At 38.3% G+C, this 121,896-nt stretch overlaps 5 protein-coding genes across 13 annotated transcripts; 2 read left to right on the top strand and 3 right to left on the bottom strand.

Annotated features, from left to right (window-relative positions):
• Window positions 1-14,944: 14,944 nt before the first annotated feature.
• SPATA18 (spermatogenesis associated 18) lies at window positions 14,945-28,355 on the bottom strand. Of its 2 annotated transcripts, XM_056490757.1 has the most exons (12): window positions 27,947-28,355; window positions 25,947-26,052; window positions 25,760-25,830; window positions 24,268-24,389; window positions 22,345-22,479; window positions 21,057-21,687; window positions 19,911-20,072; window positions 19,379-19,554; window positions 17,410-17,533; window positions 17,007-17,072; window positions 16,182-16,221; window positions 14,945-15,707 (listed from the first exon to the last, which is right to left on the bottom strand). In XM_056490757.1, the coding sequence occupies exons 1-12, from the start codon at window positions 28,031-28,033 to the stop codon at window positions 15,700-15,702; spliced, it is 1,728 nt and encodes a 575-aa protein (XP_056346732.1). In that variant the 5' UTR covers window positions 28,034-28,355; the 3' UTR covers window positions 14,945-15,699. The 2 variants fall into 2 exon arrangements, with proteins under 2 accessions (XP_056346732.1, XP_056346731.1); XM_056490756.1 differs by lacking the exon at window positions 14,945-15,707 and having other exon boundaries at window positions 16,118-16,221; window positions 27,947-28,280.
• On the top strand, window positions 28,337-35,163 carry SGCB (sarcoglycan beta). Its single transcript, XM_056490758.1, has 6 exons — window positions 28,337-28,392; window positions 29,820-30,029; window positions 30,827-31,012; window positions 31,125-31,316; window positions 31,789-31,920; window positions 32,731-35,163. The coding sequence occupies exons 1-6, from the start codon at window positions 28,369-28,371 to the stop codon at window positions 32,932-32,934; spliced, it is 948 nt and encodes a 315-aa protein (XP_056346733.1). The 5' UTR covers window positions 28,337-28,368; the 3' UTR covers window positions 32,935-35,163.
• Window positions 35,164-35,518: 355 nt separating this feature from the next.
• LRRC66 (leucine rich repeat containing 66) lies at window positions 35,519-44,125 on the top strand. 2 transcript variants are annotated; one of them, XM_056490755.1, is made up of 5 exons: window positions 35,519-35,764; window positions 35,981-36,481; window positions 38,817-38,986; window positions 39,514-39,841; window positions 41,219-44,125. In XM_056490755.1, the coding sequence occupies exons 2-5, from the start codon at window positions 35,986-35,988 to the stop codon at window positions 43,690-43,692; spliced, it is 3,468 nt and encodes a 1,155-aa protein (XP_056346730.1). In that variant the 5' UTR covers window positions 35,519-35,764; window positions 35,981-35,985; the 3' UTR covers window positions 43,693-44,125. The 2 variants fall into 2 exon arrangements, with proteins under 2 accessions (XP_056346730.1, XP_056346729.1); XM_056490754.1 differs by having other exon boundaries at window positions 35,519-36,481.
• Window positions 44,126-47,846: 3,721 nt separating this feature from the next.
• On the bottom strand, window positions 47,847-88,046 carry DCUN1D4 (defective in cullin neddylation 1 domain containing 4). 5 transcript variants are annotated; one of them, XM_056490759.1, is made up of 12 exons: window positions 87,931-88,046; window positions 78,259-78,329; window positions 77,272-77,311; window positions 71,373-71,402; window positions 69,954-70,068; window positions 60,637-60,731; window positions 58,299-58,369; window positions 57,861-57,952; window positions 56,887-56,995; window positions 52,494-52,598; window positions 51,950-52,052; window positions 47,847-51,839 (listed from the first exon to the last, which is right to left on the bottom strand). In XM_056490759.1, the coding sequence occupies exons 1-12, from the start codon at window positions 87,953-87,955 to the stop codon at window positions 51,784-51,786; spliced, it is 912 nt and encodes a 303-aa protein (XP_056346734.1). In that variant the 5' UTR covers window positions 87,956-88,046; the 3' UTR covers window positions 47,847-51,783. The 5 variants fall into 5 exon arrangements, with proteins under 5 accessions (XP_056346734.1, XP_056346735.1, XP_056346736.1 ...); XM_056490760.1 differs by lacking the exon at window positions 71,373-71,402; XM_056490761.1 differs by lacking the exons at window positions 71,373-71,402; window positions 87,931-88,046 and adding an exon at window positions 87,778-87,796.
• A 5,449-nt stretch (window positions 88,047-93,495) lies between these two features.
• CWH43 (cell wall biogenesis 43 C-terminal homolog) lies at window positions 93,496-121,626 on the bottom strand. Of its 3 annotated transcripts, none has more exons than XM_056490322.1 (16): window positions 121,412-121,626; window positions 119,529-119,720; window positions 116,329-116,449; window positions 116,054-116,208; window positions 114,498-114,699; window positions 113,437-113,525; window positions 111,905-112,159; window positions 109,033-109,158; window positions 106,973-107,052; window positions 105,910-106,015; window positions 103,063-103,198; window positions 101,736-101,885; window positions 99,314-99,458; window positions 98,650-98,711; window positions 97,442-97,597; window positions 93,496-95,944 (listed from the first exon to the last, which is right to left on the bottom strand). In XM_056490322.1, exons 2-16 carry the CDS (start codon window positions 119,680-119,682, stop codon window positions 95,857-95,859), a joined length of 2,025 nt encoding a protein of 674 aa, XP_056346297.1. In that variant the 5' UTR covers window positions 119,683-119,720; window positions 121,412-121,626; the 3' UTR covers window positions 93,496-95,856. The 3 variants fall into 3 exon arrangements, with proteins under 3 accessions (XP_056346297.1, XP_056346296.1, XP_056346299.1); XM_056490321.1 differs by lacking the exon at window positions 121,412-121,626 and adding an exon at window positions 120,580-121,220; XM_056490324.1 differs by lacking the exons at window positions 119,529-119,720; window positions 121,412-121,626 and adding an exon at window positions 120,580-120,678.
• Between the last annotated feature and the right edge of the window lie 270 nt (window positions 121,627-121,896).

Raw genomic sequence — 121,896 nt, forward strand, 5'->3', positions numbered from 1 at the left:
CATAACTGTGCATTTAGAGCTGCTCTCAGAAATTTTCCAGCAAGCCATTCACTATAGACCTCTGAAAAAGATGTATGAAATAATCTCTCCATGTTAGTATTACATTATTTATGCTTCATCCCAGCTATCTCCTTACTTCCTGTGGACAGAACGTTGATTTATTCATCCTCTCAGCCAGCCTCCTCTGTGTTTTCAGGAAGAAACTGAAAGGGAGATTTAGCCATCTACTTCCCATATGTGCAGTGGCTCCAGTTTTATGGCATCTGGGTAAACATCAGCAATAATCTTCTAATTTATATATTGAATATATAATATATATTAAATATGGAGAGTTTTCCTTTTACCTCACATTCAGGCCCCTTGCATTGAAATCTTTTAAAGGCATCTCTGGCATTTTTTGTTATGAAAGTATTTTTCATGCTATTCATCAAGGAAGTATGTTCCCAGAAAACCATCCACCACTGGGAGACATCGAGTTATAGGACAGCCCTGGTGCCAAGGCTGTGATGTTCCCACCAGGAAATAAGAGAAAGAAGAGCAGAGCTCTGAGCTGTGCAGGTGTTAGACACGAATGCCAAGGTTTGGCTGGGCTGTGGAGGTGTCACTACTGTCACATAAATGAGGATGTTATAAGAGGGGTTTTTCTAGGGTATTCAAATATTATCAAGCATACTGTTTAACTAATGGTACTTACTTATATGTAGGAAGAAAAACAGAAAAAAAATCAGCAATTTGCTGCTTATCATCATAATGATTAATTCCCTGAAACCAGTGATCTGTTTGAGTATCTTATAGGAGTCAAAGTAAGGCTTGTATTTAGCAAAATAGTACAGAAATGGCCTAGAGGAAGGGCACCAGTGGAGCATAGCTGCCTTGAGAAGTGCATCATCTGGAAAGATCCTTTTCACATGAGACAGGTTCAGTTCATTACCCTAATGACTTTTTTTTTTGTTCTACTCAGCTTGTACAAAACACGCCACTGTACTGGTTCCACAGCTTGCTGGGGGATAGAAAAATGGCTGTTGGAACAAAAATGATCAGCATTTGTATGGGGCAGCCAGCAGGACTGGATGGGGACAGAGCAGCCTGGTTCACACTGACACCAGCATTTTCTTAACTGTAGTTTACTGCAGAGATGGATTTTGATCAGCAGGACTCTCAAAAGGAAGGGCTGAAAGACTGTTATCTTCCACATCATTCACTTTTGACTAGGTTTACAACTGCTAGCAAAGGGGGCTTTGGCCAGGGGCTGCACTGGTTTTCTTGATGCTTCAGTGCTTGACTTCTCAAACATAGAAATACTTTAAAAACATTTTAATATAAGAACTGGAGCATTTTTCATTTTCAATGAGTTTTTCTCATTAACACCCACTTAAATTGCCCTCTTCAATGATGAGTTTAATCCTTGAATTATTAATACCCACCAATGAAAGACAGGAGATTGATGTTATTTCCCTGAGTTAGTAATGCTGCTGGAAGAAGAATGAGCTACACTAATAGACAACAACAGACAAAGGGCTGTAGACTTAGCTTGTGTGGCTAGCTTTTCAGTTCAGCCACAGCTGATTTCAATCACTTCTAAACAAACTTCTGAAGTATTTTGTTCAACCAGCTATTGCCTCTATAAATATCTTCTGTTTAACTATGCACAAATTAACTCCCAGCTTGAAAAGCTAACCAGGATTTGTTGATGTTTTCCTTCATCTGTCTATGACAAATACTTATCAATATGAGACAAACTGTTCCTTTGGAGCTCACACAGCTGAATCCTGCCATGTGTTCTGTGTAGCTATAGAATACAGAACCACTGTGTCCTATTTATCTTTGTAACTCTGGAAAACTCCTGCAGCCTTACAATTAAACCTCCTGCCTTGTTAGGGGTTACTTTCTGAGTCAAACGTCAAACAAAACCCAAGAGTGTCCCAAACATCAGCTTAATGAGGGGAGTCTTTTGGCCTTACTTCACTTTAGAGTGAAGTCCAAGACCCCAGGCAATGTATGATCTCCTTGGGCCAGAGCATGTCATTGGCCACCAGACTGTCCCACAGAAGGAATTGCTGATCATCTGCATCCTATCAAAAAATTTGCACAAGATAATGTCCTTCTGAGTTAACCTCAACTTTGTGGAGCTGGCCAGAGAACTTCTGGGCTAAAGCACAGGTTTCTGGGAGCACTGGACATTATTTGTCCCTTAGATGTTTTCTACCTGTCTGTGTGTTCATCCCATGTGTCACCCCAACACCAGGTGAGCTGTGGACAGGAGTTTCCCCTCAAAGCGCACAACAGACAAGCCAAACAAGCCAGGACTCAGCTGGCTTTCAGGGCAGGGCTCAGCAGCAAACAGCAATGGTCAGGGATCTCTCACTTCTCACAGCCTCAAACCTGCTGCTTGTACATCCTCACAGGAAGATTCCCACTGGGAAAGGGAAGATGGTATAACACAGGCAATATCCTGCAAGCCCTTTACATTTTGCCTTGGCCCCCTCTCTCCCCTCCTGTGCCAACAGGCATAAGAATATAGGTTGGGTTTTCTCAAACACACATTTCTTGACATGTTTTGTTGTAAGCAGGGCCTTCCAAACTATTTTAATAAAAGCTGATCTGGCTGTGACAGTCATTATATGTTATATTTGAGTGAAAGCCATGTCTTCCTTTGGTAAACAAAAACTTTCTTGAATATCCTGATGGGAACTACTCTAAGGAAGCTGGTGCATTGACCATACCAGCCAAGGCAGAGAGAGCCTGAACAAGCACAGCTTTGATCAAATTACTTCTTTCAAATTTTCCACTAGGAACTGTGGATGTGCCGTAGAACATGGCTCCTGACAAAGGAATTTGTCATTTGAAAAAAACCCCAGAACACTACTAGGGCTTAGGTACGAGACAAAATGAGAGCATTTATATTTCTTTCATAAATTCAAATTAGATGGTGTTTTGAAAGTGTTGTATCAAAATTTAAAGGAATTGCTGACATCTCGATTTATGCTACTCTTAAACCCACCTTTGGAACATCTGCTTGTCAATGAATGTATCATTATAAGCAGATGCTGTCTTCAAAGACTCAGACAACACAAGGGGAGAAGATTTTTTTTTCTCTCTCCTGTGTATATGCATGTACATCCATATACAACAATCCAAAGAAATTGCACTTGAAGAAAAATATGGAGCTATGCCATGGCACCCTGGCATAATAAACATATATATGTCTACAGCCATCCATTACACATGAGTACTATGGCATATATCCATAATTTTATCACCATGCAATTCCCCTTGATTATACGGACAGCCTTAATAAGTTACAAAGAATTTGGCTTCCATTATATCCTGCAGCTGAAAAAGCTTGGCAAGAAATAACTTAGCAGTAAACTTCAATTTTCTCCTACTTTAAAAAAAAATCAAAAAGAAAAGAAAGAAGGAAAACTTTGGCATAATATCCAGGTGTAAAAATAATAGCATAGCAGTAGTGAAACCATTTTGATGTTATCTGCTGGCAAACAGAGAGGTAGCAAAAATAGTCTGTGTATGTATCACTGTTTTCCTCCTTTTAAAGACATGTAAGACAATCCTCCTAGTAAGATAATAAAAAAAAATAGACCTGAACCTCCTTCTTTTCAAGCAGGAAATTCTTATATACTTGAAAGCTCCTGTGCACATCTATTACTAGAATTTTGCTAATATTATCATTATCCCAGAGTTATCTGGGAATGCAGTGATTATAAAGCAGCAAGGAACACATCTGGAGTATGTCTACATAAAGGGTCCAAAAAACACATACCTTGATGCTCTGTGTCCAGAAGAAAACCTTCTCTGTTACTGTTCATTAACCAACTTTTTATGAAAGGTACAGTCAGAGGGTTCACATATGAGGTCCTCATCAGGCTGTGATTTGTGGATGACATCTAGCACCCCAGTGGTATTTACATCACCACAAGTAATCAGGGGCCATGGAAAAAGATGCCAGCACCACGTGCAAGAAAACTGAGTTTGGAGTTTGTGAATCAAGTTTGATATTGTGACTCAGATTTGGTACAACAGGAATGTAGAAGACTATTTATACAAGCAGGAAATAAACTACCCAGACAGGATCTCAAAATCACCTACAAATGAGACAAAGAAATGATTGCTGTTGCTGGCAAGGGGCAAACTGACTCACACTTCATTCATGTAGCTGCACTCTCTTCTGCAAGACCTGGGTTTCCCAGGAGAAATAACTGAGTAAGAGAACAGCTCAGGAGGTTCTGGTTTTACTGATTTGATCTTGTGAAGTACTATGCCTCTGTCCCTCACTAATGAACCTGCTCTCTCCAAATGACATAGGTCTGCTCTTTTCAATGCGACCTTATTTAATATTATTACTGTGGTTTCCACTATGTTGGCACAGGACAAGGCATTCAATTTTAGGAAAAAAGCCACTTTTTCAAATGCACCCAGAATTTGAATACTCATCTTTAATAAAAGTGCACAGGCAAAATTTATTTATCATTGAAAGGCAATCTAAAGATTGACTCAATTATTTTCTGTATGCAAGTTCCTAGAATGCACCTTTTTATTTCCCTTTTACAGAATGAAAGGGCACAAGTGAGTGGGGTCCTCTGTGAAGCCAGGTGAATGCACATGTGGAATATTCTCCTTTGCACTCATTTTTATGGATAGCCTATCAAGTGTCACTTTTTCAACATCCCTGGAGAGTGGCTTTTCTTTTCACATAGGCTTCTCATCTACAGGCTTTTTCCACTTCATGAGTCTGCATGATACAAAATTTGGTGTTCACATGTAAAAATGTCTTCTACTGTCTGAACTGCCCTGGCCTCTAGAGCAACAGGAAGACACCAGGCAGCAAATCAGCCCCTGGTGACACTCTTCAAATGTTGACCAAATTTATGCATAATCCAGGATTACAGTCTTAATAATAATTTCCTACAAAAGTGTCTGCATTTTATTCCAATCCAGTGCAATAGGGATTATTAAACCCCTTAAAAGCCTTTGTATTAATAAAGTGACATTATTGCTTCTGAGTCATTTTTTCTGTCCACACTGAAAAACAGTCTCACTAAAATACCACCCGGAGGGTTCCAATGGCTTCACCTTCTACATAAAGAGGTTAAAAACACTCTACCAAATTCTGATATTTTTCAACCCACTATTAGTATTACTTTGTCTGTTTATAACAGCAACATAAAGAAACATAAATTCCTCTTTCCGAGAGTCACCATGACACCTATAAAACCTGACAGGCTGAAAGATCAAAACAAAAGCTTAAAAAAAGATGCAATATTAATTGCCTATCCAAAAATACTTTAAAGGTGGTTTCATAAAATGTCAACACATCCACATTTTTAGAAAATGATGAAAAGGTAAGTATCTAAAGAACTTGATTTATACTGACTGCATGGCTGTTCTCATGCCAAAACTGAATAGTACTCATAAAAACAATAATAAAAAGATCCTCCATACTTTTAAAGCAAGATAATGTTTTATCTATAGTCATCCACCCTTCCAAAAGCAAGTTATACTGCAATGCATTGTGCTGAAAGACATTAAACCTGGAAAACCTATCAAATGGCTACAACATATTTAGAAAAATAATCAGTGATAATGCTCTGAAGAGAGCAGTGAAAAATAATTACGTCAAACCAAATACATGGCCCATGCAGTTAATACATCTGTTTGTGTGCTGGCTTTGCACAAAGTAAAGAGCACAAACAAAAAAAAAAAAAATAAAGCAAACAACAAAACCCACAAAAAAAGCTCAATTAAACAGACCCTGAATCAAAATTGCAGATCTGAATGCTCTGAGTGTCCATGAAAAAAACAAACAGTCTAATCAATGCAGATGAAGTAAAATTTCACTGTTTACTCAGTGAAAGTCACTAGAAGAAACAACAAACCAAAATGAATTTGGTGTCAGCTTTATATCCACACAAATCACTCCACAGGTATCAAACATGACCATGTAGAATTTGGTGGAACTCTATGTCTTGGTCTTGTTACAACTTTCTGTGTGAGGTGCTTTCCTGCATTGTGTGCCAGATGGACCTCAAATAACACTGCGTCCCAACAGCTCAATTTGATGTGCTCTGCACAATGGTAAAGGACATGAGTATGCTTATTTGACTAGAAATAAAAAACTATTAGTCTGCTGGAGCTCAGGCTTGTTCTGAAAGAATCATTTCCTTCCAAATCACTGGGTGACAACAAAGAGAGGATGTCAAAAAGCCCATGACAATAATTTCTTTGGACAGGAACTGTGCTTGAAGGAATCTCACCCCACGGCCTGAAATCTCTCCTCCAGCCATATTGCAAAAAGCAATCATTATCACCCTAAAATTACTAAGGCAATACAGCAAGAACTAAATTGTGGCTTCAGCATAGAATAGCTGATCTATATTGAAAGGTGAAAAGTTTAAGGAAACCAGGTGGACCATATTATACACACTGTGGCCAATGCTGTCTGTCTGCTACCAGATAAGACTTTCAGTCATGCAATTGCTCAGCAGAGAAACTGGAAAAATGAAATCTAAATTAGACAAGAAAGCTCACAATCTAAAGCTGCCTGACGTCTCTCCAGCTTCAGACAAACTTAAGATCCTTTAGAAGAGGAAGGTTAAACAGACTGACACCACCTGAATGAGCACAGCATTTTACCATCCCTCCATCTTGGCCCAGTCTGAGAGATTTCCTTCCCCTTCTTCCTTGTTTTGGGCAGAATGCCTTCTGCTTGCAGCACCTCACCATCTGGTCCAGCCCAAAGGTACATCCTTGCTTTATCAGTTCAGCACTTCTTTCCACAATTTCACTTGAAAATGCACATGCCAGATAAGGAGAAATTTCTTCCAGATGTCAGGAACTGAACATGAACTTATACAGAGAAAGGTGATATTATGTGATGAGAACACTGCGGGATAATTAGAAATAGAAAATATGTCTTCTTTTAGAGGTCAGAGTTGAACTGTCTGTCAAAACATTTTAAGTTTTCAATGTCTCCACAGAATTCCCCAGTCTAACTATGCCATCCAGAATCCATCTAAACAGACACTTGGGAACATTTCAGAAATATGGTCTATGTATTGAAGAAAAAAACCTAAAAAGGTGATAAAGACAAATCTCCCTCAAATTCACCTTGGTCCTAGGATTTGTCCTATTCAGCTCCAAGAGAGTGCCTTCCATGCTCACAGTTTCCCTAGGAGAACTGGGTGTACCCCACCATGAGATATCAACTCAGCATTCCCACCTGTGGGGACAGAAGCAAAGAGACACCCTTTGAGCTGTAGCTACAAACTCCAAGTTACACAAGTGGGGCATTTTCTAGGTGCAAGGCATGTTTTCTTGGCTCCTCACCACTACAACTTTCCTTGTACAATGGGAACAAAACAAATGCATGCCTTGTTCCAAAATCCAAGCACGGTACATGCACATGATTGAATGTATGCTGCCATAGTAGTGGTTTATGACTTACTACATTTAGCCTGGTTCTTTGTAGCTGTGTTAATATATATTATTTTGCTTCACATGAGACTAAGCCTGGTTTTGATTAGGCTTGTAGAGAGCTGTCAGAAAGTCAGACTCGAGCAAATAAGCCCCTGTAGGTTCTCTTGGAAAAGCCCATAAAATGTCTGCTGTTCATTTAAATTAGGCTCAGAAAGAAACACAAACCTGAAGGCTGCCAGTGTTTATACATTTGTTTAAGATTTTTTTTTTTTCTTGTGGGGCAGAAGAGGCTGGGAGAGGAGATATTCTGGGAATAAGCCTAGTCAGAGAGCAGCCATGGGCTCAGACCCTAATTCCTGCACACAAAGCAAAGGGAAAACAGGCTTACACAGGCATCCTGAGCTGTAGTATAAATCCCTCCCATGGATTTAAGCCCAACAGTGAAGAAGCAGCCTGATTACTTTGCAGACATTTCTGAAACCACTAGATTGTGGCAGTGGCCAAAACGAGTTCTGAGAATACTTTCCTAAACACAGCTAGCTTAATCACAGCTTTTCTACACATCTCTGATCCTCAGTTGAGGAAATCTGCCTGGGCAACAACCCAGATGGCAAAGCAAGTTTTCCCATGGCACCTGAGCCCCTCCACATCTAGCTCAGGCCTTCCCATGGCACTGCCATTCCCAGAATGTGGTACCTGTCCTACACTTCAATACCCCTACATACAGTAACATTTTGCCCTGCTTAGAAAGGATATGGCAGCCTTTATCTTGTACTGTACTTTTATTTTCTTAAGTGCTCACTGGTTTCTATTTCCATGCTTTAGCTGCCAGAGGTGAGGTCTGCAGCACCAGCTGAGATGATGACATTGCTCTGTCATCTTCAACTCTCACTCTGTGCTGTCTGAAACTCTCCTTACAGTTGGGTTTACTTTGGAGGTATCGCTTGAGCGCCTGTCTCTGCTGTTTCTGAGCCAAGCAGGCTGGCTGCTCACCGATCCTCTCCCTTTCATGCATGCACATGTGGATCCTCAGCTCTCCCACACTCCTGACTCACACATTCTCCATATGAAGATAATAGGCTCAAAACTTCATTTCTTTGCTCTGTCTCATCTGGGTCCCACAGACTCCAGCACGTCCCTTCCCCATGTGCAGATCCACGGCTGTCCTCCAAAGCCTTCCTTGAGGCGCCTGCCAGCACATTTTTCTACCAAGCACCATCCCTCAGGTTTTGGGGTCACATCTCCTACTGCTGGGCTGCCATAAATCCAGCATTGCCTCCTAAAGCCTCTGGCTGGATGTTTTTTCCCAGGAGATTCTCCTGACCACTGCAAGCATGTGCACACACTGGTTATATCTGCTGCTCCTGCTCAGCCCTTTCTCAATGTGTTTTTGGCCTCCCAAGCTGGGACGAAAACAGGAACAAACTCTGAGGTCTCTCAGGGTGAAAAGCCTCCCCCAGGACCTCCACCAGCTGCTAGTCCTGACCTCTTCATGGGTTAAATGAGCTCTGTTCCTGAACAAGTGGCCCAGACTTCAGGTTGCCCCTCTGGGGGTCAAAGAGGACAGATTTCCTCAGGATTTTGAAGACTGTTGATTATGCAACAGTTTGAGAAATAAGTAGATCTAAACACAACTTGGAGGTACTGCACATGTCTTTCACCACTCTAGATCAGCATTTAAGGCCCCAGCAGGGAAATTAGTATCTTGGACCCCAGGAGGGAATTTCATTTTCCTTTCTCTTTTTTCTTTCTGGCCAACCACTCAGAGGTGTTGTAGCTGCTGCGTCTAAGCTACCAGAACAAGGTCCCTTGCTGCCCACTGCAGGGTCCTGGGGACAGTTTGGGAGTCTCTTAGTACTGAAACTTTCTACTAATTGTTCTTATTGTAGTTAGCAGGAAGGTGGTGGGAAGGCACTAGTTGGCTCAGCAGGGCAAGTGACAGGTGCTGCCCTCCATTCAATCCAAACCTCTCCTTCCTACCACATCAGGGTCAGGCTGCATTTGGCTGAACACACACATGCTAATTGTGCAGTTAATAGGTACAAAGCATTATCTGTATCTTGTCTTTTGTGCACTTGATTAATTGTTCCCAAAGACTGAGGCTTTTCAGACTTTAATTAGGAGGAACAGTTGCCAAAAGTAATTTCTCTCAGGCAACTTTCACCATTTGTTGAAGTATTCATTTATCTGATACTATTCCAAGGGTGGGTTAAAAAAAATATAAGTCAAACACAAAACAAAAGCAGCAACAAAAATCACCCTATAAGAACAGCCCATCTATTCAAATTCTGAGAAATCTCCTAGACAGCAGCTAGCTGGGAAGAGCTGACCTTGTGAAAAATCTCCTGCCCTTGGCCCAGCTGAATCTCCCAAGCAACTTTGTTCCCTGTGTGCACTCCATGATTCAGGGAAATAAGGAGGAAGCTACTTTTTAAGCCTAATCAAAAATAAGGAAAAAAATGTACAACTACCTTCAAGAACATTTAAAGGCCCACATATTTCAGGGGTGACTTAGGAAGGCTCTTAATATAAGAGGCAATCTATCTTTTGATCACATTCCCTCTAATCCTTCCTCCCTGCATTTATTATGCATAGAAATTAATGCATGCAAACACTCATCCATATGCCTGGGTTGTTTTTATTTATATGAGAGGATGGAGCAGTTCTAAGTGCACAATACTCAGGCACAGAGTGATTGATGCTGCACAACAGGAGGTGGATGGGTCTGCAGCCGACTCATGGGAGTAGGGGAGCACAGTCACACCAGGCACTGATAGTGGTAAGGCTGCATTTGCTTTGCAGACACATCACCTGTGAAACCCAGCCCTGCTGCACAAAAGGTAAACTGTTCCTGACCTAAAGATTTTAGTCTGAAAGCCGCACAGTAGATGAACTGTGAAGGAAGAACCATGAAAACAATAACCACATCCTGTGGGTGCACCGAGATTTAGATATACTAATGTATGTAACAGGGTATTTCAGTGACAGAGGCAATCCTGTCCATGCTGACTGCTTGCCTATTACTGGTTGCGCGATTCAGACAACAAGCAATGGCACCAAATAGCCTGGGGAAATCACTAGGGAACAGACTTCAAAGCCCTGGATGGCCCAGGACTTAAATATAAACAGCGCAAATCCAGAATCATGGCAGAAAATATTTTTAGAAGGGAGATTTATTTGTGACAAGTGCCATACATATATTGTGGAGATGCCTATGAAGATCCTTGGAAAATTTAAGAGGTAGGCAAATGCAACTAAGAAAAAAAAAGCATAAGCCATGTCATCAATAAATCAAAAGGCAAGGTTAGGTGACTTATACAATATTTCAATGTTATTTAAACCTCTTGCTGCAAAGCATCAGGTACATAACTTCCATTGTTTTCATGAGGAATTTCTAGCATTTCATTCCTTTAATACTGACAGAGACCTGTCCATTGAATGGTCTCCAATATTTCAACAAGTTTATAGTGATACTCTTCACATTTATCTCTTCTCCAGGCAAAGCGGAGAAGAGTTAAGTAAGATATTTTCCTTTGCATCATCAAGATCCAGGTAGCTACTTTAAAACTTTGTAAGGCTGGTTACTAAAATCTGTTCAGGCAGCTTAATGCAAACAATCACTCTGCAGTAAGTTTTAGCAATAGAGGTCCACACCACCATGATGCTCTATTGCATTCACAGACACCATTGTCACAGTATGTGTGCAAACGGATGTCCAAAGTTCAGCATTTCTAATAGAACCATGCCATTCATATAAAAAGCATTTAGACATCAGGAGTCCACCAAAAATGTGTGGATGAATTAAGTTCTAGGCAGATAAGACTCATCCATTTGAAACAACTGAGTATAATAAAGCTTATGAACTGATCACAGATATTGAGCCACTTCCCACAGGCACACTACAATGGTATGATGATACTGGTAAGTGCATGATACAAAACTCTTGTCAGGCCTTACCCTGAATACTGGGAATCATTTCTAGTCATCTGTACTGAAGAAAGATGGACTGAAACAGAAATATACCTGGAGCCACCCAAAAAGGATAATTAAAGCAATGAAAAACCTCTCGTCAGAGGAGATGAAAAGATTTGGTGGTTTTAGTTCAGAGAAACAAAATCTAGGAGAAAAGATGATTGCTCTCAGCAGTAGGGCAAATACCAAAGGTGGGGAACAAGGACTTCTGAAGATAATCACACTGGCAGAAGAATAAACAGGTATAGCCTGCAAATTAATAAATTTGGGCTGGATTCAGAAGAAAACTAACAAGCATTAGAGAAATGACATTCTGGAACAATATTTCAATTAAAGGTAGGGCATGGTGCTAAACAAACTCTCTTTTAAAACAGTAATTACTTGAAGAATGTAATTGTCCAAACTAGTTGCTGTGACAGCAGCATTCCCTACAGCTGCATCCTGAGGGTTCAGCAGGTGCAATTGACTCTATCTTTGATTAGAAAATAACAGAGGTGCAGCTAAAAGCAGGAAGTATGTTCCTGATTCAAAGACATTGCAGACTTCATTTGAAAAAAACATCTGTTTCAGTCATAGACAAAGGGAATACTGAAGCAACTTGCCAGTCAGCTATCACAACTGACGAATCACACAGAAGATAAAAATTTTGCAAGCTGCCATTTTCTTGAACTAGGTAAGAACGAGAAGTAATTTTAAAAGGACAAATGTTAAGAGTAGTTAATTTTCAATCTGAATTTTAGTTTGGAACTTGTTTTATATATGTATTATGAGAAGATTGGTTAGAATACAAGCAAATAAAAACCATTCACTTTGGAAAGACTCATTAATTTAATTTGGAAAAATTGACCTCTCAATAGGAAAAAAACTAAAATCAAATAGTTTCTCCAATAACGTATTGATAGTGATGTTCATCGTACAACACATATGTCAGGGTTTTCATATTCTTATCAGGCAGCAAGCTTCAAGAGTTCAATCAGGATGTTAATTCTCCATTTGACATCTATTGATACTGCTCCAATCTGTGACTATTATGCCTTTACTGGTAAACCTCACTATGGAAATAGCTTTTAAAACTACAGTTGAAATGAAAACCTGATTTTTCTGTTCTTAAGGCAATAGTGCCATCTCGTGGGAAATATTCAGCTTTGTGTCCTGTGCTGGGCAAAGGAGCCTGAAGCCTTTCTTAGACAAGAAAATGAAATTTTTATATATATTTTTTTCCCTAAGTTGGCTCCCTCAGGTTAACACATAAACTTTCATCTAAAATGCCCACTAGCCGTTTCTAGTCACTATGGTAAGGTTTCATAAGGTTTTTGCTCTGCTCCAAGGTGTTCTATAAACCACAGCTCCTGTTTGGTTACACGTCAAGGAAGCACACATCCTGCATCCTGCCAGGAGGGTTCCACAGGCAGGAGGGAGAGCACCCAGCCCAACTGCAAGCAATGCTACCCTGCATTGTCCAGCAAGACCAGCCTTCCTGACCAAGCCCATGCTGTGAGTCCTTGGCTCTGCTGCACGTGTTAAACACATGCTTCCAGTCACATCTTAACCTTGCTTCTCCTGCCAACATTTTCAGATCATTTTATCTGATTTTGGGCCTCTTCTCCTTTTAATGGCCTTTTCCCTCAGTTTCTGCAGAGTAAAAACAAAAACATCTCACAAGCCAGAGAGCAGCAGAGATCTTTTTACATCTAAAATGCTGTCTGTCAAGTAAACAGTGAGGATGCATCTGGTTTTTCCACAAGCAATAGATCTTCTTTATTTCCCTTTTTAATAATGGGGGTTATGTTTGCCCTTTTCCAGTCCATGTGAGCTTCATGAGACTGCCATGACTTTTCAATTATGATGGACAGTGCCTTAGTCACTTCACTGGCTAGTTCCTGTGGATGTTATTCCTGTACATCTCCATACTGGACTTGTGCACCTTCAGGCTCCTGAGATGTTCTCAAACTCACTCTCTTTCTACAGCAGACAATTCTTCATTCTCCAAATCCTTGATTTCACCTTCTACAACTTTGGCGATGTGGCTGGAGCACTTGCTGGTGAAGACTGAGGCAAAAAAGTCATTGAACAACTCAGTCTTCTCCATGTCGGTAACTAGGTCTCCTGTATCCTTCCTGACAGGACATTTCTTCCTAGTCCTTCTTTTATTGCACCTGAAGGCGCTTTTTCTCTTAGCTATGATGCCATTGGCCAGATTTACTTCTGCTGGTAAATAAGACCAACCGATCCTTGGCTTTTGGGACAATTTCTCTGTGTTTATCCCAGACTACCTTTTCCCGTTTCCATACTCTGTAAGCTACCTGTTTACATTTGTCCAGGAGTTCCTTGTTCATTCATACAGATCTCCTGGTGGTGTTCCCTGATTTCATCTTTGCAGAAATATATTGCTTTTGATCCTGGAGAGACAACCTTTGAGTATCATGTGTCTCTCTTGGGCCCCTCTACCCTGCAGGGCTCTATCCCACAGCACTCTGCCAAGGAGATCCTTGAAGAGACCAAAGTCTGCTTTCCTGAAGTGCAGGGTAGCAAGCTTGCTTCTCACTCTTCTCATTGACTCAAGGATCTCAAACTACACCACTTCATGGCCACTGTGGCTCAGGCTGCCCTTGAGCTTCACATTCCCCACCAGCTGTTCCTTGTTGGTGAGAATGAGGTCTAGCATACACCTCCCCTCACTGGCTCTTCTGTCACTTAGAGAAGGAAGTAATCATCAGTGCATTTCTGGAACCTGCTGAACTGCCTGTGACCTGTGTGCTGTCCCTTCAACAGGCATAAGGGTGGTTGAAGTCCCTCATGACAACCAGGTCTTGCAAGCCTGAGACTGCTCCTACCTGTCTGTAGCAGGCCTCACTGACTCAGTCTTTCTGGCTGCAGCAGTTTCCCACTAATAATGACACCAGTTCCTGCCCTCCCTTTCATGGTGACCCAAAAGCTTTCAGTCAGCTCTTCATCCATGCCCAGGCAGAACTCCATGCACACCAGCTGGTCAACAGACAGGGCAACACCATTGGTCTCCCCTGCCTTTCCTTCATAACGTGCCTTTGCCCTTCCATTCAGCCTTCCAGACACAGGAGCCATTCCACCATTTCTCAGATGCCAATAAGATCATAGCCCTTCAGGCCTGCACATGTCTCTACTCTCTCCTGTTTATTTCCCATCCTACCTGCTTTTTTTAGAATAGAGGATTTAAGCCAGGCCCCTGGTGAAGCTGACTTTCTGCCTAGAGTGGCTGGAATTCTTTGGTGCTGTTCCTTCAGCTGTTCTCCACTGACCTGCACACACTCTTCAGGCTCTGGCCATCTCTTTCTGGCTCAGAAAGCCAACTGGTATGAGTGGGATGGCATGTTATCTCACATCTTATTATTGTTATAGCTTTTCAGGTCTCTCCAATTTTTACATTTAAAATGCAATAAATTTTATTGTATTTTAAGTAAGAGATAACTGGACAGGATTTTCTCACTGTATTCACAATTACTGATCTATTAATATGGTATGAAAGCCCATTAAGTGTGACACTGAAGAGGCCTCAATCAAACATTTCAAGCCTACAAATACTCAGTGGCACACCTTCAAAATACTTCTAGTGTCAAACTCAAATTTTTATAACAATAATTTCTAAGTAAAAATGTATTTAAACAAAGACTATTTACTGCCTTGCTAAACGACACACGTGCCTTTACATACATAAATACATACATAAATGTCAGTAAAGCTCTGGGGATTGCTGGAGTATTGGCAGTTTATGACTGTTCTGTGCAACTTCTGCACTGTAGCTAGAAAATTCAGTTTATCACAAGGATATATTCAAAAGGTTGCTGTGTGAGACTGGCACAACTCACGATTACCGCTACTTTCTAAAACTGTAAATAAGCACCAATTAATTACATTGTTTCCAAGTAACCTCAAAATTCTGCAACATTCACCATTTATGTTATATTAAACATCCTATCAAGATAAACTGCATCATTTGGAATCTGTGGAAAAAAAGCAAACATCCTAGATGCGATAATTCTATCCCCACCTGCAAGATTACATCATGGGTTCCAGAGAGCTTTGCAAATTTTTTCCAAATGTTCCTGTACTGCATGCGCTTTTTTTTCTAGATCAAGAGAGTTTAGTTTCTAAAATTATAAATAAGCCTTCCATAATTCTAAAAACCTCACTGAACACAAACTCCATTTGAAATGACAATTTCCACTCGCATTATTGAGAGATTGGATGTATTTCTGAAGAGAAAAGGCACCAGCAAAGTTGTTGAATCCAGATGGACTGCACAGACAGGAACATGTTCAGTTAGCGCCCTATGGAAGAAAAAGTTACATTTCAGTGCAACTATATTTTCCACATCTCTAAGTTGGTTTGGTTTCAAGATAGGCACACATTCATACTGCCTGAAATCCCTCACTTCACTGTCACCAATTAACCATCTCCTTGGAATTTGAAAGGCGGGAACCAGCAGGTGTGCAGCAGCAAACTGTCTCTTGTGTAGAGAAGGAAGCAAGTTTTACTTACTACAGCACTGGCCACAGTGAAGGCAAGCATCAGAGAGAAACCATGACAGTGGTCCAAGTAGAGTGAAGAAACATGCTCTCCTCCAAGTCAGAAATCTCAGCCTTTTTCACACATAAAAAAAGGGCTACCCAATTTGAAAATAAGACTTGGGAAAATATTTTAAAAATCAAAGATATTCAACATGTTATTTTGTTCCTTTGTTCAATTGTTCAAGGGCTTACTGTGAAAACCATGAGTCACTAGTAACCAGTATGCCCACTTACTCTTGGCCCTTGGTGTTGAAAGACTGCGGCTTCGAGTCACCTGCAACACAAACAGAAAAGGAAAATCAGGTGTGCTAAAGAACTGTACCCAAGAAAGCCACCTGGGGACCCATCAACATTCTGAAAATTTGCACATGTATATATAAAGTGCAGCTCTACTGTTACAAAGTCAAGTTCAACAACTTTCTCATTTTTTCTCACAGCCTACACACATACAAAAAAGTGAGCCTTACCCAAAGACTCTCACATTTTCAATATTCACATTTTAAGTTGAGGGAACCTATGTCTATTTAATAAGATGGGCTAACAATTAGAAAAATATACATTTTTTACAGAAATAATTAAAATGTGTAACCATACCATATGCAGAATTCTGTTAAAGTTTCACATATCTTATTTGTACCATCTGCCCTTTCTGCTCACTCCTTTGATGCATTTATTACATTAGGAGTAAATTTAGGTTAATAATTCCTGAAGGCAGGAACTGTGTGTTGTATATGTACTCCAAAATGACTAAAACACTTCCAGATTATGCAATTATTTATTCAGAAGGGCACTAAAGCAAGGGGAAAAGCATTCCAAGATACACAGTTGATACTTCTGAGAATTTAACTATGATCTATTTCTCATACAGTATCTCTACTGATCATTTATACTAGGCAATAACTATCTGTCAGCTTCACCTCATTCAAGACAGCAAGCAAAGGCATTTGTTCCCAGTGTTAAAATGTACATGTGGCACATCAGCATTTTTAACAGGCTGCCTACATTCCTAGTTAAAATACTTGATGCTGTTAACACTACAAACATTCAGCTGAGGCTTACTTGACCAGGCAGGAGACGACGGCCACAGCTGCAGCTTCTGCTTCTAATTCGACATCTGCGAGCACACTACAAGAGAAGAGTTTGACAAACCTCTTCTGAGAGAGGTTTAATAAAGAAAGAGTCTGCAAGCAGACTTGCCATGCTGGAGACAAGGTTTGAGGACAGAGAGGAAACACACCAAGCTTTCTACTTAGAACAGGCTCTGACAACAATATACATCTGCGTAATTAATATATTAAGAAAAATTGAACTATTCATCCTATATACAGGATGAGACACTAGAACCTAACTGATATTTTATATACTACTCCACCCATATTGGGAACACATAAAAATTTATCTTTTTAAATTTTAAAAACATTGTTGAAATCCACTTAACATATTCCTTTAACAAAATACGTACCGGACCCACTCTTCTAGTGACTACCTCTCCCTTTACGATGACAACATCCCTTTCCAATAGAGCGGGCCAGACATGATAGGCCACAAGGGGAGCTGAGAAATCTGAGTCAAAACTACGATAGTACCTGTTGAAACAAACAGTACAAGAAATGTCTGCGTAGAAGTGCCATAAGTAAGTTTCAAATCATCAGTGCTGATAAAAAGTAGCCACATCTAGTATCTTTCCACATCACAAAAATACATATTCTTTATGTGATCCTGTAAAAGATATGGACTTGGAAATACAGACTTAGCAGAACATACTGTTTACTTACACTGACAGACATTCTAATAAAGCCATCTCACACTTCAGAAGGCCAGCAGACCTTAATTTTTGCATAAGTCCCATACAAGCCAGGGTCCCTGAGTCCACTGACAGACTAAACCTTCTGAGTGGCAATTTGACAGACAGTCATCCCCTCTTCCTGGAATATCTTGCTAAAACAAGCCACTATAAAGGATCTCACAGAAATACTAAACTATAAAGTTACATCCTAGTACCTTATGAGACATGAGGTGACTCAATTAAGGTAAGATCCTCATATATTGATAATGAAACAGTGACATTTTAGCTATGAAAAATTAATTCAAAAGTATATATACTACCATTCTACACCTGGAATATTGGCTAAATAACACATCTGGCTTTATGGATCCAAACTCAGAACAAATACCAAATAACAGAAATTTTTAAAAAACCATGCATCTATACTTCAGCATGTATTACAATAGCAAGTTATATAATACAATGTTGTAATCAGAGGCACAAAGCAAGGCATAGGGTTAAATGAAGTTTGGCTGGCCTTTTATAGAATGCTATCACACATAATAAACAGAGATATTTAAATTCTACAAGTTTTGCTCCATCTCTGTGTACTACATATACATGCTATACATGCAAACATATACATATGCTACATTTATATAGATAGTCAAACAGACAGATGTATGTGTCTCCCACAGCAGCACACCAAAACATATTACATGTGGTTTCTTAAGGCCATACACACCGAGTAGGTGGAGAAAGCACCCCAAGACTATACGTGAGCCTTGGTGACTCTTAATTTAGCCAATAGCTTTGAGTGTCAAAAGCTAACTGTCCTGTATTAGGATAGGATCATTGAGTAGTCCTGTACAACTCTCCTGTTGAGAGTCTACTTCTCTATTTCTCTCCTTGACTTCTCAAGCTCTTCACCACCTGTGTTCCATTTTAAATTATTACTAGAAACCTCCTTAGTGATGTAAGGATTTTTGCTTTTGAGAACAACTTTTTATGACCTATCAATCCCATTAATTTTCTAGACAACACGGAAGCACCCCACAGTTCTCTGCCTGCTAAAAAAGCAGCTTGACCCTATAGAAAAAAGAAAAATTATCTCATGATGTGACTTTTTCTTAAACAAAATTCCCATTTTTAAGAGGCAGATTTGGTTTTGGTCAGCTCTAGACCAGAAGAGATGGGAGCACATTAATATTCGTATGTTGCAGCAGCCACAGCCTGGAGGTTGCAGCAAACATGTTGATGATTCTGGTAATAACACTAACTGTCAGATCTCAGTAAACATGACTTTTCAGAACAGGCCAGTAAGGAGGAACAAACATTTTAAAAATTTTAAAAACATTTAAAAACAAGGCAGATAGAGACTAAACAGGGAAAGCTGATGATAATTTTTTTCTTAAATGATAAATTAAATATGCTCTTGAGACTTAATTTTATTCAGAAAATTGCTCTGCTGCTCACTAAAAATAATTGTTAACGCTTATGTACATGCTGGTATTTATACACTAAGACATACCTAATTCACTACGGGCCAGGGATTTTTTGCCTCAAATTAAAGTTTAGCAATCTTAAACTTTTATATTAATTAGGAAACAAGTAGACTACACAACCTTTAATGGTAAGAGTCTGACTGAATATAAAGATTTCTTACATGCACTTATTGAAAAGCTCTCCATCAACACCAACGGCAATATCAAGAGCAGGAATGAGTGTCTGCATTGAAAAAGCCAAACTGCATATCTCTCGAATCAAAGAGCTGATCACAAGGTAATCAACTTCTGCTGGACATGGAAGCTTTGGGTGTATGTTCATGGAGGAAATGACTTCCTGAAAATAAACATATATGAGTACTTTGCACTTGCTAACAGTTTTAAATATGCCTCTCAGCTTTCTACATTTAAAAATCAGTATAAAATGCTCATAGTAATGTTGCCCTAAACTATTTCAGAAAACAGTAGCTTCAGAAAAAAATGTGCTGCTATAAACAAATAAAACAAGCTATTACTAAGTCATATATATACTAATCCTAGCATTATTATTCTGGAAAGTAAATTGCTACAAGACAAAGTCCATACAGTAAATTTTTCTCCTTCAGGTTACAGTGCATTTCTAGTTCACATGTTCTGAATTTACTAGCTCGTGAAAGAGCTCACCACGTCACTTCCCCACTGTCCTTGACTTACATCGATACAGGCACGAATATCATACAGATCCTTGTGGCAAGCTATATAATCCAGGGCAGCAACTTCAAGTGATGTAACTATGTCGCAGGGATGTACAGCCAAAGTCTCTTTTACACTTACTTTGACCTTCCAGAAGGCCATTTTTGCTGCATGGAAAGATTCCTGCAAACATAAAGAACATTTAGTGAAATACAGGAAACCTGTATTTAATTTAATTTTTATCAGCTGTCTGAGAAAATGAATGTAACCCACTATCATCATAATAAGGAGGAATATAATACACTGCTGTAAAGGAGAAAGTTAACTCATCAGGAAGTAATTCTCTGATTGAGTGTAATTTATCTGCAGAAGATTGAAAAGCTTCCCACCTAACAAGATTCCATCACACACTCATGATCAATGCAATCACATTCAAAGATATCATGAGTTTCATGTGGCAGTATTTTATGTGCCACAGCCTAACCTGTAAGACTGGAACACTTTGTTTGCTGGGAAAAGAGGTTGAATCAGAGAGTATAAACTGAATGACAATTGAAAGAAAAAATCTTCAGTAAGTTAAATGTGCTTGGGAGTACACACATTAAGAGATGTTGCCTCTCTCACACAGGTATGCATTATACCATTTTTATTAAAAAAAAAGATTCAATAAAGAAAAAATGAAAACGACTTTCTTCAAACTGAGTTCATGGTAAATATGGGGTATCTAGGTGGTTTCAAGGGAGACAATTAAAACTAAAAAATCACATAGCTACAAGCATAAGGAAAGCATGATATGGAAAGATTTTTAGCTTTGTGGTGTTGTAGTATTTGATGCAGCATTCCCAAAAAATTTTTTCTAACTTAGGCAATGTTGATCACTGCAGGTATCATCTACTTTTCAAACCAAATCAGTCTTTCTTTTAGTACTGGTATGATAAATTATTGACCCTGTTCCAATCTTGGGATAGGTCAGGTAGGACCCTACACTGAGAGTTCAATGTAGAAGTGTGAGGGGAAGAAAAATCAAAATTAAAAAAGGAAGAAAGCTTTTCTTCTCTGCACTCAACAGAAATGCTAATTTACCCACAATTTAATCCAATGCAGACACAGTGTTTTACAACATATGTCTAGCTTGTAAAATAAGAAGAAATACTATTTGTTTCTCACCACAGCTGCAATGTATATTATCCTCTGCACCACCTCCATGTTACAGACGTATGGTCTCAAAATTGCTTCTGCATCCAAGCGCTCTTTAGCGTAAATGAAGTTAAAGCGAGCTATGAGGCAGGCTCGACGCGAAGCACACGCCCGCCTGGTCTGGCAAGGTGACCAGGTCTTCACGGAAACGCAGGGCTTGGGAACGCAGTGATTGGAAATGCAGGGCTTGGGAATGCAGGGCTTGGGAACGCAGTGATCGGGATGGCAGTGATCGGGATGGCAGTGATCGGGATGGCAGTGATCAGGATGGCAGTGATCGGGATGGCAGTGATCGGGACGGCAGTGATCGGGATGGCAGTGATCAGGATGGCAGTGATCAGAAGCGCAGTGATCAGAAGCGCAGTGATCGGAATCGCAGTGATCGGAATCGCAGTGATCGGAATCACAGTGATCGGATGCGCAGTGATCGGATGCGCAGTGATCGGAAACACAGTGATCGGAAATGCAGGGCTTGGAAATGCAGGGCTTGGAAATGCAGGGCTTGGGAGCACAGGGCTTGGAAATGCAGGGCTTGGGAATGCAGGGCTTGGGAACGCAGGGCTTGGGAACGCAGCACGGAGGAGAGCACCTCCCGGAAAGCCTAAGACACAAATGCAAAGAAACTTCATGTCACTTTACCATCCCCAGGTGTTTTTCCCTAAGGAGGATTTGTCAATGTAATTGTTACGAGGGTAAGGTGAGATTTTGAGCCAACATAATATTAAAGAAGCTGCAGCTGGTTAGTCTAATATGAAGGCATTTTCATCAATATGTTTTATGGGCTAAAGCATAAATGGTAAAAGTAAAGTAATTCCTAAAGCATGTGTAGCCAAGTACTTTGTTCCTAGGAAACACACTTTTAGCTAGTAATATTTTGGACATTTATTCCTCTTTCAGTACCGCTGAAGAGTACTGCTGCAGTCAAACAAGTGAAAATTAAACACTGTACAATTAGAGGGCAGAACTTTTTATAAGAGGACTCATCAACAAAAAAGTCTCTTTTTATTCCATACAGTTGCTCTCTATGTATTTTGTAAAGCTTCATTATATGCTGTTTCGTCTGAAACTTAACATAGTTGCTTTAAAATAAAATATTTGGGCACTAGAAGAAATCTTCGAAAGAGTTTATATTCCTTCATAACAAAGTAAAAAAAGCTTAGCTTTTGTTTATACTTCAATTTCAAAGGAGGAGTAAATTCATGCTACCTAACATGACCGATTTCTATGATGCAGGGACTTCTCTGAGTAAGGTCTCTACCTTCTCTGGAGAGCAGCCTTTTGGGCATCCAGAAGAGCCATCTCATCCCGCAAATGTCGAAGCCGATGGTCACAGTCACACATGTGATGGAATTTCTTCAAGTTGTTGCACCCTCCAAGACGGGAAGCCCTCAGACTTAATCACACAGAACAGTCAGTCACAGGATGTCTTATCAATGTAAACTATCTATCAATTAATCCTCATCATCGAACAGGAGCAGAAAAAAAAGGAAAATTATTGAGCAAGCTCCTCATGTTTGCAGAATAATTTCAGCATGCTTTCCTTATGCTGAAATACAGGAAAAATCAAGAGTTTAAAAACAGGGGAAACAAAGCAAAGCCTTGATCTTATTTTAAATTGTATAAATGTATTGTGGCAAGAGAGTGGATATAGCACTCTGTGCTATAGGAAAAATCACTGGTGATTTTTAACATTTGGTGTCCTTACACTAGCTCAGATGATTGGGTCTAAAATAAACTAATTTTTTTTTCATGTTTAAGATGTTAACTAAGCCAACTTAGTTTTCTTTCCTACAGATTAAAAACTTAGGTATTTTCTTCTATCAGGTTCTTGGGCTCTTTTCCTTGCTGTAATATATTAGTCAGTCAAAGGATATCACAGATGTTATTCAAGTCATAGCAAAACCTAACAATTCCTCTCCTGCTGTCCCCAAAAGGAGTGGCAGACAACCAGTGAAGCAAGTTTATCTTCTGTCCTTCACTCTTACTTAATATTAAAAGCTATCTCAACATCTCAGCTTTCTCTCCAAACATCAGTATTACTGTAGCTTTCCACTTACCAAAAGTGGAAGGAAAAAACAAAAAATATGTTTTCTATTTATTTTGAAGGTATTCACTCCAGCTTTCCTTTTTTTTACTGGAGGACCCTGGTGAGATTTCTGGGGACCTGAGCTAATGAAAGCTCTAACACTTATCAATTGACAAGATTCCTGTTCCATCTTTTTCAGGAGCAGGCTGACTGAGACACCTACAGGTAATAAGGCCAGCAACATCTGCTAAGAGTTCCAACAACAATATCTGCTCAGTTCTATCCTTAGTCAGCTCCTTCAGGAAAGACTTCTAGCAGGAATAGTAGTAAAAGAGGACTAAAGAATTCTACTATAAAGGACAACGGGTAAAGAAAAGCAGATTTGGGAAGATGAGCTCTAGAAATAGGTATGTGGAAAATCCAAACTGATATTCTTGGAATCACTTAGTAAGGGCATGAAATTACATCGCTTAATGTACTGACCCAAGAGTTGTGAACATTCATTGTTCTCATGCTAACACGATGCATGATAACCTATATGCCACTTGGAGCTACCTCTTTAACGGCCCTGGAACTGGTAATAACTTCACAAATTTGTATGTGAAGCAATTTACCAATTTTTATATTATAGTGCTCGACAAAATATGTTTTATGCAACTAGGCAAAAACCGTTCAGGCCTAGTCACTTATCTGGAAATCCAACTATCTTCATCCATCTTATGACAGTGGATTTTATCTCCTTGGATATCTACGTATCAATTACATTGCATAATTAATTGTGACGTTGTAAGTCCTTTAATAAATGTTATACTATATCTACTCAATTGATATTTTATTTAGGGTTTGCTCAGTGTTCAACATTTCATAGACTGTAACTCCACATGGGATTGTGATGGACTATACGAAATCTTTTTATGTAGAATACTGGCATGTTTTCCAACACCTCTGCCAGAAGCAAAACCTACCAAGTCAATTTATGAATGTGGGTGTGACTGTATCATTTGTACCCCACTTTGGATACAGGCACACGCGATACAGAGCCTAGATGCATTTTTAAACTCTGGTTTTAGGCCAGAAATTATAGATGTCAAGGGAAAAATGTGGCTTATTGAAAAATAAAAATCAAACAAAAGGAATTGCAGTTTCTTTCCCTACTCTCGCTCAATCTCGTTGATCTCTATCTGAGTTGAAGTTAGTTTGTCCTCCAGCTGTTGCAGTCGACAATGTGTTGGATTGCAGGTCAAATCTCTCAGCTGTAGTTCACGCCCAGTTGAATCCTACCAGGAAATGAAGTCAGACTGCTTGAATGTTCCACCTTACAGATTCCCTCAGCAAAGTACTATAGCATTATGGGCAGATGTATTTCTAAATATTTCAGAAACAACCATCTCTAAAGAAACTGAGAACAAAAACAGTTGCATTCTCTGCAAGATGTAAGCAATACCTTTCAAGCACACCAAACAAAGATTCAATTATATTAAAAAAAAATATTCACTTATTTTATATCTCATGGTAGAAATTATGGAAGGTCTGCATATGCAAATTTACTGCGTGAATCATCAGAACAAAGCATTTTGCAGATGTGTTGCACAGTTGGTTTTTCTCAGTCAACTTCTGATTGACTACATCACCAACTGAAGTAAACTTTCTGGGAATTAATGTACATAAAATAAGATAAAAAGTTATTAGAACACAGGAGGCAAGTATTGTCATTCCAGAAAGCACACTACTACACATGCAGCTGCCTTTAACAGGCCATAGAATGTCCTGATAGTACTGGAATTAAATAAGTCATTGTGCAACAGGTTTTGCTTTAAATTTGAATATCACATCCAACGACAAATCTGTAACTGGTACGCTTGGTGTACTGTCGTTTAATAACACTGTTTTTGGCAGAACCCCACTCCTGCATTATACTAGACTCTGACTCTTAAGGGATACCACTTTTTATTTGCCCTATTTTAATTGTGAGAGATTTTGACAGAGCAGATCTGAGCAAAGAATATGGAAACATCACTGTCAAATCTCAGGATCTTGAAGATCTTCCCCTAGTCTGAATTAGCCAACTCTCTTATTTTCTTTCAAAACAGAAAGTCTCAATATCTCTGCCTTTTCTGCCAAACTGTTAGTGTTACAACCCCTTCAGTAAATACCAAATACATATGAACTCCAAATATCATGGCAGGAGCATGGTGGTATCACAACATGCATGAGCACTTCTTTTTAACACTTCATTAGATAATATAATGTTAAGATATTCTTAGCCTTTTTTCTTAAAAAAATAAATAAAAGAAGCTCACAGATTAATGCATGGAATTCATGCACACCTTCAGCTTACACATGTATTTTCACAGTGTTATTTTTTTCTAAATGAGATATGGCATAAATACTTCTTTGATGTCTCTTCAAATGTAAACACAGGAAATCTTTATCTAGAAAAGGAAAGCTGTATAATAACATAGAATTCTTATACAAAGCAAATTTCACCACAATAGCGTGGTTATCTCCATAGGTGTCTCCACAAGCAACTAATATTTCATTAAGTAAAATCTGAGAGGGAGGCTAATACTAACAGAAAATCATTAAAGCTCTTCTGCAGGTATAAATTCACATAGTTTTACTCCCTTAAAATAAGTTTCTTACACACCGGAGGGCGGTTTACACGTCCTGAAACATCACCTACGCTTGACAGGTGAAGGCTTTTAGTTGGACGATTACCTAAGAAAACACATACATTAAGAAATGGTGAGAATTCTTACAGAAAGAGCCAGAGTTGGAAAAAATGCCACATGCGAAACGTGTGTAATTAGTAATTAGACAAGGCATTGATTTACCTTTTTGAGATGTTTCACTGAGAATTGAGTAGAGCTGCTTCTGAATCTCATTGTTCAGGTCTAATATTTCAAAGCATCGGTCCATATTTTCACCACTGGAATTCGTCTGTAAAATTAATGTGCGTTACTACATCTGTGTGGGCTTTCTTACTTAGAGTTATTCTTGTTACAATCATGGCATTTCCCCCCCTGCCCCCTGCCATAATTACATCTTCCCAACCTTTTCTTACTGGATCCATTAGAATACTCGTTTTTTAAAGTTCACATTTTTAATAGGCAAATGAACAAGACACCAGGTCAATTCACTACTTGAGAAAACGTACTCCTTTTCCATCATAAAGAGGCTGCAACCACAAGCATGTCTAAAAGAAGAATCATAGAAATTGTGAATCTGAGTTAAAATCTTCCAACAGTTATTAAAATAATAATCTAGCAGATTGTTGGATTTAAAAACATAGTCCAAAATCTGATTTTCCATTTTAGCTGAAATAATACATACAAAGCTCTGATTTGCTTTGTCAGTAATCACCTGAAGCCTCCATGCAATTTCACCTGATTTTTAAGAGTTATTACAAACTGAAGCATATACTACTGAAGGGGCAAAACCCCTTATGTCTAGGAAAACTATATCACTTTCAGCAAATGAAATTTTGAAAATTGTCCAGGATACTACTGCACCTACCAGGAGAATACACACTTTTTACCTTATCTGAAACCTGTGTATCACCTTCCACATAGATAACCCTCGAGGTCTTCAGTTTTAATGACTCCGTATGGTTTTTACAAGCTTCCAAAACAGCTGAAATTCCTCCCCATGCCCCTATCTGTGTTCTGATTGCTGCAACAGGCTTTCCTCGGGCCTCGGGGAGCACAGTCAACCTGCTCACCTCCACAAGAACACGGCTGCTAAGTGCATTTTTCCAGCTCATTACAGCAACATAACATGGTGTTTCTATCTGCCAGCTCCTCTTTTCCTGCAACAGCAGCCTGAAACTGTTCATCTTCATTTCCCAAGACCTGAAAGACTATTCCCAACCAACTTGTGACAGAGAGGTCAACCCCCACTGCTGCTCAGCCCTCCTAAGGTCTACCTCCACCATCCATTTACAAGATTTTGAAATGCATGGCACGGTTCCTCCTCTGACCTCCACTGTGTCAGTAGCTTTTCCAGCTACTCTCAAACTCCTTAAAACTGTCCTTTGCCGTGAATCCTGCAGAAAGTTATACTGGCTATGTAACTGCAACTCCTGTCCAACCACGAAGTAAAAGAAAATACGGGATTTCCCCTGAAAACGCGGCATCTCTTCTCTCACCAACCACAGCACACAGTAGCTGCTGTGCACCCTGCACCCTGAAGGTGCAGAAACCTGGGGATGCAGGAACGAAAACTCTCTTAAGGTTTTCCACTGAGCAGAGTCACGGCTGTTAATTCTTACGTTCCTTCGCCTCATCTTTCCCTAATTTTACACCTTCTCTACTGCTTCCACTGTTTCACCTACTCAGTTTCCTGTTACCCTCTGCAGACTTCTCCTCATACCCGAAACTCTTCCCTCGCCCTTCTGAAGCCCTACGGCGGCCGTGCTGCCTGGCAGGAGCCTCCCATCTCTAACAGGTTTCCCCAGCCAGAAGAGCTGGGATGCTGGATAACCCCTTCTCACTTTCAGCACCCTTTTCCCTCACGTTCTCCTGCCCGCTCCTGGGCCGCAGCCGATTCCTTCGGAGCGCAACCCCACTGCGGTCCTTCCACCGGCCGCTTTTACTCCAACGCTCTCTTCTGTTCTAAACGCAGCCAGCATCGCTCAAATCCCACTTTTAACCTCCGACCCTTCTTTTCAGGGGACCTTGTCATGGACAAAAAGCCAAAAAACCGAAGCCGTGAGTGCTTCAAAGGTGCTAAAACTGCGCTAACCGGGCGCGCGTGAGGGGCAGTGTCTCAAACCGGCGTGTGGAACGCCGAGCGCCGCCCGCTGCCTCCGGTCCCGAGCAGCGGCAGGACCCACCTCGTAGTCGCGCTGCCATTTCTCCAGCTTCTCCTGCAGCTCCCGGACGCTCTTCGAGCCCACCAGACTCCTTAAGTCCCTAGCCATGGTCGGATGTCAGATGTCAGCTCGCTCGCAGGGGCGCAGCGCTAACCCTCCTGTCCTTCCGGGAGCTCTCCTCGGGCGGCGCAGGTGTAACAGAGATGGTAGAGGCAGTCCGGCCCCCTTGCCCTGGGCTTGGCCGCGCCCGAGGCCCTTTCCAGCCGCGGTGGTGACGGGAGGGCCGGCGCGGCGGTGGCGGTGCCACGGTAACGCAGCGGCGATGGCCCGCGGCCGCCAGGCGGCGCTGCTGGGTAACGCCAGCGGGCGCGGGCCGCAGGGAGCCGGCCCGCGGAGCGGCACCAGGGGGCGCCCGCGGCCCCTGCGCAGCGGCGGCGGGGAAGATGGCGGCGGCCGCCCCCGAGCAGGTCCGTCCGCGGCGGGACGCGGGCACGGGGCGGCGGCGGCGCCGTCCCGCCGGGGCCGGGGAGGAGCGGGGAGCAGGCGGCCCGGCCCACGGTGCTGCTTGCGGAGGGGGTGCTCGGGCGGGGGCGCCATTTTCGCGGCGGTGGGCGAGGCTGGGGTCTCGGAGCGCTGCGGCCGGGGAGGCGAGAAAAGCGCTCGGGCGGCGCTTGACGCCCCGTGCCCGGCGGTGTCCGGGCAGGACGGGCTCGGCCGTGCCGGGAGGAGGCGGCTCGAGCCTGCTGTCGTGCCCGCAGGCGGGTGTGTGTCTGTGACGGACAGCAGTACTCGGTGCCCTGGAGTGTGAGGCGCCTGGCGCTGGGGCGGTGAGGGGCCGCCGCCGCGCGGGCCGGGGCGCTCGGCACTGAACGGGGCCGGGGGCGGCGGGTGCCTGCGGGGTCTGGTGTGAGTTCTGCAGGGTCACAGAACATCTCCCAGGCACCAAACCTCCATAAACGCGCGCAGGTCGAGCACCTTTCTCAACACCTTCTCTTACTAGTTCTTCAGCAGCAGAAGAAAACACGGTATTGCTAATCGTTATATTAGTGTAGACATGAGCAAGTGCAGTTACTTAAGGTGTAGCTTTAGGATTCATTTCAAGTGGACAAACTTAATTCCGTTCAAAAGTTCCTTCTTTGAAGATGTGAATCCCTAAATAGCAAACTGTTCTATTCAAGGGAAGTGGAACAACATTTTGGCCAGCTACAAAAATACATTAAAGGTTTATTTTCACTATGAATATGTACAAGAGTCTTCTCTTTTAATTTGTTACATTGACAGGATATCCTTTACAATCTCATAACTTCAGATTATTACGTGAAAGCTATTCTGGCCAAGTTCATCATGCCAGGTTTGAAGCCTCACAGTGTCTTTCTCAGTCCTGCATACAACAACAGGAGTTGAATGCAAACCTTGTGCTGTCAAACTAATAAAAAACTGTACCCAGCACACTCTCTTTGAATAGTCACTCAGAGTCTATCACACATGAGCATGGAAGGAACTAAAATCTTGTTTATTGGCAGATGACCTGCAGGATTATGTCCTGTATCATCCCTGAGAGGTAAAAACTTGATTAATTTCTTGGTAGCTGGTTTGTTTTAGTTTTTTAATGGTAACTATGTAATTAATAATTCCTATCTGCCATGATAAAAATGAGATATAAAGCCATATATTGTCTGAAAGTATCTGGATTTTAAATTTAGTCATTGTGTTAGCAGAGGGTGCTGTGGTTCTAAGTGTGTATTCTGACAGCAGGGTAGCAGACTGAAATCTAATACTGAACACAATATCCAATATATTCCACTAGTCAACTGACATATTTTGCATATGTATGTGTGTGTTATTGTAGGCAATTTACATGCCTTTTAAAGCTAACCCATGCCTTGTGTTACAGCAAAGTTCTAATGGTCCAGTGAAGAAGTCTATGCGAGAGAAGGCAGTGGAACGCAGGAATGTTAACAAGGAGCACAACAGTAACTTCAAAGCAGGATACATTCCAATTGATGAAGACCGTCTCCATAAGACAGGGTTACGAGGCAGGAAAGGCAACTTGGCCATATGTGTGATTGTTGTTCTTTTCATTTTGGCCGTCATCAATCTGATTGTGAGTATAATGGCTATAGTGTAAGCAACATTAGGTCATATTTCATTCTGACAGTTCAGTAGAAAAAAAAACCAACAAACTTTTCCAGTATGACTGAGGACTTAAAATGTACTGAAGGAGATTCTGATTTTCCTCCTTTCTTTTTAGTTCTTTTGTAGTCTGAGCAAGATTAGATGGAAGTAAGTAATGGTGTAAGTTCAGGCATGGGTATTTCGGTTATCACCGTCACCCCATGAGAGTTATTAGTACATATGCATTCAGCATCCATGGCATATAAACTATGGTTATATTTTACATTACAGAGCTGTATGTGAACACTTGGAATTAACCAGCCACTACACTTTAAAGCTTTACTGTTCTAATTACCACATTTTTATTGCTTGATCAATGAGAAGTAGTAAATTATTTTTCATCATTGCACATCCATGTGTGAGGGTGCCTTCTTGCAGTTCAACGTTAAGGATATTCGAAGCTGAACTGTTCAGGAAATTTGTTTAGTCAGTGATTACCCTTAAACAGAAAAAAGATGTAGTTATAGATTTGATTTAATATTTTATATATATATATAAATCATTTTAGTTACTGTTTCAAATAAGTCTAAAAATAATTTTAAGTGCTTTTCATAATTAAATGTATTATGATGTTTTCAGTAGGAATAGACTAAAGTAAACACACTTAAAGCTCACTTAAATACTGGCATTAATAATTGTTGAAATAAAACTTCTAATTAATACAATAATTCTGGTAGTGAGATCTGACCAATCTACATAATCTTTGAAAATGTGTTTCTCTTTTAGATTACCCTGGTTATCTGGGCAGTGATAAGAATTGGTCCCAATGGTTGTGACAGTATGGAATTCCATGAGAGTGGCTTGTTGCGGTTTAAGCAGGTGTCTGACATGGGTGTTATACATCCCTTATATAAAAGCACTGTAGGAGGGAGACGGAATGAAGACTTGGTGATCACTGGGAATAATCAGCCAGTAAGTTACGCCATGAATTGGAAGTTTGTGAGCAACACTAGAGAATTACACTCACATTGCTAATAAATGTTACATTTGAAATATCATTAATTTCATATTTTTGTTTCTGAAGATTGTATTTCAGCAAGGAACAACCAAGCTTAGTGTGGAAAAAGACAAAACTTCTATTACCAGCGATATTGGCATGGAATTTGTTGACCCACGAACACAAAATACTTTGTTCAGCACTGACTATGAAACTCATGAGTTTCATCTGCCAAATGGAGTTAAAATCTTGAATGTACAAAAGGCATCTACAGAGAGGGTATGTCTCTTTTATTTTTTTAAGTAATAAGAATACAGCCCATTGTTTGTGTAACAGTAGAGTAGGGTGAGTGGTTTTATAGAGGGTTAAGTGTGCCTTTGAAATCATGTTGCAGAAAAAACACGCACAACTATTAATATAGGAGGAACAGACTAAGTGAAAATGGAGGGGTAAGTTTACATAATCTGTTTTAACAGGAAGCATGTATTTGGTACAAGTATATCCCCTAAAATTGTCATATGAATTTTTATTTTTATACAAAAAATGAATTTTACATACCATCCAAAATTCAGTAATCCTGTTGTGAAATTGAATGTGGAAAGTAACAAATATGCAGAAGCTAATCACAGAAGGGCAAAAAGTACATTCAATTGCATAGCAGTACTATTAAGGTAATTAAAGTTACTCAGACAAACACAAGTGGCACATTTTCACTAATCTGTAATACAGGGTTTTTTTGTTATGTTCTTAGATTACCAGCAATGCAACCAGTGATCTAAACATAAAGGTTGATGGTCGTGCCATTGTCCGGGGAAATGAAGGTGTTTTTATCACAGGCAAGACAATTGAGTTTCGAATGGGTGGAAACATGGAACTTAAAGCAGTAAGTATTTCAAATCAAAGCAATTTTTTAACAGCTTAGTTTCAAATATAGGCTGATAGTAAACTGATGTAGCTTTATATAGTTTCAAATTTTATATAAATTACTCATGCATAAAAGTCAGTATATTTAGTAGGATTTAAATAGATGGTTTATTACTTTGCTGTAAAGTAGTGGTTGAGTAGCTTTAGGTAACATTTATTTACTGTTAAGACACCAAAAACCTACTATGCAGTTAAAGCTAAGCTACTGGCCTCTGTACTGGCATGAATAACAAAGGGAGTTAATCTCCCCTGGAAGCTTAACCAAGTTGGCAACCTTTGCCAGAAGAGCAAAGCATATAGTTTGGAGCATTACCTTCTGTGCTGCTGCTGTAAGACTCACTAGCAGTCCTTTAAGATTTTTGGAGATTAAGATGGCAGTATATATGAAACGATGGAAAAGAAGGATAAAAATAGAGGTATATGCACTTTCAAGTGTGAATGAATTTCATGTATGAACTCAAACACTGGTTCCTGTTTCATGTCCATATTTTACATTGCGAAGTCACCCTACTGTTGTCTTTCTCAATATCGATCCAGCACTGGAATAGCAAAGTATTGCTGACTATAGTAAAGAAATCCATATTGCTATAATTTTAATTTAAAAATTAAACATATGTATACATACCTTTTTTTATTATTGTTGATTCCACAGCCATCCTAGAAATGTTATTTATCCATTAAACCAACTTGTCCTTCTCAAAACCAATCTGCCTTATTTACATTAGAAGTTCAAATTCTACAACTTGTTTTTTTTTTCTCTTCTAAATAGGAAAACAGCATCATCCTGAACGGAACTGTGATGGTCAGCCCATCACGACTGCCAAGTTCTTCTTACGGGGAGCAGTTCAATAACGGCAACTGGCTGCGCTTCAAGCTCTGCATGTGTGCGGACGGGACGCTGTTCAAGGTTCAGGTGACAGGGCATAACATGGGCTGTCAGACCTCTGTCAACCCGTGTGGAGCCACACACTGAAACAGACTGCTGCTGGGACAGGTCTCATTTGTGTTTACATAGATTTGTATGAAGTAATTGCATGCCTTCAAGGGTTTCTTTTTTTACAGCAGTTTATACTAACATTTCTTACATAGTATTTTTAAGGAAGGGCTGTTATGGTCAGCAGGATTAGGTCATCATCCTGTCAGCTGCAGTAGTGGCACTGAATCAGTAAGCTTTCAGTGTACATGCCTACTGAAGTACCATCTCAAATTTGGATCAGTAGAATATATGTAAAGAACATAATCTTGGCAACAACTCTACAGCCTGCACTTGTCTCTGGAGGAGGTTTTTGTCTTGTGTCCCAAGACATTGAAGACTGCTGAAAACACAACTGCAGTCTGAAGTATTTCAAAGGAATGTCAACTTTTTGTTGGAAATAGATTTTCCTAAGACGGCTGAAGTGGCAGACCTTTCTTGTTGATACATTGATTTACTGCAAACTTGGGTGGTTTACCAGATGTGTACTGAGAGGGGTAATGGCAGATTCACTTTAAAATATTGCATTATTTCTGACATGTATTCTCATGTTGTTAAAAAAATTACGTTACCATGAATAATATTTGCAAAGTAATATGGAAATTAATATGGAAATGTAACTTGAATTTTGAAGTAGTCTTGCGGTTATTGAAGTGTTGCTTGAACTTCCATTCTGTCTGTGCAGTTAATGCATTCTGCAGTTGCTAAATTTATGTGAAGTACTTACAAAACGTGTTTATATTAGAAGTACATTTTTAAAGATGTACTTACAACTTGCTAACTACCCAAAAATAATGTTTTCCTGGGTGCTCTGATGTTAACAGTGTCTGAGTCCATTACTCAATAGGTAATAATCTAAGTATAGCTATTGCAGCAGTGCCTAAGGTCAGATCTCTCCTTCCCCATAAATGTCAGTACTGATGCATTACTGAGAACATCGGAATTAAATTCTGAAGTTAAAATGCAGGTCTGTAATTCTAAATGTGGTGGTAGGACATCAGGGTAAATATATGTGTATCATAATTAGTCAACACTGAAACTATGCTGAACTGGGGTCTATTACAGCCTTCCAACTGCTTTTGCAGCAGTGAGGTGGTTTGTGCTAAAAACAGAACAGCTATTTATAAGATTCCTTCTTTCCCCACCCAATGTATTTCTTCAGTTTAAAATAGTTTTGTTTTGCAGTAGCATCAAGTAACCTTAATATTGGAGCCCTCAAAGTGACATACAACAGCTTTTTGAAAAGTTTTTTGATAAGCACACACTTCTTTACCTAAAAGTTGTGTGAGTTTTACACATTAACTTCAGAACTGATTATTTGTTACAGGAAGGTAAACTATCTACCCCTGTTTTACAGTGCTCAAAGTATATAGGATTCCATAAAACACAAATCGGCTCCTGCTGAACAAGAAATTCATATCTAAGGTCCCAATTTCGGAATTCTGGAAGGCTGTAAGCACTCATGCAGAATGTGCATTACAGCACATGGGGGAGGTCAGAGGAGTCATATTTCCCCCACTGCTCAAAGGCAAAGCCAGATTTTGATGCTCAAAAGCAACCAGGTTGTTGGGATTTTGGGGCTGGACAGCAGTGGAGCTGTTCTGACAAAATCAGAATAAGCAGAATATAATGTAGCAAAAAACATTGAGTTCTCACATTAAAGATTATGGGGAAGTACTAACATTTTGCATACTACCTTCATGGACCTTATACTTTCATCACTTATAGTTACTAAACACTTTAACATGCATTTTGCTGCTTTACACCCGTCTTTGCTGCTAAGCAGAGCCTGTTAGTATTTGTTACAGTTAAGAGGAGGAAATAAACTAACATTTTTAGATTTTCACTCTCATGCTAATAGAAGTTTGTCACTTTATTTTTATGTATAAAAATGCAAACACATCCTAAAAATATAGAGAGCAGTATCCTGAAAGCTGAAGTACATCCTGAAAATGGCAGATACTGCCTTGGTCAAGTAGGTTATACATATATTAGAGCTCCTCTCTGATTAATACTGACATCCTATATGCTAGTGTTGGATTCTTGGAATTATCAAGAGTTCTTTTTAAAATACAGTGTGCAGTGTAGAGCTGAAAGATTTGTCACAAAGGTACACTTAAATCATGATCTGCAGAATTGTTTCTGAAGTGTGGATTTTTTTATCAAAATGTAGCAAAACAAATCATAACAATACCAAATGAAATAAATTATCAAATTTGGTAGTCACTATGTATTGTTAATATATTTTATATTTATATTTATATTACACAGTTTGAGAAACGGCACCACACATGCCTTCTGTTGAGCATTTATTTGTTTATCTTCTAACTGCCTAAGGTACATTTTTCTGTTTGTATTTAAAACACTGAGTAGAACACTGTTTATTTCAGTCCCAGATACGCATTTAAGATTCTGTGTGTATAAAGTGCATTCTACATGCCTTTGTAAAATGCCATACTGGGTACATTGAAACAACATGCATGTGAAGAGTTCTCACCATCTGTAAGTGTGGTGGTTGTTCCAGTGGGTGAAAGGCAGTAGAATTTCAAATGTTTGTTTTGAAATAAAACAATAAGATGCAGCTGCAGTTCAGAAGTGTTGTTTGTAAGAATTCTTTTTCATTAAAAATACATTGTTGTGTTATTGATAGGGAAACTGGAAGTATAAAACTTGTTCCACACCTGTTTATCATACATTGTATGTGGTGGACTTTGCTCAGTGTAGTCGTGTGCAATACCTGAAGCAGAGTTCAAAAGTCTCCACTGTTGTTAGATCTCAAGCTCTCAAGAAGTTGTGTTTCTCGACCAAAAGGCTGGAAAAGAAAAAGAAGGTTCTAATTGTTTTTTGGGATAGATGGAGGGAGGGGGGAGGTTATCAGTTTATGAATGTTCTTTCTGAAAATAAGTAAGCCTCCAATACTGAATGTTTAAGGCAGAATGTTGGTAATGCTGTGGTTATTCGGTGTTGATTTTTTAAATGTCAAACTATTTTCACTTTCTCTTCTTGTTGTGCTAAACTTAACCATAATTCTACATTTTACACATAGATCTTATGGATAACCTTCACTTGCATGTCATAGCTGTGGTCCTTTACTTTAATCTTCCTGGATCAGTGGGAACCAAGTCGCAGTGGATTCTTCCTGCTACACATCAGCGTTCAGAGTGCCAGTGGGATGGGCAGTTCCTACTGAATTGCTCTTTTACCAGAATATCTACTATTCCAGAAGAAATACCACAAACAGCAGTAACAGTTGATTTGAGTTACAATAATATTAAAACTTTTGTGTGCTCTGATGGAAGAAATGAAGAGTGGATGCTAAAACACCTGAACCTCAGTAACAACCTGATTTCTGAACTCACTTTAACTGCTTGTACAAATTTACCCATTTTAGAAATTCTAAACCTCAATGGTAATGCCATCCACACCCTCATACTGGACATGCCTTCACCTGCACATGGGTCTAAAAAGTACAGCATTGTTGATCGTCTCCTGCCTGCTTTGAAAGTATTGTCAGTTGAAAGAAATAATCTTAATGCAGTTCCAAGAGGTAAGCATTTCAAAAATCTTTAAGGACTTCCATCCCAGGGAGTAGGTTGGTTTTGGATATAATTCCTGCATCTTTACTGAATCCAGAATGTGACTTTCTCATTTTATTATACTTACGGTGAGGGAGGGAGAGTTCCACCGGCAAATACAGAGGCGGAAGTAATGCATTGTTTGTTTACTGTGTTAGGTTTTTTAACACAGTCTTAGCAACTGTACTGCATTAATAGCAGTCAAATATAACCAGATTTATCTTTTAAGAGCCCAAGCAATATTCCTACTTGTTGTGTAGAAAGGGGGAGTTAGGATCTTTAGAAAAAACAGCCTCCACATCCCAGTTGTGAACCTTAAGGTCAAAAAAATTATAGATCATGAATTTCATACTACCCTTCAGAAGGAAATCAACGCTCTTAAATAAAACCTGCTGCAGTTTCAGTATTTCAGAGACAGGACAATATATTTTGTTCATTCCAAATGATTCTGCTCAGTGCCATTTAATACTCGGATCACAGCGACACCTTGGTGTAACAGGAGAGGGCTGTAAGGCTTCAGGAGACTTTGAGAAAGGCTCTGCTGGTCACTGAGCTAGGCTGGGCAGCTTAGCCTTTATCCAGGGATGATTCACAGCGGCCATACGGTTCAAATGAAGCAGAAGCTACCAGATGAGCAACCCTGTCCAATACAATATGATGAATTTATTGATGTCTGGTAACACCATCAGATTCATTAGTTTGAAAATACAGGAGGACAAATGATGACAAACAAAAATACCACTTAGCCCATGAAGTCACATAAAGGTAATATATTTGCCCCTACACAGGGTCATGAAAGTTCCAGTTTTCTCCTTTTATATGCTATTAAATAATTCTCTGGCACACAGGAAGCCCATTTCACTTAATGACTTTGTTGTGTCTGTATAGACAAGGTATCTGTATAGACAGTACAGAAAAGCTTACATTATAAAATATGTTAATGAAGATATTGTTTGATAGATAAATATGACTGCCCATTACAGGATGCCTCAGAGGGTCAGACAGATTAATCCTCTTCTATAAGAGACCCAAATTTTTTAAGTTCAAATTGTTGTGCATGGTACCACCATGCTTCAAGTTATACTTAAATCCTGTATTAATTTAAATACACTTTCAGAACCTTATACCAAAATACTTCACTAAAATTCTGAAGTTTAACCTGTGGAAAGAAAACACCAACTGCAGTTCTATAGCAGAGGTTTCCCACAAAGAAACCCTTCTCCCAGCTCCTCCCTCTCCCAGGAGTAAGGTTGCTGCCCACTGCTGCCATACCAGTGTATATTTTTGGCACAAATTTAAATTTGAGGAAATAGCCACAGTACAATTCCTCCTGCAAGTGCACTGATGAATTTATGAATTGCCAGGACTTCTGAATGAAGGAAATGCATAATTCTCTCTACTTTTCACAGTAAACACTAGATCAGTTACTCAGCAGAGAGAACTGCTGGATGAGAAAAGAGATTTCTGGTAAACAAGGTAATACAGAGGGCAAAATTCTTAAGAACTAGTAGCTTTTCAACAATGCTGTGTGATCAAAAATCACTTTAGAGTGACATTGTGGTGTTGAACACTCAGCATCAGTGGGGATGCTGAATGTTCAAGTGCCTGCCTTTCCAGTGGACCTTGCATGCTGGAGCTTCAGGGGCTACCTTCACCACACCTCAAAAAAATGAGGTGTCTCCAGCAATCAAAAGTGTTCCTTATGTAAGATGAATGTTATTGTAACTAGGATACACTGAAGAATACACTTTCATGCTTCATAATTCACAGGCAGATACGCATAAGCAACAACATGATTGTTTTCATTTGGTTTTACATCCCATGAATACAGTTCAAATAATTCCACATACGAAAAACTCCCATGAAACTGCCCATGCAAATGGATAGAAGGTACATCACCTTTTGCATCTCTTATCTTTTACTTACAATTAACATATTTGGATCTTGTCAAGTCACACTTTTTACACTCTTTTCCTACCTCCAGTTCTCTAGAGAAGCTTGCTCGAAGTAACAGAGTTCACAGTCGGAATAATTTTGTTAGCACAAAGAAATGCTAATGCTTTTATCAAAGTGTCCATTTTTAAGACATTCACTGACTGAGAATGTTTTAATGTGCCATCTGTTGGTGCTGTGCAGCTTTCAGAATGGGACAACCCCTGACTAGGAAAGGCATAACACAAAGGCTGCAGCCACTCATTGCATTAGTGAGGAATGGAAGGAATTTTGTTGCAAAGAATTTTATAAAGACACTTGATGTAATTGGGAAAACAAGAATATGAAATGTAAAATAGGTTTTTTTCTTCCTAGGACTAGGGCTCCTGCAATCTTTACAAACTGTCTATATGTCATCCAATGCCATACAACAGATTGACCCAAAGGATTTTCAAAACTGCTCACAGCTGAAGGACATTGACCTGCGAAACAACAAGATAACTAAAATTCATCCAGATGCCTTCAGAGATCTCAACAAATTACAGGTTCTAAAGCAATACAATTGTTTCAATATTTTATGTTAATCATTAAAGATATTATTTATCAACTATTCAGCATGATTATATGATTCTGATTATACTACTAGTCTACAATTTAAAAACTAGAGCAAATGGTGAAAATATTTTTATATATTTGCTTTTTATATGTAGGAAAACACACGCTGAAATGTACAAGATATAACCAAAAATTCACAATTTCTCTATGCCACAAACCACTCCATAACTGCCTTAAACACATACATGTCCACTTTTAGCCCCATCCCTTCCATGGCAAGAGCCCTGCAGCTCCCTATTGACACAGAGGTAAGTCTACAATGGAAGAATTCTAAACACCACAATTTAAATTTTTCATCTACATTAGAAAGCTTAGGACAACATTATTGAAATCCTAAGCATATGTATTGTTCATAGAACTACAGAAATACTTGTACACTAAAACATTGTTGTAAGATGTTGCAATAAGGATTCCATTGTAAACCTTACCAAATTAATTCTGTATTATTTCCAAATAGGTCGTGGATCTCCGTGAAAATGCTCTGACAATCCCTCTACCACAGATACTTGTCAGTTTGAACTTTTTTCAACTTGAAGTGTATTTGTCAAATAATGCCTGGATATTTAACTGCAGGCTAAATGCTTTTAAACACTTTCATTTTGTCTTTGACTCCACAAGGAAAAAATTGAGCCTTTCATACAAAAAGTCTGCCAACAACTCCCAGAAACCTCTGCTGTATCTTTCAAGTTTCCATTTAAACTGCAGGGACAATGTTTTGCTCAAAAGGGCCACAGTCCCAACAGGGAACACATCAGTGCTGACCTGTAACTTGGACAACATAAGGGGTATGTACATCAGACACTCCATCCAAATGTTGCTAAAATTCAAATCAATGCAGAATGATCAAATAAATCTGGTTTTAAAGACACTGTTTAAAAACAACTGAATAACAATTTAACATGGAAAAATATTTCATTAGAAAGTAGTATTTTGCTTAAGAATATTTGAAAGTTGTTTCCCAAGTCTTTGTCCCCTTCCTTATATTAAAGGAGGAAGTGATGCCAAATTGTATACAAGTAAGTCTCAGTAAGCAATGCATTGCAAATGTATTGGTTCACTTTGGCCTGAAACAAGGGACCAATTAGTGGAGTGGCACTTCTGAGGCATTTAGAAAACCAAGAAGGATGCAATACTTTTCAGTATTCAGTTACAGCAAAATCAAATGAAGGTTCATTTGCAGGGAAAAAGATTTCTATGTCTTCTGAAAAAGTACAGCTACTGTAGCACACACTTCACTTACATTTAAAATTAATAGAGAACACTGAGGGTATAAGCAACAAAACCTACAGAGCCAAGACTTACCACACAGACAGAAAACTAAAACCACACTCAGAGCAGAAGGTGTATTTGTCATGTACAATAAGGCAAAATAGTTTAATCTTATGGACTAATAGCACTTGGAGCTGGTAAGGCTTTCCCCTAGGAATACTTCATCCCCAAATGAAAATATGCAGAACCTATCAGAAATGCCACCTGCTTTGTCTGTTTACAAGAGAAGTCACAGAAACCTTGATTAAAATCAACACACTGGATTGCAGCAAAACTCAGCTGGGAATGAAAGCTGATCCAAAGACAAAGCCAAAAATGCAACCTTGAAACAAATTGCTAAAAGCCAACAACCAGCCATGGCCCACACTAGCTCAAGTTTGGAACAATTGCTCAGTCTGTACAAATATCCTTGATTTACAGACTTTTTTCTGCAGTCAGATCAGCAACTACGGGAAAATCAGTGGTTGAAACATTGTCAGTTAACAGGTGATGTTTTATCCCACAGCTGCACGCAGTGACTATGGCCAGGCTGTAGACATGTCTGTTCCAAAGGAAGATCAGCAGGTGTTTCTAGTACCCCTGAACTTTCTTAGATTATTTCAGTGACCTCCTCCCTCACACTACTATTTTTCTTGTAAAGTCTGCGATTAAGACCCCACATCTTCTGTGTTTTTAGATGGGAGGCAGCGGGGACAGGCCTGTAAATATGGTTTGACAGTCTTTGTACCATGTAAAATTACTTAGGATGGATAAAAGGAAAATGGGGTTTATAATAAACTATTAAAATTATGAGAGATAGTACAGAGTATATTCTTAAAAACATCACTGGACCCTGCAAACCAGGTATACTGTGCTTTTAGCAAAGACTGAGCTTCTATTTTCTTTCATTTCAGGCAATGGAGTCTCTTGGTGGACACCTAAGGGCAGAATTTCAAAAAATCACAGTCTTCCTGATATGACACTGGATAAAATGAATAATTTAGTGATATACAATGCTGAGAAAACTGCTGAAGGATTATATTTGTGTCTTTTTGATACAAAAAAAGAGAAATATCTCATTTACAATATAGAGGTGAAAGAAGGAGTTTCAGCATATTTGGTTAGAAAAGCCAGGGACACTAACACTGTTTTTAGACAGAACAAAACAGAGCCAAACTTTGCACTGGCTGTCTCCCTCTCTGTGGTCATCACATTTGTTTGTGCTTTTTGTCTGGGTGCTTTTGCTAGACCCTACCTGGAGAGCCTGTGGAGACTCATGCACAGGAAGAAAAATTCAGCTTCAGAACACACATATTCTAATCAAGCTTTTTCAGATGAAACCTTGAGCAGGGAGCCTTCTACAAGCAAACCAACAAATACCCAGCATGATACATTATTTTGTGCTAATAATTCTTTAAGAAACACACAGATTTTTCCTACAGAAACTTCTATTGCATATGAAAATGTCACTGGCAGAGGTCTACGTTCAGCAAACCCCAAAGCACAGTACCAGAAACAAAGCAATACTGAGATCAACATGAAGAAAATACCAGTGTTTTCAAAAGCCCTAACTAGTATTGATGATAATGAAAGTACAAATGTTTATGATACTGGACTATTTTTTGTAAGGACAGACTACCAGAACAGCAATGAAGTAACACCAAAAAGCAAAGTAAGAAACAACTCTGGCCTGCTGCAGTCTGAGATCACAAAAGTGACACCAGATTCTCCAAAAAGAAAAGGTATTGTTTCACATAATGAACCCAGGCACACTAGAAAATTTATGCAGGGAAGGCAAAACTGTGAAAAACAACTTGGTCTAAATGGCAACAAAAATATACCTAGTGATGCTGGAGATTTTATTTCACCCGGTAGCTCCAGAAGAGATGCAGATATTCAGAATTTAAGCATCTATGAAACAATAGAAAACTCTCCCCTTACACAGCACAACTATGAAAGGATACATTCATATAAAAAAGATGCTTCAGCTGATATATTTGGTGACAGTTCTTCATCTGAAGGGATTCCATTCACAATGAGTGACTCTGGTTCTTTAGCAGCCTTTGAACTGGAACAATCTGACGTTAGTGACAGCCTTCCAGCCTATCAGTCATCGCTAGATGAAGCCAATACAGACAGTGGAACTGAGAAGTTCGCAACACCGCCAGAGTCTCCAAATATCACTCCTGAACTTCAGCAGATTGGGAACAATGAAGATGAGCACAGTGCCTATTTTGAAACCACTATTACTTATGGATCAGATACCACCAGGCGTGAAACAGCATCCCCTTACGTTGATAAATCCAGTGGCCATGTAAGCGTGTCAGATCCAGATACAGTTAGCTCTTCAGGTCAAGAAATTCCAGATACGTCTGATTATTTTGCTAATGCAGAATCAACAGTACAAAACTCTCTTTCTGATTCTCTCTACAGTCAAAGTACAGATTGTGGTAACTCAGTACTTAAGTTAGAACATTTTCCCACATATAACACAGAGAAAACTTCTGAAGAGGATGAACTGCAGCTGTCTCCGCTTCCCAGAGAACCACAGCATTCCCTCAGCTTCAGGCAAACGGAACAAAAAGAAAATGCACCAGAAGAAAGTACAGATGAGCACACAGGCAGGAACTCCCCGGAAAAGAATCATGGTGAAGCAGACATTACATTAGGAAGAAACATGAGTACATCTGAGGACAATGGCTTTATTTTTGCTCCCACTGATACTGGTTTGAGTGAAGTTGTAAAAAATCCATCACTGCTGCATTCCAGCAATGAATCATCTCTTCAATTGCTGCCTGAACACACAGCTGAAAAACATTTCATGTTTGTTACACAGCAAGATGACTTGCTACCACAGGGGAAGCAGGCTTGTGCAGATAAAATGCAAGAAGGTTCTGATGAGAAAAATTCTGATGAATTAACAGAATTACAGGATACCAGCAATTGCAGTCTGCCTGAAGAAACGCAGTCTTGTAATCCTACACCAGTTCTGCTGCATCTGGATAGTTCTGGGAAAACACAGTCAGAATTCACAAAAGATGATTGCTTCCAACAGGATCAGAGTGATGAGGATGCATATTCCTTCTCAATCCCACAAGGTTTTTTCGATGAAAGCACACCAGACAGTTCATGTTCCTTCCCACAAAAGCCTATAGGAAATACAATCTCTGAAAGCACTGATTCCAGCAAGATGAAGGATCACACTACTTTGACAGAACTGGAGAACCATTCTGCAACAACTGTAGAACACCTCCAAAATTCCAGTGAAAATCTCAGCCAAAAAAGTCAGACAAATTCAGGACAGAACCAGTTTTTTGTTAAGAAGAAAAGAGCGTTTGATGGATTTGCTAATATTTTGCAAAGCAGGAGAACAAACTTCAGTAGTTGAAACTCAAACTGGTAATACTAAGCTCCCACAGTGTTTATGTCATTACAGCAAGTGCAAAATTTGTATTAAAGTGAAATTACTTTTGTTTAGAAGGGTAATCGTAAAAAACCCAATGATAGACTTTATAAAAAGATACTACAGAATATTAATAAAGCTTGCTGAATTATATTTACTTTTTCATTATTGGTAGTTGATACTAATATATCATTTCCCTTGGAATTTGCTTCAGATACTCACTGTTTCATCTTTTTGCCTAAAACAAATGCAATGTGGATATTTACATTATTACTATTTTGTGTTTTCTTATGGTACTCAACCTATACAGTGAAATAGTATATACTGCTGTCTTCTGTTTTTTGAGCCAGATTTGTGGATTATATCTGAATTCCTAGTGTTGCAAAGATAAATAAAATCTGAGCAGTATTCAATTACATTTCAAAAATTACTTTCTAACTTGGCAAAAGAGAGAAAACCACCTTTCTCAAAGAAAGCAGGATAGAATTAAATTATTGCAGAAACATCAGTTATAGAAATGTAGCTATAATGGGACATCACCCAAAGTTTGCAGATGTGGTAACACAGGCAGGGTAATTTAAAAAAAGACAAAGGATCCTTTACCCACTTGAGAATTCTACTTAAGAGGGGAAAAGAACAGTTAAAACTGCTGTTTTAGAATCGGTAGCCAAAAGATAACAAATGTAACATTACCTCTGAATATAGCCCAAGGCCCTTTCAACAGACTCAGTACAACTTGATACAGTCCTTGAAGGGAGCAGACCCAATTCTGGGAAAATGCAGGAAGCTGGCTACTATTCTGGGAAAACTCTTCCACAAAGACACTATTAACTCCTAAAAACTCCAAACAGAAGGAACACATCTCAATTCCATCACAAGAGGTGCAAGTCCAATGACACACTACATCACTGAAACAACCTTTAAAGAAAAAACTAAGAACAAAGAGCCCCTGCCTGCTTTCCGTAAAGCTCATTATCCACACAAGTTCTTTGTGGGCAAAACAACTTGAAAAATACAAGGCCTGGAAAAAAGCACTGACTTGCTCCTTTTGTATCTATGGGTCTTCAAACACCATTAACAGCTCTCCAAAGCCTGTCACCTTTTGGCTATTGCAGCTGCTAACATGCTAGAAATATAACTATACAAGCAAGGCAATTTTGTAAATCATGAGGCAAAAAACCCAATCAAGTGGTCTATTGGTATCACATCCACTGAACTGTTTCGCCATTTGCCTGTGAAACAGTCCAATAGGATTTCAAAATACATATTGGAGAATTATTTTCTTATCTTTTTTTCTGACCATGAGAATGCTGCAGTGGTGAGGCAGACGGTACACAACTTGTGAGAAGCTGCAGGATTTCTAAGATTCCCTTTTTACCATAAGGTTGTGGAAAAGTTTCTGTTCTCATCAGGCAAAGTAAATTCACTCCTTTTTAGTGGAATTTTAACATGTGGTAAAGTATGAATTCTACTGTCAAAATATGGTTTCATCTTGAACTTATCTTCGTATTTCTGCCTAATCTTGCCACTGTCCTTTGCTACTCATCTCTCCAGTTTTACCTATTATGTCTTCATTCAAATCCAAACACTCAGCTGCTTCTCCTTTGTATTAGTTGACTTCATTAGCAATTGCTCTTTAACACAAAACCTTTGTATTTTCTGTGACTTCCACACAGTACATCATACTACATCATACTCTGCTCCTCCCTACCCACCCCAAGTTAGCACACCCTTCTGTATAGAATTAGCTACACAGTCCCACACACACTGACCCCAAGATTGTATCCTCACCCTTCTTTACATTTCATCCACTGTATCTTGTTCACACTGAAAACTGACTTAGCTTATTTGGCCACTGGGAATTTTCTAGGACACCTACACTAGTAGGAAGCTCATTGCTGCCACTATCCCAGCTGACTGTGGGTAATCAGACAAAGTCACAGAATAAGCTCAATAAAAAAGGTGCTTGAATATATGCTGTATGAATTTGTAACTGAAGCATGAGGAATCAGACAAGAGGATGTCTGGACATACCCTTCTCACAGGTCTGCTGAGCTCCACAACTGATAGGACAAAGAATCCCTCATACAGTGAATCCGAACAGGAAAAAATACAGATGTTTTAAGAGCAGATCAAGAACTTCAAGTACAGTAATCAGAATGAAATAAAACTCATTTTCAAACACATAATAGTTTGATAACTGTCAAGTTATTTGCTGTAGGTACAAACCATTTCAATCTTTCCTGAATATGCTGAAAATTGGGCTGGAAATTAACCTTTAAATATAAGAAGACATGCACATTTAACCTACACAAAAGCAGTAAATTTTTCATAGTAAAGAAGACTGACTCACCCTCTCTGATAAAAACAGATAAGCAACAGCCTAAATTCTGAGAATTGGCAAAGCCAATCCCAGCCTTCATAAGAAACAAACACAATGAAAAACATCAGGACGGATTCTGCATTACAATATTCTAATTGCAATGTAAATACATTAATTTCAAGTAACATTTTAAGTCACGGCTGGAAGAAATATCTGGAGGTCACTTAGTCCAATGAACCTGATCAAGCAAGGCCACCTAGAGCCAGTTGCTCAGGACCATGTTCAAATGGCATTTGAGTATCTCTGAGGATAGACTCAGTAACAGTGCATGGTAACCCTCACAGAAAAAGACAGCAGTTCAGATGGAGCCTGCTATGTTTCAGTTCATGTCCACTGCCTCTGGTCCTGTCACTGGGCACTGGCTGAAGAGTCTTTGTCTTCTTCACACCTTCCCTTGAGATATTTAAATACTTTAGTAAGACTTCTCACAGCACCTTCTCTTCTCCAGGCTAAACAGCTGTAAGCTTTTCCTCACAGGAAAGAAGTTCCCATCCCTTCATTATCTCCATGGCCCTTTACTGGACCCTCTCCAGAATATCACAGGGTCTCTGCTACTGGGATACCCAGAACTGGACACAGTACCCACTACTGTGCTGTGTAGGAGAGAATAATCATCACTCAGCCTGCTGGCAACGCTTAGTCTGAATCAGACCAGGAACCACTCACCTTCTTTACAGCAAGGACTTGTTGCAGGCTCATCTCCAACTTGGTGTCCTCCAGGACCCCCAGTCCCTTTTCTGCCAAGTTGCTTTCCAGGTGGGTGGCCCTCAGCAGATACTGGTGCAGGGGGTTGCTCTTCCCCAGCTGCAGGATTTTGCACTTCCCCTGGATGAAGCTCATGTAGCTCCTGTCAGGCCATTGCTCAAGCATGCTGAGGTCCCTCTGGAAGGCAGTATGATCCTCTGGCTTATCACCATTTACTTCCAGTTCTGTCATATCAGCACACTTGCTGAGGAGACGCCACGCTCCAGCACCCAGGTCAGTAGTGAAGCTGTAAAACAGGACTGGACCCAGCTCTGACCATGGGGGACAGCACTAGTTACTGATCTCCAATCAGACGTTTCTCTACAAAGCACCACTCTCTGGGCCTAACTTTTCAGATTTTAATCCACCTATCTGCTTATCCAGCTTTTCTATGAGGACTTTGTGGGTCAAAAGGCTGGATTTGATGAGTGGGTAACAATTAAAATTTTGTCCTGAGACATTTCCTCTAGAATTGACTTGCTGTTGAAAACTTGTGTATTACAGTACTGTTTTACATTGACACAACCCTTCTGAAACACATACCTCTTCCCAACAGATTCAAATACTGATTTGCTCTACTATTAGAAACAAGGGGGACAAGATCCTACACACAAATTCCCTGTTAATACCTGATAAACGCTGCCTGCTGATGTATGTTCAGATATGAGAATTTCTGAAGTATGAATCACAGAAAAATCTGAAGTCAGTTTCTGAAACCAACACAAATACTGTTTATTTGTGGGATGCCATTTTACAATAACACCATGAAAAGACCTAAAAAAAAAAACCAACTGGATTAACTTATGTTAGGTGGCATAATAGTATTTTCACCATATTGTGAGCCACAGGAGTTTAGCACACCTTATTGATGTAATATCCAAATAACTAAGATGTAAAGCATTCACAGTTACAGGTTAACTGCTGTTCCTGCAACAGCAGTGTCAGTAGCTGCTATTTTGACACACATACACATGCACACACAGTGTGGGGGAGTGGGAGAGAATTAAAAAAAAAAAAAAAAGCAAACAAAAAAAAAGCTGAATTTTGGTCTCAATTACAGAAAACAAACTATTCAGTTTGTGGATGGATTCTACAAAAGACAAAATATGAGGCCTAGAAAGAGGTATGTTAGCAGCTATAAATAAAACCAGGGCACAGGCTAACCTTTAAAGCTGCCTATATTAATTCCAAAAGTATCAAACAATTTATTAGACTTGTGACCAAGGGTCAACAGAAATCTGGGAAAACCTTAACACAACTGAAGTACATTTCTTGCCCTTCAAAATAGTAACTTGGGAACCAAGTAGCAATAAGCTGTAACTAATTTTGATTGTATGAGCATATTTCTGATTAAATAAAACACGTGTGTTTGTGGTAAAATGGGAGAAGCCTCTGCAGAATTAGAAATGGCTACACAAAGATAGCCCAAGTATTTATTGTAGCTTAAAGACAACGTTAAAGAGGTTTTAACTGAACTCTCAAGTATACAAATAATTTCAGTAAATTCTATGTTCTTCAGCTTGCTTTCCTTGGAAAAGATAAAAAGTGAAAAAACAACAATAAGAGAGAATTATATTAATACTTTAAATACTTAGTATCACTTTGTTTTAGAAGGAAATTTAATTCATGGACTGTTTTGATTACTAACATTAATAGAATCATTTAGGTTGAAAACATCCTTAGGATTATTAAGAGTCCATAGAGCTCCAAATGTTTGTCATCTCTCAAAGGACATCAACTGCTATAGTCTCTGGGCACTGTTTCACTTTCACTAACTGTCTTTAAAATTTACATCTCCCAAATACCAGAAATGGAGCTGTAGATTGATCATCAAGTTTCTGCTGGAAGTTCTATAACAGTACACCACAAGACCCATGACATTTTTTCAGGAATGATCTCTCAGTGTCTTGTCCCAGAAAACAGCATATTTTGGACATTACTCTTCATAAGGGCTGGGAGGGTAACCCACAAGAAAAAAAAAAAATATACAGCAGATATTTCAGGGCGTAATAAAAAAAAAGAAAATGCCACACTTGTACTAAATGCAAGATGAACTAAGTAGGTTAGTTATGTTTCCAGAACTATTAGAAGTTTCTCCAATATACAGAAGCAGGCAATGTTAAGATCTGCTTATGTAGCAAAACCAGCAGGATAGATAGCACAGGGAAGCTCATCAAACCATACAGGTCCATTTCAGCCCATTTGTTCACTATAATGTCAGTAAAGCTGTCTCTGCTAGCTGTAATTGAATCTGTGGTTTACTTTATGAAGATGCATGTTTATAAACCTGCTGATGGCTACAGATTCATACTGCTTCAAATGGATGAAAAAAATTGCAGCATCTGATTCATTTCCAAACACATTCTTCCTTTCCATCACTTCCAGTTACTTTTACCCAAATTAAAATAAACAAGTTTGTTTGTTTACACAGCACAAGTACTTTCTGAGGTTTTTTCCCCCCATTTCTTTGCTTTTAACTGAATTTTTTATTCTAATAAACATTTGCAAAACTGCTAACACCTAGTTGAACTGATTTCTGCCAACCATTATATGAAAGCTATACCTATAACAGTAATAGATTAAAAGTGTCTTTGGCTCTTGCTTCCGTTATTGGAAGCTCAGTTATTTGTGACATACAAAACCTCTTATACAAACTTGTATTTGTTGCAGGATTCACGCAGTTCATGCTGCACAGTTTCCTAGAGTAAACAGCTAGCTTAATGTTTTATGAACAATTACACCTACTTCACTTAAAATCTTGGCAATCACAGTTTGGCCTAATGTTAAAAGTTATATTGCTTCTAAGTTCATTCTTTGAAGAACTAAACCAGCAGCTCCACTGGTATTTCCTTACAGTAATACTACTGTAATATATACATTTACATCAGAAGTCTTCATAAAAGATGTGTTTTCTTAAGAGGCTTATTGTAAACATTAAATACCACACTCCACTCAATTTCTTGTGCAAACTGGCATCAAACATGGAATTAAGGTTATGTGCATTAATACATGGAAAGCACTGACTGTGTATGTTTTACCACTACTAACTTTAAAAAGCGCTATTTAGTGTTACAGAAGTCCAAATGTAGGTATTTCACAGGAAAGGTAGTATTTTCTTCTTAGAATCATGAAATTCTAGTTTTTGTATATGCATGTATATTGTATATTTACGTATATACAAATATACACAAACAGACACAGTTTTTGTCTTTGGCAGCTGAGCTTGAAAAACAAAAACCAAGAACAACAACAAACAGATCTGAACACAACTGACCACCTGGAGCACCACAATTACAACTTCCTGGCCCAGGGCAGCAAACTAATGTGCTTTTTCTAAACTATGCTTAATCCTGAAAGGAGTCAAGTCAATGGCAAGTCAAGTTGTTCCTGACTTGAAGAAAGGCTAGAGCCTTTGACATAGAAGAAAATTTCACTTCCAACAAAAAACACTTTCCTCCTGTTCCCCTGGATCACATTCTAGGGAAATAACAAAACTGCCAATACCTTGTGAAATATTTCTGTAGAAAATTAATGTTATTTGTTGTTCCAAAACACCCACTGGCCTTTTTTGTTAAATGCTCCATGAGTCGATAACATTTTAATAAATTCTTAGGGATCAAAGTTTAATAGCACCGGATACTTCAAGAACCTATTTATAAATATCAACACTAACATTACTTAATAAAGAAGGGTAAGGCAAAGACAACATGACAAAATTACAGAACTTAAACATTATTCCATTCACTCATTTTTCCCAAAATAATCACTAGAACCATTCCATACAGATAAAGACATGAGAGAAATAGGCAGTGGTCCCTGCAAAAAAGTACTGTCATTTAATGCTGGTGTCTTAGACGCCCATTGCCTGCAATGGACATTCTGCCAGGAAACTTTAATCCCCAACAGGAAAGAAAAATAAAATATTTAGACTACTCAACATTGTATTTTTTCTGATACCACATTTTTAAGTACTTGGAAACATGAAGCTGGAGGCCCTTGGAAAGATTAGTGTTACAAACAAAAAAATCCCCAAAACTTTTATTATGTCTGTGCTAGGGGTGAGCATACTTCATTCCCCAAACCACTTATTTCAGCTAGAACTTTCAATGTCATTGCATCACTAGATCACAACATAGTCCAAACACTCTTGGTACACCAAAAATTAAAAGGAGTATGCCAAAGGCAATTTACAAAAGTCTAAAACCCATTTTTAAAAGGTACTTTAATTTGTTCATTTGTACCTGTAATGACTACTGCAGTTTTAACATTAAAAAGTCAGTACTTTTTTCTTCAAATGGAAATCATCTGTGGCATATACAACTATGACAGTGTTGAAATATTTATATGTAGATATCTCTTTTAAGACACCAATATTCCATTCCTATAAAGCATTAGGTCAGGTTTGGCAAATTCTGATGAAGGAAATCATAGCATGTCTTCTCTTCTCAGAAACTGGCATCTTGAATAGTAACATTGAAACTGTATATAGTTCTTTCACATAACAATGTCCAGAAAGTCTGAAATGTTACATTTGAGACCAAAAGAAAAACAAAATAACTAAAGTTTCAACAGACATGTAAGTGATGATTAGAAATATGCCACAAAATTATTTTTACAATACATTTCTGCAGAAATAATTCCTAGGTGAAGCTTTTTTTTTATACACATATACAAAATTTAGACAGCAATATACACATAATCACAGTGAAGACTCTGGCAAGTTCACCAATTTGTAGTGTAAATACAAAATGCAAAGCAGCCTTCAAAGAGAACAATGCTAAACAGCAAGCATAGCTAGCTTGTTAAATAGCAAACATCAAAAGTTCCCTGCCAAAGGGATGCAGTGCAAGAAAAGCAGCATGCACTTTGATACAAATAGCAGTTTATGGCTAATGGTTGACATAACTGTGGTAACAGTGACTCTTGAGTGGCTGTGCATAGTTAAACTCCTATGTCATCTGTTTTCCTTTATACCATTCCACAAACTCATCCAACAACACTGGCCCTGTAGAGAGATCAAATAACTGTATTTTACAAAATTTTGTAAAAGGACACTGAATGATTAAGCTCAGAGAAATAAATTATTTTAGAACATCACCATATGGTAGTACTTACAGGCTCCATCTTCATCATAGTTACTGAGGTCAAGGTTAATTGTTCTGCTGAATTCAAGAACATTACACCACTGGTCCTTATTGATAACTTTGTATTTTGATTGCTGCTTGAGGCAAGAAACAGAAATTACTGAAATGTATTTTCAACTGTCTTAAACTCAGACTTTCTTATAGAAAATTTAAATTTTGTGATGCATTATTATTTTAATTTGTATGCCATCTAAAACTAAAATGGATTAAACCAGCAAGTATTTAAACTAGTGTTGAATCATGCTTCCAACATCTTTTGGAGGCCAAACATACAGCAATAAAATAAAGGCCAGAAGCAAATAAATAACATTCTATAGTTTGTTCTGCATTACACAAATCTTAACAACATAGAAATTTGGGAAAAAGAAAGAAAGGAAAAATAACCAGTTGCATGTGCTGCTTTGGTGGTTATTATATCCCAAACAGGATTCTTAGCTGTTCATTCTACCTCAAGTTAAAAGTATCAGAGAAGACAGATTAAAAAAACCCCTGTCATTCTGTTTCCAATTTCATACCTCTAGAAACTGATGAAAGACTGGAAAAAGGGACCATGCTTTTCCTAAAAGGAGGCCCAACATACACTTGGCAGTATTGATATCTAGGCTGCGCTGGTCCTTTTCCTGCATGAAAAGATCAAAAAGGAAAAGAGAGCATAAATTCCAGATTTTTCACTTCCCTCATAGCTCACCCAAGGACAAAATAAATTAACAAATAAATAATATATAGCAGTATCTAACAGTGTTTTTTAATAAAACACAACTTGCCAGTAAAATTTCCTTCCTTATAGGTAATGGCTTGCTATACAGAGATGTTGCTTTCTATAGATGTTCCCAATAAAACATCACCATTATGGCAGATGAGGTGTAAAGTCATTTCTGACTTCACACCTCCCTAGCAAGCAATGGCCATCAGATCCCCAGCCACCTTTGCAGGAAACCTCTGCACAGCCACACCTCTCAGAATAGCAGTACTGTACCCACTTCTTACCCTATCATTACAACTACACAGACTTTCAATAGACACTCAGTGCTACTTGACTCCTTCACTCTGCCACAGTGAGCCAAGGGAGGATCTTTATTATTCTAACTGATTACATGAAATTCAGATTGAATTATCAAATCAGCAGACAGAACATAATATACTAGCACATTGAGATTCCTCTCTGGACTATCCAGTTTTAGTTCAATGTAACAACAGCGTATTTATGCTTAAGGGCTGATTTTTTTTGTTTCTGCTAACTAAAAGCAGCAGCATCTGTACCCAGCAGGTTTGTTAATCAGTGGCAAATATTTAGTAACATAACTTCTGCACAACTCAAAGTAACACATATGTGTATGATTCCATTTTGTTAAGTAGTTTATTCATCTACATTTGTTATCATGAAATTAAACCGATTTTACTGAGAGATGTAAACCCCCACACTTCTGTGCCTTGGTTATAGCACTGAGCTACAAACTGACAAGTTAATGAAATAACAAAAAACAAATTTCCATATTAGCTAATGTAGACCTTGTTCTCGGTATTCATGACAGTGGACTGCAAAGTCTAAATTAAGAAAATACAGGGTATTACAGAATCATGGAATAGGTAAGTGGAAGGGACCACAGCAGGTCATCAGGTCCAACCCCCTGCTCAAGCAGGATCACCCCAGCACACAAGGCACAGGATTGCACTCAAGTGGTTCCTGAATATCTCCTGTGAGGGAGACTCCACAGTCTCTCTGAGCAGTCTGTTCCAGTGTGTGTGGTCACCTGCCCAGCAAAGTTCTTCCCCATATTCAGGTGTAATTTCCTGTGCATCACTTTCTGCTTACTGACTCATCCTATTGCTTGGCACCACTGAGAAGAGCCTGGATCCACTCTCTGACACCCTCCCTGCAGATACTGATAGACATTGGTAAGCTCCTATCCTTTAGCCAACCTCACTGCCTTCCACTGGACCTGCTCCAGAAGCACCATGTCTCTCTTGTCCCAAGGAGCCCAGAATTGGGCACAGCACTCCTGATGACTAAGCTGAGGGGCAGGATCACCTCCCTCAGCCTGCTGGCAATGCCCTTCCCAATGCAGCCCAGGGTACCATTGCCTTTCTGGGGGAAAGGAGCTCACTGTTGGCTCATGGACAGCTTGATGTCCACCCAGACATATCCCACACAGGGATATTATGGATGCAGGGAGTATCTAATAGATCACTGCAAGACAGGTAGCTGCCCATGACAAAGGGAATGGAGCCCTATGTCTCACCTGTACAAATGCAGTTCTATGCATTACAGAATACACATCTTTATTAAAGACCAAGCTCAAATCATAACTGAATTGTCTTCTACCACATAGGAAGGACGTGACAAAGCAAGATCCCAGTTCTCAGTCAACAGCTGAATGCTCTAGTCACAAGGTTATGTCCATTTCATACTAAACACTCCTCAGTTCTAAAATTGCATTGACAGAATTTAATGCAGATTTGTTTTGAAAGCGAAGTGGGGAGACCAGCAATTCTGAAAGCATGCTGTTCTGCATTCTGGGCACTAAATCCAAGAGGGATTTAGAGAAAAAAAAATTCCATTAAGAACTAGGCTTTTCAATTAGTAAAAAAGATGAAGAAGAAACCCACAAAGGCATTTCTGTACTAGTATGATATAAAACTTCCAGTTATTTTCAATTTCAAAAAGTTCTAAAACTAATTCTCTTTCCAAAGCCCGTCTACACTTCCGTCACAAATACCTTTAAGCAGAAATAATGCTGCTGTCAGAATACATTTTATTTTACCTACTATTTATACTCTGAATTCTTCTCATACACAAGTATTAATGAAATCAGGCTGTATTGCTTTTACTTTGGCCACACTGGTTTTTCATGCCTTATATTGTTACATTTCTACATTCTCTCTCTCTGACTACTGATCAGAACAAATTGTTCAGATAAGCCCTTTCTACCTACCTCCAACTGCCTAATGGCACATCTATGGCCATGACAGATGATGCAATTACATTCTAAGCATGCATTCTGGACACTTACATTCCTTGGATACAGTTGAAGGAATTTATTAACAAACTTTGTTTTATCTGGCTATTTGTTTTACACTAATGATAGACAGTCTTCCTGGTACTTTCCCCCCTAATATTTATCATTAAAGATCTATTTAAGCCACGTAATACATGCATCAGTATGTTCTCAAACTTGGCAATAACAAGGGCAAACATGGATTGAGGAATGGATTTGTACTTAATATCAACATAGGGTGTTTTAAATTATTTCCTCAAATCTATGCTGACTTAAATTGTGCTTGCCACATGAAACCTTGATGATACATTTTTCTTCACAAACTAACTTTAAATGCCAAATCAACAGACTCTTTCAAATTTTTTTTCTCTTAAAACTTAGGAAGTTTAGACAAGTGGCTTTTTTGCCACGGAGCACTTCCCTGAAAGATTTATCCTTAGGACAGAAATTATACAATCTCCTGAATGTGAAACCATCAGCTTTTTTCTATCAATCACTTCAATGATCCTAAAAAAAATTACACCCTGTTTAATCTGGCATCTATAAATACATCCACCTTTCTCAGCATTCTTTTCTACTCTTACTAGATGCTGTTCCCCCTACTGACTTTCCCCAAGTCTGTAGTATCAAAAGTTCAATAATCATCTTAGCCAAATATTCCCCAGTTTATATATCATTAATTTCAATTTCTATAATCTACAAGGGCTTTTTGTCACAAATGAAGTCACAGCACCTGTGTCTCAATGTTTAAATTCTTTTCTGATACCACTGTTTGTCACAGCAGTCTGGTATCTCTTGAGAAGACTATCCACCTTTTAAGTATCTGCACTTACTTTTGACAGGCCATCAGCTGGCACAGGTTTGCTCTCTATCCCAAATATTTCACCATTCTTAAGCAATGTCTTTGCATTTCACACTAAGCAAAACTGGCAGAATAAAGCATACAGCAAGGGACGAATAAAGAGGTTGATATAGCTTTTCTTTTCCTCTCTAACTAATCCCATGCATTTTTTTATATTCGGCTGCAAATTTCCTTGTTTAAAAGTGAAATACCATAAATCTCAATGCTGAAATGAAGAAAGCACTGAGGTACCAAAAATATGAATTGCTAATTAGAGACTAGAAGAACTGCTATCGTTCAATTTCTTCTTATTTTTCTCATGCTACTTTTTTTAGTGCAAGTTTTCTTAATATTTTTAGTTCTCTTGCCCTGAAATCTGAGGTTCAATCTTACCTTTTTATGTTAAGCCTTCTGTAATTCCATCACATTAGCAAAATAGATGTCCAAATTCTATTTCAAAATGTTGTTTCAGGAAAAGTTCTCTTATTACTCCCTCCAAGTATGAATAGTCTTATGTATATTGGTTCCATTGCAGGCAAAATTTCATCAAAGCATCTTTTATAGCAGGAAGACTGATATAACAGTATTTTTTAATAAATACTGAAATCATCATTAAAACCATTCCAATCTTCTGAATCAGTACTTATATAATATCCAGCTTTTATCATGTTACCCACTTTTACCAGCTATTGAAATGTGTGAAGTGCCTTCCCATTTTAAATATGTTTATGCTCACAAAATTCAGAGTAAAAAAACCCACAGTAATTACAAAGTCAGGGGAACTCAGTGGTAAAGCTCCAATATACAACAGAATGTGGCCTAAATGATTTCCCTGAAGTCATGAAATAGCTTGAGGCAGAGACATAACAACATGTCACTAAACCACTAAGCATTACACATCCTAATACTTTTCCATTTTTTTATCTTGCATACACTGTTTTAGAAACAAATGGTTCCATTTGTTAGAAGCAATCTTGAATGGTACCTTCAGAGAAACAAATTTAGAAGTATACTGTCTTTCAATTATTATTATGACAGCAAAGTTTGTAATTTCAAATGCACAGTACTTACCCGTGCAAAGTCAAAGGCATATCTATAAATAAGTTTAAAATTGGTAGGCTCATTTAATAAAGATCTCAAGTAATCCAGAGAATTTCTCAATTTTTCTGTAGTATCACACCTACAAAACAAAAACCAAGTGAGTTTAGAGTCTGCATTCTTATTGAGATGTCTGATGTTCTAAGAAAGAATCTCTAACATGTATCCCCCATTAACCTGTTCAAAACATATCACTCTGTACAGAAGCATGTTTTTGAGCATGTCTGCATAAAATGCCTTATTAAGCCCATAGTGTGAAACAAATTTAGATAAAGTAGCAAGGTCTTACAGTGGGAATGACTGGCTTTGTAAAAAATGCACTCTCCAAAAGATAAAACTAAGAGCTTGTCCACACATGACAAACCAATAGCAAATCAAAGCAGTGAAAAATGCTTCTGAAGTCTTGCTGGAACTATAGGACCTCCTACACAGTTTTAGTAATACTCTTCTGGAAGGTAAGTCAAAACAGTTCTCTCTTTCTTTCTCCAACTGTGTATGAAACACGAGTATTCAACTTTATGTTGATTTTGCCATAAAATTAAGCTCTTGACTGGAGAAAGCAACTCTTAAAATGAAGAATGCAGTTACAGAAAAGGTTTGTATTATTTAACACTTTAAATCACTCTGACAACATACCAGTATCTAAAAGATATGTGCAATCCAGCAACAAAGATAGGTGTCCTTGAAGACAGAAAGTGCATCAAACCTCATGACATTTCTCTTTTATTGAGACTGCAGACCTTTTAATTCAAATGTATTTAAATGTGCAATGCTAGGTTTCAAGTTGTCTAAGTGAACATATCATCATAAATCAGGTCAAAAACTTGTGACTTCAACTCCATGGCAGAGCTCTTTGCTTTAGGTGTTATGAGTCAAAACAGTAAAGTGTGTTTTTTCTGAAAAGCTGTGTTTACTATAACAAACTTGAGAATTTTCAAAGCACTTACTGTAGTGATGTCATTCCTTTTAACCATTCTTGTAATGTAAAGTAGCCCATGTTTTGTGCATCCAACTTCCATGCTAGCACAAGCATAACTACCTGTTTAAAAGAAAAAAAAAAAAGGAGATTGAGAACTTTACAAAAAGATCCACCATGTTTTACAAATAACCACTGTTCAGCAGGCTACAAATGCTTTTACTTGTGTAAGTGCAAAGTTCAGAACTTTGCTACACTATTTTGGAATTTATTATAGAAGTGGTATAATGGCCACTACTGTCCACAATATTTTTCCCAAATGTGTTTCAAAACCTCCCTGGTTTATATTTCTTCAATTTTTTTAAAGTCTCAATAAATTTTTAATTCTTGGTGGAACAGCAAGAGCAGTAAGGCTGACTCACATACACCATAGCAGATAATGCATTTTCAAAATGGATTCTGAACTTACATTTTCTGGTTCTACTCCAATGTCTTCACAAAATTTCTCCATACCTTCTGGCCCTACAACGTCATCTGTGCCTGCAAACAAAATGTCTTTTATTTAATCTCTAAAATTTAAAATACCCTGTCCTCCACAAAAGAAGTGCAATCACACAGTACAACCTAACTTTCAAACAGTTTGTTTGTTTTGACATGATATAAATATTTCCACGCTTACTATCAGACTTGGATAAATCTTTATCTCACCTTTGAAAACAGAAAATGTAAAACAACTTTTCATCCCTCTTGATCTTTCTACCCATTAATCTTGGAAGTGTAAATTAGTAAGATTTTGAATAATGCACTTAAGACTAACAGAACACCCACATAATATTTCCACACTTAAATGAGTGGACGATCTAGTGAAACTCATTCCCTGGCTGGAATCTCTACTGTTATTACAAGATCAAATCACATAAAAACATGATATACAGCTATACAAGATATACAAGCTATACAAGATATATACAAGATATACATTATCATTCCCAGAATCTCATTCCTCACTGTTTCATATACTATCTTTATATAATGTTATCCTGCTTATTCATACACCATGGCCACATATCATCTAACTAATAGTAAATGCAATGGGAAGGAAATAATGAATTACAGTTATTTCTCTGCCTACCTAAAAGGAAAAAAATATTCAAAATAAAAATGCACCATTAATACAATATGGTCTTAAGGTATTTGTAACTCCTATAATATTCCTGAAAAAATTATACAAGCATTAAGAATTGTACTGTGCAATTCTATTTTTAAGTACACTTTAAGTATTTGAACTATTTTGTTAGAATTATTTGACTCATGTTTGAAAGGGCTAATTTGAAAAAAATACAGGCTGAAATGCCTACTTTCCTCCAATATAAAGGTCATGTGGAAGAAAAACAGGATTTATAAAGGGAAGATCAATCTGTATTTTATTATTATGTGATCTCTTCTAGAAATAACAAGGTTTAATTATGTCTTTTCCCATCTTTTCATAACAGCCACTCAGTTCTCAGAGTGTACACAACAGCCTTTAAAAAGACTCATTCTGTAATGCAAAAACACACCAAGGGAGGGGAAAAAAACACAAATGCAGTGTCAACTGTCTGCATAAAGAAGACTTACAAAGCAAGAACACAAGAGATTATTCCTTGAAAATTCAATTTTTAGAATGTTACTCAATACTGTAAACAGAATCCTACTCTCCACTTTTCTGTTTTATCTTGGTGCATGCATGCAGTGGAAACCCCAAAGTTCTTTCACAAAGCCTTCCTTTCATCCTTTCTTTACATGAAAGTCTTGACAAAAATGAGTCATGCCTGTTGCTAGAGTAAAAAAATAAATCAAGCTGGTCAGAAAGGCAGACAATCTAACAGGTTAGATTTGGCTTGAATTTGCCTGAATCTCCTCTCACAGACTGCCACAGACAAGTGAGATCTCAAAGTATTTAATTTCATTTATGTAACTTTATTAGGAGAAAAAAATGGCTTGTTACATCAAATTAAGTCACTCTTCATTATGTTTTAAAAGTAGACAGAACAAGATGTTAGACATGATATTCAAAACTGCAAGATGACATTAAACATCTATCTAATTTCTTTTTGGTCTTTACAGTCATGAGATCATTTTCCCCCATATGTCAAATTCTTCCTTTCAGAAAACACATGCAGGAAAACAAATACAACAACCAACTTCAATAATAAAGGATCACCTTTTGTGACCACAGACTATAATTAACATTCCTAGAAGTAATGCCTGAAGAAAGTTCTCATACACAAGAGCAAGAATAAATAATGCAGGCTACCATTCCTAGACCTTGTGACGGAAAACTATCTGATAAAACTAGTACAGGATATTTGAATTAATTCACTTTGCTTGAAATCCTAAGCACCAGATTCAGCAGGAACAACACTAGTTTTACTACCTCCCTTATCCTTCAGAATTTTTTAATTAAAGACACACCACTTCTGAGGTTAATTCTGTACTATACAGCACTAACATGGCAGATGACAAAGAGGTAACAACATTTCAACAGAAGTACAGCTTTCACTGTAGATTTGAATAGTAAAGTATACATGTTCCAAAACATTTCAAATTACACACCACCTCTGTTCTTTTTATAGGATATAGACAAAGACAAAAACTGAACCTTGAACTTTTCAACGTCACATCACACAGGATAAAGGCAAGTTTCTCTTAAGACTAATACAAAAAAAACTCTTTATATTCAGTCTTTTGAAAGCTCAGTTAATGCAATTTTCATATTCCAATAAAATTAAATTGTTATTGGTAGGAAATTTGCATTTCACACTTACCTGCATATTCATAGAACCATTCTAAGCATCTCTTACTCGAAAATACTTCTTCTTCCTCTGCTTTTATTCTAGTTGAATCGTATTTTCTGTACATACTTAAAAAAAAAAGAAAAACAAACAAGTAATTAACTCATCAACATTTTTAAAAGCAATCTCCCAGTAAGCTGCCATTCTTAGCAGAAATATTATTCCTTTCAGTTTACTCAACATTCTGTCCTCATATCCAGTCATTTGGAACACTGCTTAAGAATCACTAAAGCTAAATAGTTTGTTCACTCACTGTGTCATACTTCTACTGATTCATAATCATTACCCATGTAAATGACCTTCCCCTAAAACAAATATAGGTTAGCTCAAATTCAACCCCAAACTGTTCTGTGTAAGTTCACAGTAAGGCCTTGCCTTACACCACCAATTACCAGAGTCAACCGATGGGCTACAATCCAGCTGTGGGTCTAAGGCCAGAGAAGTCTATGTCACAGTCAACACAGGTTGGCTCTAGGCACACCCATACTTTGTGCACTTTGCATTATTAACTACAGAAAACTGCAAATACTTTTTGCCATCTCAAAAAGGCATAAATGCTACAAGAGACAAGACTTACACTTATTCTAACAAGAAAGAACCACAGGAAAAAGGTTAAAAGTCCTCATCGACAATAACCCAAGGAATGTCATTCATCATGGAGCAAAGAACCACCGGAAAAGCTGGCCCTTTCCCCCAGACACTACCAGCAGGGTGATGATCTTCTCCTTTGACAAGAAGCATAAGGAATTTTAACTACACTAAGGAAACAAATTTAGTATCTGAAACACCTAAAGCACAGAAAATATAACAGAATTTGAAGGGTTACTCCCCTAGTAACACCTTCTGAAATAGGGACAGTATCATTTGTGCCTGCTAGATGAAAGAGACTCAGCAGTCCAAGTAGTTATCCACTGCTGCATATGCATTCACTGCTGATCCATTTCTACCACTCTTCAGTAGCTTGGGAACATGCCGAAAAGAGCAACAAATAAACGGTTTAGTCTAGTGGAGGTAGCCAAGAACAGCTCTGTAAATGTTCCAAACATGCAGAGCTTCCTCTCACAATGTCAAATCCTGCTGTGGGAAGACAATAAAGCAGCTAACTGGTTCAAGGAGAATTCTGAAACCATTTGAATAATGAAATTAATTTGGAGTTGATTTCACCACTGTTTCATCCTTCTAGAAAGACATGTAAAAGACACCTAGATTTATGAGCTTAGAGTACTGATCCCACTATTCTCCACCCTGCTCAGTTATCAGCTGTGAGGAAGTGTAGCTAGAAGTTAATGTCACACAGATCATTCTGACAGGAATTCAAAGAAATATTACATGTTTACTGTCATAGTTCCTTTAAAGCACCTAACCTTTAGAAAAGTAATGTTAGTCAGAACAAAATGATAAATTGCTAATTGGAAGACAAATACAAATGAGGCTTTTAAGAAATTTCTTAAGAAAAAATTGACGCTGTACTGAAACACACTGATCTGCAACAAACTGGAACACTGCAATGTCATCCATATTTTTAGGTTTGGTGTTTTTTTTCATTTTGAAAACACTCTTTTCCTATTTGAATTACCTATTTTGCATAAGCTTTACTGAAGTTGCAGAGGAAAAGGCTGACAGCATCACTCAGTAAGAGCTAATCCAGAAGGTACAAGTCCAAGTTGGAATAATTTTTTTTTAATGGGTCTGATAACGTTTTCATACTTGTAGAATGAACTGTGACTATGAAAGACCTATCCAACAATTTTAGGCTATTCTGAATTCAGAGCAATCAAGACAAAGAAAGGAGGCATTCTGCCACTTTGGCAAAAGTCCTAATTATTCAGTATTCCCTTTTTTGTCACAAACAACGTGACAAACACCAAGTAGAATACCAAGCTGGAAACTGTAGCAGGAGCTAGTCAACATCTTCATTCTATTCTCTTTATTCAAGAAGACTGTAAGAGTACTGCTGAGACCTAAGAGATGGCAAAGTTAATGAGGTTCACAAAGAAAGGTATTTATCACAAGACTCGATGCTTTTTCTTACAAAGGGATGATAACCAACTACCTTGCCCTGCTTTTTCATGCAAATTAACACGTTAAGCTGTCAATATGCATATGGTGCATTTAAGAAGGAACTCTCAAGAAATAGACTTTTTGACAGAACTCTAAGTCATTCAGGTATTTCAGAAAAAAGGGTTTCCTGCATCTGCAAATGGCAGAGCTAAGTACTCTGGCCTGAAACAAGACATCAGTGCCAGTAATATGTATAATAGGAATGGTGAGCAAGAACAGACACAAAAAAAAAAAAAAAAAAAAAAAAAAAAAGCCCTTTTTATACATTCTCTGCATCTGCACATAGCAGAAGAGTATCAGACAACTAATAAGACATTGCAAGTCACTTGTGTTTAAGGCTAAGGTCACAGTTTAAGAACTGCAGGAAATAATAATAATAAATTAAGTGCCCAACATATGGCCAAGAAACTCCGATGAAAAATCCTCAAACTTAGGATTGTTGAAAAAGCTCAATACCTGACCACTGGAATTCGATTTTTGAGACACGAAAACTGATTACAGATATTCCAGCTTGTGCCAGTTTCACAAGTTGAGAAAATAAGGTCAAAAGGGATATAATCTTGAACCATCTCACTGTCTGCTACGAGGTAATTATTCAGACATGCATTAACAGCGCAGGTGACATGGTTTATAATGACAACAGACTACGCACGGCTAAAATTAATGATCATAATGAGCATAATGACAAACCCTTTTCTCTTTTTTTTCTTCTTTTCTCCCTTTCCTGCTTAGTCCAAACATTAAATGAGTTTCTCATCCCAGCCTAGCCAAGCCAGCTATTTGTATAGCAAGAGACTACTAGTCTCTGAAGCGTCTAGTGAAGCAAGATGAGTGGGAGATGCAAGTCTACAAGTAAGTAGACAAGTACCTGAGATTACTCAGCCTAGGACAACTTGGTTAACCTGGCAGCACAGAGTAAAGGTGTTTTCAAGAACTACATCCACTGAACTATCATTAATATGGATTTGATTATCTCAAGAACCATGTTTGCAGAGGAGAAAAAACACAAAACTTCCAGACACATCTGGCATCCATTTTATATCTTGCAGTATTCCTCATCTCTGTGGAATTTCTCAGTACATACCACAAGATGATGCACCTTGTCTTTGTTTTAATGACAGCACCTCTTGCTATGCAGAAAAATACACTGTCAGAGTGCACAAGATAGGTATCTGAATACTTTGGGAGTACCAAACATCTAATGAACAGATCTGAGTTTTAAACAGCAAGTTCTCAATGGCTCACAGCTTCCTAAAGATGACCAGCACCAGTACTTTCAAACAGATGCACAACCATTATGCCAACCAAGTTCTGTTTGGCAATTTGCTTCTATATTGATGGTCTGTAAGAGGAAACTGCGGGGTCAGGCACACATTAGATGTGAAAGAACACACTGCTCAAAAAAATGAAAAAGGAGGAGGAGGCAAGGCACAGGAGAAAATTATAAAAAAAAACCCAAAAAGATGGCTTCCATAAAGAAAGAGCAAATTAATATACCCAGTACCTTTGCTACCAGAATTTGTACCACTGTCAAAGAATGCTGACACTGAAGCAAGATTGCTAAAGGGCTTTTTCTCCATCATCAGTTAGGAAGGTGCATGCACAATTTTTTTCCAGAGTGTCTGCTATACCTGTCACTACCAGACAATACCAAACTCAGAACCTTTGCCTTTAGATTTACCCTTCCATTTCTGAAACATCACATGATATCTATCAGGAACAGCAAGGAACAAAAACAAAAAACAAACAAACAAAAACAAAAACAAAAAACCAACAAAAAAAAACAACAAAAAAAAATGCGTTACCTACAGATGTAGGTATGTATTTACCTTTGATGAAACACACATGTACGTACAGTAACTCAGAAAAATCTTCACTTGAAAAATAGTATTTTTTTGTTAGTTTAGCATGACACTGTGTCAGGACAGTGACAGCAATACACAAGTTATTTGTGACAAATATCCCAGTAAGAAGCATTTAGGTTTTCCCTTTTTATTATGTCTTTCTAACAGGGATTTTGTCAGCTAGAGAGAGGAAAGAATGTGGAACAGGGCAGAGCAAAAGAAACATGAGATAACCTGTCTAAATTTTGTAAAAGTGATTTCAGTTGCTTAACCACATCAAAATGTAATAATTTTCTCAGAGATCCTTGCAGCTTCATCATGACCTAATAGCTGACTCATAACATCCATGTTTTAACTTATATTTGAAATACTCATGTGAGCTAGGGAATAGTAATATACCAGCAAAAAAAGTAAGACAATGCAGTTTATAACTGGAAGTGCTATAGGCAAGCATGAACAACAAAAAAAATTAAAACAATGTCTAGGCATGTCATGCTGCTTTGAATACATGGTCATCCACATATTTTTCCAAATTCTTTTCTTCTCTTCCTAATTGTTTTGGTAGGAAAGCAAATGCATGAAAATTCCATCCAGCTATTATGGGGTGACTAGGCAAGTCATTGTAAGAGCTGATGGTTGCTGTCAGCAAAAAGAACAAGCTAACGGCAGTTCTCTTCAACTGCAGTCTTTAAAGCTGGGTTATCTACTGCTCTGAGCATATTCCACCTGTGCTGGAGTTGGTTAAAGCTCCACCCACAGCCCCTGGTACTGCAGCAACTCTGGGCTGTGTAGTTCCAGAACACTCAAACCAAGACCAGTGAATACATGGAGCTTAGGTCACACAAAACATTCTCTTCACGGTGGAAGCTGGAAACAGCCCATTGAGGAGGAAAAAAGAAAAGAAAAATGGAAGAGGGGAAAAAGTTAACCTCTCATGAAGATCTACAGACTGTTTATTTCAGATGGTTAGTGCTTACCAAAGACATCGAGAAATTCACCAACAGAAGCTTTGCTCCTAAGCAACTAAAACTTACTAAAAAATCTTTACTGAATTTTGTTTGAGTAACAAATTGCTGACAAATTCAAACTAAGTAACCAATTGCTTCCAGATTATTTGTATTTCAAAATATGTAAATTTTTGATTGAAAAGGATGCCCCAGACTACTACCATTAATACTAATTAATTTAAAATTTTGACTAAGAATTTTCTTCAGTGAAGCACGCTCACAATTATGATTCTAGTAATAGTTTTATAAAAACTGTAGTAGAAACAGAAGGGTGGGAGAAGATATATTTTACAATTAGCAAGACATGACAAAAACTGTTTAAAGCAACTCTCAGGACCAACTGACTTGACTATTAAATTTTGTAAGTGAATATGCCTTATGTCTCCCTGTTTAAAGACCTACAGTCATACCTAAATAGTTAAATATTTGGAACTTTATCAGGCTTATCTAATGAGCAGTATGTGTAACAACACACATGCTGATAATCACGTCCAGTTTAAGTCAAGTGCACTGAAAAGCTAAAAAAGGAAAAATTATACTTGTGTGTACCTGCAAACCCCTACTTTAAGGAGAAAGGTCTACACATCTGTGACAGATGGGAACACAGGTGCTGTGTTCCATGGGGCAGGACCAAATCAGTTAGTAAACAACAAAAGAACAAAAACCAAACCAACTCTCAACACCAAAGATTTTCAAAACCTTTGAAAGTTAGTACACTCCATGTTAATGACACTGCATTTTCAAAAATTACATTTTCCCACTACAGAGCATGGAGTTTACTATTTAATAAAGAAAATCTGTTTTTCATGTTAGTAGGCCCTTTTGTGGCTCCTACACATACAGGTAATTTGAGTGAAAACACGTATCTAATTGTTTAAAAACAAATTTCAGGGAAGTAGATAAATATTCCTTTCATCCTCCTAAGGTGACAATACCCTAATACTGCAAAACTTTTGCCCTCAGTGTGACTCCAGAATAAAGAGTAGAATTATTTTTTAAATGACACTGTCAAAGAATAAGACATTATATCATCTAGCTCATTTTTCCCTAAGGAAAAAATAATATTAGGCTGGATACAGTGTAACAGATAAACAGCATTAGACAATTACCTAGTGAGGGCTATCATTTTACTTAGCAAGTATCTTTACATGAATATTGCTTTACCTTTCTGAAGATGTAATTTTAACTCCAATCTGAGAATACTCTATACTGTTACAGTTTTAGGTACAATAAAGCCAATACCGTAATAAGGAGAAGAAAATACAAATGAAGTCTTCAAGTCGTTATGTTCAGGTTAGCACATGCTCAACTGTTTACTCCCAACAGCTATGCTTTAAAACAAGATAAATCTTATTGTTATCTATAAAACACCAAGTTCTTTTTATTATACATCAACTGGTATAAAAATTCCCTTCCAGTGAAACACTGCATTCACGCATGGCTCATGGTGATGCTATGAACACTAATTAAGAGAATTCAAGTTCTTATTATGTAAGGGTGGAATACTAATGAACATGTTTGGAGTCTTCCATAATCAGTCTATGCACTAGATCAGCATTTCCAAATAATTTCACAACTAGATTTGTTCCTCAACTGCCTGAACTCCACTGATGCTTCTGAGATGAGGCTGTATTCTAACAGCCTGGAGTTAAGGATATAAGATATATCCAAGTTTATGACTTTAAGAGTCTTAAGAAACTGTCTTCTCTTTCAGCATAGAGGCCTACTGAAAGAAACTTTATGGAAGAAAGTACATCTAAAAATAATACTATCAGATTTGAAGAGATTATAGGAAATTATCAAAAATAGTGAAGACTGAACATATCATCCAACAAAACACTCCATTAAAGATTAAAAAAAAAAAAAAATTTAATGGACAAACCAGGTGACATGATAAACATTTAGTCTCAGCTGCAGTAAAACCATTAATGATGACATCCCTTGGAAATCTACTACCCAGTATTTTCACACTGAGAACAAAGAGGAGACTTGCAATTACTGAATTTATTAATGTGACCCTAACAAGTCTGACACTGTAATACAGAAACATACAAAAATGTATGTCATTCCATCAAGTATTTGAGGTGATGAATCACTTCTGTTAGGAAATACAGTCTCGTGTGGAGAGGACTGTGTAGTTTTTTAGACACTGACTGCTTTTCTTCACTTAATACAGAATCCACACAAACTAGTGCCCCATGAAGGCTTATCCTAAGTTACTAGAATTCAGCATCTAGGAAGTCTGTCTCTAAAACAGAAACTGAGAACTGGGCCTAGGAGCTCCTTATTCTATAAACTGGGATTCCACTATCCATACTGTTTTTATTTATATAGCATTCTCTGTACACAATGTAAGCAGAACTGGATTTGCACACTAGGTATGCTACAGCACATTGCTGCAGAGTTTCCTAATTTCAGACTGATTTCTGCTCAACTAACTGAGATGTCTGATCCAAAAAACAAACTTGACAGGTATGAACTCCACCTGACTAAACAAAAATGGAAGTAGGAGACTGCTTTTTTGACTAACCTGTTCACAGAAGATTACAGGGGTAAAAATCTTTCCTTGAAAGAAAATACAGCTTCAAGACCAGGCTGAATGTCCAACAAATAATTTCATATTGCCAGTCATGCTGAAATAAACTGTTTTCTTGAAGACCAAAACAAAAGAAACACTCTGGGAAGCAGAGAAAACTCAAAAACCCTTACAGGAAGTCAGTCAGATAAAAACTGGAACCGTATCAGAGGATATTACCCCATGGTTCATGACTAGCAAATCTGGATTCTCCTCCAATTCTAAAAGCAGGCTGAGGTCTTCTTTTAATAGAGACTTACATGGCAGTAAAATGAAGACTAAATCCATTAGTTATAAACTGAGATATAAAAAAATTCCTTCAAATTACATTTTCAACAAGCTCTTAAAAACTATTAAATATCTAGTATTCACAGAGCAAAAAATCAGGTTTTTATAATTTTCTGATGTAATTACACAATCAATATTTCTTGCTTATATGCAACCTTACTCTTTAGGGGGTTGCTTTTTTCTATCATCAGTGTCTTGGCTAAGGCAGGTAGAGTTCAGTTTTATGAACCTCTCCATATTCTATAAACGGTCTGTCCTCACACTGCTTCCACACTGTATGTCTATCTTTGAATAAGCTGTAAGGTCCTCTACCAACTATTTAGCTCTAATATTTCATTATCTCTGAAAAGCAACAAAAAGTATTAAGAACATGAACTGCTTTTTTGTTCTATTTAATGTTACAAAGCAATGAAAGAGAGTTGAAATCTCTTTCTTCTGCATCAACAGATCATTTAATAAATTCCAGTGCAGTTACAGTTGTGCAACCCTATTAAGCACAATGGAGTTATAAGGGCATGACCAGAGGCTTAATTTGGCTACCAGTAGTTTTCTTACCCATGCTAGAGTATAAAAAGAAGAGTACCCAGCCTGATTTCAGGCTGACAGTTCGGAGAAAAATGCCTCCTTTAACCACCCTGAAGGTACTTGCTATGGAAACATAGCAAGTACTGGTGTTCTGAGACACCAGTAATGCATGAATGTAATAATGCTCAAATTCCACTGATTGATGCAGAGCCAAGCAAACTTCCTGGCTGTATAAGCCACTTTTCAACATCAGAATAGTCCTGCATCTATCATGCAGGAGTGTACAGTTCTATACTGCCTCAAGCTCTGAATTCAGTCCACATAAATAGTGATTCTTGCACACAGGGAGTACATGAAATGGTTTCTGAATGACTCAACACACTACATACTGGAAACCCAACACTTGCAGAGGTCTCAGCTATCCAATACCTATGCCAAAAGAACACACTGTTCATGCACACTCTATAACCTATTTGGCTTCTGTCGTCCAGTGAGAAGCACCTCAATAACCACTGAACCACTGGCTATCACCTTACCTGGGCAATTTCCCCTTATATGTTCAGTATCAAATCACAGCATTACAGGGAGACACTAGCAGGATTTCAAGAGCTGAGTGGACTATAACTACATTCACTTTTCTGACAGGCTAGGGATTGATAATGCCCAATCCAGATCTTATGCATGTATATGGGAAAATACTACTGTATCTCTTAGAAGCTGTTTTTGAACAAATAAGTATGCGTTTTGACAGCTGGCAACTAGAGCAAGGAGAACTTCCCTACATGCTTCTTGTATCTGTAGAGAAAGATGAGATGCAAACTGAGCTTACACATACTTATCAATATCCCACAGTTCAATCACCAGCTATGGTTCCACATTGAGAAACCAAGCAAATTTCAATATCATTTCCATTAGTATTTAAACACATGATATATCAACTATTCAACTTTAGATATTCCATCAGTCTTAGCTCATGGTAAGATGACATACCCATCATGTCTACTTTTCTTAGCAGATAAATCATCTCCTGCTGCAGGTCTCCTCTTTTTCCTTGGAGGCATCACTTTACTAAAGCAGTCTGATGAACTGCAAGACCGAAGACTTCCTACAGAGGGAATTAAAAACACCAGCACAAAGAAATGAAACTGTTGCAGACCAGTTAAACTGTGTCCACTAATAGGCATATTACAAAGGGAAGGGAAGGAAGTTAGGGGATTTAAAAATTATAGAAGAAATGGTCTCCTTTCAATAGCAAAATGCATCTCACTTTTACATGGTATTCTATGACCAGGTTTCCATTAAGCTCAAAAGTACTATATCAAAACATACAGTAGTACTAGCATGACTTCAGTCTAACAGCAGTCAAGAACTGAAACTATCCTGAAGAAAAATTTAGGTCCTCAAAAAGTCATCCTTATTTTTAGTCATTTATTCACATCATGACTTCTAAGAGTTGATCATTGCTTTTTGAAATATAGATGTGAGTGAACACCTACCTCTAGAAAACAGAGCCCTTTCTTTTCAAGCCCCAAGATTTTTGTGAGAGAGCAAGAGGTAGGAAAGGTTTTGTTTGCTCTTAGGTAAGAGGTTTTTTTCCAGGTTTTTTGGGAAGTTTTTTTTGTTGCTGTTTTGCAGGTACAAGAAGAAACATTCAGCAACCACCAGGGAAAAAAATAAGTGGCTGGCTGTATTATTTGGACTGAATAGTTTTCAAAAAATTAAGGTCCCCAAGTAGGAAATAGCCAATTCAAGACACTGATGCCAATCAGGTGGCAGTCTTTCCATCCCCTTCTCTCAGCTACATACTCCTATGTCTCTGGTAACTCTTCAGTGTGCCAATCTAACTAACCAAACCTGTAGATAATTAACCAAAGAAAAAAAGAATAACAACTTTCTGTACATTAGCACAAGAAAGAGCTCAGGACCAGCCCTTTTGACCACAGCAAGTCATTAAATTGCTTTTGCTGTCTCACAGTAAACAGAAAACACAGAAAACAGTAGGCTAACACTCCAGGCAAAATTTTGTCCTACTTTCATATGCTGAAGACCACACTGACACCTGAGAAAGGTGTAAGAGCAGCTCCAAGAGCTATCACAGCTCTAAGTGTTACACAGAAAATTTGAAAGGAAAAAGAAGAGAGAAGTAAGGTATAAAAATCCAGACATAAAGCAATGCCAAAGAAATTTGCAAGAAAACATTAAGAACTCCAGCATTCCTAAGCTACCTGCTCTTTGCTACAACAGCATCCAAGTTTAGCTATGCTCAATTAAGATGCCCACAAAACCTCTTATCTTACATCACAGCACAGAAGCAAGCAATAAAATTTTGACTGCTTTTTGACACCAAGGGAACAGACTGAAATCAGAGGCCCAATTCCCAACACATACTGACAGCAATCTTTTGCTTACCTATTCTTCGAATCTTTGAAAGGCTCTCTCCTGTTATAGGAGAAACACATGTAAGGAACCTCACAGCCTCACAGGCTTCGCTACATGTATGTTATTTCAAACATGCACAGAAACTCTTACGCATAAGAAACAACGTATTTCTCTAGTATTATATAAGATGTTCAACCCAATTTTTACATCAAGATCTAATCTGGTTTCAGCTAATAAAGCTTTTGCACCAAGTATTCCTTCTTTGTTCTTGTCTTTATATTCAGTTCTGTCTATTAAGAAGAAAATTAATGTCTCTTGATCAAGAAATATTCTCCATTTAAAAAAAAATTCTTCCTATATATTCTTTTTTTGTTAACCCTAAAGCTCCCTCCCCACTATTGTCCCAGGAAAATATGCCCATACACTCTTTTTGAAAGAGAATTAAGAGCATTGTAAATTCAAATTACAATTTAACTAGTCACCAAAAAACTTGCAAGTATTATACTCCGTAAACTATTACCACAAAAAAAAAAAAAAAAAAAAAAAATCACGGCTGTGTCAGAAGAACATACTTCTAGAAGCATTGTCCAGAATGCATTACCAAACAAAATTAATGACAATAATATTTATTTTCTTCTTAACAATATAATATATTTGAAACAGGTAAGTCATGGACCATAAAAAAACCCACAGTACACCCAGTTCATTTTACAAATTAAACAAACTAAGGAACCTGACCTGCCGAATGTCATTTGTTCCATCTGATTATCCTGCATGTTAATGATACTGAAAAACTGTATTTTTCATAAGTTATTGAAGCTATGATATATCCTATCATATATTCTATATTCTATATTCTATATTCTATATCCTTTAGAACAGATTTCTAAAGACTCTGCCAGTAAGTATTTTTTGAAAGCCCACACAGACTAAAAACACTTAAGATGACAGTGGAACTTAACAGATGGCTAGAAAGAGTCAGACTTAAGACACACACGGAACTTAATAAATGAAAATGTGACAGTGAACACCTCTTTTTGGATAATATGCATTTACTTGAGTATAATCTATAGCTATCTCATTCCTTTCACAGCAAATGGATTGTTTTTAAGTGCCTTTCTATTAAAAAAGTAAAAATCCATTTGTGATGGCCATAGACATTGGATGCTGGTAAAACGCAAGAAAAAAAACATATATCCCCCTCACCCCCACAAATTTGTGCAGTTTACTGGTCAGTTGATTTTGAAAAGAAATATGCAAGGCCTCTGTGAAAAAAGAAGCATAGCAAAAGACAAAAATAAAATAAATGAAAGTAAAATAAAACAGCTATAGAACAGAGAAATTGTTTTGTCAGACCTGCAACCCCATACAAACCAAAGAATTTAACTCAAGAAGTCCTGCTTGGACTCTTTGCCTCCTTAAATGATAGGATATTTTTAAGAAGATGAGTGAACTTGTTTAAAAGGCTTAAACTGATCACAGAATTCACTACAAACCAATTTCTCCAATGACTCCTATGAACTAGTTGCAGCTCTCAAACTGACATAAAAGGGAAGAAAAGAGACAGCTCAGAAATTGAGAGGTGACTATTAAGTGCACACATACAGTTCTCTCACACACTGACAGCACACAGACACCAAGTGGACAAAGATATTACAAATGCTTTCAGAGACTTAACATCTTAATAACTGAGGCCTGGAGCAGGTCTTCACTAGACTTTAGCCACTGAATAATACTAAACTAATAAAAAACAGGGTAAAGATTTTACATTCAGAGCATTTCTTTTGCGACTAAAATTGGTGTATTAAATTTGAAGGGCAGTTACAATTTCTCTGTAATAGCAGCAGAGTATTTCTTTCATTTTCATATAAAGCTAAAAATATCAGCTTGGGTTTTTTCAGTTTGTACTCCTGCAATTTCTTAATTTACAATACAGCTCACTAAGTATCAATATTAACCTTTCCTACACAGAGCCTTTTAATTCTAAATATAACTTCTAGGTCCAGCAGTGCACAACCAATTTCAGTTCCCAAAAGTCTGACCATCTGCAAACAAACATGCAGATACCTGACTACATGCAAATTTGACAGTTTTACTTACCAAGTGCAGCTTCACTGATGTGATTATCTTCAAAGAGTCTCATTCCTAGGCCTCAACCCAAGACTGGCAGAACCCTCCTAGTTCTCACTGGTTTTTTTGACACTTGAAGCTAGCATTTGCAAGGTAGAGCCTCCAAATGGCTGCTGAATAGACCACACCAACCAAAAGCCTGTTGAGTTTAAATGCTGTTTGCCAAACATCCTTTTCAATACTTCCAAATTTGCAGGAGACAAAGCTTCCAAAGGGAAGTATCAATTCAAGAATTAAAATTCACCCTAGGAAATCTAAAACAATATACAAAAACCCCACAGGGGAGGGACAGTCCTAGAATAGCAACAAAACCAGAATAAACAAAAGAAAAAATAAAAGTCAATAAAGAAGAACTCTACAAGCTGTGTCCCTACAGAAATGTTACAGGCATGGAATTTTCACCTTCTCTAGATAAAGCCTGTGAGGAATCCTGCTCTTCTGATGCTTCAGTAGAAAGATGCTTCAAAGGAAAAATAATTAGAAACTGTGAATGCTGAAGCAATTGGGAAGATATAGCTGCTCACTTAATAATGTAACAAAACAACCACAAGGACAGTTAACAATCATCAGTTTTCAGACACAAGATGAGAAAACTAAGATACTCATCAAAACATTTAATAACTTGCAATCCTGTAGCAAAATGAAAAATCATCTTCCCTGTCTTGAATTCCATACTACAGAATTGCTCTGGACTCAAGAGGGGTTTCTTCTCTAATATAACAAAAAAAAAAAAAAAAAAAAACAGCAGAGGCAAAAGCTATTTCTCCCCCTCCAAAGCTTCAAGAATAGCAATGAAGCCTTCTTTGTATTGAAGAGATTACCTCACTGTTTTAAACAAGCCAGGTGACAACAAGAAACATACTTTTAAAGGCTCTTATGTCTGGATAAGTAAGTCATAATTTAATTACCAGATCAGGACTTTAAGCTATTAATAAGATGCTAGATTTGTAGCTATGACATAAAAACAACTATTATTTCAAACATGAGTTTTCCAAGTTAATTCACATACATACTAAAAAATTAATTGTCTACAGAATTTGAATGCCTGCCGTTCTTACACCTACAAACAGGAGAAGAGGCAAAGGCCCATGACACATTTGAAGTCTATCTTATTTTTCAGACATATACACATATTGAATGATAACACATGAGACTGCAATCATTGTAGGGAACTGGAATTTTGAAACAAGTTTCATCTTAGCTCTCAAATCACTGAAGGAATTTTGAAACTGCCACTTCCCTGTAGTTCTTTGGTGTTTTAAGGCCTAGTTTCAATAAGGAAATCTGGCTAATACCTAGAAAAAGATACAGTTTGCTTCAAGTAATTTAGATGTCCAAGACATTTTTTGTTAGCTTAGAAACAACTGCTTTTAAGTAAATGTAATATGCATTCAAAAGTTAATACTATTATTAATACTACCCTAAAACTAAGATTTTTAAAATAGCTTTTAGAAATCTCAATCAAATTTAGATATGCATATATTAAGTCATCCCAAATCAAAGTCCACAACATAATGACAATAACTACGATAATTACGTCAGAAAATAAACAGCAATCTTTAAGAATAAGTCCTAGGCCAGAAGATTTAGCGCTAAAATAATCTCAGAACTATAAAAAAACCTTGATGTGGTTAGGTAACAATCAAACCTTTTGTAACAATTCTTAATCTGATTTTAAATGTGTTCTAGACACAGAATCTCAAATTCACAGCACCTATATAATTCTATAAATCGTGTAACAAAATTAATAGGTCGTGACAACTTCTTAATGTAGAACCAAAGTTCCAAAAGTTTAGGCACATTGAAGTCAAGCAATTTGCAAAAGTAACTCTCTACAGATTTATGTGAGTCTCTCCAAATAAGATGTTTCAGAAGCATCAAGTCCCATACAAAACACAAACAGGACATCTCACTGTACTACATTCCCAAAGGCTGAAATAGCTCCTTGCATGTCTATCTGTCCTCATATGAGTCAAATCAAGCACACATTTCAACTGAACATGCCTGGAACTTATGCAAACAATTGGGCTTCATCTCTTCCTACAAGGAGACATAAAATAGGGCAGAAGCATAAGAAATAGTGGAAATAGTATCTGAAGATGAGGAGGAACCTGGCATTATCAACCTGTACTTTTGGTATATCTCATTTCATATTTGTTTCTGGTTTGAAGGGTTCTCTTACAACTATTGCAAAAAATCACTTTCCCTAGTGGGATTTTGTGCCCTGACTCATTCAAGAGGCACATTTAAACTTTTGAAACAGCTTAATTGAAACAACACTGCAGAAAACTGACATGCTCAAGCACCTTCTAACAGAGGTAATGAGAGCACCAAGGCTAATTGCTTATACTTTATGACAGAAGTGCTAGGCAAGAGATAAGAAAAATTCCAAATACCTCAAGTACATCAACACTTACTGATTAGTGACAGAAGGGGACTACCTCAATGCTTCATAACAGGTCTTGGTGATCAAGAGTAAACAAAAATTATAGAACACGTTTTCATACATGAAATCAGTATGTAGCTGTTTAGTTTAGAGCACCTAGGTCACATAGGGGAAAATTCCAAGTCTCCATCACAAGATGGGAGAGGACATTAGCTCTAAAATATTGACACTAAAATCTCTGTCTTGAACTATCTGCCACAACCTCTTTTTCAGAGGCGTTTCATTTACATAATGAGCTAATTTCAAGTATCAAATCACTAACCACACCGAAGGAAAGTATTTCAGAGAAGCCTTTTGTGGCTGGGGTAAGAGCTCAAGCATGAAACAGTCACCTGCTGCTGTACAGAGGAGGATGCATAATCCTAAGTGAGCTCTGTCCAACCCCAAGCAATGCAGTCCTATGCATCTCTTCTCACTGCTCTAGGCTACGAGTGTGCTAGATTTCTAAGTGTGTGCCAGAAATCTCCAGGAGGAGCTAACAGCTCTCTCCACTTTCCTAAATGCTCAAGGTAACACCAGCAAATATAGCAATCACCTCAGGACAATGAAAAAGTTTTGAGTCAGATGACAGGATAGACATGGTCAGTTTTAAAAAATAAAAGGACACAAAGCAGTTTTCCCTCCCTCCTCAGGTATCATGCCTGAAACACAGAAAGGAAAGAGGAAAAATAAACCAAGGAAACTGCCAACTCACTCAAGTAAAAAGTGCAAAAGGAAGTAACAAGTCTTGCAAAACATCAAGTCACAAAGCTCAAATGCTGACAAATCAAGAATGGCAGGAAGCTGGTACCAGCTACCTAAGAAGGCGGTCTCAAAAAATCATGACACTTCATTGGACAAAATACAGATACAAGCTTATAAATAGATAGCACTCAGACACTGCCTGAAAATCTGCACAAGAAACAGAAATAACCTGCATCAGAACTAGTCAAGAAAAAAGCTGATTGTTTGGAGCACAGCATTTAAACTCAGTCACAGGCATCACAACAGCCAGAAGAGGTCTTGCTTCTGCTGTGTTCTCACTAATGCTCATTCAAAACTCAAAACACTGTAAGAGCATGGATATTCTATTCAATAGGTTGAGACCCAGGAGTGAGAGAAATTTTTCATTAAGCCTTCTAAACTAAGAGACAGTAAAATTACAGATACTGTTGAAACCTGTTCAAGTCCTACATAATTCAATAAATCAAAAATACAAACATCTATTTTGAAAAAACTTAGAAATCCTGGCACTTCTTTCCTAAAACTCCTTTAGTCTTCCAAAACATCATTCTCAGTCAACTTAGAGAGACTTGTTTAATAAAGTGTGTTTAAATTGTTTCAATATGTTTTTACTCCATCCCTATTAAATACCTGTCTGGTGATCGTCTTGACCAACGTCCTCTGTCAGATTCTGCAAGAAACAGGAATGATACAATTAAACAAAAAGTGATGTTCATTCTTCTGTACTATTTTTAACTTTTACTTAATATTGATATTCATCCTTGATATTCATACTTAAAGATCATCTACCTAAGATTGTAGTATTTGTGTTTTCAGCTCATATTTATCTAGAAAGTTACCCTTGCAAATTTATCTAAAAAGTTCAAGTAAATTGAATTTGATACATATTTTTTACTTTTTTCACTCAAAAATATATCAAATTATTTCAAGAGTGGAAATAACTACGCATTAGGTGGGGAACTGGCATTATTGTATTGAATAATTCCACTAATAAATGCAGCATTAGAAAGACTGTATTTATCATTTAGCACAGAAATGGCTTTGCTTAAGGATAAACACACATATGTGTTCTAAAGGAAACTGATTAAAAACCAACGGAAATCTTGGAAATAAGTTACCCCCTTCTGCAGGCAAGGTCTTTTCCACTAAATTCGCATTGTACACACAGAAGCCGTATCACCATTCTCAGCTATGGTTGCAATAAAACAAATGCAAATACACAGCACATAAGCAGGAAGAGTCTTCAAAAAAACCTTGCTTCACTTTTTGCATGGGTGTAAGAGGACAGCTTGCTCATTCAATATGTTTTCCAGAAGAACTGAAGGAAACTGGATAACTATGATGATTACCATCACTTAATGCATCCAAGAAAGCTTCTTGTATAGAGGCAACATCTAAATCCAATAATCAAAGTTCAAACTCCACTCTGACCTCTGGAGTATAATCTTTCACCTTTTACTAATATTGCTTATCTCTTCATCAATTCAAACCCAAGAGCCTTTCATACAACAAGGCAGTTACAATTTTTATAAGCATAACTACTTAATGATTTCAATCATAAAATATTCTGGACCAAAGCCCCAGCTATTCTGCTAAGAGAAAACAGCAAGTCATTACCAGCCTATTGAGGGTGTGGTAAATCTTGTGAATATTTGCCAGTGTTGATAGATGAGAATTCAGTTGAAAATCTAGAGCGGGGGAAAAAAAAAGATTTTAAACTTCTGGTTTCCAGATTCAGCAGTCACAATCTTCCTATGTTCTGGCTACTTAACAAAATCATCCCAGAACTATAATATAAAAGTCATCTCAACATTTTTGCTCAATATTTTTCAGCACTGGCATTTTCAACACTTGAGCAGAGTAACTGAAATCTGCAAAAAGATATCCTACATATGCATTCTTCTTAAGGCATGAATGACCCTCAGCAGAACAGAAGTGTATCTAACTATAACTGTAGCTGAATAAAGACACAAAACACTTTTTTCCTTTACAACGGGAATCATTATAATTACATGTTATCCAGTCCTTCTGTTTCATCTATTCCAAAATCAAGTTAAGTACCATGTAGCATTCTAAAATCATTAATAAAAAAAATCCTAGTTCTTAAAAACTCTGATTTTATTAATACATATGTACTTGCCTTTATACTAATTTCCTTGCAAAAGTGAACCATTATACATAGTTGAAACATGCCTTTTTAATAACAAACCAAAGGTTACAATGCAGCAGCTGTTAAGACAAGAGCCAAAAAAACTGATAATAAAATATTCTGACATTTCTTGGAAGAAGCCATAGCATAAATGTTAATTTTGCTTACACACTCCAAATATAAAACACTTGAGTTTGCTTCAGTTGCTAAAGTTACTAATTTTTCTCCATTCTTTTGAACTCTATTTTTGCTAGGAATGTGGCAAGAACAAAACTGGAAAATAATTTACAAAAGAACAGCTGAGATCCAGCCAGACAGCAAGCAAACCAAGAAGAATCCCACAAGCTGAACACAAACCACCGAGAGGGCTTAAAGACAGCCAACTACTATACAGTATCTCCATTTAAACTAAAAATAAATCAGCTACCCCACTAGAATTCATGTGCCAAAACACTCTAGAGAAATGTACTGTATGATAAGCAAAGTATTCCAAGCAAACTTCTGGATGTGACATTCTCTTGTATGTGCCCAGTGCCACTACCCAGCTAATGCACTAAAGCATTACTAATATGAGACATTTAATTTCACTTTGCCCAGCAGATGATGCAAGATGCAAGTAAGGTAAAAAACATAATTCCCTTATTTCCATCCAGAGCATTTCAAAGGAATGTTCTCAAGATACATTTAAGATGACCCAGATAAACAAGAGCCATCATTAAACATCCGACTGCCAAGTCAGGGAACTACAGTGCCATTAACTTAACAAGTGGAACTGAAGAAACTGCCTACTCCAAGTGTACTTTTTTACACACACCACTGTGGAATTCTCGTCACAGTGAATTAAAAAAAAGTACAAAAAATAAAAAAAAATCAAAGGATACTTTCAGGAATCATACATTTAATTCATTACTTTAGCCAGAGTACCATTTAATTAATTGCTACCTATTTCTTAACGTGTTGTCTACAATCTACCACAGCAATAAATTTGCTCTAAGTCAGAAGTATCAGAGATGAAGTTGGAAACTCTATCTAACTTTATATATACAAAGTCAAGACAATCCATACCTTCTTACCTACAAAAAGCAGTAAGACAATCCAGACCTTCTAAGCTACAATAGGAAGGTCTTGAACCTTGAACAGGGTGCTAGAATTTTTCCTGCATTAAGCGCTCAATAAAGTTACATTTTTGCTAGTAAAACAATACTAAGCAGAACCATTCTAAAAGGAAAAAATTATCCTGAGTTTCTTAGTCAACCGTCAATTCATATAAAGCAATGAGAAAAAACAAAAGGAGAGAGGGGCAAACAGGGATGAGAACAAGAGAGAACATAAAAGCCATTCTGAGAAGGGCAGAATTAAAAGATAAGATTTGTTAACTGGCAGATCAGACTAAACTTTCTGGAATATGAATTTTACAGTTTCTCTTGCTGCTAAAATCTACAAAGAACATGAGTTGTTAAGAGAAACCAGTTATATCTGGGCAGAAGAAGCTGAAAACACTAAACAAATATTTATTTATTCTAATCTAATATTAACTTTAGATAGCACTCTTAAAAATGGCTGAAAACATATTCTAAAATTAGGGTTATACATATAGGTATCACCTTTGAAACAAAACATTCCTAGGCACTTCAAAACACATAGCTCATGCTAGTATGTTTTACATAGCCACTGGAAATATCCATACAATTTTAAGCTGCTGCTTCAGAAATAAGTTACATAATTATGATGCACTTAGCAGGGTTATACAAATATATTTTCCAGTTCTTATACAAGAAATATCACACCGTACACCTTATGAATATGGAGGATCGGAGTGCAAAGTTTTCTTTCACAGATGAAGCTTGTACTGTGTACAGATATTATCTAAAACTGAAAACAGGTTTCTTTTACAGTTATAAAAGCAAATGCAAGCAGCACCCATTAAATTAAGGAAGCTAAATTAAATCTCAGGTTATTCTCTAAATTGGTCAATGGGTCAGTGTTTGCTTTGCCTATATTTCAAAATAATACATAAAAGCCCATTTTGAAAAAAAAAAAAAAAAAAAAACAACATTTTTTAAGAAACAAAATCCAAAAAATAACAACTCCCATGTTCAAATAACTCTATCTGGGAAATTAGCAAAAAGCACTGATTAACAGTGGTCAAAATGGCAAGCAACTGGACAGCTGGCTGCAACTGTATTCTTCAGGAACACACTCTCTCCCCTCCACCTTGCAAACTTTCCACACATGCTTATGCAGCCTCCAAAATTGTGCCTGCTGATCCCCTTGGTCAGCCCACTACACATGGAATCTTATCCACAAAAGAAATAAACAAACCCTGCCAGCCCAGTGCTCTGAACCAGATCACAAGGAGCTGCATCCCCAGCTGAGTTAGAGGAAGAAACAGCAAAGGTCTGCTGAAGCAGGAGCACAACAGTCTCTTGTGGCAGCAGCAATGTGTTAGATGAACCCACCTGTCCATCACATGAAGCTACACACTAAACAGCTGGTTGTATAAGCTTTACACAAATAATGCCATCAGGTGTGAAGCTGTTTTTCACCTGAAGACAAGAGTTTCAAAGCACATGAATTAGTCTGATTCTTTTTTTTTTTTTTCTACAGAAACTGCACCCAGCTCCAGGGTCCCCAGCTCAAAGACATGGACATGTTGGAGCAAGATCACAAAGACAACTGGAGGAATGGAACACCCTTCCTATGAAGAAAGGCTGACAGCTAGGGATGTTCAGTGGAGAGAACAGAAGACTCCAGGGAGATCTCATAGTGTTTTAAGTGCACTTACAGCACTTTAAGGGGACCTGCAAGAAAGCTGAAGAGGGACTTTCCAAAAGAGCACGTAGTGACAGGACAAGGAAGAACGGCTTCAAACTGAGAGTAGGTTTAGTTTAGATACTAGCAAGAAATTCTTTACTGTGAGGGTGGTGAAACCTTGGCACAGGCTGCCCAAGGAAGATGTGGATGCACTAAGCCTGAAGTGTGTGAGGCTGGATGGGATTCTGAGCAACCTGGTGTCAGTGGAAGGTATCCGTGCCCAGGGACTGGAACTAGGTTATCTTTCAGGTCCCTTCCAATTCAAAGCATTCTAAGATTCTGACATACCACACAGTTTATTGACCTCAAATCAGAAGAGGGAAACCTGCTTGCTTTCTAATACTGAAAGATGATATGTGGAAAGCTTGCTATGACTTTAAGGGGTGTATGCCAAACAAGCATACGTGTTTTGTGGATTAAATTATTTTTTATGCAGAAGGTAGCTGATCTTCAGTGAGGTCTGAAACAATGAAAATTCCAAATGATATAAAATACTTCACAGTAATTCAGAATGCAAAGGCTAAAAAAAAAAAAAACCTCAGTAAAATAATTGCATATCAAGAACAAAGAAAGGAAAGAAATTACAGAGCCAACCCAGTTTAATGGAATTTAAACCTTGTCTGCAGTTTGTCACTAACACAATATTAAGTGTTAAATGCTGGGTTAGTAAATTAGTCACAATCATATACGATTTAAAATTAAAAAGAAAACAGTTTTAAAATAATTTTTAGAATATTATAGGTTAAGGTTTAAACTATGGACCTGACAGTTACAGAGAAAAAAGATACAAGAGCTAGCTGGGCTTGCCTTCCATAACAAACTAGAGAAAAACAGTCTACACCCTCTCATTAATGAACACATGAAACACAATAAAGAACACAAAAAAACTCAATGTACCTTAAATACAAGCAAAGTATACAGGTAAACTGGACTCAAATACTCTACCTTCCTATCTGAAATGAAAAACTTTTTGAAGGTTTCAAAGGTCAAATCCCAATCTTTTATCGGAAGGACCAATGTATTGCCAAACTATTTAAATGAACATCTGAATACCAAGAAAAAAAAAAAAAAAAGTACCTGCCTGAGCAAAACCTTTAACTTAGTTCCTGCTGTGGAAATTTAAAGCTTGGACAAAATACAGCTATAGGTCTCAGTACAATTTATTAAAAACCTAGTAAAAATTAACAATAGTAGCAAACAAGAGATCAGCTGACTCAAAGTTTCCTTTAAAAGCTTCTAATTTTTTTAAGCAAATAGAAAATCTATATAAAAATCTCACTTTAACAGTAGGTCTAAAAATAGTTAGCCTTAATAGATATGCCATATATACAATGTTAAAATTTAAATATAGAAATAGCAGTAGTAACAGAATAGTAGTAATTCTTATTACTGCTAAGCTACACCAGTAAACTTCTCAGAAAAAAATTAACAGAAAACACATCAGGGAAATTCATATCTAAAAATAAATATAGCACACTTAGGCTTTTATTTAATTGCTTTCCTTGCTTTTAAGTAACAGAGATAGAAAAAAACTTGTAGTAGTACTGGCAATAATAGTTCAAAGTTCTGTCGCCTTTAGTTAGCTTTAAATAAACTTTACTTATTCAGGAAAGAATAATTTAATCTTCTACAAAATATACCATTTTATGTTCTGTAGTCTACTTACAGAATTATCCTAACAGCAATACAATTTATATTGATGAATGGTTAATTGATTCATGAACTTAGAAGTTCAGATCTGAAACCTACATTTGGTGAAAGCCCTCAACTCTCACATTCAGGAAGCAAAATTTTTGTATTCATTACTAAATACAGAAGGCAAAAGAAAAATGTACATCAGTCTTATTTACACAAAAACTTAACACACCTGAAGACTGAGAATCTCAAACTGCAGCACAGAGAAGACAGGAGCTGACTGTGCATTCCTATCAAAGGCAGGATGAAGAATCTATTTCCAATGTGTCAGTAGCTGTATCCCTGCAGGCAGTGACACCCTATACCAGGGTCAACCTGCAAAAGAATCCTCTCTCCCAGTCCACCATGTGACAACAAGCCTTGGGTCAAGGGAGACAGAACAGGCTTGAAAAGCAGGGTCTCCCTTGATTTGGTGTGGTCAAATAAAAGGCATGATTCAGAAAGTAAGGAAAACAGAAATGAATTCCAGCTTGGAAAGTAAGGACATGCAATTAGATGGGATGATCCAACCTATCTTGAGGAGCATCAGGACCTAGCCATTAAAGCTAAAGACACCATACTGCAGAATGTTTCTCCTGCCTGCACCAAGCCCAGAGCTACTGCTGACACCAGCGGTATCCAAAACCCACAGTTGCAAATTTGTGCACATTTTCCAGACACAACAGCCTAAAATGTTCTGAAGCAAAACACAGACTGACTTAAGCTAGTAAATAAAAAGCCCTACAGAAAACCCAAACCCAAGCAACAACATATGGCCGGAGTTACTACACACACCTTAGAATCATTTAAAGGTAAACATTCAAAATTCAGCTCTCAGCATTTGGTATTACCACTTAGAATGACTACTGCAACAAAGTATTTTAAGATCACTGCATGCTACATAGATAGCAAAAAGCATAATTCTTTTTTGCCCCCATAGGAATAAATCTTTATTCTACCCAGGTGCTTTTGGAGTGCTCTAATCTGAAGGCTTGTTTACAAAAAGAGCTACGGTAGATTAAAGTTAATGGAGAATTTTAGAGCAATTTAAGCAGTGCAGAATTTGTGTAACTGCTACTTTAGTTTGAATACATTTCCATTCACCTTAAATTGATTGAACAAACAAGAGCTAGGCTAATTCTTCTATACTATATAGGATAAAATACTCTGCACAACTGGCTCATGGCAGGATTTGGGTTTGCCTGGGAGAGGGTGATATTGGTTGGGTATTTTGTGCTGTATAGCAAAGACATAACACTAAGTGGGTTTCTGGTGCAAAACATCTGCTTCTTTTGATGAAAAGTGCTCATCCAGTCTAACACTTATTTTCCACCATCAGATTAATTCAAACAAGTGTCAGTGAGCTCGTTTTTGCACCATTGGCGCCATGACCTGAGAGTTTTTTGCAAGCATTACTCTTAACTTCATGCTAGGTGTCATCTGGCACCCTACAAAGGGCATAAAGCTAATATGAACTTTGTATCTTGTGCTCTAGCTAATCCAGCAAAACTGCAACCCTGTCAAGCACATGCTACTGGGGTATCCAGCACCATGCACATCTGGTATGCATCACGATGGAGCTGCAACAGCCTAGGAACAGCTATGCCAGTCAAAAGCATTATTGTCCCAGCTGCTTGTTTCTTCCTCCCTGCCAAAATTTACTGACCCCACAACTCTGCCAGCAGCACAGGCCATGGCCACATTCCCTAACCGACTTCAGGCAAGAAATCAACCTGTCAGTTTACACAACTTAAGTAAGTGGCAAGAGCTAACCCAGGTGCATTTCACTGGCTGGATTAGAGAGTGCTCCTACAAACCACTTTACCAACAGAGCAAGGAAAGCAGTAATCTACAGCTAATGAGCAGTAATGAGCAGCTGCAGCAGATCCAGTCCCACAGTCTAAGCAGCAACAGATCTGCATCAAGTGTGTCATACCAGTCAGTTCCCCAGGACAAGCTAAAGCCTTGCAGCTCTAACTATATATATATACAACCATCTATATACAAACAATTTTATATGCATATACATATGTCCCCACTGAATGAACTGGTAGTTCATCTCTTTATGAGCCAAAAGTAACAATTCTGTTTAACATCAGACCATGATTCTAATTAATTTAATTGGACAGTGCGACAACAATGCTGGCACATTTAAATTAAGGGTTCTGCTTCAAGCCCCTGTTAGTAGTCTTACTTAATGTAGAAGAAATAATTACCACACTATCAAATGCCCTAATATTTAAATTGGACACAAGAGTTGAACACTTTCACAGGATGTACTGTACTTCCTAGTGCTATGCTTTTTGGCAAGCACATGACAGACAAATTAAGCAAGTTATCTTCTGCTTGAAGACACAAAATAAACTAGGAACAAATGCTTTGAAAAAGCCCAAAGTCTTTGCTTTCAATACCTGCAAAATAAGTGTGGGAGGAGGGGAACTAAAGAAAACACAGGATTAATAATTCACTAAGAGTTAGCACAAAAAATACTCAGACAAAAATAAATTTAAATTAAGTGCTGCAATTATACAAATAAGAGCTCATCCTGACATAACAGAATAAACAGAAGCAGTAAAAAAAAAAAAACAAAAAAAAAAAACCAACTTTACCTGCCTAATTCAACCTATTGCATGTACAGAGAAGCTTTTCCAATTATAACTACATGAGCTACAAGAAACTTTTAAGCAAACATCTTCAACAGAAAAAAGGAAAGTTGTTTTCCTCATATGATGTGAAAGGTGTGTATTCAGAAAATAAAACGGAGACTGAGCAAACATGTATTAATGGAGTTTACATCATGAGAACAGATAAGGATCTAAGAAGGATGAAAAAGGTGGCTCAAAATAAACTTTCAGTAAAGGGACTACCATAATCCAGCTTCTATATGTGCTATGAACAAAATTCTGCTATGAACACTTCCTGTTTTGAGTATTTAGACCAATGAAAAAACCCAACCACTATGAAGCCACAGATAATGAAATTAGCTAATTTAGGAAAACATATTTATTTTAAATAGCACATATACAAGCAATTAAAAAATCAAACAAACAAAAAAAAAAAAAAAAAAAAACAAAAAAAAAAACAACTTGAGGTGTAAGATCTGATCATTCCACAGCGCATTTTTAATGAAAAGCCAGTAACAGCAAAAGGCTGAGGAAGAGTACTCTTCTTATTTTCTGCAGACAAGTTAAAATTTAAAAAAAATTAAAATCACTAAGTAGTTTAAGCATCCTACATAAGGGAGCTCTGGAATATTTGTAAATGCAACTAACACATGTATTTAATGAGGACCTGTATGTTTTTTGGACAGAGCACATGACAAAAGACACTGAACAGAAGGCATTTTCTAGAAAAATTACCCTTCCATTTCTAATATGAGGCAATTATTTCTGCTTTAATGGCAGCCTTCACCACCAACACATAATGATCCCTAAATATAAGGGTAAAATAACCAAAACTACTTAAAAAATTATATAACCTTATGAGTTAGAGCCTTTACCAGGCTGCCCCTGTATGACATCTCATTTTGAGAGAGACAGAAGGATTCAAGAAAATCCAGGCATTATGCAGCATTTCTTCCCACCACTGCTTTCAGGACGTTGTCCAAAAGTCAGACCATCATTCATTAACACACGATCAAAGCTTCAATTTTCATTATCTTTCCCACAAGGAAGTTCTACAGTAATAAAGCATCTCAGAGATGTGAGAACACGTTCCTGGGGGATTTCACAGGGAAATCTGTCGTAGAGGGCAGCTTTGTGCTCGGGACGACAGCCTGGCCTCCCCAGCGGACACGGATGGTGCCTGTCCCTGAACCCCGGCCACCCCACGGCCACGCAGATGTGTGACCCCCCCGCGCCATGCAACCCGTCTACAGCAGGCGGTCCCTGCTGCTCGGAACGCACAGCCAGAAACTCCACTGCGGAGACAAAGCCCTGGCTACGCTCCTCCAAAGCAGGCGGCGCGATCGCCCCGCACTCCCCCGGGCGGGCGGGGACGGCGGCTCCGGCCGGGGGTCCGCGGGGCGGGGGCAGCGCGCCGCGTCGCCGCACGGCCCGCTGGGAGATGTAGTCCGCCACGCCGGCCTGTAGTGTGGGGCCGCCGTCGCAGCGACTTCACCTCCCACCATGCGCCGCGGCTCCAGTCCCCCGCACAAGCAACCCGGTTCTCCCGCACCGGCCCGGCGGAACCCGCTGAATTCACCCCCGCCCGTTTTCCCCTACACACGCAGCTCCGCCGTCCGCGCTCCCCTCGGCAGTCGCGGCTCTCTCACAGCCGGCCACGAGGGCCGGCCGCAGCCTCATCCGCTCGCCAGCTGGGTCGGGCAAACTGCGTCACACCCTCCGAGCGCCCCCAACCCTCCCCGGTGCGGCTGCCCCCGCCCGCTCCCGCCCCCACCCCCCGGGGGAGCGCGCTGAGGGCCGCGGGGCTGCCCTGTCGCCGCGGGGGCCCCACCGCCAGGCACGCACACACCGCCCCGCTCCGCAGCGGACCCGCACCCGCGGGCCTGAACCCTTCCCCGGCATCCGGAGTCCCGGTGGCGCGTTCGGCCAAGCCTCACGGGTCAGGGGCAAGAGAAGCCGCCCCCAGCCGAGCGGTTGTTTCGGCCGGGCAGCGAGGCGGGCGGCGGGCCCGGCCCCGGCGCTACTCACTGACAGCGGCGGCATCCGAGTGCATTTTCGTGCAGCGCTACACACGCTGCCGGCCCAGCCCGGCTCCTGCCCTGCTCCCAATCCAGAGCCTGGGCACGGACACCCCCGCCCCGCCCACTGCCCGCGTCCATTGGTCCCGACTGCCGGGGGACGCGGCGAGTCCCGCTCTCTTACTGGGTGAGGCTTCTGCCACTCTGTCCCCGCCCGCCCCGCAGCACCTCCCCGGCTGTCCATTGGGCAGAAGCCCGAGCCGGCCACGCCTCCCTCCGCTCTGACTGGGCTCTGGCGCTGCCAGTTTTTCCCGGCCTTTAAAGCGCGTGCAAAGAGCACCACTTTGTGTCACCCGCCGCGCTGATTGGCTGTGAGGACCGAGGGCCGCGCCCACGCGCTGATGCGATTGGCTGATCGGGAGGGGGCGTGGTCTCAGGCTGCCCCGCCCTTTGGGGGCCGCAGGCGGGCCGGAGTGCCCGGGGCGGGGGGGAGCGGGACTGCGGCACTTTCTTGTTGCTCCGTGATCCACACGCGGTGCGGCCAAATCACGGCTAGTCTAGAAAGAATTTCTTGTTTCTTTCATCTCCCTCTTCCAAAGGAGAACAAATGGCAAGCTGCCAATGACAGCCGAACGCCCACAAGTGTCAGGTCAATGTTACAGCAGCGGCAGGATGGGCGGTGGGGAAACCTGGGACCGAGAGTGCTCCTTGCGGGACGATGGCAGCGGCTTTTGCCCCTAGGGATTGCTCTCGATCCCAGAAATCCAGCGCGTGGAGCCAGCCTCCTTTCCCTCTCATTGCTCAGAGAGATCGCCATCCCTGAGCCGGAGGAGGAAGACACCCTGCAGGTCATTGCTGCTTAGCATGCGAGCTCAGCATCCCGTGGCGCTCCAGGGATAAATGCCGGCCCTGGCACTCGGCGCGAAGAGAATGCTAGAGCACTGTGCGCAGTGGAGGATTATAAATACAGAACTGAGTAATGAAATAAACCTTTCCGCTAAGAGGTTAAGTTAAAGTCAAGAACTATGAAACTGAAGTAGTGCCAGATTTAAGGTAATTGTCCCTTTGCATTAACTTGAATTAACTTGAATTAACTTGAATTAACTGATCACAGGCTTGTTTGTATTTCTTTGGAGGTTTTTGTAAGCTTTGCCTTAGTAGTGAATCAGAATATGCAAGTGCAGATGATTTATTTTGCTTTTGTTTTCCACTACCTGTTTTACAGAGAAGAGGATGGAGTCCTCAAGAAAATGAATCAGCTTTTCAAAAGTCATATCCTAAAACCCAGAGCAATGAAAGCTTGCATTATTTGAAATTCTTACTTACTAAATCATTGAAATTATTTCTATAGAACTTCCTGCCTCTATCTCAGGATATTTTCCTATTTTCATCATATTTTCTTTAGCTCAGTTAGTTGGTGTTAATAACACTAAGGTTGAAGTTCAGTCCCCGTCTGAACTATTTACTTGAGACTTGGACTCAGTGATCCCTGACAGCCCCTTCCAATTCAGAATATTCTGCAATTCTGTGAAACCTCTACCAAAAAAAAAAAAAAAAAAAAAAAAAAAAGTAATTATAAAGCAATGTAAGCTAGGTTTTTTGGTAGTTCTGTAACATCCCACATGCCAGACATTCACATTAGTATGTGTCATCTCAAATTCCTATATCCATTAGGGGCACCATTGAGTAGCTCATCTGATCTAATTCTGGTTTAAGAGGAACAATTCCTTTAGAGGTGTCGGTTTGTTCCCTTGACCATAAAAAGCATGCAAGCTGCTAGTTCAGAATAAAAATGAATTCAAAACCAAAACGTCTTCCATGCCTTACAAAGTTGTAAATTGATATGATGTGAAGAAAAGTGGCACAGCAAAAAGTGGCAGAAAAACCCTTTTTAGTTGTATCTCAAGACAGAAAGGTTTGTACTTTCCCCCCATTTATATCAGTCTAAAATGAAAGATACTATTTGGCCTTAAATATATTTCCTTAGACTACAGCTTCTGTAACTACTTTCATTCTAAATTGTAAAGCAAATAGGTTTGACAAACCTATTTCAAACCTTCAGTATATTTTTGAATGTACAAGTATAATCTCCAACCCTTAAAAATGAGATCTGCAAAGAAATCCATAGGGAAACATAAAAGAAACGTTGTTTTCTTAGCTTCTGCCTGCTAAACAGGGGATTCATGCATCAGCCAGAAAAGGCCTGCCCCACGAGAACAAGGCCTATTAAAACATGTACCTTCATTCCAACCTTAAGAAGTTGTAATCTCCTTTTTTACCACTAGCTGAAACTGCTATGGAAGTCTCCAAGCCATCAGATGCTACAAAATCAGGCCTGTATTTCCCTTCTGAAGTCTGAGTTTATAAAATGCAGAAATACTCCATTTTACATAGAGCAGATCAATCAGGTCATGGCTGATTGGATCAATCATTGTGTGAGAAGCTGCTAGAAAACTTCCTCTACATCCCCAAGGCCAGACAGCTCCAAGACAGACAAATCAGTGATGGGGTAATGCCTCCATGGTAACATATTTAAGAAGGAAAGAAAAGTAATGCACAGATGTAATCGTGGCCAGAGAAGTGAGGGGTGAGAATACATGAGAGAAAGAGCTCTGCAGACAGCAGGGTCAGTAAAGGAAGAGGAGGAGGTGCTCCAGGTGGCAGAACTGATATTCCCCTGCAGGCTGTGATGGAGCCTGTGGAGCTCCACAGGGTTGCAGCAATCCTCCACAGCCTGTGGAGGACCCCACGTTGCAGCAGGTGGGTGCCCCCCAAAAGAAAGGCGTGGCCCTGTGGGAAGCCCACACTGGAGCAGGGTCCTGACAGGACTTGTGACCCTGTGGGAGATCCATGCTGGAGCAGCCTGTTTCTGAAGGACTGCACCCTGTGGAAGAGTGGCATGAAGAACTGCAACTCATGAGAAGAACTCAGGTTTGTGTAGGACTGTCTCCTGTGGGAGGGACCCCACACTGGAGCAGCTGAAGGACTCCTCTCCCTGAGGAGGAAGCAGCAGCAGAAACAACACATGATGAACTGACAATAACCGCCATTCCCCATCTCCCCAAGCCACTGTGTGGGAGGAATAGAAAATTGGGAATAAAGTTAAGGCCAGAAAGAAGGGAGGGAAAGGGAAAACATGCTCCAAAGATTTGTTTTACTTCTTGTTATCCTGCTCTGATTTTGATTGGCAATAAATTCAATAAATTTCCCCGAGTCTCTTTTGTCCATAACACTAACTAATGAGTGACCTCTCTCTGTTCTTATTTCAACCCACAAGTCTTTCATTATATTTTCTCTCCCCTGCCCAGTTGCACACAGGAGTGATAGAATGACACTGGTTGGCATCAAGTCAGGGTAGAACCACCACATGGACATAGGCAGCTTAAGCAGTTCCACTATTAGTGCCTTAATACTAACTCTCTTTTGTGCTAGTACTTGGACATCTAAATAGCAAGGTAAGTCAAAGTGCAAGACTGTCCTCATGCTCCCAAAAAGCAAAAAAATCCCAAAACAAATCCCTCAACATTTCTTTTAGTTTTATTTATTTGTTTTCCCAGCCAGCTGAATATCCAGATGTGGCTTACTACACATATGTGCAAGTGCTCCCATGCATGCACAGGAGAGGAATAACAAACCATGGAAATGGAGAGTGGCAGTAAATGCATCTGCCAGTTTACACACTGTTAGATCAAACTACTTTTTTTCTGGAGAAAGACTGACGTTGTTTGCTTTTTTATGCTTGCACTGCTTTTTTAAATTGACAGCTAAAATGGCAACCACATAAAAAACTTAATTGTAGACTGTGAAAAATACTGGATAACATGAGAAAGAGGAGTCATTTACTTAGTTGTATCTTCTTAACTATCAGAAAAACTGCAGATGTGTCTTTGAGAAAGAATTTCCAAAAGGGAATTCTATTTCCAAAGGATATCAGACTCCAGATTGATAAAGCCATTGTATCTCTTGAATATTTTTATTCATCTTGCTTTGTTTAGAAACAAGCTTGAAAGTTAATTTTAGGCACCAGAATTACAAGCCATGATGTGTTTTACAAGTCAGAGGAGGAAGAAAATTTTATTGAAAAGAAAAACATTACAAAGAAGAATTTGCTGAACATTAAGAAAGCAGATAAAGCAGCAACAAAGTACAGTGCAGGGTATTGTAAGAAAATAAACAAAGTGCCTACAAGAAGTCCAGCAATCACAGTTCTAAATCATTTGCAGATATGAAGAGGTAACAAATGATATCCAAGTCAACACAGCTTTGTGTAATGCTTCTGAAAAGATTTTTCACCCTCAGAGTTACAATGAAAAACCTAGCACCTGGGTTATTCCCTCTTGGCATCAGCAAACTGTACTAACTAGGGACAAAAGAGGACCTCAAGTGGCAGAAAGCAGCAGCTGCAGATTACACAAACTGCTTCAAAGGACTGCTTGTAAAACAGTCCAGATCATTTTAATCTCCCCGTCCCATAGAACCATACTGTGTTCCCTGTTGAAGTGAAAAGGTCTGTTCTCTAACACTTGTTCCACAGGTATATTACTTTGGCCCAAAAGTCCTTCTGTAACATTCTGCAAACAAATGTCATTTTACATACATGAGAAAAATCATGTTTCAGGGCTGTTGATACTTAAATTCTTACATTACAGCTAATGGGCTTTTTCAGCTTCAATTTAAAATTTTACATTCTCTTCATTCATCATGAGCAGTCAAGCTTGAGAGTACCTAAGAATTTCTTCCTAAACCCTGGAGGTGCATCAAAACAGCCAGCACCTCTCTCTGGGGCCACAAAGCTCCCTCACTATCCGCAGAGAACCATGAACATTCTCAGTGCTGTGTTGCAGTGAGACAGGTGGGAACTGGTTACCTATACACTTAAGCTGCAACAACTTGTTTCAATAACATCAACTCTGGTTCCAAACCAAAGGGTGTGTCCAACTTTTGCTCAGCTTGTAGCTGCAACACCGTTTTCGAAAATGGAAAATAACAATGTCAGGTTTTCTTAGCCCAAGAGGTTTGAACTGCAGCTCCCAGATTTTGGAGTGCTCTGTAATAACACTGGAGTCACTGTGCCTGAGTCAAGGCAGGAATATATATGTAAGAGGAGACTGGAGTCTCCACCCTGCTGAAGAATCCAGTACAATTACCCTCAAAAGTTGCTCTCATATGTGTTACCTGGAGTTCTTTATTTATTCCAAGATACACACTGGTAGGCCCTTGATGTACTGCTGTCTCTTCCTGTACATTCCTACAAACTTCAACTGACCTGCACAGAATTTCAGATGATGGGATTTGGACTACAATAGAATACATATTATTTAGAAGTCAGATACATGTAATCTAGACCTTTTTTATCACAAGGAAAAGTTCAAACCTTTAGTAAATACTGCTTGATTTATGCCTTTTTTCTTTGCATGTCATCTCTGAATGCATAAAGATATCCACAAACATTTTCTTTCATAACATACTTTCTTATGAAAGCTGAGATGAAGAGAGTATGATTAGAAAACTAAAAGATTAGTCACACACCCCTGCAGCAGGACCTGTTCTAGCACATTTCTGTCATAGCTTGAAACAGTAGTTGTGACTTAGATATATAATGCACATTTTTCTAAACCACTGGGATTAGATCAGTGTATAGATGTAAGGACAAATAAAGTTTAGTTTTAGCTTCCCAATCCTAAACACAGTAGTAGAAGTAGAAAAACAGTTTGTGGTCATGTTTTTTCTTAATCATTCTGATAAAATAATGCAAATGTCAACAAATATTAGCTACTAATTACATACATTGAACTACACAGGCTACTTAGAGGAATAAAATATTCAAAGTTTAGATTTTTTTACTGTCAACATGAACTTTCCTAATGGGGTGAGCATGTCTAAATCCTGTAAAAAATCCATCAAAGTATGCTCAGAGACTTTGAAGATTACATACAGATATGATTTATAAATGGATATGTTATGCAAGTCATGTTATGCTATCTGGCTTCTTGAAAAATATCCTCATCCTATTTTATAATTGTTAAAAAATTAGGAGTTTTCAAGCTTTTTGTACTTATATGTATCATTTCTTGCATTTCACATTAACAAACTGCTCACATTGCAAGGTATTTGCAGAGTCAGCCTGTGGAGAATGTTAAGTAATGTGGCAAGATATTGTTATGTATTCTACAGACTATGAAAAAGCAAACCTATGGCTGGATGTGCATTAGAGCTAGCATGAGAGCATGCTGAAAATAAATGAGGATACTCAGAGCACTGTGACACGGTGCCAGTGCCAGCTGCTTTTTCAAGCTGGGTGAAAAAAGAGAGCAGGACTACCGATGTTTGCAGAAAAAAACTGCTAGAAATGCAAGAAAATAATTTGTATCACTCCACAACATAAATTCAGAGGGCTTGTAAAGGCACACTAAGCACCCACAGGTAAGAAATTAGTTCAACAATGGCTGGTTAATGGTCCGTAATATCTGAGATAATGAATACATAACCACTGAGATTTTTAAATGCCTTTCAGATATCCTCCGTCCACAAAGACCAGTGATCAATTTCACTCTCAGAAACACATCTCTAAAAACAAGGGAGCAAAATGACAGATGACCAGAATAAAGTGACAAGTGTGGTGCTGGCAGCAATTACCTGACTCCACAGAACAAGAAACCTGGGGTAAAAACACATCCTTTATTTGCTTACATGGAGAAACAATAAAATTGAGTACGCTCAAGCTGTTCTTAGAAGTATATGGTGAAAAATTAAAGGGAGAAAAAAAATCCACCCTCTTCCTGCAACATAACCTATTCCTTTAAGTTATGGTATGCTTAGATATTACTGGAAAGACACACAGTATTAAATACCAACATCACAGATGTGGTTTCCAAACTGAATGCATCACTTAAATTATCTAACAGGTTTCTCACAAGCAGGAAACATCCTTTGGACAACACTGAAAATGCCCTCATTGTTAAAGGGAAGCTCTGCATCTATACTGAAGGATCAGGAGCTAAATATAAGACAGTGCCAAGAAACTCTGAGAAGACACAACATTTTACATTGTGTCACACGTGCATTGCAAAACAGAATTCACTGCCTAGGTCAAGAAAGCAACATCTCTATTTAGTCTATCTAGTCCTACGGAAGTGTAGCACTAGCAAAGAAACAAAGCATTTTTCTTTTTTTTTTTTTTTCCTTTATTATGGTTAATTTTAAATAAAAGTTACAAGCAACTTTTTTCCCCTCTCAGAAACCTTGTTAAGCATGACTGCTTTTAATTATTTGTCAGAATGTTCATGTAGGTGTCTCATAACCATCATTATTCAGAGGTACTATTCCCTTTGTAAAAGCATTGAAGTATCTAATGTCCAGTTAATAAAATTAAGTCTATAAAAGTCACCTCTTTTTCTCCAGTATTATGAACATCAATTATCTGCAAATTGTTGTAAAACTCATTTAAGAATAAAATGTAGAACAGCAGCACATATAAATACTGTTAGAGTTGAAAATGTACACACTTCAAACATATACCTACTGCATAACTTCCAATTAGGAAATATACACTGATTCCATTCTTATTTTGAAAAACCTAAGGCCAAGCTTTTTAGTGCAATAACAGCAATAGCACTCTGAAACTTCACGGTGTATGATACCTCCACAAAAGCTGAAGAAGTTTTTGCCAAAGCAAGCTCCCACCCTTGCTTTTTTGCATACAAAGCAGGTATCTGGCCAAGGTAGATACCAGTTTATCAAAATGCACACATCTTCCCTCCCTAACAGTGATGGCAGCTCATTAAAGAAGAAAGTCACCAACTATTACATAGACATTCACAGTGTTGTGCAGCATGGGAGTTGCTCATCCTTGAACAATGCAGTCTTTTTGGCTGCCAATTCAGTTTCAAACAACAAACCTTTCTCGATGGTCTTAATAATATTTTATTTTCTTGCTCTAATTCGTCCGTTTAAAATATTTAGGAGTGCTCATATGAAAGTGATGAATAGGCACATAATTATGTCCATCTTTATAAGATCCAAACCTAAGAAAAGCATTCAACAGAGCAATACAATTACAACATTATTTAACCTGTGCAATTAAACCATACAATTACTACCCTACTTCTGAATGTTCTAGGCAATTTATTTCAGAAACAGGCCTCAACTCTGTTAAATGTAAATCAGGTTCTATGTACTCTTCCTAATAAAGGTCTTTGAGTGTAGTGGAGACAATTAATTATATTGATTCCACTGATGCTATAGGCAGTCTATAACTGGAACTCCAGCTGGAAAAGCTGTGTTGCATTTTTCTACTTAAATTCTAAGCAAAGTTTTTAGTCCTGATTTCAAGTGGAGATGCAATTTAAACACTCATAGTATCAAAATAGTCAACCCTGTTATTAATATTGTACATCTTGCTTTTGAAAATTATGGTGAAAATTGTAATTTTTCACACCAAATTTAAATATGAAAGTTTTGACAACTGACTATTATGGTAGACAGACTTACAAAAGTAAAATGGAGTACTTATTCAAAATATCAGTGCTAAGTAATATTTAAGAGCAGTGCCATTGTATTTCTAAAGAAGTAGAGTTAATCAGACAAAGTTAAATCTATTCCAATATGGTAAACATTTTCTGATTATAGGCAGACAAAAGAAATTAGGACAAGATTCTGTGCTGAAATCAGCTGAGAAAAACCTGAACATGAATGCTAACCGTAGGCAAGTACCGTCATGTGGAAAAGTCTGGGCAAACTCCTGCTTAGACAGGAAGCCAGTGGCTGAGTGGTACATAAAAAGTGAGTAAGCTCAACTGTTAGATGTACATGAAAAAGTCAAATATTCTGCATTATGTATGTTAGGAGTAGTAAACATGGCATTACTGGGAATTATCTCTCTGTGGCAACATCTATCACCAATCTTCATGATTCTTTCACTGATATTAATACAAGAATAAACATCCTTCTCCATATATCTCTTCCTTATGCAATACCAGTGGGAAAATGACAACAATTTAGAAATAAATAACTCTTTTACATAAAACCTAGTCCTTTTTTTTTTCCTTCTTGATACATGCAACATACTGCCTCAGGTATTCTCTTTAATTTTTGTTCCAATTATATGGTATGTTTTAAAATTATTATGCAAAAAAGTACTTAATGTATATATTGTATTTGATATTCTAAGAGCCCAATGTTTGATATTAATAGCCCAATCCCTGAACCTGAGAAACATGGGAGATCTTAATCATCTATTAAATGAGTCACCACACCACTTGGCAAATACCCCTATCAAACAATCTCAGAAATTGCCTGGGTGAAATGAGCATTACTTGCAATTTATGCTGTGACACAACAGGCTGATTTTCCCAGGGTACATGCCAAATCAATTGAAAAAATGGTATTACAAATCAGAAGTTCTTGACTCCTACTCTTCTGCTCATTGGGTACTGATCAGTGCCTCTCACCTTGTTCATAGACTTCTCTTTTACAATACACCAGGTACATTATCCCCTTCATTTCCTGTGAGACCTACTCACCTGGGATTGAAGTGGATGTCCTCAGGAACTTGGCTGGGATCAGTGACAATTCTGTCATTGTCAACATAACTATCCACATGATCTGGGATTCTAAATTTGGCCATCTGGATTTCTGAATCACTTAAACCTGCATGAGATATGCGGGCATAACCCAGCCTATCAAATATGAGAAGAGTGAGTTTGAAGAAATAACTCAAGACAATTTCACCACATTCTTAATGAATGTATCTTTTTTTTTTCCCCCAAGAGTTATGCCTTAACTTATCAACACAATTTTCCATTTCTCTGAATCTCACCTCCAAAAAACTGAAAGTTCTCCATAAACAGGATTATGACACCATGTCACAAACATAAAAACTGATAAACCATGCTTGGCAGTAAAAATAAGTTCAATGTCTAAAAACCTTTTTAAAAAATTACAGCTTTAGAATATGAGTGCAGAGATAAGCTCACCAAATTTTCACTGAAAATATTTCAATATTCAAGGAAGAAACTCATGCATCAATTGAATGAATAATGAGAAAAATTCAAATTGCAAATAGCGTTTTAGTTGAGGTTTTTTTAGTTGCCTTTTTTTCTTTTTTAGTCAATACTGTTAAGACAGCTATCAAGTTTACAACCTGTGAACACAGCAGAATTTGCGTAGTTTATTCAGAATAAGCTGAATTTCATTCCGGTCCAAACATCACCAGGAGAATGACTTGCAAGCAATTTGGTATTAAAAGATATGGAGTGCATAGGTCCTGTGCCTTAATATGGGCTTACACAGTTCAAGTTTCCACTAAATCCAGCATAAAGATTGGCTGGGTTAGATCAGTATGTTGCTTCAACAAGCCCTAAATGATAGTTCAAAATTTCAATCTTCTGTGTCACATGCAAATTAGGTCTTAGGCTTCACATTTTAGAATGAAGTTACAAAGCCAAAGCCTTAGAAAAATGTAGTTTTATGCTACCAAAACAGAGTAGATCTGAAGGATTTTGACACATAATGATGAAACCTGTAATAGTGCCTTTGCAAATTATATTCAGAGATACACCAGTTGTTGTGATCCTAAGATTAAAGTTTCACATAATTTTATGATAGATCCAACTGCCCATAATAATTGTTTAGGGATGTAGGACTCTTCCATAATCACTTACAAAAGATTATAAAACTGATAACCATAAAGATACTTCGACCTACAAATAAGTGATTCACTTTAACATACCTTATTACTCCACGATACATAATATAGCTACACCATCTGTCCCGATCTGTGCTGTCAATATCCTAGAAGTGAAAGGGAAGAAAACAAATAAGGCAAATGTTCATCTGGGTAGGCTTTAAATCAGTAACAGGACCCATGTGTAAACTCACTGCAGAAAAATATTTTGCCTGAAACATTGTAATAAGGTAGAAAGAAAAAAGCTCACTGTTAGATATGGGCAAATCAGACAACTTTTTTATATCTCTTAACAGAAAGCTCATTTTAAAACAAAAGAATAACAGAATTAGAGGCTGTCTGGAGGCCACCTACTCCTAACCCTGGCCAAAGTCACTTCAGGTAGGTTGTTCAGGGCCTTATGCAGCTAACTTTTGAATGCGTCCAAGGATGAAAGTTTCACAACTTCACCAGGCCCCTGTTCTAATCCTTGACAACCCTGTAAATTTTCATTTAACTGACATTTCCTTTGGGGCAGCTGCTGTCCATTGCTTCTTGTTCTTTCACTGTGTAACTCCACCTTCTCCGCAAGAGATCACGAGGTAGCTAAAGATGGCATTTGAAAATGGGCATGTGTTTTCTCTGTCTATATTTAAGTTACCAGTTTGAAATACTAAGCTGAATGTTTCCAAAATATATTTTCTCTAAAGATGCAGTACTTTTATGTTACCTGCACATTTCCGTTTTTTATTAATTCAGTATAGTCTCTGGATCCAGGAGCTGAAGTGATGTATCCTAGAAATACAACTTGCTTAGAGCTAGTCTTCAATAGGTTTGAAACAGCTATTGCTTGGAGTTTTCTGTCCAAGTCCTCTCTGAAAGAAATGGAAAAGACTTAAAAGACATATGCATTTTAGCTCACAATCTTTGTGCTATGACATAGTAAACCCCAAATCAATCTGGTACCATTTTTGTTGCTCAGTATTAGACAGTATGAAAGTTCACAGAAAGTTCATTGATTAAAAATTATCACTCCATTTAATAAAAGCCACATGGTCATGGTAGATGTAATTCACATTCTCTTTCTATCCATTACAGGAACAACATTTTCTATTACTGTTTTGTTTTTAATACTGATACCATCACTAGGAAATGTGAATGTTAGTGTTTTGGTTACCTAAGGCTTTGTCTCTGCTTGCACTTAAAATTTAACTGAGCTAGCACGATGTGGTGCATAACGAAGAACTTACATGCTAAAAAAATTTTAATATGGATAGATCACAGTAAATAAAGTCTTAAAGTCTGGGTCCCATAATTTATGAAATGTAACTAGAGTTACATCATCCCATTAGCATTACTTAATTACATTTGGCATGTATTTCACATCTCTTTAACAAGATTTACTCGAGAGTTCCAACATGACCAAAAAGTGATAGCGTAAGTGGAGCCTGGTAAAATACTTCATTGGATCCCATTCCCTGTCCTAGGATTTGTCATAAAATAATGCAAGAACAGCTCTCTTTCTATAATTCTTCATGATATTGATTTTAAACAGTTGTGTAAATCATGTTTGTTCTAGATTTTGGAAGTCTGGACTAAAATGCATTGACAGAGAGAGATGATTCTGGAACCTGTAAACCCCAAAGAAGACAACAATTTAAGTGCAGCTATCCTTTCTAAATAGTGGTACTTCTGACTGAAGCAACTGTATTAGGGAGAAAGAGCACACAGACAGGAGATAAAAAAAAAAGCCCCAAACACTTGAGTAGAAGACTTGATTTAGGTGTATGTGAAGTTGCCTGCTCAGCTAGCTGCCCTTTTCAGAATGCACCTCTCCAGAAGATCTTTTAAAGGCACAGGCATAGTTATAGTCCCACATTTTATAAATCATATTGAAAAACAACCCTAGTTATTCGGTATTCTATGGTCTATGTCAACCTAAGCAGCAGAAGAAAAATATAAAAAATGAGCAGTTTTGTGCAGTATTTTGTTACAAATTCATTCCCCTCTAAAACACCTTCTAATTTGCCCTCATTTCCCATGTGTCTCCTCATATTTTCTCCTTCATCTTTATCTCATTTCTTTGCAAGGGAATAATACAGTGTTATTTTCTTCTATTTTGACAAACAGTTTCTCAGACAGGCAAGTCTAATCATCTGTGTGAGGCACAGAAATAAATTTCTTTCTAGAGTTAAAAATGTGGAGTGATTTCTAACAACTGTATTTTGTTAATGGGAAACTTATAAACAATTTGCAGGTTTGGTGCTGTTTCTACTCAGGGGAAGGAAACGGGATACGGAGAATTGCTATGGCTTTCTGAGCAGCCATGCTATAATATGTTATAATATTCTGTACCCTATCCATAAATTTGCCTCTCCATAAATGGTAATAATTTTTTTTTAAATTCCAAATCTTACTATATAGCCACAAATATTCTAGATATCACATCAAATATAACAGAAATTACAGATACATGGAGCATTCACAAAACTATCTCTTATTAATATTCATTACACATAAGTATTCAAAACATTGTTCTCAATAACTGAAATATATACTTTATTCTTTTCCATCACTTACTTGATTTATTGGTATAATATCGCTTTTCTGAATTCAGAGATCAGACTTTCAATTTCCACTTGCATACTCTCAGGACACTGATGGATATTTTTGTTGCTGTTTCAACACTGTCCTTCTTGGGGGTTTCAGATTTGTTACTCTTTTTTTAAAAAAAATAACATTTTTCCATAAATGCTATCTATCTCTAACTGTACCTATCTGCACTCATTGTGGAATGTAATACGTCTATTACACATGCAAAAAGTCAGAAGGATTTTATCCTGCACTGACACGCATCTATGTACCCCTATCATTTGTTGTTATTTTGCAGAATTGTATCTTTTAATCTCTAGTAATTCAGATTTGTAAATTCAGCTGAGTTTTGTATGACAGATTTGTTGTACCTTAATGCTTCAAAATTTTAAACTAGTAGCTTAATCAATTTTAAACTGTAATAGTATTTCTTCAAATGCGTCCTGCTAGAACCAGTATTACAGCAGTAGATTTTAAAGGGTACAAAAGAAATCCCAGATGTTCACAAATTACATTACATGACTTTGTACACTCAATGTAAAAATAAGTAGAATACACACTCTTCATTTCCGAAGTGAGCGACAACAAAATCAACCAGCTTCCCTGTGAAGTTGACAGTCAGGGAGATGGCAGGTGCAATCTCTCCCTCTGGAGATGGGAGGAGGTGATGGGTTGATTTTACAATTGGATACCTGGATAGTGCCATAATCCTACATGAGGAGAGGCAAAAAGTCACATTTTGTGATTCACAAGTATCAAAGGTATGACAAAGCATATAAATGTGAGCAGAAGACTAGCAATCACTTTTAGCAGTCACTGAAAAGAACTGTAAACCCAGAATTCAAATAATCCCTAGTGGATTCTTCTGAATATATAAAGATTCCCTCTAAAATACTGCTTAACTACATGTCTAAAAATATATTATCAAGTTAATTCCTACACTACAAAATATTAATCCATAAATATGAATTCTTTCATTGAGCTTTTCATTATCTGTATTTCAGGCAAAACAGAATTTTATACTACCATAAATTAAAGAGTATTTTATCAAAAGTAGAAGTAGGTAGAAATACATCCTTAAAATGGGAGATTTCTCTTCTTTCAGCTTCTGTTTGGACATTCTGCATCAGGTTTTTCAATGTATTTCATTAATAAAATCTCAGAGAATCCCTTCTCTGCCCCATTCTGCCCCAAATAGACAGGGTCTGGAAGAAGAAAATTACAAAATGCCCCTCACATATGGCAAAAATTAAATAGCCATTGCATCATAGGAAGTTCCATCTGCTATAGAGATGTGTATATTTCCCCGAAAAAAGCGCCACATTATGTGCCAGTATTTTTCTGATTAAGATATGTAGCTGGTAGGTGGTCAAGCATTAAGGTAAAATTAGACACAAAATATCTGGTCAAATATGTACCTTTCTATTCCCATTTCCCGTTATACAGCCCAAGTTAGATTTAACGAATTCAAAATTTCTTGTACCCCTTGATGCGCTACATTTTCCAACTGCTATCACGTTTTAAAGGCTGAAACATAAAATTCTCATAGCCCAAAACAAAATAATATGAAAAGAGCATCATATACAGTACATGGAATGCTAAACTTCCAAATCTGTACATTAAAGGGCAGGATGCCATTCTCTGCATCACCAAAACCAAAGTAGCTTATAGGGGCAGGCACCAAAATCTGATCATGTTTAGAAATGAGAAAACTCCATCCACATTGCATGGTAATGCTAATGAATCAAAGCCTGTTCCTAAAGCTTCAACAAGTGATTGTAGTGATTATAGTAACCCCAAGTATTCTTTGCTGCTGTATTAGTGCAGTTTTGTTGGGCAATATATTTACATCTATTTACTGTCACTGTACATGTAAAGATGACTCACCCCCAAGTGTGATCTCTTGTACTTGGACCAAAATCTGTATAAAATCCCAGTCTTTCTCCTAGCCACATTGTTGGATCATGGTTTCCAATGAATGGTTTAGAGGCATCACTCTCTATAATAGTGATAAAATCTGCTTCTAAGATGGGAGAGAAAAAGAGAAAATATTTTCACATTTATAACAGTTACCTATAAATGGGACTTATAAATAAGTACAAAATGTCATTATTTCCCTTTTGATTACAGACGGATGGACACAAGCCCTTCAGGGGTCAGTTAAGGCAACAAAGCCATGCCCAAACTTTTGGCTACTGCAGGCCACACACACTCTGATGAAAATGCACTTAGTGTCAGTTTGCCATAGCTCATCCCTGGTGCATAACCAGAGATACTTGACACTGCAGAATACAGCTGCAGATCTCATGCCATTTCAAAAGCATTAGAGATACTATGCACACACAAATTAACAGCACAGTAGCAAGTCTACTGCTTTCAATTTGATGAACAAACACTCCATAACACATCCTCACATCCCTTCATCTACCAAATCCTATTGTGCTTCAAAGGATGCTGTGCAACACACAGCTGGATGCTGTTGCCACGATAATTATTCAGTCCAGAGCAACCTTGCATCAGCCCCAAGGCATGGTAACAGAAGGGTTTGCAGCTCCAGTGAATTGCTGACCATCTGCAGTCACCTCACTTTCTCATAGCACTGTTTACATGCAGAGGTGTGGTTTTGCCAGGGGAACATGATGGGTTCCCCTATATTTTAACTGCAGGATACAGGAAGAACTAGACAGTCCCCTGAGGAACTGGCGTATAAGAAGCACCTGCTAATGCCTGAAGGAAGGTGGGAAGTTTGCAAACTGCCCACAGGATGGCTGAACCATTCAGACTCAGCTTGAGCAGCAGGTCAGTACAGCTGCCACAGCAGCAACATGTGCTCCAAGTGCTCTCTTCTTGCTGCAATTATGCCCCTCTTAGAGTGCTCTCCTACACAGGAAGGCAAATCAAGTCACCATTTCATCCACAGCCCTTTCATAAGCAATTATGACCATCCAGCACCACAGAAGATTTTCTGCTTTTGAAATATCATATGCAGCAGTGTAAAGCATTGTCAGCAGGGAAAATGGGAGCTCAGAGTTCTTAAGTGGATTCCCAGCTTTTTCTTTCTACATCATTAGCATACATGCTGATCACAGAAACATTAACTGAAACCATTAAGAAGTGTTGATGTTGGATCCCTCCAGGGCTGGACAGAAATTCCAGTCACAAAAGCTATTACGTGTTGCATCTTCACTACTCCAACAGAGAGTGAGCCCAAGGAATGCACGTCCACCACACCTTTAAAGACAGCCCCTATCCTAAGGCAGATAGCCACTCTTTCTCTGTGGCTCTCAAAACCAGGAACTCTTCTTACAGGAATTTCTAGCTGAACTCTGAATGCATTTACTCACGATGTTAATGCAGTATTTTATACAAACTTCATGAAACTCCAGAATGCCATTTACACCTATTAGAAATTATGATTTATTCATTTATATTTTGGAATTTGCTGCCTCTTTGACTTACCAATTGTCTTTTTTAGAAGTGATATTTCATTACCCTATTGAAATGCCAATGGACATAACCAGATAATCACTTTTCCTAGTATTCAGTAATTTAAACTATAGATAACAGAAATGAATGCGTTCATTAAAATTTATAAATAAATATGCAAAGATAAATAATCACCCAGACACGAACTATGGAATCACTTATGTAGAAGAATGCTCAAAATTTCAGTTCATTAAATATCCTGGTTGTTTTCTCATATCACCAGACAGCCAACAGAGCCCAGCTCTCTTTCATGGGAAAATGGAATGAAGGTTAAAGGAGGTTAAAATCAGTCTCTTCACTCTTCACTAACTTCTGTGTATCTCTGCCACATAATCAAGACTTGCACAGGAGCACCTGCCAGTGCCTTTTCATTGCCTGGGTCTGTAAAGCCTGAGCTGCTCAGGAAAATCCTGTGGTGGACTGGAGAACAACAAACGATAGAATGGAAGCATGGTAATTTCCTAATTCTCTGAACTGCTTTAGATCTCAAACCGTCAGTCCCCTGCCTGCCCTATGTTATGGGTATTGCAGGAAAATGTGACACCTACAAGCACTACTGGCCAATTCCTTTCAATGTCCTCTGCAACAGCACTCATCTTGAGTTCAAATTCTTCATTTCCTATAGCTAATTTTCCAATCAAAATCCTGCCCATGAGCAACAGTTTAGACACTCTTCTTTACAGGAAAATCATGACAACCAAGCTACAATGGCTACTTTTGTTGCATACATTGCTCTGATTCAGTGATGGAAACAGACTTGCCTGTTTCTTCTCTGTATTCATTGCTTAGGACATTTGAATTTCACACCCTTTAAGAATTATATAATGCTTCAAATCTAAAAAAACCCACAGAGAAGTTATAAAACATTGTATTTTATCTAAAAGTAAATATACTTTTTGTAAGTACCATTGTATTTTAACTAAAAGGATAATATTTCATTTATGCAAAGAATTTCTCTATAGACAAGTAACTCATCAGCAATATGAGAAGAAAAATCCAAATAAGAAATAAAATGTTTCCTCTGACCAGAAAGGTCTTTAAAACATATTAAACAAATTATCACCTCTACAAATGGATTTTTGACTGAAGTGATTGTATTGGAACAGTTCACAAATTGAGGAGAAAACCACTAAACACAGGTTCTTGTGTTAATGCAAAAATGGCCTCAGTTACCAAGCATGCGTTTTCACTTCTGTCTCTTCAGATAAATCCTTCCAAATATAAATGAAGTAAGAAAAAAATAGTTACCTGTCTGATTGAGCAAATTAGCTGATCCTTCCAAATTAGACCATCCTTCATTGTCATATCCAAATCTAAAAGGCCAGATCAGAGCAGAGAAATCTCTTTTGGGAACCTCAAAAATAAATAGAAAAAAGCAAAATAAAATTTGAATTTTACTTATTATAGCTTTGCAGTAAAAAACACCAGACACATGGTGCCATAAAAGACATACAAGAAGAGATGTTTAACCAATATATCTTCCTAATAGAACTGTCAGAATTACAAAAGACTAAATCTGCTATAGAGAATAAAAGCCATAATTCTTAAAATTAATTTGTACAAGTAACAGTAAACAAATGAAGAGGAAAGAGAGAATGTATTTTTTCATCTTACTAAGAGGAACTAACCACTTTTTTGCCACACAATAAGGTACTACAAACCTGAATGAATTGAAAAAATATAAATCTGTGTGCATTTGTGAATCTAACACTGAACATCTTGTTATTACCTTTGCAATGCTTATTTTCTTGCAAGATAGAAAACTGGAATCTTCAGATTTTTATCCAATTTCCATACCTAGTCTAAGTCTAATCTATGTCAACCAACTTTTCAGAGAGCTTTAATTCAGGGTTGATATAATGTAGAACCACAGAATTCCTTCACCTGAAGAAATTCCTTCACCAGAAGAAACCTCAGGAAGTTATCTGTTCAAACTCCTCCTACATGAGATCAGGCTGCTAACAGCATTGTCCAGTTTGAATACAGTTCAAATAAACTAATTTATAGAAGTAATGTTCAAATTTAATGTATGAGACAAGAATCTCTCAAATTTTCCAAATATTTTTTCCTTCATAGCATCACTACAAAACTCCAAAGACCCAGACATTTCAATTTTACATGAATTTATAAATTAAATTTTTGCATCTTCATTTGTGCATTAGTTTTTCTGAATACTTGGTTACAAATATTTATTCAGCAACAATTAACACACCTTAGCTATCATACACACATTTTACTGTATATTTGAAATATACATATATATTGTATATTCTCAAATATATTTGTATATTCTCACAAACACTCTACTCACCCCTTGGCCCAACTTCTTCTGGTAAGTTTTATAACGTAAACCCAATCCAAGCAAACCCACACCAACAAACAGCCACAATACTTGAAATAGAAAAACACAGAAAGAATGTTTTTAATTCAAGAAAAAATAATGTTATTATTGCTCCTGAACACGACATTTATTCTAAGATGTGCTATTCACAGAATGAGAAATGTGTCCATTTAAGTGACAAAACCAGATCAAGGCAGTATCTATGCATGGAGAATATGTGTATGTGTGTAAATCCACTCTCCAAAACACAACATGCTGAGCAGATAAAATGTACTAAAACTCCTTGAAATAGTTATGTAAAAATTACACCTACTGAAGAATTCATTACAGGACATGAGTAAGAGCATAATGTAAACCCTTCAGCGTTTTCTTATCTGTGTGCAAATATGCATTTGCAGTACACAATTTTTATTGCACAATTATTAATACAATGTGTGGAACAAAATTCTGTTTACTTTGCAAGCCTTTAGATGTCTGAAAGACGTGACTCTTGCCAGACTTACAGCATGGTTATTTGTTTGACATACTCTTGGAAAGACAATGCAGCTTCTTAGAAAGCATATTCAGGGCTTTCTAATAGCTCCTGTAGCATTACAAATAACCACAGTGTGAGCTTAAGAGTTCTCACCATTCAGCACAATGTAATTTGGTGATCAAAGCCCTCTGCAGTTACTTAATTTACACAGTGGCATATGGTATCTACAATAATTTCAGTAACTTCAGTTTGTTCTTTCATATATTTAAGAAGATATGAAATTATTTTAATGCAAGTTTTCTGGGATGGTTTTGTGAAAATTTAAATACATTTTATAATGGAAGAGTCAGAAAGGACATGCTACTTATATTAGCACATGTCAAGCAATTTCATAGTCTGCAAGACAAAGGTACTCAGAGTAGATGAGAAACAGTACAAGTCTGAGCATGATGAGGAAGTACAAAAGGTACTGTTGCAACATTAAAAGATCAGCTGAGAAAGGGCTGTGCTTTGTGACAGGTAATATTTTGAAATATTAATTTACTTTTGTGAAATGTTTCTTAGCAGTAATATACAAACCACTTGAAATGGTGCTCATGTTCTCTGACTCACAAACTCTCACAGGCCACATTCTTTTGGCTCCCAAGTATACAGAGTCAAGACCTCCACAAAGATTACAGAAAATACCTGAAAAAACTGTGAAGCACTATTGTGCTATATGTCTCCTTTTTCCAAATGCAGCACACAAATGTCAAGCAATTTGATCCAAAGTCACAGAAGAAAAGATGCAGAAATTGGAATCTTCAGCATCCTAATCTCTGTAGGGTTACCGTGACCTCATGCCTAGCATTTTGTTCCTCTACCAAACTTCATGCTATTGACAGACATTTTTCTTTAGAAACAGTAAGCTGACAATGAAAACAAATCAGGGACTCAAACGATTGTAGAGAAACAGTTGAAAACATTTGTGTGGTTTAAAAGCCAAAAAGTGTTAAAACATCAGACATTTGATTTTCATTTCTCTTCAAAACCTAAGGAAAAAAGCAGACCCTGTACATATAATCTGAAAATCATTATATCCCTGTACTGTACAGCAGCTCTGGGCCAGAGAGTGCCACGACACTGCCAGCCAGCCCACACAGCCCTAGCAGTGCTGTCACACTGAACCGCCTCAAAATCACCCTACTGGGCTGGGAAATCATTCATATCTTTTGCACACACAGGGTAAATCCCAAGATCCAAAGAGACCTCCTCCTCAACCCCTAAAATGAAACCACCAATAATGCTGAATCCATTCTCACATTTTGGTTTTTGCCCAGTTTCTTGTCTCTGTTTAACATATCCCATTAGGAATAGCCTCTGTCAGTCATAATCATAGCAAGTTAGCTCCTCCAGCAGTATATGTCATTATTAACCTGGAACTACCAACTGCCTCTAAAACTAGTACCAAAAAAGCATTTCTAAAACATCTGAGCAAACACTCCACAGTGCTATTTTTCCCCCCTCAGACAATATTTCTAGATTCATGGAGAAAAGGAACTAAAATTATACTTACGTAGTTTAATATAGCTTTTACTCCTTTTGAAGAATGGTTTTTGATTGCTTTTCACTTCAAAGACAGAGCTAAGGTCTTTCTTGGGTCCTGTTAGAAAGCCTACCCCAATACATAACATTATAAAACCTGTAAAAATATAAGTAATTAGTTTTTGCATATTAAACATTGCTCATAAACACACCTCTTATAAACTCCCAGCTGTTGTGTTACAGTACAACAACCTTATGGTTCCAACAACAGAGATGTTTCAAAGCAAAATGCAGATAAATGCCATATCTAATGAGGCAATGCAGGAACTATGAGATTTATTGTCAGCACTCTCAAGTAAAGACTGGTTTGCAGTACAGTTCCAGGGTACTATGTCAAAAAGGCTAATATATGGCAGATAAATTATGCTAAAATCCCTCCAGGCCCTATTGATGGCCACAACTCTCAGCTGGGCCCACTGTTTTCAAAGTTTACTGAAATTAACCTGGACAAGAACAATTGAGTTACACCTACATATTACAGAACCTTAAAATAGCAGCTTGATGAAAAAAAGTACATTGATGATTGCACACATTTATTATCTTTGACAATAAACTGCTCCGTCACCAAGATAAAAGTAACACATTTTTCATATAGGAACTACAAAAGCAATTGCTCAACACTTTGTTATAAAACAGTGTAAGCAGACTGCAGTAGGTTGGAAGGTCAATTTAATATGGCAGCAACTTGTATTCTGGAACTCCAGAGCCAACAGAAATAGTTCTGCTTTTTAAGAACAGAAAATTAGACACGTCTATAGATACATTTTAAAATATAGTAAGCAACTTCAGTGCACTGTTGCAATGTGTGGGGATGGTATCTTTACAATAAGTAGCTCAAACTAATAGTACAAGGTCTTTTCCAATCCCTAATGAGATAAAAAATTCAATTACTTTCAAAGGAAGCATGGGAGGATAATGAACTGGATAAGAGCTCTGCTGGAGAAGATACATGCCCTTTGTGGCTTAGTTAATTAATTATAGAAGCCATATTTTACTTCAGGGTAATAGCTAACTATTACTCAGTATTTTTTTATTTCCCTTATTTCTTACATTAGTTGTAGTGAAAGTTTGCCAACCAGGACACTGGGTCTAGCACAAAGGGGGATACACAAAACCATTCTCAAAGGGTGATGGATTTACAGCCATTAAAGTTGATGAAGATAAGGAATCTGAACCCTCAGCATTATATCACATCACAGTGAAGCAGCACAGAAGTTTTGAATATAATGATCTTACGTTCATTGTCACTTTTCCTGGTGCAGTTCCCTAACCAAACTGCAGCAAGAGAAAGGCAGGATATTGGACAGGAGAAGAAAGCAAGAAATAGTACTTGCACCTGGAAGAAACCAGAAGAAAACAAGCAGTTTTCCAGAAAGCCAAGCTGTAAGGGTAAAAGCAAAGCAACAAATACACAGTGTCGTGGTATAATCTTTGTTAAGCTATGGGATGGCATCAAAAAGATAGAAACTGGATTCTCAGATGGAATTTAAACTCATGTAGTGCCATCAGCTGAGATGTCTTCCATTTATAGTTTTCTTTACCAATGAGAAAATTAGAGCCATCTCTCTGTTACTTCCCTGTGATCATTCCAGGTAAATGAATCACAAGAGTGCTTTTCAAAGGAAGTAACAGAGAGGAATTTTGAATAAAAGTATTTCTTTTGTGAAAGCATTACTCAAGAAAGCAGTTGACACTCCTCTACCACATGCCTGCTTCATATAACTTCAAAAAAATAAGTTTAATTAGCTAAGATAACTGTTTCCAAAGACTCCTCAGAGTGCTTTCAGAACAAAGAAAATAATGCAATAATGGAATTAAATTTTCCTCAAAACATAATGAACTGAAATCCCTCATGTGAATGCTGTAATATAAGAAACACACATGGAGAGGAGGAAACTGAAGTGACACAGTGGTTGCAAAAACATCTATGAAATCTGAAACCTTTGGAGCAACAAGTTAAGCACAGTATTCATTAATCCTTTCCAAATTGGCTTAATATAAGCTAATGCCTCACATTTTAAAAAAAGTCCCACACAATTAGCCAAGACAATATTTGGCATACAGTTAGTGAAATATGCCATTGAAACATGTTAGTACCTACTGAGAAAATAGTTCTGGAGACAAAACCAGGAAGGGTTGGTTTCCTTTCCACCTCTCTGCCCTCGTCACGTGATCATTTTTTAAAAGCCTTTATATTTGCTCAACTCCTCAAGTCCTTCCTTATTTGCAAATACCTGACAATTTCTTTTCTGCCTGTCCTGTTCATGTGTTTCTGATGCTACAGTGTCATCTGAATTCCCCTAAACATGCTGGTGTTCCCACAAAACATAAGGTAGAGCCACATGGAAAAGAAGCTCAGGTCTCAGATGCAGACTAGCTAGATCAGCAGGATGCTGCACCTTGCTCTGCAGAGCAGGGCTAAATAATGCACTGAATTATATTACAGTCTCAGTAGCTACCCTGTTACCTGAGGCACTGCTACCTTAGGTAGCCAGCATATTTGTGCATTCACACCTTGGATTGCAGCCATATTTTTAGGGTGACTGATTAACAGATCTCTTCCTCCACTGCATACTTTAGTTATCAGACATTTTTCCACTTTGCCATTTTCATTTTACTGAATTCCATTTTCTTTCCATATCTTAGACTATTTCTAACAGTAAAGAAACAAGTAGATTATTTTTTGCATGTCTCATTAATTTTTGCACTGAAATTCTTACCACAGTAAGCAAGTAAACAGCAACTGAGCATTTGAAAAGACTCTTTATACACTAGATACATTTCACATGACTGACTGAGGCTAAAGCAAGCATATTTGTATTTGTTCATTATTACAAATGTACCTAGAAGAAGATGGGAGCTTTCTCTAATGTAAACTCCTCCAGGTACAAATTTGTAAGCCGTACACCATACACAGAAGAATAATTCAAGAACATAGGCAAACATGGCTGTACTCATGGCTTTCCCAGGATGCAGACAGCTGACAAAGTGTCCAGCTAGTTGAGGCCACACACACATAGTAAAGATACCAAGAATACTGCCTGCAACAGCAGCACTCCAGGTATGCAAATAAAGGAGACCAGCTGATGATGCCAAACCTGTGAAGGGGTAGAAAAGAATAGAGTAAGTCTCAGTCAGGTATATCATCCACCACACTTCATATTCTGGCTAGCAAAAAAAAATAGAGTTTGGGAAATATAATTCTGCTTTCCAGCCATGAAAACAGCATCACTAGAAGGACAGTTATTCACAGGAGCCAAAGACAGCCTTTTATTTTTCCCAATATCTCATTCTTTTAAACATAATCTATTCACCTGAGAACAGTACAGCAAAAAGAGGGCAGAGAAACAGAGAGCCAAAATTGAACAGTTTTTCTTACAGAGTGCTTCAGCACAACAGAGGAATGATGCAGTTCTTAAGAGAGTAACAGGTCTGTCAGTTATGAATCTTTTTACCATAAGACATAAAGAACTAAATAGATTAATATGAAGAGAAAACATACATTTCCCTCATCTTTCCCTGTAGATAACCATAGGATGGGCAAGAAAGCGGATATTAATCTTTTACTAACTGCAGGTTCCTTGACTTACTATGCTATCTTTTATATAGTGATTTGACCCTAAACAGAACATTAACAACCACAGAACCTCTCTGTAACAGGACAAATTCATTTAAAAGCATTATTATAGTATGAATATTTATTGTCACATCATGAAAGCAAATGTATAGAAACACTTTTAATATTTAACTCTTATACATCAAGGTACTGAGCATTTCAGAATACAATGCTTGAATCAACTGAAAAACCTTTCTGTGCTTGTTTTAAATAAGCAATGTGTATACATCAAAAATCAAATGTTCATGCTTAGATTACAATCTGCACACACATTTCTTAACACTAAAACCTGCCTATTCATATTATTTTACTGCCTGCAGAACTTGGCAAATGAAGAGACAGGAGGCAAGCTTGTCTCCAGCAGACTGCTTGTTAAATTACAAGTTATTTTGACTCCTATGGAATTGAGAGGCTTGTGTCATCTCAACCCTATAATCCTAGATGTGGCCTTATCATAGAACCACTAAGGTTGGAAAAGGCCTCTAAGATTATCAAGTCCAACTGTTATACAATGCAGATGGCCAGAATTGAGATGCTGCTCAAGGGAACAGAGCCTTAACAGGATTTCTGAAGAGAGTTAACACTGCTCTGCTGTGGCCTGGAGATTTGGCCTGTAACCCTTAGTCAACTGGTCAAACATATGTGTACTAGAGTCAGTGGCAAGAGAAAAGGAGGCTTTGATCAGCCACACTTTTCTGAGATGTGGTGCCAGGTAAGGAATAAGGTAAGAGACAAATTCTGCTCAGGATCTGCACATACCTATGAGAAACAAGGCAAAACTGACGACAGAAGACCAGCTCCAAAACGAAAGCATCAGTCCATGAGCAAGGCCCAAGAGAACTGTACCTCTGATATAACAGGAAGGAAAAAGAAAACATGCACTAATAAGATGCTAAAAACAACTGACATTGAAAAAGAAACTTCTAGATATGCTTGGTAATATGCTATAATTCTTTTACTTTAAGCAAAGCTAAATTTTGCTCACACGTGGCTGCATTTTCTTCCCTTTGTTGCATGTAAAAATTACCCAGTTGAAAATAATGGCAATGTACTGTAATGTGTGAGTGAGCTGTGTTCAGCAGCAAAGGCAGTCCCCTGAAATCTTGGTACAAAAGGCAAAAAGAACTCAGGGAAAACAAGAGGGAAGAATCCACCCCAAAAAAGAAGTATTTTCTATGTCAGATAAGGAATCCTACAGTATCTAACACTGCTCTCAGTCTTGGGGAGCTCTTTTGTATACCCAATTCCAAATTATAAACTCTGTCACCTGCCATTACATGTAGTTGACTCATAACTAATTTGGTCTCTTTCTGTATTTTGGAGCCTGAATGAACCATACACAGCATTAAGACTATATTCTTACTAATCAAAACTTCTACTGAAGTGTATCTTTTAATATTGCACACAGTTTATTTATACTTTGCGCATGCATCTCTGATCATCTCTCTGAAGCCAACTGCTAGACTGATTTACTGCATTTTTAAGTCCTTGAACCTCAGTCCTAATCTAAAAATGGTTTTGAAATGTGGCAAACCAAGATTTTAGTGCTGAAATAAAAATAATTTTGTATCAGAAATTTTAAGGTCTGGACAAAGTGCTCAGAGATATCTCAATGGAAGAATGAATCCTCTGTGTGAAGTACCTTGTACCCACTTTTCTCTGACTAAATTCTTATACCATCATTGGGTTGAGTACTAATTTGTCACTAATTTGTGTTACAGCACTGGATTTTGATTACAATTTTGTTGTAATAATAATAATAATAATAATAATAATAATAATAACAACAACAATAATAGTAATAATAATAATGCACTTACCCAAATGGATTAGGATCTGGACCTGTATGTGGATGTCCACTTACTGCCCATCTAGAAATTAAAGAAACCTCCCCAAATATCCACAGAGTGAGGAACATGAGGCTGCCAAAAGCAATCCCTGATAAAAACCAATGAGGATGGGAAACAGTCTCTCTAAAGACATTACCAATTTTGTTTGTTTCTTGTTTCCTCTTGTCTCCACCTAGAATAAGAAAATTTCCACCTAGAATAAGAATAAGAAGATTTCCACCTAGAATTAGAATAGCTAAGGAAACTGTCAAATCTTATTAGCAAGTTACTGAGAAAAAGAAATAGCCAAAATCAAAAATTTAATAGAATAAATTAGATGCATAAAAGCTAATTTATCTGATTAGGGTTGTGTTATCAGAAATTGATAACACCAAAAAAAATAAAAACCTTTGCTAACAACCCCAGGTCTGTCAAGAAAATATACTCAGTCTAAGTGTGAAATGCCAACCTGCCTATCTGATTATTTTTCATAACACTGGAATCTAAATATTAAATTGACTTTGAAAATCAGCAGAAAAGTTATTAGAATTTCTTCAGAGGCTTCTGTTCTCTGAAACTCTAAACTCTGATAAGAACAAAACCTGACACTTCCAAAATAAGCCAAAAATAAACTTCTTTCCTTCTCCTTTTTTCCCCATGTGCTTTAGAACTTCTTTCATCGAAGGAGAGAACAGCGCCTTTAATTGCATAGACATATAATTTTATCACCCACAAACAAGATAGATTTCCTTCCTACTCTCCTGCAGCAGATTCCCTTTCTAAATTCTGATGAAAGCTCAGGCTTAATTTAGATCATGTAATGCAAGCTTACAGACAATATGCATGAGGCTAATTTATACCCACTTACACATAGATAAGGTTTTATCTTTCAATTAATTCATTAGGTTATACTGAGAAGGAAGAAGATTCTAAGGATTCAACATGAGCTGCCTTAACTAACCAACCCAACCTTTCTGTCTTCCTTGGCAATACCACCTCCACAGTTTATACCAGCCCCACTGATGTGTACTCTGTGCAAACACTCCAAGAACTTGGGCAAATTTTAACCAGGACAACTTGTCCAGTCCTCCAATTCTTTCTGTTTCTTTTCACATATCAGCTGTTCCTCAACTTTGTCCTGTCTTCCCTTCTCTTTAAAAGATATGCATTGGCAGAGAAAGTCAAGGTGCAAATTGAATTAACGTAAGAACAAAAACACCACAAATGTTTCATACTGGAAAGACAATAACCCATTCTGGTTTTATTGGTCTATCTTATGCCTTTGTTTGTGTTACTGTCATATTGTTGGCACTGCAATAAGGAAAAAGAGGCAGTTCCAGCACCAACTTACTACAGCTTGTATGAACTGTGATACCAGTTCTGCCAAATTATAGGCAGATGAAAGTACCCCACGACTTTTATAGCCTGCAATGCTCATGAGTAGGTCTAAAATCAGACTATGTTGGGGAAATCAAAACACAGGGACACATAGCTAGGTATACTTTAGGTTCTTTTCATAACCACCATCTTTGCTGTAATATGCCTACCTGAATGAACTTGCTCCATTGCTGCTACAAAACCAATTGTCAGTATGATAGTATTGGCAGGTTGTGAGCTCCAGACTGGATTAATTGATGTGTACCAGATACGAAGAACAAGGAGCATTATCTTGCCTAGAATGAAGCCCCATATCCTGATGAACCTGTAAGAATCAGTTTTTTTAAATAGTGAGGCATTTGGGGGACTTAAAAAAAAAAAAAAAAAGAAAACAGCTTTTAATATAAAGAAACATCAGTTGAATTCCATCAGTAAAAGAAAATACCTTTGTAAACTGTTTCCTGACCACCATGTTACTGTTTGAACCAGCAATGAAGAAGAAACACCTGCAGCCAAGATAAGTAGTCTAATTGGAGCATTTGGTGCATGATATGATGCCAAGCTTCCTATAAACAAATAAACACACAGAAAGGTTACTTTAATGATCAAAAGAGACCAGTTAATAAGGATTTCCTGTGCATTAATTCAACATCATCTGTAATTTGAATGGCTATACCACTTATCCAAAAACATTACACTGCACATTTTTAAACAAGCCAGAGAAATGCAGGTACGCATGGCTTCATAGCAGTTATAATTTTTAAGGAAAAAATTATATGAAGCAATTATCCAACAATCCAAGTGATTGCCTTTATTTAAGTACTTATGGTGATTGATTCCATAGAGAGGATATATGGATAAAATATCTAAGCATACAGATATTCCTCAACTGTGCACTTAGATGGTTGATCTCAACTAACCTTAGATTGTTGAGATAATTCAAAAGCCATAAAGTTTTATGTACTGTGACTGCTCCTTTCTTTAAAGCATATGGCTTTTGCTTTTATACTTGTAAAAGTAAGTACACTATGGCAAAAGCCACATTTTTTATTAGACAGGAGTAGTTACATACATGCATACATACAAGGATTAGTAATCAACTGCCTCAGTAGGAGTGAACAAGGCTTTCTCTGGCTCAGTATCTAGTCTCAGAAGTGGTCACTACCAGCCTGTGCCATTTTATTACTGAAAACTACCACTTTTCCTGCCACTGAAAGAGAGCATGTGCACACATCTTTGCCATTTCCCAGGGTGACCCCACATTAACAGCAGTTTTAAACTCTGCTAATAGGTTTCCAATTCAAGTGACTATGGACCACATATACTCTCGTAACTTCAGTCAGTGTGGCAAATTCTGGCCCAGGACCAATGACAAACAGCAGGAGAAGCAGCAACACTGTTGTGACACCAGCCATTTGCTATGTGAGTATGAGTCAAACTTGAAGAGATATTAAGCAAGTAACGTCAGAAATGGAGTTGTGGATTCTGGCAACACATGCTAGGAATCCTCCAACTGTTTACCTGCTCATTCTGCTCAGAGTAAAAGAGGCAAAGCTTAGAGCCAAGATGATAAACAAGATCAATGTGCAGTGAAGGTTCATGTACAGTACACACAGATTTCTGTCACTAAATTGTGCTGGCAATCCATAAACCTGTCTCTTCAAATATTTCTTCCTGTGCCCTACCCTGATTAAAGGTAGCAATGGGTTTGCCAAATTAGAGCAGACACACCTTTTGTTGCTGGGCAAGTACACCCAAGACTTAAATATATCTGTCCAAACACCCAAATTTATTGTGTGTTGTCTGAAGACACAGATGCAAATAGACACTACCACAGGGTACTTTGTTGTTGTTTATTTGTTTGTTTAAAAAAAAAACATACAAAATCAAGTAGTATGAAATGATACAGAAATTAGAAGTTGCAGGGAAAATAAAGCTTCCTGAAAAGGCAGAAAGAAACAGAACAGGAAAAAAAAATCATCCCTGTAAATATTCTGTAAATACTAGCTAAACATGAATAATTTTCTTATTTTTGGATTGTGAAAATGAAGAACGGGTAGAATGGGGTGGAGCATGCATGGGGTAGATTGTTCTGCCTGACAGTTCAACAAGTCCCAGAGGAAGGCCATGGCCTTTTTGGGAAGGAAAAAAGATCAAAAATAGAATGAATAAAATTGTCTTAGTATGAAGGAGGAAAAAAGCAGGAAGAACTGAGAAACAGGAGAATCAGCAGCACAGTATGATGGGACAGAACTAACACAAAAGACCATCATAGGCCTGTCACTGCTCTTTATTTAGCAGAACAAAAAATAACACACTTTTAAGTGATTTCCATCTCTTTTGGTAAACTGAACTAGTAAACACAACAAGGTGATCTGAAGGACTAATCTTAAATAAACACAGCAAATTTTGTGTTATTGTCACACCTGAAGAAAGGCAAGGTGCAATTTTAAATGCTTACACTCACTCCTAGTTTCTCAACTAGAAGATCTTGCAGAAAGCAATACACTAGGCACTGATGGAAAAAGCTGAAGATTCTGCTCACTGAGAAGCTTATTACAGAACAACTAGAAAAGTTTAGGGTGAATATAATGGGAAGAGTGGGAAAAGAAAACAACATGGTAAAATTATTCTTCATAAAAATCAATGACACCAACAAACTGTGCTCAGTTCTAGTATTTTTCCATAGATTAAGAACAAGAATTCTTTCTTAAAAAACTGCACGGGGAAAGTAAATATGATGATCTTACTCTGTTTTCTAACAGTAAAAGAAGAAAGCTATAAGGAAAGTTATTATCTGTCTATCATATTGACAAATGAGGAGCTAGGATCTGCTGCTTCTGGAACACATCACTCAGCAGAAGCATTTTCACCTCTCCACAGGATGGAGACCCTTGTCTCATCTGAGTTCTTCCGGTGTGGCAAACTCTTTACTGATCATGGCTGTAACTGCCAAACCTCCTCCAAAAAACTTTCAAAGAATCAACATGAGCTAAGATTTGCACCAGTTAGCTGAAAACCGAAGTGGGAATCCCAGCAAGTTTTGGTTTAAGGAGGAAGTCTGTGGAATGGGAAATGGGGTGTCTATTTCCTGAGCTCAAGATCAAATTTTCGTCCTGTGCAATTGACCATATAAGGTTTATTTCATGTTTAGGATGAGTCTATAACCCTTCTACAGGCATGTAGATAGATAGATTTAATTTTAAAAATACATTTTTAGAGGATAATACTGCCTCAGAAACGAAAAAAAAGTTTCACTCATAGAAGACTACTTTTATAATAGCCCCAAGCTGTTCTGTAATGTCTCATCCCTACCCATTGTCACAATACAAAAAACACCTGCTCTGCTGATAGTTCAATGATATTGAAAATACCTTACTCTTACTAAGTTAAACATTCCTAGAAATAAAATGATATTTTTCTGTATTCATGCAATACAATGGCTGCAAACAATATTTCTCTCTGACTGTAGCCACAAGCTTGAGAAAAAAAGAAGGCACCAGCAAAACATGAGTATGGGGAGAGCGAGAACTTCTTATTCCTGTCTTTTTTCGTAATCATCTGAATTTTAAGGCAATTTGGAACGTTTGTTCTTACACATTGATACCAAAACTGAATCTATAACTCACTACGGTGCGTACTTACCAACCATAGTCAATCTCAGAAAGGCTAGGACATACTCATTGTTAGCCAACCTCCAAAAAGGGCCAATTGTCAAGAATATCGGGGAAAAGAAGGCAATGGCAAAAACTTCTAGGCCTGTAAGTGCCAGTGTCTGGAGGGGGAAGTAGTAGATCATTGGTGGCAGTGCATGGTAAAGAGACCAAGAAATGTAGCCTAAAACAAGAACAAACCAAAAAAAGAAAACCCCATCATGTATTTTCAACAACAAGATTTCCTGGAGATTATTTAAAAAGTACGATTTTATACTTCCACATAGAGACTATCAAATGTATTTGCAAGCAGTTCAAACAACAACATTATCACATTTGTGGTAATGAACACTAGCTACCTTCTGTGAAGAAATGTTTGTTATTTCAAGTTAAACTAGTACATGTTCTGAGGAAATAGAATGATGAGAATAAAAACAGCTCTTTCTCCACTCAGACAGCAGTTCCTACTTCGAATCTCCATGAAGTGCTCAACTTCAGAAAGGATTAGTGCTCAGAGAGCTGGCTAAATAAGCAGTCCACCGACAATCTCAGGGCTCCTCAAAGGCAGACTGGTGGCTAAAGGAATTATTCTAGTAAATCAGTGTGCTGTTCTCTCCTGGAGACACCTTGCCCAGGCTCAGCAGCCCTGCGCGGTGGGTTTCCGTGCTTTGCAGGAGATGTACCGAGCAGAGGACCCACGGGTGCTGGATCTGGCCACCACCCTCGGCGCCCTGCCTTGAGCAGGGCAGCGCAGCCCCGGCTCTGCGACACCTGCACCAACACCTGGCCGGCAGCGGCAATAAATCCCAGGCTGATTCAAGAGACAAAAAGCATTCCAGCACGGGAGGAAAAAAAAGAACCCGAAGAAGAGCGCTCAGATGTGAGCACTATTTACTCGTTCCAGAGGGGAGCTGTTCATCGGCGGCAAACCCGCACTTACGGAGAGCCCCGCGAAACCCGGCCGGTCCTGGCTGAGCCCCCCCGGCGCCCTTAACCGCGGCCCCTCGCCCCCAGCCCTGTCGGGCGATACGGCCGCCACCTACCCAGGACAATCTCCGAGAGAATGGCCTTCCACAGGGGAAGCATCGTCCCTGGCGCTGCCCGGCTGGGCGGGGGCTGCGTCCCTCTCACCGGGAGCCGACTCCCGAGTGCTCCGCCTCACGGAGCCCCGTCCCTCCTCACGGAACTCCGTCCCGCCTCACGGAGCCCCGTCCCTCCTCACGGAGCAGCGTCTCGCCTCACGGAGCCGCGTCACTCCTTAGGAGCCGTGTCTTTCCTCATAGAGCCCCGTCTCTCCTCACGGAGCCGTGTCTCTCCTCACGGAGCCGTGTCTCTCCTCACGGAGCCCCGTGTCTCTCCTCACGGAGCCCCGTGTCTCCTCACGGAGCCGTGAATCTCCTCATGGAGCCCCGTCCCTCTTCACGGAGCCCCGTCTCTCCTCACGGAGCCCCGTCCCTCCTCACGGAGCAGCGTCTCGCCTCACGGAGCCGCGTCACTCCTTAGGAGCCGTGTCTTTCCTCATAGAGCCCCGTCTCTCCTCACGGAGCCCCGTCTCTCCTCACGGAGCCCCGTCTCTCCTCACGGAACCCCGTCCCGCCTCACGGAGCCCCGTCCTGCCTCACGGAACCGCGTCCCGCGGCGGGGACGGGCGGCCCGCACCGCGCTGTCCGCCTTCTGCACAGCCACCAGATCTCCTCCCGCCGCTCCTGTGTCAGCAAAGGAGCGTTTTTCCGCTGAGCAGTCACGCCAGCAAGAAAAATAAAAGCAAAAAGTTGTCACAGCACAAACTGGCGGGGAAAAGAGGAGCTAACCCACCGGGCAGCTTGTACAAACACTACGAGGATTCGAGGATGTCCGAATTAGAGCTGTGCTCACCTTTGTGAAACGTGTGTTGTTTTACAGCAGAGTAAGGATTTCTGATAGGCAACGCTGTCTACAAAAAGCACCAAAAAAAGCATTTGGTTTGCTGAGATTCCTGGGTAACTACGTTTGTTAATTTTAGAAGAAATCATGGATTAAATCGACCCAGCCGTGATCATAGCTGCCAAGTTTTGGCAAAATTATTAAATAAGCAATATCTCAATTTTAAAATTTTTTGGGGGGCATGAAAAGTAAAATTGTAGTCCTTTTGCTGTTGGAATATATCATCATCTTAAGTTTTATTAGTCTTCATACAGCATCCTATAGAACTGATATTTGCATCTTTTCATGTATCTGTATCTTTTCAGTTAAAACTGCCGACCCATTCTAAATATACCCTATGGTATGCATTTTCTTTCCCTGGTTTGTGAAACTCTAAATCCATAGGAGAAAACTATAAATACCTAATATCTGAATGACCTATTATTAGCAATAAAGTC

The sequence above is a fragment of the Oenanthe melanoleuca genome, chromosome 4 (genome assembly GCF_029582105.1).
Source record: "Oenanthe melanoleuca isolate GR-GAL-2019-014 chromosome 4, OMel1.0, whole genome shotgun sequence".
NCBI lineage: Eukaryota > Metazoa > Chordata > Aves > Passeriformes > Muscicapidae > Oenanthe > Oenanthe melanoleuca.

Bases quoted from the DNA above. Each gene is read 5' to 3' on its own strand.
- SPATA18 (XM_056490756.1), bottom strand. From the start codon at position 28,033: ATGGCTAGGGACTTAAGGAGTCTGGTGGGCTCGAAGAGCGTCCGGGAG. The intron at 22,480-24,267 runs GTAGGGAAAGAA...TGTGTGATTAAG, and splicing joins ATCAACGAGATTGAGCGAGA to TCTGAGGGCTTCCCGTCTTG. The intron at 20,073-21,056 runs GTGAGAAACAAA...TTATGTTTGCAG, and splicing joins TAATATACATTGCAGCTGTG to GAATCTTTCCATGCAGCAAA.
- SGCB (XM_056490758.1), top strand. From the start codon at position 28,369: ATGGCGGCGGCCGCCCCCGAGCAG. The intron at 31,013-31,124 runs GTAAGTTACGCC...TTGTTTCTGAAG, and splicing joins TCACTGGGAATAATCAGCCA to ATTGTATTTCAGCAAGGAAC. The intron at 31,317-31,788 runs GTATGTCTCTTT...TTATGTTCTTAG, and splicing joins AAAAGGCATCTACAGAGAGG to ATTACCAGCAATGCAACCAG.
- LRRC66 (XM_056490754.1), top strand. From the start codon at position 35,986: ATGGATAACCTTCACTTGCATGTCATAGCTGTGGTCCTTTACTTTAAT. The intron at 38,987-39,513 runs GTTCTAAAGCAA...ATTTCCAAATAG, and splicing joins GAGATCTCAACAAATTACAG to GTCGTGGATCTCCGTGAAAA. The intron at 39,842-41,218 runs GTATGTACATCA...CTTTCATTTCAG, and splicing joins TAACTTGGACAACATAAGGG to GCAATGGAGTCTCTTGGTGG.
- DCUN1D4 (XM_056490759.1), bottom strand. From the start codon at position 87,955: ATGCACTCGGATGCCGCCGCTGTCA. The intron at 52,053-52,493 runs GTATGAAATTGG...TGCCTCAAGCAG, and splicing joins TCTTTCATCAGTTTCTAGAG to CAATCAAAATACAAAGTTAT. The intron at 51,840-51,949 runs GTAAGTACTACC...ATCTCTCTACAG, and splicing joins CTATGATGAAGATGGAGCCT to GGCCAGTGTTGTTGGATGAG.
- CWH43 (XM_056490321.1), bottom strand. From the start codon at position 120,622: ATGCTTCCCCTGTGGAAGGCCATTCTCTCGGAGATTGTCCTGG. The intron at 114,700-116,053 runs GTAGGCATATTA...TTCTTATTCTAG, and splicing joins AATGGAGCAAGTTCATTCAG to GTGGAGACAAGAGGAAACAA. The intron at 99,459-101,735 runs GTGTGTATTCTA...CATTTCTTTCAG, and splicing joins GCTCACTTCGGAAATGAAGA to AGAGGACTTGGACAGAAAAC.